Source organism: Rosa rugosa, chromosome 1 (genome assembly GCF_958449725.1).
Source record: "Rosa rugosa chromosome 1, drRosRugo1.1, whole genome shotgun sequence".
NCBI lineage: Eukaryota > Viridiplantae > Streptophyta > Magnoliopsida > Rosales > Rosaceae > Rosa > Rosa rugosa.
The window spans coordinates 29648161-29792339 of NC_084820.1; the positions used below are offsets into that span (position 1 = coordinate 29648161).

General features: G+C 38.8%; 4 protein-coding genes and 2 long non-coding RNA genes across 6 annotated transcripts; 3 read left to right on the forward strand and 3 right to left on the reverse strand.

Annotated features, from left to right (window-relative positions):
* Window positions 1-4849: 4849 nt before the first annotated feature.
* LOC133724569 (protein WUSCHEL-like) lies at window positions 4850-6180 on the forward strand. Its single transcript, XM_062151330.1, has 2 exons — window positions 4850-5840; window positions 5930-6180. Exons 1-2 carry the CDS (start codon window positions 5315-5317, stop codon window positions 6145-6147), a joined length of 744 nt encoding a protein of 247 aa, XP_062007314.1. The 5' UTR covers window positions 4850-5314; the 3' UTR covers window positions 6148-6180.
* Window positions 6181-10799: 4619 nt separating this feature from the next.
* On the forward strand, window positions 10800-35332 carry LOC133724571 (putative disease resistance protein At3g14460). The gene is made up of 20 exons (XM_062151331.1): window positions 10800-11815; window positions 12022-12090; window positions 12466-12576; window positions 12745-13015; window positions 13111-13206; window positions 13428-13559; window positions 14420-14530; window positions 14802-14881; window positions 14960-15055; window positions 22170-22382; window positions 22465-22571; window positions 22966-23119; window positions 23276-23359; window positions 23524-23608; window positions 23697-23820; window positions 23998-24146; window positions 24400-25529; window positions 25663-25786; window positions 25945-26070; window positions 35153-35332. The coding sequence occupies exon 1, from the start codon at window positions 10824-10826 to the stop codon at window positions 11781-11783; it is 960 nt and encodes a 319-aa protein (XP_062007315.1). The 5' UTR covers window positions 10800-10823; the 3' UTR covers window positions 11784-11815; window positions 12022-12090; window positions 12466-12576; window positions 12745-13015; window positions 13111-13206; window positions 13428-13559; window positions 14420-14530; window positions 14802-14881; window positions 14960-15055; window positions 22170-22382; window positions 22465-22571; window positions 22966-23119; window positions 23276-23359; window positions 23524-23608; window positions 23697-23820; window positions 23998-24146; window positions 24400-25529; window positions 25663-25786; window positions 25945-26070; window positions 35153-35332.
* On the forward strand, window positions 15104-17827 carry LOC133734865 (uncharacterized). The gene is made up of 2 exons (XR_009858627.1): window positions 15104-16485; window positions 17147-17827. It is a non-coding gene; the product is annotated as an uncharacterized LOC133734865 (long non-coding RNA).
* Window positions 35333-52068: 16736 nt separating the features above from the next.
* On the reverse strand, window positions 52069-54279 carry LOC133734870 (uncharacterized). Its single transcript, XR_009858630.1, has 2 exons — window positions 53242-54279; window positions 52069-52433 (listed from the first exon to the last, which is right to left on the reverse strand). It is a non-coding gene; the product is annotated as an uncharacterized LOC133734870 (long non-coding RNA).
* Window positions 54280-64831: 10552 nt separating this feature from the next.
* Window positions 64832-67379, reverse strand: LOC133734879 (laccase-15-like). Its single transcript, XM_062162512.1, has 5 exons — window positions 67149-67379; window positions 66884-67035; window positions 66561-66805; window positions 66345-66473; window positions 64832-66101 (listed from the first exon to the last, which is right to left on the reverse strand). The coding sequence occupies exons 1-5, from the start codon at window positions 67254-67256 to the stop codon at window positions 65026-65028; spliced, it is 1710 nt and encodes a 569-aa protein (XP_062018496.1). The 5' UTR covers window positions 67257-67379; the 3' UTR covers window positions 64832-65025.
* A 28008-nt stretch (window positions 67380-95387) lies between these two features.
* LOC133724575 (sm-like protein LSM5) lies at window positions 95388-99140 on the reverse strand. Its single transcript, XM_062151332.1, has 4 exons — window positions 98987-99140; window positions 98790-98913; window positions 95906-95978; window positions 95388-95678 (listed from the first exon to the last, which is right to left on the reverse strand). Exons 1-4 carry the CDS (start codon window positions 99018-99020, stop codon window positions 95646-95648), a joined length of 264 nt encoding a protein of 87 aa, XP_062007316.1. The 5' UTR covers window positions 99021-99140; the 3' UTR covers window positions 95388-95645.
* Window positions 99141-144179: the final 45039 nt, after the last annotated feature.

The window sequence follows — 144179 nt, forward strand, 5'->3', positions numbered from 1 at the left end:
ACACAACAATTCAAATTCACTGCAGTCCATCTCCATACTATGATCCAAAACTTAAGAAAACTAGTTCACCACACAAAGGCCACAAAATTCAATTTCATTCACTTGAACAAAACTATATTCACAAGTCACGGTCAGGTCATCAACCCATGGTGTTCAAGTGAATAAATTTCAAATCCAGTTTTCCTTGTGAATCGTAACGTATCGTTCCAAATGATGCAAGCAACATCAACCACGTATATAAGACACATCTCGCGAACTCAATTCAAATTCCAAATCACCAAAACTACTACTAATTCCAATTCTACCAACAATCCTGATTCTGAAGGAATTATAGTACTCAACGACAACCCAACAATGGTCTCTCATCTCTAACCATCGAGCACAAAATAAAACTCTTGTCTCGCACCTTAAACCCTGCTTAACAACTTACAAGCACAAGGAAGAAGTAACCACAATAATTTCTTCCCTAACCTCAACCCTACTAACAAACTCCACAAGGACATCTCATTACAAAACAAGATATTTAATCATTGATACGTACATCCCATCCAAAAACATCTGTATATCCAACTTAAGAAGGAAAAATCTCTATCAATTTATACTCGTATCCAACCTGGGTACATGCATAGGTCAACATCATGCCTTCAACCAAACACTTCTACGTACAAAAGAAAACTCATTTCCATAAACAATCCTCACTGACTCATCAGAGTTAAATCCGGAGGTTTCCATTCCTCGAAGATCACAACTCGCGGAAACTAAACTTATTCTAATACTAACTTAGAAGGCAACTCTACCGTCCTACGGACATACACGCTGTCTAGACCCCATACTAAGACATACCCAATGATTATACCAATACCGAAGAGTATATGATGGGGATCCGCTGCAGACGGGCCATCACTCGGGAAGTATTGATTATCACCAAATATGTACCTTACGCTCTGATACCAAACTGTCACGCCCCGGATTTTGAATAACAAATTCAAATCCGAAACATGAATTAATACAACTCACATAAATACAACCTGAATTTTTTTCTCAAAACAACCACACCTCACATCGCTCGATATTACATAAACCAAATCTCAAATTTGTTTATTACAGCACACTCTCACCAAATTATAAATGTAGCTCAATGAGCATAACACACCTCACAAAAGAAAGTCAGATTCACACAAATGCAGCTACTCTACGCAGCTCGATCACCTTTCTGATTTTCCTGACCTGTAGGATTACCCGCTACACCGTTTGAATAGTGTACCGGGATTGCAACAATACAAACCCGGTAAGCTTTTTGCAAAGCTCGTATGAGTAAATGAAAGGATTGCACGATTTAAAGTAACCAAATCAACTCAAGCATAAATTCAACTCAAGTATTTTCTTTGCATAATAATTGAAGTGTACAACGTCACTTCAAGCATCAATCAACTCACATCTCACAATGACTACTCAAAAACAAACAACTTCTTACTCAATATATACTCACAGGCTTATGATTTATTTATATAAATCATCCCATGCAGTATATTATACTTACAGGCTTATGATTAATTATATTAATCACCCCATTCAGTATATCATACTTACAGGCTTATGATTAATTATATTAATCACCCCATTCAGTATGTCATACCCAAGGGCATATGATAACTCGTTTATCCCCCAAGCAGTATGATGTACTCAAGGGCATACGATAACTCAAGGTTATCCCCCTAGCAGTATAGTGTACTCAAGGGCATACGATAACTCAAGGTTATCCCCCAAGCAGTACAAAGGCAGACAGACTAAAGCTCTAACTGAATCGTAGAGTGTCACCTTGGCCAAGGTTCACCCTTACGAAAATATTTGCCTCAAATCACTTGACTCCTCATTTAACTCATCTCAACGACTCAACTATAGCACTTTACTCAATTTCTCTTTATCATCACACTCAACTCAACCTATAAGATAAATTATATCTTCTAGAGAGTAATGCTCGAATTGTAAATCAATCGCATCAATTCCACACTTCACCAAATACCACACATCCAATATATATTCCACGTAAATATATATATACGTAGTCACCCACACAAGAATGACCACTAATACCAACTATAGTTCACATGCATTAAAATCAGGAAATTCATTTTTATAGTTTAAATACATTTTACTTACCTATGGACCGTAGTTGAGCAAGTCCATATAATTTAAAACAAATATTTATTTTCATAAAACAATTTCCACAATTTCCCAATTAAATAAAATCACCGAATTTCGGTTCGTGAATGAACCATGTGCGATTTACTCACCTCGATATTCCCGCTGCGTCTTCAATTCAACACAATACACACCAAAACCGCTCACCCAAGGGAGACCGTCAATCACCTAATCACACATGACCTTAACTTAGCCAATAACTCAAAAACATATTCAAACGACAATCCAACGGTCGGATCGAAATTAAATGATGATCCAACGGTCGGATCCTCACGGATCGCCCTTAGGATCACCCTCCAAAAATCATCACGAAGATCCAACGGTCGGATCTTCCTGAATCGTCCTTACTAACATCTTCACAAATTTATACGAAAATCCGACGGACGGATTCTCACGAATCGCCTCCTTAATCACTGTTTTGCATTTATACGAAGATCCAACGGTCGGATCTTCGCCCATGACCGTACAAAGCCACTGGAACAGTCATAAGATCATCATATCAAAACTACAAGTCCATCTGACGGTCCTAACTTCACAGATCACAAATCTAACGATCGAAATCGATCGAAACTTAAAAATTCATAACTTAATCATACGATATCCAAAAATTGCGTATAATATATCGAAATGATCGTATTGAAATATAGAATCTAAAAATGCACAGAAACTATATTTTTGACCCCCGGAGGTGGCCGGAAAAGGGACGCCGGAGTTAGGGCAGAGCCGCCGCCGACCACCGCCAATGGTGTCGGGGCCGGGCTGCTCCTCTTCCTCTCATCATGCTTAACAACTTTCATAACTATCATGTAAGCTGAAAATGACCGGAAGTGGTTGAAATTACCTAAAACAGTCGAGGTGGCCGGAAAATTTCCAGAATCCGGCGAAATTTGCAGAATCCGGCAAGGCTTGATTTCGACGTCAAAACTTCAATTTCAGGCTTCGATCCCTTCTAGAGAGTTGTTAAGAACATCAAGGAGAACTCACTGGTTCAAGAATCAATCAAAACGATGCACTACAGCTCGAGATATACCGATCGAAAGATTTTCGTTTCGGATTGAAAACTTACCGAGCTCCGACGAACGTGAAACCGGTCACTCTAGGTGCAATCCTCCTAGTATGATGATCAGCAGGTTGAGGGGAGTTCATGGAGCCAAGGATCGGAAGTTTTGGTGGCCGGAGCTAGGAGAAAACCGGCGTTGACCAAAATCGAGCTTAAATCGAAACCGGGCCGCCGCCGCCGCCGTGCAAGGCTGCCACAGACAGGTGCGCAAGGACCATACGAAGCCAATGGAAGAAGTTTGGTGAGGATCGGTGGCCGGAGGAGGAAGAAATAGCCGGAAGAAAATCGAAGGCGATTTCCGGTCGGGGGAGGGGCTGCAGCTCCGAGCTTCCATTTTTGGAAATTCTGAAAATATTTTCGGAAATTTCCGAAAATGGAAGCTTTATACTAATTTGGAAACATTTTCAAAAATCATAACTAATTCATACGAACTTCGATTTTTGCGTTCCGCATATGCACGCGATCGTGTCGACGAGCTCTACAACTTTCATGAAGGAAGTTTTCCCAAATTCCGTAAGCATAAAAAGTCAACTTTTCACGAGCCCCTAACTTATGTTCGTTTTCGAATAAAACTTGTTTGAACTAATTCCACCACTCCTCCGAGCTTCGTACTTTCTCCCATGACCACAAAATCATTTCCAAAATGTCATCGGAAATTAACTTGAATTTTCGGGGTATTACAATCTACCCTCCTTAAAGAAATTTCGTCCCGAAATTTAATCGTGAGTCCATTTCTCCCGATTAAAGTTTTCAGAACACTAACCAAGCATCAACTTGATCACCACAATTCTTACTTCAACAACCACGCTTGACTATACTATCTCCAACTTTACCAATACTGTAGAAATCTACAGATACCATACCGTAGAAATATACAAAGCTACGGTTCTACGTATAAAAATACGTCCGTATACTGAGCGTATACAAGATCCAAAAATAAATGTAAGAGGCAAGGGTCGAACTCCCGACCTCGAACACAAAAGTTTTGCTCCCAACCACTGAAGCAAGAGCTGCTTCCAATAATATATGCTCACGTGTTATATTTATTATGTCAAAAGCAACATAAAAATAAATACAATGGGATGCAAGGTTTCGAACCCTTGACCTGCTGCTCACAAAACTTGCCCCTAACCACTGGGGCACAAGCTGTGCTTAATATAATGTGTACAAATTTTATACTTATTATGTCATAAACGAACATAATAAAAATAAACGAGAGACAAGGTTCGAACCTCAGACCTCTTGTACACGAACTTTACACTCAACCACTCCAGCACGGCTGCTCACATTATTATCCATACCAATCCTTTTATTTAAACCAACTGTTTCAACAATTCGGCCCAAAACATCCAAGACTGTTGCAGAAACCCAGCCCAACGTATCCAAAACTGTTACAGAAATCCGACCCAACTCATCCAAAACTGTTTCAGAAACTCGGCCCATCATGTCCAAAACTGTTTCTGAAACTCGGCCCATCAGGCCTCCACCCACAGCTACAGTGATGCCTTGATCCGAGACAGGCCCAAGTACGGCCCACTTGTGTCACGGCTTATCCCTTCCGTGATTTACGGCAGTCAAATCTGCTTTCGGCTACAGCTGTCTGCCACAGCGCCTCGAGATTCCCTCGGTCCCCTTACACGCTCTCCACGCGCCAACAACTTTTCCGGGTTTCAGGGCGACTTTAATCCAACGCGTAGAATGAATCACAGGAATCGTCCATCCAACGGTGGAGATCTGCTCACCTCGCTCTATAAATAGGTGCATTCTGAGGGCGCAACTGTTCACTCCAAAGGAACGAAAATCTCTCCTGAGTTCCAGCCCCTCTCTCCCAACTCTTCAGCTTTCCTCTTCTTTCAAAACTCAAAACATTTCTTCTTCGATTCAATCCTTCTCTTCTGATCTTCTCTCCCATCTAGTTGATTCAATCCCATCTTTCCTCTGAACTTTCAGATCTCCAACCCACCATCATCATCCTTAATCCCTTTAACAACAACTCCTTCAAACACTCGACAACTTTACTCTTCGATCTTCACATCCCCTCAACCCATCACCATGGAACCACGAACTCTGCAACTGATGGAGCTACAAACCCAGCAACAAATCGAGGATGGAGGAAACAACCAAGCAGCCGGGAGTAGTGCCAACACAGATTTCTGGCGAAGCCGTGCCAGGTGGGTTCCTACTCCAGATCAAATAAGGATCCTCAAGGATCTTTACTACGACAAGGGAGTTAAGTGCCCAACTACAGAGCACATTCACGAGATCTGTCTCCAGCTGAACCAGTATGGACATGTTGAGGGCAAGAACATTTATTTTTGGTTCCAGAATGTCAGGGCTCGAGAGAAGCAGATGAAGAGGTGCAATCAGGCTGCTCAAGTGCCCATGGGAACTAGTTCTCCTGGTACTGGTGGATCCATTGATCTCAATTTTGGGTCCACTGGTTCTACTGGTGCTGGTGGATCCATCGACATCAATTTTGGGCCAGCTGGTGGATCCATTGACATCAATTTTGGGTCCACTAGTTCTACTGGTGCTGGTGGATCCATTGATCTCAATTTTGGTTCCACTGCTTCTACTGGTAATGAAGGATTTATTTACTTAAATTTTGTTTCATAATCTTCCTCACCCTTCAATACTAATACCAGTACAACTCTTTTGGCACAACAGGAGGACAATCTTCCATGGAACAACGAGGAGGAGTTCGCCAGGAGTTTGAAACTCTTCTTCTGTTCCCCGTGCACGGCGAGGACGTCTATGGTAACCCGAAGACTACTTCCGAGGAAGGTAGCGCATATGATTACTATTTCGGTGGCTCAGGCGGTTACAACCGTGGATCTCCAGTTTCTCTTGAGCTCAGCCTCAACCCATCCGGAGCTACTGATTAGGCTTAGTATAGCGTAGTGCCAATTTCCTTTTTGTAATATTAAATCAATAAGATGGTGTGCATGTTTTCTTTTCTTTTTGTTTAACCAACAACAACACCAAGGATCGAACCTTGGTCACCCAATACTATTTTCAAAACCATAAACAACTCTACTGCACACATCTTTCATAATGATGCAATAAAAACAATCACTCAAAAAGAATCCAACAATCAATTAAGTAGCATCGAGGTCTAACTAGTATCCTCTGAGTCAAACCAAACACAAACAATTTCATCGATAGGATTAGGGATTTATAAAGCTAAACACATCCTGAGTTAGCTAGGAAAAACCCACGTCTTTAGAGTTACTCTTACAACTCTTATAGAATCTCGATAATTCCATCTATCAATTGCTTCAACAAAAACTCACCACAATTCAATCCCTAACATTTAGCGATTCAGAAATCGAATCAAACTCCATATCACATAGTAATTCACTTGAACCACTATGGATACCTAACAAAGTCACTAAAATCAATATCTGAAATTGCGTTTAACTATATCACCTAAAATCAATCACCAAAGGCACACACTCTCATCCAACATCATTCACAAGAACTGATTCTAACTCTCCCAATTAATTACACCAAAATCAACTCCATTGCAAAACTTTAAGTGTCCCGCCTACTTAAACTTAAAACACACAACAATTCAAATTCACTGCAGTCCATCTCCATACTATGATCCAAAACTTAAGAAAACTAGTTCACCACACAAAGGCCACAAAATTCAATTTCATTCACTTGAACAAAACTATATTCACAAGTCACGGTCAGGTCATCAACCCATGGTGTTCAAGTGAATAAATTTCAAATCCAGTTTTCCTTGTGAATCGTAACGTATCGTTCCAAATGATGCAAGCAACATCAACCACGTATATAAGACACATCTCGCGAACTCAATTCAAATTCCAAATCACCAAAACTACTACTAATTCCAATTCTACCAACAATCCTGATTCTGAAGGAATTATAGTACTCAACGACAACCCAACAATGGTCTCTCATCTCTAACCATCGAGCACAAAATAAAACTCTTGTCTCGCACCTTAAACCCTGCTTAACAACTTACAAGCACAAGGAAGAAGTAACCACAATAATTTCTTCCCTAACCTCAACCCTACTAACAAACTCCACAAGGACATCTCATTACAAAACAAGATATTTAATCATTGATACGTACATCCCATCCAAAAACATCTGTATATCCAACTTAAGAAGGAAAAATCTCTATCAATTTATACTCGTATCCAACCTGGGTACATGCATAGGTCAACATCATGCCTTCAACCAAACACTTCTACGTACAAAAGAAAACTCATTTCCATAAACAATCCTCACTGACTCATCAGAGTTAAATCCGGAGGTTTCCATTCCTCGAAGATCACAACTCGCGGAAACTAAACTTATTCTAATACTAACTTAGAAGGCAACTCTACCGTCCTACGGACATACACGCTGTCTAGACCCCATACTAAGACATACCCAATGATTATACCAATACCGAAGAGTATATGATGGGGATCCGCTGCAGACGGGCCATCACTCGGGAAGTATTGATTATCACCAAATATGTACCTTACGCTCTGATACCAAACTGTCACGCCCCGGATTTTGAATAACAAATTCAAATCCGAAACATGAATTAATACAACTCACATAAATACAACCTGAATTTTTTTCTCAAAACAACCACACCTCACATCGCTCGATATTACATAAACCAAATCTCAAATTTGTTTATTACAGCACACTCTCACCAAATTATAAATGTAGCTCAATGAGCATAACACACCTCACAAAAGAAAGTCAGATTCACACAAATGCAGCTACTCTACGCAGCTCGATCACCTTTCTGATTTTCCTGACCTGTAGGATTACCCGCTACACCGTTTGAATAGTGTACCGGGATTGCAACAATACAAACCCGGTAAGCTTTTTGCAAAGCTCGTATGAGTAAATGAAAGGATTGCACGATTTAAAGTAACCAAATCAACTCAAGCATAAATTCAACTCAAGTATTTTCTTTGCATAATAATTGAAGTGTACAACGTCACTTCAAGCATCAATCAACTCACATCTCACAATGACTACTCAAAAACAAACAACTTCTTACTCAATATATACTCACAGGCTTATGATTTATTTATATAAATCATCCCATGCAGTATATTATACTTACAGGCTTATGATTAATTATATTAATCACCCCATTCAGTATATCATACTTACAGGCTTATGATTAATTATATTAATCACCCCATTCAGTATGTCATACCCAAGGGCATATGATAACTCGTTTATCCCCCAAGCAGTATGATGTACTCAAGGGCATACGATAACTCAAGGTTATCCCCCTAGCAGTATAGTGTACTCAAGGGCATACGATAACTCAAGGTTATCCCCCAAGCAGTACAAAGGCAGACAGACTAAAGCTCTAACTGAATCGTAGAGTGTCACCTTGGCCAAGGTTCACCCTTACGAAAATATTTGCCTCAAATCACTTGACTCCTCATTTAACTCATCTCAACGACTCAACTATAGCACTTTACTCAATTTCTCTTTATCATCACACTCAACTCAACCTATAAGATAAATTATATCTTCTAGAGAGTAATGCTCGAATTGTAAATCAATCGCATCAATTCCACACTTCACCAAATACCACACATCCAATATATATTCCACGTAAATATATATATACGTAGTCACCCACACAAGAATGACCACTAATACCAACTATAGTTCACATGCATTAAAATCAGGAAATTCATTTTTATAGTTTAAATACATTTTACTTACCTATGGACCGTAGTTGAGCAAGTCCATATAATTTAAAACAAATATTTATTTTCATAAAACAATTTCCACAATTTCCCAATTAAATAAAATCACCGAATTTCGGTTCGTGAATGAACCATGTGCGATTTACTCACCTCGATATTCCCGCTGCGTCTTCAATTCAACACAATACACACCAAAACCGCTCACCCAAGGGAGACCGTCAATCACCTAATCACACATGACCTTAACTTAGCCAATAACTCAAAAACATATTCAAACGACAATCCAACGGTCGGATCGAAATTAAATGATGATCCAACGGTCGGATCCTCACGGATCGCCCTTAGGATCACCCTCCAAAAATCATCACGAAGATCCAACGGTCGGATCTTCCTGAATCGTCCTTACTAACATCTTCACAAATTTATACGAAAATCCGACGGACGGATTCTCACGAATCGCCTCCTTAATCACTGTTTTGCATTTATACGAAGATCCAACGGTCGGATCTTCGCCCATGACCGTACAAAGCCACTGGAACAGTCATAAGATCATCATATCAAAACTACAAGTCCATCTGACGGTCCTAACTTCACAGATCACAAATCTAACGATCGAAATCGATCGAAACTTAAAAATTCATAACTTAATCATACGATATCCAAAAATTGCGTATAATATATCGAAATGATCGTATTGAAATATAGAATCTAAAAATGCACAGAAACTATATTTTTGACCCCCGGAGGTGGCCGGAAAAGGGACGCCGGAGTTAGGGCAGAGCCGCCGCCGACCACCGCCAATGGTGTCGGGGCCGGGCTGCTCCTCTTCCTCTCATCATGCTTAACAACTTTCATAACTATCATGTAAGCTGAAAATGACCGGAAGTGGTTGAAATTACCTAAAACAGTCGAGGTGGCCGGAAAATTTCCAGAATCCGGCGAAATTTGCAGAATCCGGCAAGGCTTGATTTCGACGTCAAAACTTCAATTTCAGGCTTCGATCCCTTCTAGAGAGTTGTTAAGAACATCAAGGAGAACTCACTGGTTCAAGAATCAATCAAAACGATGCACTACAGCTCGAGATATACCGATCGAAAGATTTTCGTTTCGGATTGAAAACTTACCGAGCTCCGACGAACGTGAAACCGGTCACTCTAGGTGCAATCCTCCTAGTATGATGATCAGCAGGTTGAGGGGAGTTCATGGAGCCAAGGATCGGAAGTTTTGGTGGCCGGAGCTAGGAGAAAACCGGCGTTGACCAAAATCGAGCTTAAATCGAAACCGGGCCGCCGCCGCCGCCGTGCAAGGCTGCCACAGACAGGTGCGCAAGGACCATACGAAGCCAATGGAAGAAGTTTGGTGAGGATCGGTGGCCGGAGGAGGAAGAAATAGCCGGAAGAAAATCGAAGGCGATTTCCGGTCGGGGGAGGGGCTGCAGCTCCGAGCTTCCATTTTTGGAAATTCTGAAAATATTTTCGGAAATTTCCGAAAATGGAAGCTTTATACTAATTTGGAAACATTTTCAAAAATCATAACTAATTCATACGAACTTCGATTTTTGCGTTCCGCATATGCACGCGATCGTGTCGACGAGCTCTACAACTTTCATGAAGGAAGTTTTCCCAAATTCCGTAAGCATAAAAAGTCAACTTTTCACGAGCCCCTAACTTATGTTCGTTTTCGAATAAAACTTGTTTGAACTAATTCCACCACTCCTCCGAGCTTCGTACTTTCTCCCATGACCACAAAATCATTTCCAAAATGTCATCGGAAATTAACTTGAATTTTCGGGGTATTATACCTTGCGACTTGTCAAGTGCAGCCAACTTGTCAAATTTCCTAATGAAGAGGCAATGAGAAAGCTAACCAAGTTAAAGCATCTTTACGTTGAGGATTCCCTTCGTCTCAAATCAAAAGGGATAGGGAGGTTAACCAGTCTGCAAAAGCTAGATGTGTTTCATCTAAATGGTTATAAAGGTGCCGACAATGAAGGGACATTGAAGTTGCAAGATTTGAAAAACTTGAACCAACTTGAAGGAAGTCTTTCCATTGCACACTTAGAGTCTGTGGAAGATGCGAGTGAGGGTGTAAAGGCATGTTTGAGCGAGAAACATCTCCTTCATCTGGAACTAGATTTCGTATGTCGCAAGGCATGTGATAAGTGGGGGAGAGAAGAAGGGACGGGCCAAAATGATAGAGAAATACTGAATGGGTTGCAACCACATGGAGATTTGGAAACATTGAGCATTCGGCACTGTCAGCTGGCTACTTCCCCGTGTCCCAATTGGATCTTGTCTTTACGTAATCTGACAAATCTTGAGCTTCAGATTTTCCGTAATTGTGAGCTGCTTTCGGGTCCATTTGGGAGATTGCCGTCGCTTGAATCACTTAAATTTCACAGGATGGAGAAAGTGAAAAAGGTGGGAGTGGAGTTTTTGGGAATTGATGAAAGAGAATTACAATCATCCTCCTCCTCCTCGTCTTCTCTTATTTTATTCCCCAAATTGAAAAGCCTCCAGTTCGAGGGTATGCAAATGTGGGAACAGTGGGATGGAGTGGGAGGGGATTTTCAGAATAATATTACCATAATGCCCTCCCTATCTCTCTTACGTTTTTTCTTGTGCGGGGAACTTGGTACGCTGCCCGACTTCCTGCGCAAGACACCACTACAGACAATGATCATCGGCGTGATGTCAACTCTCAGATTTAGAATCAAGGACAAAACAAGTGAGGAGTGGGCCAAGATTTCTCACGTCCCAGACATCAGATTATCTTACGACCGAAGGATTGAATTACCAGATGTGGCGATTTGATGACCACCTCAGTTTCACTTCTATCTCTTCCAGTAAGATTTCTCATAGCCCGTATTCCATCAATGTTTGCATCATGTACATGAAATATTAATTAATTTCTAAGATATTCTTACTGGTGCTTGTACTTTAACTTTCTATTGCTAGCTACTTGCTGGTCATCTGCAATTCTGTGATTCTTTTTTTCATTTTAACTTGCTTTTATGTTTTGCATTGAGATTGAAAGCACACCTCTTTGCAGGGATTGGGAGGGTCGAGCCTCCAAGTTGTAATGGCTGGATTCCCTAATACCGAATGCCCCCATCCTCAGGTAGTCGATCCTTAATGTTAAGTTGTAATGGCTTTCAATTTTTTACGTACTTCAACTGGTGTAATTTTTCATTTACAATTATGTCAAATAGTTGGGCCTCTTTTCCCAAATCTCTTGGAAGTTGGAACAAGCAGAGATTTTGCCACGAGAATTGAATAGCCCTAGTGTACAGCTCATTGTTGTACAACTCTTATTGTAACAAAATGATCTTGATGCAGAGGAGCTCCTTATGTACTTTCCAAATTACAAAATATGGAACTATATTTGTCGAGCTAGTTAGTTACTAAATGTTAGGGACGTACGCATATCTGCTTGGAACTATATTTGTTTGGAACTGACCGTCTTCAATTAAGTGACAATGTATCTATTGTACAGGAAATTGCTTTGGCTCCCACAGCAAGCTAAAAGCATTTACAATGGCATTGGAATTTCAAGCTGATGGTTGATATACCAAGTAGTTTACAATCAGGTCCTCACCAACATTAGGTACTTGCTCTTCACCTATATCAAGTAGTTTCTCATCAGTTGTCCTTTGTAATCTTTTAGAGGGACTTGATTAGTCACTTGCTAGTTTGACCAATCATAACTTTACTGTATGGTTATATGATCCTTGTTGCCATGATATACTAACTTTAATCAATTAATATTTTTGAGGTATGAGAGAGAATTTAAGAGTGTGACCCTGAATTCCATTCCACGGAGAGGATGACCCTAGATGGCTTGTAAACATCAAACTGGTAACATTTGACAAAGGATAACATAGAAGATTAGCAGTTCGTTGAATGCTCCATAATAAGATAAAGCAGCCGAGGCATGTGTTCTAGTGTCGGCACTTGCAGTTATTTCAGGAAGCTTTGGGAGGTTGTGACCGTGAGCTCTCATGCAAGGAAATTCAACACCCGATTTTTTCTTTGGTTGTACCTAGGTTGTGCTTTTGTCTGTTCAACTTCTGTCTTCATTGTTTATAACTTTATATAGCTATATCACTCTTTGTTTTATGACTTTTATCTCTTTTTGTAGGAATGTTATAATCTACTTAAGGCGATCAGTGGGTAGTGAAATTAATAGTAACATCATTCATCATGTGGATATTGCTTCTGGCTTGAACCCTAGACAGTTATGTTATCCCATCTCGCTTGAAAGTAAACACAAATGGTCTCATTTTTGCAATAATGTCAAATCTGTCAGAGTCCATCCTGATAAATCCAGCTAGAACAATACTTCAATTTCTTTTGGCAGTCAAAATGACTTAATATTTAACAGGAAGAGTCTATTGCATAGCTTCTTGGTTGCACCTATTACACTGTCACTAATGTTTTTGTTGTTCTACATTGCAGTGTCAGCACTTGCTACTAAACCAGTTGAATGCGACTGCTGTGTCACAGACATTTGAAAGCAGTTCTTTTTGTGGTTTATTTATCTGTCCTTGCCGGATCCACTTCCGCCCTTCTATCCCTTAAGTTCACTTGGTAAGTCTTGATGAAACTTGTAGAACTTTTGACTTGTTTAATTGGAGATGAGAAATTTGCACGTCTACAAGCTGCCAGGGAATATGTACTTCGAAATTAAACTCATCTACAAGAACTTTGATTTTCCTTTTAATTCTAAACAGTTTTCTTCAATGTTCTTTTGCTCAAAAAACTAATTTTTACGAAGAAAAGAAAGCTCATGAGAAGACTGTTGGAAATGAGTCCCTCATATCCTTTAATTAAAAATGCAGAATAATGCATGATTCTGCTAACTGGGGCAACTGAAACACGCCTGCCAGCCATATTCCATCGTAAAGAAACTTCATTGGGTGCATTACTCTTGAGTCTTGACGACACAAGTTATCTGTTGGCCATTTTTTTTTCGGTCAACAGATAACATTCTGTATTAAACAAAAGTCTGTAGGCTATAAAATTCATTGGGTGCATTCCATATTCCATCGAACAGAAACTTCATTGGGTGCATTACTCTTGACGACACAAATTAAAAAATTCTGAAGGCTATAAAATTCTGTATTAAACAAAAGTCTTTGCTCTTTTTGATTTTTTGTCCCAGAGAAATTGTTGGTAGTTGAATTTATATATCAAGCCAGATGTGCATTAAAAATAAATAAATAAATAAAATAAAATAACAAAACATAGGTCAAACACCCCACTGGAAAGGCCTGTAATGATTAAGTCACTAGAGTGGCTAGTGGCTACAGCAATTACCATAGCACACCCCATTCTGCATTTCTTACTTCATTTAATATAGTTCTTCCTTTCTCTTTTTGCTCTCATTCTGTTTCAAACTTACTTGCATCAAGAACATGGCTGAAGCTCTAGTTGACTTTCTCCAACAGTGTTTGGCTCCCATCACTCTTGACAAGGTTGAAAGATAGCTGAGAGCGGTCGTAGGTGTTGACAAAGAAGCTGCAAACATCAACCACAATGCAGATCAGGAAAAAATAAAGGTCAGTGCAGAGCTAATGCTATAGGCTATAGATGAAAATAGAGCTATAATGTGCCTCTATCAGCTTGTTAGACCTGGCTTTTTTTGTTTTTTTGGGTGGTAAATCAATGAAAATAGTAGACAAAATATCACCCAAAAAAATTAGACTTTAGTAATCAAATATTAACTAGCATTAGTAGGCTTCTGCTATTTTGTGATCATCTTTTCCACTTTAACGTGCTATTTTGAATTTATTATAAAATTTCGCAATGAGATTTTTCACCTCTTTGCAGGGATTAGGGAGGTCAACCCTCGAAGTTTTAATGACCGACTCCTTAAGACCAAATACCTTCAGCCTCAGCTACTCCTTAATGTAGTGCAGAATTTCCAGATACGAAAGTTCTAATAAAACTTTGGCTAGTGCGGAATCAATAATCTTCTTTTTATCCAGGATTCAAATTTACAACATGCTACAGGTACAGCTCAAATTGAAGCCTAAAGCATTTTGAATGGATTGGAATTTTCAAGCTGATGAGAAGCTACTCTGGTAAGCTACATATTCTGTAGTAACTGGTATATTGTTCCTTCCCTGAAAATTTTCTATGTGTTGTAGTATATATGACTCATGTTGTAGTATGTATGAGTCATAGTATAAATGTCTATATCATGTAATAAGTACTTGAGTGTATAGATAGGTACTTGAGTGTATAAACATAGGTACTTGAGTGTATGAAGACTTGTGTGACATGCTTTATACCAAGAGGCAACAAGCATGGCAGATTTCATCATTGAATGCAAGTATGTGGAGCTGCAGCCCTCAATCAACAAGAGAAGATTGTTACCAAATTGAGTTTCTCTTAGAGCTTTCACACTAGCTATGTATTCCTATAAATACACTCCTTTGTGAGAAGAATAATACACATGAATTCTCATTCTCTCTGAATCGAAACTCTCTCTCTCTCTCTGTCAATTTTGATTGTCCTTAAACACGTTATCAGCACGAAGTTGCTCTAGAATTAGAATCGAAAATTGACAAGAGTAGAGTTCATCATCAATCGAAGTCATTTTTCCAAACCTACAAAAAACCTCCAAAACCTAGCTCATATCAAAGCCATTGATCCCAGAAGCCCAGAACCGGCCTCAGAATCGCCGGAACCGGCCGGAAAAGGCCTGAACCGGCCGCCGGAATTTTTGAACAGAACCAGACCGCTGCCAAGTGCTGCCGAGCAGCTGCGCAGCAGCTGCCGAGACCCTGCGCAGCAGCTGCCGAGAAGCTGCGCAGCAGCTGCCGAGACCCTGCGCAGCAGCTGCCGAGAAGCTGCGCAGCAGCTGCCGAGCGACCTGCGCAGCAGCTGCCGAGAAGCTGCGCAGCAGCTGCCGAGTCACCTGCCAAACACTTTTAAGTGATTTTCCTGTGCAGATCAGCCTGTTTGCACGCCCCGAAACATCTTGATAGGGACCTCAGATCAAAATCTTTCCTTCATCAAAGTTGTTCGTCTATGTCTCTTCTATCTGACCTCCAAATTGTAGCCCTGTTGGAGTAGTTTTGAGACCTGTACACCATTCGAAGTGGGAGCTGTTCAGCACGCTCGTTCCTGTGCAGATCAGCCTGTTTGCACACCCTGAAACATCTTGTTCAGCACCTTTAATCAAAATACTTTCTTCATCAAAGTTCTTCATATATGTCTTTTCTATCTGACTTCAAAATTTCAGCCCTGTTGAAGTCGTTTTAAGACATGTACACCATTCAAAGTGGGAGCTATTCAGTATGATCGTTCCTGTGCAGATCAACCTGCTTGCACGCCGATAAACGTCCTTTTCGGGACATCTAATCAAAATCATTTCTTCATCAAAGTTGTTAATCTCTGTCTCTTATATCTTATCTCCAAATTTCAGCCCTGTTGGAGCAGTTTTAAGACCTGTATAACATTTGAAGTGCGATCTGTTCAGAAGCAAATTTGCTCCGAATTTCAACAAGTAAGTTTTAAAGATTAAAGTTCCTGTTTTGAGTTTGTATTCCTTTTTCTCTTCTTTTCAGGGACTTGTAATCAAAAAAGCAGGAATTGTGGGATTCACTCTAAACGAACTAAGAGTGTTCGTAAATCAATGAACTAAGAGTGTTCATAATAATCGGACTAAGAGCGTCCGGAAAACATCAATTTATGGACTAAAAGTGGAATCGTGGGGATTCACTCTAAACGAACTAAGAGTGTTCGTAAATCAATGAACTAAGAGTGTTCATAATAATCGGACTAAGAGCGTCCGCAAAACATCAATTTATGGACTAAAAGTGGAATCGTGGGGATTCACTCTAAACGAACTAAGAGTGTTCGTAAATCAATGAACTAAGAGTGTTCATAATAATCGGACTAAGAGCATCCGCAAACCATCAATTTATGGACTAAAAGTGGAATCGTGGGGATTCACTCTAAACGAACTAAGAGTGTTCGTAAATCAATGAACTAAGAGTGTTCATAATAATCGGACTAAGAGCATCCGCAAACATCATTGTTTTCATCTAAATCCAAATATTCTTGGAAATTGATTTCTTGGTAGCATAGCTCAGAAATCTTATTATTTTAGTTTTCGTGGAAGTTTAAACTCCGAAACTAATATATCTTATCTTCCTATTGTTCAGGATGTCGAATGAACCTAGACTCGACTTTCCAATGCTTGACTCAACAGGCTCGGAATACCATGGCTGGGTAACCAACGTTGAGAACCATCTCACTACGAGAGGGATATTGCCCATAATACAGGCACCTAACCAGGGCCTTGTGTTCCAACGAACACCCACAAAGCATGCTGCTCAAGTAATTATCTTGATGTGATACCATATGGATCAATTGAAGCATTGGTTCAAGCAATGCCATGCAAGTACCCAACTAGCTGCAAGCTACAAGGAGTATAGGCAATTGAGAGAGCAAGAAATCAATCTTGCTGAAGATGAAGATATCAATCTTGCTGAAGATGAAGATGGTGAAGATATCACTCTCACCACTGAGGACTTCAAAGCTGTAAAGAGCACGAGGATGCCGCAGACTTTGATTAGAATAGTCCTTTTCTATTTTCCAATAAAACGGCAAATGTGCCTTAGTCAACAAATGACAATTGTATTGACTCTTTCTCATGTGGCGTACCCAATGAAGTATGATGTCTAGGAAAGTAATTGAGATCGGGGTATTTAAGCGAGCCTCGCTCCACCAACATCTCTCTACTTCCCTGGTCATATTTCATTGGAATTACCAAACGGATTGGCAATTACAATTTGTATAAGTTTGATTTTATTTTGGAATAGATTTTGGAAACTTTGATGTAATCATTGGCTATTAATAAAGTGTCGCATTATTATTCAAATGTCATGGACATGTGTTAATTTCCGAACTTTATTACTTGAAAGATATAAGAGCCAATGATTTTCATGTGAAAACACATTGTAAGAATGGACAAGAGTTCCTTTGCATCGCCTCTAATGACTACGGACATAAACGAGTATTAGAGAAACTTATGTGTCGCTCTAGTGGGTTGCATGCAACCACTATTCGAGTCATTGAATCAAACCATGTCATAAGAGATGACTTATGGGATTCTGACACATATAGGCTTTGGCAAGACCGTTTGGGATATCCAGGTCGTGATATGATGTTCCGTATATTAAAGACTTCACGGACATCCATTCCTCAAAACGAAAAGAAGTATGAACCAAAGATTGGTCCAAAGAGTTACTTCGTTTTGCAAAGCTTGCTCTTTAGCAAAGATAGGATCGAGACCATCCTATGCAAAGGACACTAAAGAAAATATACCATTCTTACAATTAATCCAAGGTGATATTTATGGACCTATTCAACCAACTTGCGGACGTTTGAATATCTCATGATGTTGGTTGACACGCAAACACACTAATCACGTGTTGTGCCATTGTCCATCTATAAAAGCTACGTATGCTATACTCCTAGCACAAATCATATGACAATGGGCTCACCCCCCAGATTCATCCTTCAGTCAAATAGATTTGACTATGCTAGAGAGTTTACATCGAAGACTTTCGATGGTTATTGCAAAGGGACTGATGTTAGACATCACATTCCTATATACACGCCCAAAAGGTCTCGCGGACATAACTACGATGGTAGTTCAGATATTAGTGATACGCACCAATCTTCTTATATCCGCTTGGGGAGATGCAATATCGCATACAACTATGCTAATTTCTCTATGACCTACCGCCACTCAATGTATATCTGCGTTACAGCTAGTGACTGGGTACAAATATTTTGTACTTACACACATTCGAGTGAGCCATTTATGTGCCAATTGCGCTGCCACAGCGCCTATGGTAGGTCCTTACCAATAAGTGAGCAACTTAGTTGGATTTGAGACTCCAACAATCGTTCGCCACTTAATGCCCTTGCAAGGCGATCTCCTTTCCGTTTGATTTACGGATGTCACTTTGATGAGACAGTCTTCCCATCGTTAGGGGGAGTTAAGAAACTCGAATGTTCAGCAGGAACGACAGGAATTGTCGTGGTCTGTCCCCACTATGTCTCATCTCGATCCCTATTAAAAGTGATGAGATCACACACATTTGCTGTTAGGGGGAGATAAGAACTCGAATGTTCAGCAGGAACGACAGGAATTGTCGTGGTCTGTCCCCACTATGTCTCATCTCGATCCCTATTAAAAGTGATGAGATCACACACATTTGCTGCAAAAATGCCTGCAAGGAAGGACGTCCCAATAAGAGGACATAGCACCACCCTACACAGAGGTAGGCAAGGCGCCAACACCATAGAAAGTGGCACTCTGGTGTTACAGGCCATGGCCCCAGCTAAGATGCTTGGGAAGCCTGTGGATTCGAAGGATACTTTGGCACAATCCTTGGATCATCGACACTCAACATCCGTCTTATGAGTATCTTCCGGATTATGGTTATCGTTGGGGGACGCCTCAACGTCAGAACCTATTTCCGAGAATATAGAGCTCTATGAAAATCACACTAGTGTACATAAGACGTGGAATAGAAACTCCATCATAATTGATGATGTATTTGCGCATTTTGATGCACATGAGTTTGTTGAGATCGATGATATCGAACCACGCTCCGTTGAAGCATGAATACCAACGTAGAGAAATTTGGCCTAAATGGAAAGATGCGATCCAGGTTAAGTAAGATTCTCTAACGAAGAGGAAGGTCGTTGAGCCAGTGATGCCAACACCTTCTTACATAAAACCTATTGACTAATGGGTCTTCGTTAGAAAGCGTGTTGAGAAAAAGAGATGGCAATCTCGCCTTATGACGCAAGGCTCCTCACAAAACGCCCTGGAATTGACTACGATGAGACATATTCTCTCGTAATGGTTGTCATTGCACTCCACTACCCTGTCAGTTTGGTAGTTTCCAAATAACTGAACATGCAGCTTATAAATGTGGTCACTACGTATCTCTATGAGGATCTAGATATGGAATATACATGAAAGTTCATAGTGAAACTTTAGTTACCCAAATCAAGTGGCTCTAGACCACGGAGCGCGTTTGCAATAGAGTTGAAACGCTCGCTAAAAGTGACTACTTGATTGGGAAGGGATATGCCCGCGCGTTTCCATAACAAGTTTCGGATTCTATCGCGGTTTTCATGTTGGACATGATCTTCATTAGAAGCCCTTAAAGAGTTAAGGGAAACCGCTGAACACTTGAAATCTGAGTTTGAGATGAAGGATTTTGGGGGAACACGATTATGCCTCAGTTTGGAACTTGAGCACCGTGTTGATAGATGCTTAGGCATTTTGACAAAGGTCAAGCCTTCAAGCACCCCATGATCGTTCGTAGTCTTGATCCTAAAAAGGATCATCTTCGTCTGAAGGATGATCAGACAAAGATGTGCAAGAGGCAGAAGTGTGAATAAGCGCATTATTGTACTTAGCTCAATGCACAAGACTGGACATCTCGTTTTGACATAAACTTGTTAGCTAAAAGGTATAGCTCTGCGCCAACGCGACGCCATTGGATTGGTGTAAAAGATATCTTTCGATACTTGAGATGTATGATCGATATGGGCTTATTCTATCCCTACAAAGAGATGATGGAATCAGACCCATCACACACCAGAAACGCCGCCAAACGCTGGCCTGCGTTTTCTATCCCTACCCCAAAATGACATAAGTGTTTTTGGAAGGTTTTGCTGATATTGGGTATCTGTTGACCCATACAAAGGCCTTCCCAGACTGGTAAAGTGTTCACCATGGGTAAGACCGCGATATCTTGAAGGTTTACAGAATAGACCTTAGTCGCTATATCTTCGAACAATGCAGAGAGTATTGCTCTTCACGAAGTAGTTCGTGAATGTATATGGACTGGATCCATAGTTACGCATGTTCGAACAGTTGTAGTTTGAAGTCTACCACAGATGAGCCTACAAGCATTTAAGATAATGCTGCTTATTTTGAAACAAATGAAGCAAGGCTGCATCAAAAGCGACAACATCAAGCATAAAATCAGCAATAAAAGACTCTCCTCAAAGATCAATCAGAGGGGGGGATGTCTACATATATGGTCTCGAAACGTGAAGAGTGTGTTGTGCTCTTTTTCCCTTTCGACCGAGGTTATTTTTATCCCACAGGGTTTTTATTACTCGGCAAAGGTTTTTAATGAGGCAACGAGAGAAACACCACGTTTGGGAGACACAAAGGAGATGTTGAAATCAGGGGGAGTATCCAGAAGTATACCCACTTGACCATCGTGTACTCTTTTTGTCCTTCGTCCAGGGTTATTTTGTCCCACTGGGTTTTGTTACCTGGCAAGGTTTTAACGAGGCACATCTTTAGCATGGTCGCCCCACTTATACTACATCCTGAAGATGTTTTGATTCAACATATATGCTTTTGCTCATCTTTTCCCTTCGACCACGGTTTTTTCCCACTGGGTTTTCCGGGCAAGGTTTTGTTGCAGCAACTCTAAATGCATCCCTCTCGTAGACATATATACTACCTACTTATGATGCTGATAAGAAGACTCCACTTATCTCTGAAGCTATGATATTGCATACTCCACACTCAACGCGCGTTGTGCTCTTTTTCTCCTTCGACCAAGGTTGTTTTTCCCACAGGGTTTTATTACTTGACAAGGTTTTTAACGAGGCAACTTCGAAGCGCACGGCATAGACAATACTATTGACATGAAATATCCAAGGGGGAGTGTTGTAGTATATATGACTCATGTTGTAGTATGTATGAGTCATAGTATAAATGTCTATATCATGTAATAAGTACTTGAGTGTATAGATAGGTACTTGAGTGTATAAACATAGGTACTTGAGTGTATGAAGACTTGTGTGACATGCTTTATACCAAGAGGCAACAAGCATGGCAGATTTCATCATTGAATGCAAGTATGTGGAGCTGCAGCCCTCAATCAACAAGAGAAGATTGTTACCAAATTGAGTTTCTCTTAGAGCTTTCACACTAGCTATGTATTCCTATAAATACACTCCTTTGTGAGAAGAATAATACACATGAATTCTCATTCTCTCTGAATCGAAACTCTCTCTCTCTCTCTGTCAATTTTGATTGTCCTTAAACACTATGTACATTAAAAGGTATTTTCTTTCAAATTTTACTTCATCGGGATGTGTAATATTTTATTTATAATTATTTCAATCATTCAGGCCTCCTTTTTCAATTCTTTTGGAACAAGGGGAAATATGCCAAGAGGATGGGCCTAGTGGACAGCTCATTGTAGTACAACTCATATTGTAACATGACGAGCTTAATGTATAAGATCTTCTCAAGTACTTTTGAAATTATGTGGAGGGAGAATAGGGAGGTCAGGTCTTTTTAGTTCTGATGATTGGAGTCCACTGATGAGATGATCCCTAACCGTCAGTACTCTTTGTGCTGTACTGAATAAAATTTATAGTACCCCTTGGGTAGTTTGGAACTGACTGTCTTGATTTTATACAGCTTGTAGACTACAGAGGAATTCTTCACACAACCTCGTACTGTATTTAATCTAAAAGGATTTACGAAGGCATTGAGACTTTCAAGCTGGTGGGTGGATATATGCTTTGGTAAGCTGCACAGATCTTATCATAACTTGAGTTTCTTGGTTAGTAATTATGGCATGCATTGGTGTGGAAGTACATTTTGTGAGTTAAATTTGAAATTCCAAGCGACGTATTTTTCTGAAGATGCATTCAAGTCTATTTCTTCATATATATTCCTCTATATAAACAGCTGCTTATTATATTGTATTAAGATTGTTAACTTTCAAATACTCTATGCATTGTTAGACAGTGAGGAAACAACAAATAGATATTTAGAGATACACATTTAAGATTTTGCAATTGCAAACATTGGTAGTTTCAACTGTACATCTTTGATCAATTGCAAATATTATTATATTCTTATCCATGTCAAACTGAAGTCATTTGCAATTTTCTATTGCAATCCAATCAATTTCAGGTGATGTCATCATAAGATCATTCAACTGTAGTCCAGCTAGAGAAGTTGAATCATCTGCAAAACAGCATTTTATTTCAGAGGTTTATCTAACAATGAGAATGCACCATCAAGAAAACTCTGCACCCATTGATGATGAGGTTCTTACTAAACCTAGGTACTTTGTCTTCACGTTTATCAAGTAGATTCTCATTACTTGACCTTTGTAATCTTTTGGAGGGGCTTGATTATTCGATTGCTTGCTAGTTTGCCCAATTATAACTTTGTCAAAGACATTATTATCTTAATGACTTATTCTTTTCGAGGTATAAAGAGCAGTTAAGAGTGGATGTGATCCTGAATTCCATTCCATGGAAACACTGGGGACGACTCTAAATGGCTTGTAAACATTGAACAGGTAACTCTTGACATATGTAAAACTTGAAGATTAGCAGTTAGTTGAAAGCTCCATATATATTGCTTTTTAAATTTCCGGGTCTGTTGAATGTACTACGGTCGTTTCCTAGTAAAGCAGATGAGGCATCTCTTCTAGTTTCTGGACTCCAATCAAATGTATTTCAGGAAGCTATGGGAGTTTGTGATCATGAGCCGTCACGCGAGGAAGTTCGACACCAGATTGTTTCGTTGGTTATATATTTGTACCTAGGTTGTGCTTTTGTCGGTTAAACTTGTTCAACTTGCCTTCATCATGTATACTTGTACAACTATATCACTCTCTTTTGCTCCTTTTGTAGGAAGGAAAATATTTAAGGCGACCAAATAGTGGTGAAATTGATACTTACATCATTCATCATCTGGATTGTGATGATATTGTTTTGTGGCTAGTACCCAAGACTGTTCTGTTATGCCATCTAGAAAGTAAGAACAAATGGTCTCATTTTTGTGATGATGTTAAATCCGTCAGAGTCCATCCTAATAAATTCAGCTAGAACATTGCTTTCATTTCTTTTGACAGTCGAAACTACTTAATAGTTAAAGCTTCTTGGTTCCACCTATTGCTGTGTCGCTGATGTTTTTATTGTTTTACATGGACAGCAAATTTTCCGTGCCAGCACTTTCCACTGAGCTGAGAGAGTGTGCAATGGTCTTCACAGACATTTGAAAGCTGTTCTTTCTGTGGTTCATCTTGCTGTCCCTACCGGATCCTCCTCTGCTCTTCTATCCCCAAAGTTCACCTGGTGATGGTAAGTCCTGACCGAACGTGTAAAAATTTTGCCTTGTTTAATAGGAAATGAGAAATTTGCAAGTCTACAGGCTACTAGAGAAAAAATGCTTTGAATATAAACTTACCTACAATAATTTTTGGTTTTCCTCTTTGAACATTTTGTTCTCAATTTCTTTTGCTCGAGAAACTTTTGAAAGGGAATATGTTAACATTGAACAACTATCCTGCTTTTCTAAGAGACTGAGTTCATTTTTGAAATCTATCCTTTGTAGTGGTGCTGGAAACCTGTACATCAATTGCACAACACATGAGTAGAGGTGCAACTAAATTGGAAAGCAAAGCTACATCTTTGTTTGGGAATTATATTTATACCAATCTCGATCACTCTAGCATGGTGGTAAACCTCAAACTGCAGAAAACCAAAGCTGCTCTGCCAGACTCCTTTATGAGTAAACTGATCTCTTTTCTTGAGGACTATTGTGTTCCTATAGAGGAAATTCTGAACCCAGCTATCACTCAATTAGACATAAAATTAGACAAAGTTGCTGGCTATATCTCATCTCATAGTCTGTAGTTTGCTGTGGAATTAATCAAAGCGGAAGATTTCTGCGTTGGTTCAGCCTGTGAACCATTAATCATTGGCTTAGGTCTTCAAATGCTTTGTAAATAGATGATTTTGTGATGTGGATGAAATGCATCCTGATTGATTTGCTTGACCACCCGCATGTCCAAGCTGATCATTTATGTTGTACATCTTCTGAATAACTTAATCAAGTTTGAGGTAGTTCATGAAAAAATGAAAGGAAGGCTTTTTCTTTACTTATTGAGTGGAAATGTTGCATCATGTATACTGAAACAAACAACAGGGAAAAGCATTTTATGTCAGAGGATTATATAACAATGAGAATGCATCAAGAAAACTCTGCACCCATTGATGGATTGATGAGGTTTTACCAAAGCTATGTACTTTCTCTTCGCTTAAGTAGATTCTCGATCATCAGTTGACCTTTGTAATCTTTGAGAGGCTTGATTATTCGCATGCTAGTTTGCCCACATTATACTTTGGCATGGGAGACTATTTTATATCCTAATGACTTGATCTTTTTGAGGTATGAAAGAGAAGTTAAGAATGGACGTCACTGTGAGTTCCATTCCATGAAAACACTAGAAATGACTCTGAATGGCTTGTAAACAGTGAACTGGTTACTTTTGACTTTTGTTAGACTTAGATTAGCAGTTAGTTGAAAGTTCCATAAGATATTGCTTCTAACTTTCTTGGTTTGTCTAATGTACTAAGGTCGTTGCCTAGTAAAGTAGCTGAGGCATCTCTTCGAGTGTCTCAACTTGATCAAATGTTTTTCAGGAAGCAATGGGAGGTTGTGACCATGAGCTGTCACGTGAGGTAATTCCATTTCCACACCAGATTATCTCTTTGGTTATATCCAGGTTGTGCTTTTGTCGGTTAAACTGGTTCAACTTATGTCTTCATTATATATACAGCTACATCACTCTCTTTGTTTTTCCTCCTTTTGTAGGATGGTTGTGGTGTATTTAAGGTGATTAATTGGTGGGGGAATTGATACTAACATCATTCATCATGTGGATTGCGATAATTCTTGTGGCTTGCATCGAAGACTGTTCTGGTATGCCATCCAGAAAGTAAGAACCAATTGTCTTATTTTTGTAATAATGTTAAATCTTTCAGAGTTAATATTTAACATGAAGATCGAGTCTATTGCATAGTTTATTGGTTGAACCTATTGCTGTGTCGCTGATGTTTTTGTTGTTTTACATGGACAATAAATTTGCCATGTCAGCACTTACCAATTGGATGTGTGCAATGATCCTCACCGACATTTGAAAGCTGTTCTTGCTGTGGTTTATTTTGCTGTCCCTTCCGGATCCTGTTCCCCTCTTCTTTCCCCCTAGTTCACTTGGTGATGGTAAGTCTTGAAGGAACATGTAAAACTTTTTCCTTATTTAATTGGAGATGAGAAATTTTGCATGTGTACATGCTTCCAAGAAAAATGTGGTTTTAAACTAAACTCACCTACAATAAAATGTTGTTCCTTTTTGAACAATGTTCTCAATGTTGAAGGATGTCGACATAATGTGTGCCTCTACAAACTAGGGTTTAGAGTTGTAATAGGAATGTGTTCTAGGTATTCAATTGTAATCGGATTCTATTACTTTTTTGGTACCTTGTAACTCCCTATTTAAAGGGCTCCTATTATCAATAATAAACACAATTTCATTCTCCTACAACACATTATCAGCACGAGCCCTAACCCTAGCCTAAAAGAAAAGAAAAACAAAAAAAAACCCTTAGCTTTTGAAAAAAAAAAAAACGTTTCTCTCTGCCGCACAACACCGGCCTCCCTTGCCTGCGCACCCGCACTGCACAGCAACCCCCGCTGTTTCCTGCCACCCTGCCGCACCTCCCTGCTACACAACTGCCCGAGCCCAAGCACCTGCAGCAGCCTCCCTGCAGCCCTCCTGCCGCTCCCTGCGTCCTGCCCCCAGCAGCCCAAGCCGCGAACAGCCCAAGCCGCCAGCAGCCCAGGCCGCGATCTGCAACAGCACCAGCACCAGCACCTCCTATCAGCCTCCCTCCGCATAGCCCGTGCACCAGCCCCCTCTGCACACCGCAGCACCTCCGATCCCAGCAGCCTCCCTCCCACCGGCGAACTGCAGCAGCCTCCCTCCCACCTGCTCAACAATTGATCGCTGCAGGGAGAAGAACCAGAAGGAAGAAAGAAGTTGCGAAAAAAAAAAGGAGGAAGAAAAAAAAAAAAAAAAAAAGGAAGGGAGAAGGGCAGCCCACCAACTGCCAATTTCCGACCAGATTCCAGCAATCCTAATTTAGCTACACGCCTGCATCAACACGCGCGTGTCTTCAAGCCAAGAACAATCACGTAAGTTTTTATAATTAAGATTGCTGCTTTCTTGTATTTAAATTCCTTTTATTTTCTGCAAATATTGAAATATATGTTGCCAAATGATTTTGATATTTAACAAAGCGGAATTGTGGGGATTCATGCTTAACGAACTAAGAGTGTTCGTATGAACTAAGAGTGTTCCTAATTAAACGAACTAAGAGTGTTCGTGTGAACTAAGAGCGTTCACAATGCTTGGACTAAGAGCGTCCGTAAGCATCAAATTGTGACCATATTAAAACATTATTGTTTGGTCTAATCCAAAAGAGATTCTTGGAAATTGATTTCTTGGTAGCATAGCTCGGAAATCTTATTGTTTTAGTTTTCGTGGAAGTTTAACTCCGAAACTAATATATCTTCTCTTCTTATTTTCAGGATGTCGAATGAACCTAGACTCGACTTTCCCATGCTTGACTCAACAAGCTCGGATTACCACAGTTGGGTAACCGATGTTGAGAACCATCTCACTTCAAAGGGAATATTACCCATAATCCAGGCACTTAACCCGGATCTTGTGTTTGTGCGAACACCTACAAAGCATGCTCAAGCAGTTATCTTGATGCGACGCCATATGGACAAGGCACTCAGATTGGAGTATATGTCGATCAAGAATGCAAGAGAGCTATGGGTAGCGCTAGAAGAGCGCTTTGGCAATGCCCAAGATTCCCTCCTCCCTGACTTGAAGGTTGTCACGCCCCGAATTTTGAATAACCAATTCAAATCCGAAACATGAATAAACAATTAATACAAATAACGTTCTGAATTTTTTTCTCAGAAACAAACACACCACTCGCCACTCAACACAAAACTCGAAAACCTCGAGTTAATTATTACAATTCACTCTTACAAAGTAAAATTGTAAAGCTCTAAATGAGCATAACAAACCTCACAATATAATGCTGTAATTCACATAACACTACTCTAAGCTGCCTGATCACCGTCCTGGTTCTCCTGACCTGCAGGGTTATCCGCTACACCGTTTGAATAGTGTACCGGGATTGCAACAACACAAAACCCGGTAAGCTTTTGACAGCCCGTATGAGTAAAAAGAAAGAACTGTTGATTTATTAAATTTCAGTTCAAGTAAAATTCAACAGTATTTCGTCTGCAAAGAGACATCAAACCACTCATGTAAAACCACAAGGAATACATTTTCACAATCCTCAAATCACAATACACCACACTGGTCCTGCAAAAACCCAACCCACATAACACCACTTTGGTCCATCCCAACAGCACGTTAGAGCTCTAACCACATCGCTACCAGTCACCTTGGCCTAGGTGCAAGTAATGCGACATACTTCGGTTAATAATAAACCGTCGCGCTTTGGACATCCCCGTCCTCAGCACCATATACTTCGGTTAATAATAAACCGTCGCGCTTTGGACATCCCCGTCCTCAGCACACAACTTCGGTTAATAATAAACCGTCGCACCTTGGACATCCCCGTCCTCAGCACACAAACACTCCGGTTATCCTTAACCGTCGAACTTCAGACACCTCATCCTCAGAACCCTACATTCTCTAACTCTATACATCCTCCAATGTAAATCATGAATATTAACAAGAACTCATCAATCATGTTCATCACATATAATTATGGTAAGTCACATGTCAATTCATAATAATTTAATCATCCCAATTCCACACTCTTCAATGTCACACCATTCACATATAATCACGTAAGTATATATATACGTAATTATCCGCTCAGGGATAATCACTAATACCAACTATAGTTCACATGCAATAAAACCGAGAAATTCATTTGTATAGTAAAAATCATTTTACTTACCCATGGACCGTAGTTGATCAAGTCCATATGATTTTAAAACAAATATTTATTCCATAAATATTTTCACGCAATTACGACAAAATAAGGTAATTAAATTTATTCGGTTCGTAATATGAACCACGTGAGGTTTACTCACCTCTAAATTCCCGCTGCGTCTTCTTAACAGCTCAAAAACAACGATCCGAAATCGTTCACCAATCAATCCATCAACCACCTAGTCAAACACGATCTTAACTTAGAAATCATTCATAGACCACACATATACAGAAATCCAACGGTCGGATTCTAATTTAATGATGATCCAACGGTCAGATCAAATTTATATGATGATCCAACGGTCGGATCCTCACGGATCGCCCTTAGGATCATCCTCCAAAATTATCACGAAGATCCAACGGTCAGATCTTCCTGAATCGCCCTTACTAACATCTCCACAAAATTATATGAAAATCCGACGGTCGGATTCTCACGAATCGCCTTCCGAATCACTATTTCTCAAATATACGAAGATCCAACGGTCGGATCTTCGCCCGTGACCTCACAAAGTCACCGGGACAGTCATACGATCAACATATTAAAATTTGAAGTAAAACCGATGGTCTGATCTTCGTAGATCGTAAACCGAAGATAAAACGTAAAAACCGTAAATAGTAACGTAAAAACGTAAATCCACTATTTACCAACTTTTTCTAACATAACCTTGTAATATATCAAAACGCTCGTATGGATGCATAGATCATCGCCCAGATAATATAAACTCAAAATATGGTCCGACGCACCGCCACATGCGGAGGACAGACGGCGGTCAACGCCGGCTAACCACTTCAGATGCTAAAGTTGTCAACTACAAACTTCTTCAAAATACAGAATTGAACCACTTTAATACCTGACTTTTTCTGAGACAAGGTCTAGATCATCCTAGATCAAGCGTTGAAGTTGGATTAATCTCGGTCGCACGATCAGATCCTAGATTGAATCAGAGGCGTCCAAAAAGTCAAACCTTGATCTAGCGGTCTACACTCAAAATCGTGATGAAAGACTTACATAGGGATGATCAGGGGGAGGAGGAGATCACGAAACTGGGGACGATCGGCCCATGCAACGCCGGAAAAGTGGTTTTCCGGCCGGGTCAGAATCATGCGTCTGGGTGGCTTCGATCCATCTTTTGGAGCAGCGGCGGAGCAAGGCGAGGCTGGGGAGCTGCTCAGCGTGCGGCGGCGACCTCGAAAAGCTCCGGGTCCGAGGCCGGAGGAAGTCGGAGGGCCGTCGTTTGGCCGGGTCGGGTCGGTCGGGACCCGAGGGTTCTGAAGAGAGACAGAGAGAAAACGCGGGGACTGTTCCGCAAATTCAACATGTTTTCGTCCTTAATGAAAAAGTCAACATTTTTTTTTATATTTATAGAAAATTCCCAATTTTCAAATATTCATAACTTATTCATACGAACTCCGAATATTGCGTTCCACATATGCACGAGATCGTATCGACAAGCTCTACAACTTCCATGAAGGAAGTTTTCCCAAATTTTGAACGTATAAAAAGACAACTTTCGCGAGCCCCTAAATAACGTTCGTTTTCGAAATAAAATCGTTCGAACTAATTCCACAACTTTTCCAAGCTTCGTACTCGCTCCTATTATCGTGAAATCATTTCTAAAAATCCACGGAATTTAATTTGGATTTTTCGGGGTATTACAAAGGTTCAATGGAACAACCTGCGCTTTGCTGATTTCAAGTCTGTTGCTGAATATAATTCAGAAGCTCTTCGCATACAATCCATGTTGAGGTTTTGTAGACAACTTGTCACAGAGCAAGAGCTAATTGAGAAAACTCTCTCCACCTTCCCCGTTTCAGCCATTGTGGTATCAAAGCAATACCGTACTGAAGTCAATGCTGGACGGATCACGAGGTTTCATCAGCTTATCAATGTTATATCTGTAGCTGAGAAACATGATAACATACTCGTGAGAAATTATAATTCAAGGCCCATTGGAACTAAGAGCGTTCATGAGGCGAATTATAATGCACCCAAAGGAGGCGCAAGGAGCGGTACCCTAAGAATGGGGGACACGAGGGACGTATGAGCCTATATAACCACCCTAACCAGGAAGGAAACCGCAAGTTTGGTGTGGATACACGTGGTGGTAATGCCACACGTGGGAGAGGGGGTCGTGGTATCCCTAGCCGTAATTGTGGCTCAATGGGTCGTGGTGGTGGCACCAACCCTCCTAGGGAACGCCTGCAACGTGCACAACGTGCACCTCAATTAAAGGGAGGCAACCACAATGATGAGTGTCGTCGATGTGGATCAATTGAGCATTGGTTCAAGCAATGCAAGGCAAGCCAGGAACTAGCTGCAAGATACAGGGCATATAGGGACCTGAGGGAGCAAGAAGTGTACCTTGCAGGAAGAAGAAGAAGATGGTGGAGTTGTCAATCTCACCATAGAGGACTTCAAAGCTGAAGATGAAGTGCACAAGGATGCAGCAGACTTTGATTAGATTAGTCCTTTTATTTTCCAAGAACTTTTGTAATGGAAATATGCCTTAGTCAATAAATGACAATTTTATTAACTCTTTCTTATGTGGCGAACCCAATAAAATGTGATGTCTGGGAAAGTCATTGAGATTATTGGTACTTAAGAGAGCCTCGCTCCACCAACGTCTCTCTCTACTTTCCTGGTCATATTTGATTGGAGTTACCAAACGGATAGAGTGACTACAATGTGTCTTACTTTGATTTTATTTTGGATTAGATTTTGGAAACTTTGATGTAATCATTGGCTATTAATAAAGTGTCAATTCTTTTACTTAATGTCTTGGACATACCTTAATTCGAACTTTATTATATAAGAGCCAATGGTTTTCATGTGGAAACACATTATGAGAATGGACAGAGTTCCTTTGCATCACCTCTAATGACTACGGACATAAACGAGTCTTAGAGAAACTTATGTGTCGCTCTAGTGGGTTGTATGCAACCACTATTCGAGTTATTGAATCTAACCATGTCATGAGAGACGACGTATGAGATTCTGACACATATAGGCTTTGACATAATGATCCATGTATTTTAGACTTTACACGGACATCCATTTTCAGAATGAAGAAAAGTAAGAACCAAGAATTGGTTCGAGGAGCTGCACATGCGCCTCATGGCGCCATGATTGTGCAAAGACCGGCCATACATGGCCGGCGCCGCCTACCCCCTGCGGCAAATACATGGCATTGACGCCATAAACTCCTCTCTCTACTTCTCAAGTCTATTGTGACATTATGGCTTAACCAAAAGCCTCATTGGTTGATTATAAAGCCCATGTTTCGTTCTGTAAAGCCTGTTATTTAGGATTGAGACCATCCTATGCAAAGGAGATTGAGGAAATAATTCCATTCTTACAAAGAATCTAAGGGAATTCTATGGATTTGATCAACCAACTTGCGGACTGTATAGATGTTTTATGGTGTTGGTTGATACGCAAACACGTTGGTCATGTGTTGTGCCATTATCCACTCGTAATGCTGCTTATACTACACTCCTAGCACATAACATATGGCTACGGGCTCACTACCCAGATCATCCCATTCAGTCAATTTGACTTGATAATGCTAGAGAGTTTACATCGACAATTTTTGATGACTATTGCATATCATTGGGTATTGATATCAAGTATCGTATTCCCATGTACACACCCAATTGGTCTCGCGGAAAAGCCACCATTAAACGACTACGATGGTAGCCCGGACATTGGTAATGCGCACCAATATTTCCGCTTGGGTTATGCAATATCGCATGCAGCTATGCTAATTCATCTACGACTCATAGCAGCCACTCAACTTTTATTTGCGTTACAGCTAGTGACTGGGTTCGAGTCTAATATCTCGTATTTATGCATATTTGAGTGTGCGGTTCATGTGCCAATTGCGCCGCCACAGCGCATCAACATGAGTCATTGCAACGAATGCATATATATATTTGTTGGACATGAGTCTCCAACTATAAGTCCGCTATGTAGAACCCTTGACAGGCGATCTCTATTTCGCTGGATTTGCGAATTGTCACTTTGATGAGACAGTCTTCCCGTCGTTAGGGGGAGATTAGAACGTCAATGTTCAACAGGAACGACAGTAATTGTCGTGGTCTGTCCCCACTATGTCTCATCTTGATCCCCTAAAAGTGACGAGATCACATATACCTGCTGCAAACATGCCTGCAAGGATTGATGTCCCCACAAGAGGACATGGTGCCACCCAGAGAATATGGGTACTGCACCACTACCATGGATGGTGGTATGGTGACGTCACAAAGGTGGCATAATGGCGTCATAGGCCATGGGTTCCGATAGAGAGTAAGAGACCCATAGGTTAGATGGATTCTCGCCCTAAGAAGAGAGCGAGTTTGGCACAACTTGATCCATTGATCATTGATACTCAAAATCCGTCTCATGAGAATATTTTGGATTGTGGTTATGTCCAAGAGACATCGTTGGGAGACGCCTCAATGTTAGAACTAATTCCTGAGAATATAGAGATCTCTACGAACTACACTAGTGTACATGAGGACGTGGAATTATTGAGACCAATGACATCGAACCTTACTCCGTTGAAGAATGCCAACGTAGAGAAAATTGGCCTAAATGGAAAGATGCGATCCAGGTTGAATTGGATTCACTAACGAAGAGGAAGGATTTCGGGTCTGAGATGCCAACACCTCCTAACATAAAACTTGTTGACATTAATAGGTCTTCGTTAGATAGCGTGACGAGAAAAAGAGATGGTAATCTCACCTTATGGCGCAAGGTTTCTCACAACGCCCTGGAATCGACTACGAGAAGACATATTCTCTCGTAATGGATGTCATTGCACTCCACTACCTTGTCAGTTTGGTAGTTTCCAAATAACTGAACATGCAGCTTACGAATGTGGTCACTCCGTATCTCTATGGGGATCTAGATACGGAATATAATGAAGGTTCTTGTGGACTTTATTTACCCAAGTCAAGTGGCTCTAGACCACGGAGCGTATTTGCAACGAGGTTGAAATGCTCACAAAAATGACTACTTGATTGGGAAGGGATATGATGAACTATGCCCACGCGTTTCCATGACAAGTTTCGGATTTGCAATTGTCGCGGTTTATGTTGATAAACATAATTGGAACCCTTGAGAGTTAAGGGAAACCGCTGAACACCTGAAATCCGAGTTTGAGATGAAGGACCTTGGGAGAACACAGTTTTGTCTAGATTTAGAACTTGTATACCGTGTCAATAAATGCTTTGCATTTTGATAAAGTCAAAGATGCACTCCCATGGTCGTCCGTAGTCTTGACCCTAAAAGGGATCCGTCTCGTCCCAGGGATGATGACGAAGACGTGTTAATAGTGGAAGTGCTTACTTATGTACAATAGGCGCATTATTGTACTTAGCACAATACAAGACCGGACACCTCAATTGTTATGAACTTGTTGGCTAGATATAGCTCCGCGCCAACGCAACGCCATTAGATTGGTATAAAGACAATCTTTCGATATTTGAGAAGTACGATTGATATGGGCTTGTTCTATCCCTACAGAGAAAAGAGATAACGGAAGTGTGGGATCGGACCCCACAAGGCAAAATGCCACCTTCCGTGCTCCTCCTCCCCTCCATCAAAATGACAACAGGCACTTCTAAATATTGAAGTGAACCAAATCCGATCTGAGGATAATGTAGCGGACTTATTTACTAAGTTGTTACCAAAATCCACCTTCGAGAAACATGTGAAAAGCATCGGATTAAGAAAGTTATCCGAACTCCCATGATTGTAGCAATCAGGGGGAGATATTGACATCAGGGGGAGGCATGATGTCTACATGTTCGATCTCGAAGAGTGAAGGACGTGTTGTGCTCTTTTTGTCCTTCGACCAGGATTATTTTTGTCCCGCTGGGTTTTTGTTACCTAGCAAGGTTTTTAACGAGGCAACAATCAAAGCGTCATCGCCAAGTTTGAGCGGCACAAGGGGGAGTGTTGAAGGATGTCGACATGCATAATGTGTGCCTCTACAAACTAGGGTTTACAGTTGTAATAGGAATGTGTTCTAGGTATTCAATTGTAATAGGATTCTATTACCTTTTTGGTACCTTGTAACTCCCTATTTAAAGGGCTCCTATTATCAATAATAAACACAATTTCATTCTCCTACAACACTCAATTTTATTTTTTTCAGAGAAACTTTTGAAAGGGAATACTGTATGTTAACATTGAACTGCAATCCTAATTTTTTATCCAAGACCAAAATCTAATTTGAAATCTGTCATTTGTAGACTGGAAACCCATACATCAATTGCACAATACAAGTAGAAGCAAAAATAAAAAGGAAGCAAAGGTACATATTTGTTTGGAAAATTCTACGTACTTATGACCCTAGTATGCCTTTGGCAATTCATCCGACATAAATGGTGGTCGACCTCAACTGCAGAAAAGCAAAGTTGCTCAGTGCCAGACTCCTTTCTGTGTAAACTGGCGGTCTCTTCTCTCAAGGCTCCTATTCTGTTCCTTGAGAGGAAAGTCTGACTCAGCCATCACTAAATTAGACATAAAATTGGACAGAGTTTCTGGCATGTCTCATGTCATGTAGTTTGCTGTGGAATTAACCAAAGCAGAATTTGGTTCATCCTGTGAACCATTAATTATGTGCTTAGGTCTTCTGATGCTTTGTATATAGATGGTGTTGTGATCTGAATGAAGAGCATACTGATTGATTTGTTTGACCACCCATAGGTCCAGGCTGATTGTTTATGTTGTATGTATCTTCTGAATAACTTAATGAAGACTGAGGCCTTTCATGAAAAAATGAAAAGAAAATGATTTCTCTTGATTTATTGATCCAAATAGTACTGGAAATTATATACTGAAACAAACAACTGGAAAAATTAGTCGTGTCACTCATATAGAGATCTAGAAGATGAGAGCTTCATCTGTCCACCTTTGGTTATGTTGGTTACAATGTCATTGGAATTTTAAGCCGATGGGTTAATATGTACTGTGGTAAGCTACACAGATCTAATCATAACTTTTTCTTGGTTTCTAATTTTGATTATCGCATGGATGGAGGAGTGGATGCGCATTTTGTGAGGTAAAGTTGAAATTGGAAGCAGGTTATTTTTTGAAGCTGTATTGAAGTCTATTTATACTTTTATCCATTATCTTGTACCATTCTAGATGGACTTCTTCATATTCTTGTTTATACAGTGGATTCAGGTTCTGTCCTGAAAAGTGCATCAAGAGAAATTGAATCTTACGCAAAAACAACAGTAAGTCAAAGGATTATCGAGAAATGATAATGCACCATCAAGAAAACTCTAGCAGATATTGACCATCTGCAAAACAGCAATCTATGTCAGAGGATTATCGAGCAATGATAATGTACCCTCTTACCAAAGCTAGTTACTCTTCACCTATCTCAAATAGTTTCTCATCAGTGGTTCTTTGTAATCTTTTAGAGGTACGTGTTTATTCACTTCCTTTGCCCAATTATTATTTTACTAGACATATATGATCCCTGCTAGCATGAAGTCATGAACTACTCTAATTTTAATTACTTAATCTTCGAGATGTGACAGAATTTAAGAGTGGATGTGACCCTGAATTCCATTCCATGGAAACACTCTGGGGATGATTCTAAATGACAACATCGTATAGTTAACTTTGGACATAACGAAAACAATGTAGATTAACAGCTAGTTGAATGCATCATAATATATTGCTTTTAACTTTCTTCATTTGTTGAATGTATTAAGGTGAAGCAACCGTGACATCTCTTTAAGTGTCTGCACTTAAATTTATTTCAGGAAGCTATGTAGCTATCATGTGAGCTAAGTTTGACACCAGACTTTTCTTTGGTTGTAACTAGCTAGGTTGTGCTTTTGTTGGTTCAACTTTTCTCTTTTTTTTTCTTTTTTCTTTTTTTTTTTAAATAAAAAAATCTTAGTTCACCTAACCCTTACATATATCAATGAGAATCGAACCCATGACCTTTACAATGTTGGAATTATAACTTATCAACATGTCACAGCTCACCGACTTTATCTTCATTGTTTATATAGATGTCCCCGGTTTTTTTATTTTATCTCTTTTTATAGGAATGTTACAATGCATGTGAGGTGATTAGTTGGTTATGAAATTGGTACTGCCATCTAGCTAGCGTCTATCTTGTTTATTCTAGCTAGAACATTACTTCCATTATATTGGCAATCAAAATTCCATTATTCTTGTGGAAGTAATATTGGCAATCAAAATTACATGATATATAGTGTTTCTGACACTTAAAAGCTGTTCTTTCTTTGGTCTTCACAGCACTACAACAATTTTTGGTTTTCCTATTTGAACAGATTGTCCTTAATTTTTGTTTGCTCGAAATTTTTTTGAAAGGGAATTTGTTAACAACTTTACATTGAATGACTATCATATTTTTTTTTGAAGAAAAGAGAAACTTTATTAATTAAGTACGAATAAGGTCGTACATGAGGGCATCCAGTAAGAAGTCTGGAGCAGAGGTAAACCAATCTACACGAATGTTTGAATCAAAGCTATGACTAGCTAAGCGATGTGCAACTCTGTTTGCCTGTCTAGGAACAAAATAAACTGCAGCTGCTCCTACAGTAACTAATAAAGCTTTAATCTCTGAGATCAGAGCTCCCAAATCAGACAGGTCGTCAGCTAATGAATTTATAGCTTGTACCGCGATAAGGCAATCACTCTCTACCACTGCCTGAGTGATATTCAAGGCAATCAATAATTCTAATCCATTCTTTATAGCTAGGAGCTCTATATGCAGGGGTGATCTAACAAAGTTAGCCCTGTGAGAGAATGCAGCAACAAATAGGCCCTGCGCATTCCGAATAACCCCACATGTACCCCCATAAGGAATGGGAGAAAAGAAAGCTCCATCAACATTCAGTTTGAGAATATCATCAGCAGGGGCAGCCCACTGTTTCCGGTGGACAAGTTGACACCCATTCGTGGCTTTAGACACGCGATGAGCACGAGAGTACTCCTCAAACCAAGCCATGGCCGTGGCTACCAGTCCAGATCCATTAAGCGAATGATCTCTCCACAACTTATATATCATTCCTGTTCTTCCAAATACTCCATAACATCACCAGTAATTTGTCGAATGACATAGAAGTGACTCTATCCAAAAACCAGTCTTTCCATGGTAGATGAGAAGATGGAATGAAAAAAGGAGAAGCACCGATGATCTCCTTAGATAAATCACACTGACTGAACAGATGTTCCACCGTTTCCACTACCTCAGAACAAATAACACAGCGAAGATCTCCAGTATATCCCTTATGCGATAGAGCCGCACGAGTAGGTAGAAGGTTAAGTACTGCTCTCCACCCAAAGATGGCCACCTTACTGGGGACTTTGGCCTTCCACAAGGCCCTCCAGATTGGGCCATACGGATCCCCAGTGGAAGATGGACTATCATATTTGCTATGTAAGATGCTGAGTTATTTGTATAAATCAATCGCACAATACAAGAGTAGAAGAAAAACTAAGTATTTTTCTTTCCCTTTCAGGGCCCCCCACCACCACCACCACAAAAAAAAAAAAAAAAAAATCTACTCTGCAGCACATGGAATCCTTTTTTTTGGGAGGAGAAGCAAGAAACAGCTAGCTAGTAGCTAGCAAGCTTAAAGACCAGACCAAATCCATTTTTTTTTTTTTCTGAAAGGGAAAAACTCACAAACAGTACCTGAACTTCAAGCCACTAATAACTTTCGTACCTCAAGTTCAAAAAATATCAGATTGGTACCTGAACTTCTGACCCCGACCCAATATCAATATCTGGGAACAGTAAAATCGTTAACGGAGTTAATTTTTGAAGGGTAAATCTGTCATTTCACTGTTCATCATCTCCAAAACTCTCCCCTCTCTCTCTGCAAACCCAGATTTTTCATTATCTTCTTCATACCTCACACACACAAACCCAAATTGACCAAAGGAGAGGTGAGAGGTGAGAGGAGTTGGTGGTGGATGGGACGGTGGCTGTTGAAGAAGTGAAAGGTTGGTTGATAGTGGTGAGGAGGTATGAAGAAGAAGAAAAAGAAATATGGTATTGCAGAGAGAGGGGAGAGTTTTGGATATGATGAACAGTGAAATGACACATTTACCCTTTAAAAATTAACCCCGTTAACGGTTTTACTATTCCCAGGTACTGATATTGGGTCGGGGTCAGAAGTTCAGGTACCAATCTGATATTTTTTGAAATTAAGATACGAAAGTTATTAGTGGCCGATAGGTCAGGTACTGTTTGTGAGATTTTCCCTTTCTGAAATGGCACATGGAAACTTTTTAGCATACAAAGTTCACAGCGCCAAAGTTTTCATATGCAGGAGGGTAGTATTTTCTAAAGGTTAGCCAATTTATATATATATATTGGATATATGGGGGCCAAAGCCCAAAAGGTCCAAAGAACAAAGACAAAGAAAACAATTAGGAAGTAACAACCCTAGTTAGTAAAAAATGGGACGCGTATAATTCGGCAAAGAAACGTACGTGTATTATTCGGTTTACCTAGTCTAACGATACGGTCAAATATTAGGTCAAAAAAACGCGATACGGCAAATTTATAAGTTTGAATTATACGTGTATAATTCGGCAAGTAGTAGAAAAAACGGGTTCAAAAATACGGATATATAAAACACTATTTTTGTAAGAAAATAACTAATAATCTACTCTAAACTCTTGCTTTATTTTATATTATTTATGATATGTGATAAAACATGAAAAAAAGGATATGGCACCTAAGTAAAATATAATCAGGCGCTTGAATTACAATACGCTATATAGAAGTTTTTCTTCAATTATACGCATACTAAAGTTTTATAGCATGGTTCATTGCCAACTCTATCCTGTTTGACTGAAGGATTCTTAGGTGATCTTTGCACCTTGTTTCCATGACCACTAGGGCCAGCACCACCATCTCTGCGCCATACATTGGGAGGGCCTCCACGGCCTATACCACGACTCCCACGTCCCTTGCCACGTGGTGCATTGTTGCCATGTGGGTAGGGATCAGCATGTCCAACCCCCTTTGCATTGGGGTTCTTTCCACCTTTCACTTTGCCATAATTAGCCTCCAGAATTTTCTTTGTCCCAACATGCCTGGCATTGTTGTTCAAAAGAACCTCATTATGCCTCTCAACCACTTGCAGTAGGTTGATCAGCTTATTAAATGTTGTGATTCTTTTGTTGTCATACTCCAGCATATACTGGTTCGCTAGTATATATAAGTGCTGAAGTAGGAAAAGTAGAAAGAGTCTTTTGGATCATATCATCTTCTGTGAGTTCCTTTCCACAAAAATTTAGACGTGCTTTTAGGCGCAACATGTCCTTGTTGAAGTCATTGACCCTTTCTTAGTCAAGTAAGCGGATTTCATTCAACTGAATGGTCAGTTCTGGGAGCAAGGTGTCATGAATATTCCCAAAACATCCTTTAAGGGCATCCCACAGTTCTTTGGGTGTCTTCAACTGAAGGTATTCCCAGCGTAGGCTAGGATCAATATGTCACCTTAGAAACATTAAGGCATTTGCTTTCTCTTTGTCAGACGGTCCATCGTCTTTGGGGTCAGTGAGAGTTTTGATGGTGGCAGTGTAGTCTTTTGCCACAAAGGCAGTTTCTACATCGGAAATCCAACGGTGGTACTCAAGTCCTTCTGAGTCCAAAATGTCAAATTCAAGTCGAGTTGGAACATCCATCTATATAAACAAGAGAGAGATATATAATTACGCAGTCATAAAGACATCCACGTAAATTATTTTCCAAAAATATGAATTAGATTTCAAGGCCAAGATTCGTAATGGTCACATTATTTCGATGCTATGTGAAAATGTTTTATCACGGTAAGTATGTATTTATAATGCACATGAATTTTCATTATCATGGAAAAATGCAATTTATATGTAGCATTCTAAATTAAATAATTATAAGGATTAAATTCAGTTTACCCTCCTGAGGTTTGGGGGTAACTTCATGTTAGTCCTTCTAGTCTCAATTTAATCAGAAACATCCCTGAGCTTTCGAATTTCAGTCAGCCGTGCCCAATTTTTCTAATTCCTTCCGAATCAGACGTTAAGTCTGAAAATGAGGCCCACTTTAAGGGCTAAAAGGGTCATTTCACCCTTAAAAAAAAAAAAAAAAAAAAAAAAAACCACGATCAACTGGTCAACTTTCTCTTTGCTCCCTTCTTCAACCCGTCGCTCTCTGGAACTCTGCCTCAAAACCAAGCCAAAACCCATTTTCAGTTTTCTTCTAATTTCTTAGCAACAAAATGCAGAACAGAATCGAAATTTGAAAACACACCATCTCTTGTGCGCGAGAGAGGTTTGGCATCGGTGAGTTTGCATTGGGTGACGACGATTTTCAGGAGCTCATAGATCTGGCTGTGGAAGAACTCCCTCTGCGACTCGACGAACTTATGGAAGGACTCGACGGAATTCCCAATCTTTAGCTCAGAGAGATCCTCCATTACCGACGACCTAGAAGCTTGAATTTACGAATTGGAATGTAGCGCATGAATTATTCGAAAGCAGGTGATTTAATTACTGGGCTTGGAGATAGAGATGGACGACGAAGGATTTGACGGAGTCCGCTTGGTTCCCTTCTATTCCATCGATGTTTGTCTTCTTCTTTTTTGCCTCAAAAGCTTGATATGATTTTGCATAATATTTTTTCTTCTTCTTTTTATTGAGAAAGAAGCACCTAGCTTCTGTCCTTTGTTGTTTGACTTGAATTCAATACAAACTTGCAGTAATTTGACAATCACACTCAGTTATATATATATATTTTGGTGATCCTTCGAAGCACCTGGACATAGGCTCTTGTTCTTTATCATTTAGTTACCATATAAAGCAAAGCTGGAGCATGCTTTGACATGTTTAACAATCATGATTTTTAATTATAGTGCTGAAGCCTCTGTCCTTTCTATGACAGGCCTTGATTATATCTCCACCGCCAAGCTTTCTCACAACTGAGCACTTGAACTTGCTCCCCCATTGACTTGATTTTGAAGGAGACTTGACCACAACAACAATTTGGTGTTCGTGTTCTCCGAGGTAAGATGAAGAAAATGGCTTCTCTCTCATTCTTCCAGTTGTTTCTTGAGCTTGTAATTCAACGGAACTCAACAACAAGACTACCATTTTTTTTAAGAAGAACCACATTGCTTCAAGCTCTGTAACTTGTGTTGTTTTTGTTTTTTTTTTTTTTTTTTTTTAACACAAAGCTTTCATTTCACAGAGGAATTCGGTTTCTGGGTGTTGTTGGTTTTTGGGCTAATTCATTGTGAGCTTTTTGGATTTCTAAAATTGTGGAGTACAGCGTTTCAGAGAGCGAGGGATAGAAGAAGAAGAAAAGGTGCAGAGAGAGAGAGAGTGTGTGTGTGTGTGTCCCCGATCTTCTTTTTTTGTTTTGCAATGGGCTTCTGTGTTGGTTTAACTCAGTGTTGTATCTTGAAATGGGGTTTCTTTGATTTAATTATGTGGGTGCTGGGAAAATCGAAAATGGGCCTCTGTATCAGATTGGGGAGGGGACGATCGGAGGAAGAAGAAGTTTTTTTTTTTTTTTGGTCGTGAGGTTTTTTGTCTTGAAATGACCCTTTTAACCCTTAAAGTGGGCCTCATTTTCAGACTTAACATCTGATTCGGACGGAATTAGAGAAATTGGGCACAGCTGACTGAAATTCGAAAGCTCAGGGATGTTTCTGATTAAATTGAGACTAGAGGGACTAACATGAAGTTACCCCCAAACCTCAAGGGGGTAAACTGAATTTAATCCTAATTATAATATAAAGGCATGCGTATGAATAATTATATAAGCGTGAATAAATAAATAAAACACAAAACATGCTCAAAATTTCATAAATAATATATATAACAAAATATATAACAAAATACATATGGCATGCTCAAAAATAATATATAAACAATAGCATAATTAAAACATTCTTAAACATAATTATATAAAAATCACAAGGCATGCTTGAAAGTTTACGAAAAAAAAAAAAGTGAACAGTAAATTATATAAATCATGCTTAAAGATAATCATATAAAACATAAATTAAAGTAACAAGGCGTACTTCAAAAAGATCAATGTTATCTAACTAAACATGCTCAAAATTTATAATTCTAAACAATTAAATATACCGGAGTATAAAAGAGAACATACTTAGTTTTGGGAAAAAACAAAACGATTTTAGCGCACGCGCGTGTTGATGCAAGCTTGCGTAGCGATGTTTTTGGAATTGAGAAAAACTGGGCCACTTCCTTTATCTTTTCAGCAATGGGTCTTGTTCTTTTTTTCTTTCTTTTCTTTGTTTTCTGGTTTTTTTTCTTTTCTGGGCCGGGTCTTTTCTTTGGGCCTTTTTTTTCTGGCTGGGCCTCAGGGCCTTTTTTTTATTTTGGGCGGCTCTTTACTTTGGGCCGGGTCACGTTTTTTTTCTTTTTTTTCTCTTTTTCTTCGTTCTCGCGTCTTCTTTCTTCCTTCTGGTTCTCTCTTCTCCTTTTCTGGCAAAGCTGCTGCGTCGAGCCGGTGCAGCAGGCCAGGCTAGCATGAGGCGGAGCGTTGGATGATGAGCCGCCGGGGCTGGGCAGGGATGGGGAGCAGCAGCGATGGGATCGCTGGGATCTGCAGGTCGGTGGTGTGTTGCAGGCCCATGTGTTGCAGGAGGCAAGGCTGGGATGCAGGCTGCTGCAGGGGCTTGCAAGGATCACGGTGGACTAACGCGGAGGCTGGTGCGGGGGCTGGCAGCGTGCTGGGTGCGGGGGCTGGCAGCGTGCTGGGTGCGGGGGCTGGCAGCGTGCTGGGTGAGGGAGGCGCGGGGGTTGGCAGCTTGCTGGAATAGGAGGTGCGAGGGGAAGTGATCCGATCTAGACGGGGAAGAGAATTTTTTTTTTTTTTTTTGTTTATTGTGACAGCAAAGAAAACGTTTTTTTTTCTTTCTTCTAGGGTTTTGGTTTTTTTCTCTTTACTATTTGCTTCGAGCGTGCTAATAACGTATAAAAGTAAAATGAGAATTGGAATTGGTCTACTCATTTCATTTCATAATCTCTTTATATAGGGAGAGAATTACAATAGAAACATCGATTAACATCAATTACAATAATGATAGTAAATGCTGATTGTGATGTGATTGCAATTCCTTGATTCTCTCTTTTGTCAGTTTCTTTGACGAAGGCACATAATGTGTTTTTCCTTTAATATTTTCATTAATTTTCTGCCATTTGTAGAAGGGATGGATGACAAAGGCTTATGAAAATTGATTTACACTTTTAAAAAGTAGTAGTCAATTTCCCCCTAGCTAGCCAGCTAAGGTTTGAAAAAAATTACGATGGAACAAGCTAGTAACTAATCCAATAGTTAGTAAATTTAGTCGCTAATATTCTTTGCAGTCGACGAGTAGTAATCAGGTAGTGGAATGAGGTATACCTAATCAAATATCATCGAGAAAATAGCAAAGCATGTACATTTTCTTTTCAACATGATTAGATTAAATAAAGTGTGTTCCTTTAAGTACTTAAGCAAGCACAGTGAAAGATGATTTCTTGCACTTTTCTATTTTCGATTTGGTGATTTAGACTTGAACCATCAAGATTCACAACCTCAATTAATACTCACTTAAATTAATCAGTGATGAATTCATGTATCACAAATTTTTCTTACTTAAATTTTCTCACGGATTACCATAAACGATGACTTTGGGCTTCCCCACAAATTAGCTAATGATTGCGAGGAATCTCACAGATTAAGAATTTGATAACAAACCTTGATCACGACCTAATTATCCAAAAACATGTGTTCGCTTTTGATCTTTATCCAGCCATTCTGAGAATTTGACTTTAAGTTCACTACTCATCAGTTACAAAACGTCAATTTTTGGTTCTTCAAACAGAACCCCTCTCATCATGTGATAATATACCAATCATTAATCTCCATCCGGTATTTACTACTGTTGGAGTTAGCTGACCAAACAAAACAAAAGCAATTAAGATGGTTTAAATTAGTACAATGACACACTAACAACAAGGTGGAATCTCTAGGTAACTTAAGTCTAGAATTCAATCATGAAGATTGAAGGGAGTTAAAAAGTATTGTAGATCGGAGAGGATTCCATGCACCGTCGGTTTACTTGCACCAGCAGTGTGCAAGTCACGTGCACTAACAGTTGAATAACGACGTTAGTTGTTCTCTTACCTCTCTCACATTGCACATGGGAATCTGAATTGGGAAGCTAGAAGGATCTTCACCGATGAACGCAGGATCTCTAAGGCAGATAAAGAGAGATTTAGTTTTATCTGGTTACTTAATCGGAAGAGAGATTTAGTTTTATCTGGTTACTTAATCCAAAGAGAGATTTAGCCTGGATCTCGTCACCATCACAACCCATTCTCTCTGTTTCTTCAAAACTCTTTTTCAGTTTAAACTCAAGAGTTTAGCCGGGATTTGATCGACTGAATCATTCAGATCTTGAATATACACAGGAAATCGAATTCCAATACTTGGCCTGCAAATCAAATATGGAACAAGCACAATTAGAGAACTGGAGACGAAATTGGGAGCGATTTATATCCTAACCAGGAATTTGGTGGAAAAGATTTTCGAATTAGGAAGAGAACGTGTTGGGTTTGTTGCATGCAGTTGATGAATACCGAAATTTTGCAAAATCTCATTCAGTCTTATTCAAATTCTGCAATACCCAAATTCGTACTTGCCTTTTGACCCAAAATTGAAGGTGAGACTTGTTCTGTTCTTTCCCTATTTAAGACGGAGAAAGATTGGACTCTTTTTTACTTCTCAGCAAGAGGAGCGGCGTGGGAAGAACAGCTACTTGCAGTTTGCGGAGAAGAAGAATTTTGCAGAGGAAGAAGAACTTAAAATTAGGTCAAATGGTTTATAAGATAAAAAGTAGATTACTTACACTAGTCAGCAACTTGGCATAGCGGTGAAGCCAATTGTTAGTTATTAGCTGTCCAACCAAATTTTAAAAATAAAAAAAAATCAGAAAAAGTAGGGCAAAAAAAAATATTGAGAAAAAGGAAGGCAATTCAGGTTCGTGCATAAATTTTATTTATACTAAATACTAAAATATGTAGCAAGTTAATTTCAATGGCGGACTATTTGGATGATTAGTTATTACCAATGAAACATCGACACATATTGATTTTAGTGCGAAGGGAGAATATCAAATTGTTTCCAAAGCCACTGAACCCCAAACCCCCCCCCCCCCCCCCCCCCAAAAAAAAAAAAAAAAAACATTGGTCACATTTTATTCATGAAATGGGTTGGATTGGTATTAGGCAACAAATCATAAACCCCAAACTCAATTTTTTTTTTTTTTTTACACAGTATTTACTAACACACTATAAATATATAGGTTGTCTCAATTTTTTTTTATTTCAAATTTTGATTATATTGATTGCACAAAATCCTTACATCTGTACTAATGTGATCTAACTTATTTATTAGTTATATCGAAATGTATACCTTCTATGAGTAACAATGTGGAAGAAATAGACTTTAGCAAAATCGACCGTTAGATGCTATTATGATAAGAAGAAATTATTATAGTCAAAATTTCAGCTATTTTCGTCGTCGTTTGGGTCTTGATCTATTAGGTCAACCCTAAACCCTAAACACTACATAAAACTAATATGTTCATAACCGCTCATTCGTAACTTCTTTTTTCGATATGTCAGCTCTCACACTCTCGTGGGTATGAGCTATATCAATTAATGTAAAAATTTAGGGAAGTTTATCTTCTCATGGTTCAGCTCCTCTTAGGAAAATATAAGCGTATAAAGGGTAGACTGCTTTATTTGATGTCGAGATGACCGCTGACCAGGTTAATTTTTTTACACATTACCTATTAATACGCTATAAATAGATGGCTAATGTCAAATTTATCTATTTTCAATTTCAATTATTTGGATCGCACAAAATGCATATATGTCTACTAATGTGGTATAACTTGTTTATTAGTTGTATAAAAAAGTATACCTTCCATCTTTATCAAAATCGACCGTTGGATGTTATCATGATAAGAAAATATTGTTACGGTCAAAATTTAAGCTATTTTCGTCATCATTTGGGTCTCCATCTATTAGGTCAACCCTAAATATCATATAAAACTAATATGCTCATAACTGCTAATTCGCAACTTTTTTTTTTTTTTTTTTTTTTTCAATCTGTCAGCTCTCACACTCTCGTGTGTATGAGCTATATCAACTAATGTAAAAATTTCGAGAAGTTTATCTCCTCGTGGTTCAACTCCCGTTAGAGAAGTATAAGTGTATAAACGGTTGACCTTATTTGATGTCAAAATCGAAACTATGATCAAATTGTCTAAATTTTTTACAACATGCATAAAGTATTCAAATATTCTTATCCAGCGGTTAGTCTTCCCATTTTCATGTGTCTTGATGGGGTTGTTATTTGAGGAATTTGATTTAAATATAGGGTTATAAAGGAAACTATGGTTGACCAAGTAGATCAAAATAAAAACGAATACGAAATTGACTTAATTTTTTACACCAACATTAAAAATATTCATAATTTCATATGTTTCGATGGGGTTGCTCTTTGAGAAATCTAATTAATAAATTTAAGACCATGAAGGTAACTTGGGTTGACCAAAGGAATCGAAGTCGAAATATAAACAAAATTGAATGCATTTTGCACTAGAAGCTTAAAATATTGTAATTCGCATAAGTGTGATGCAAAATATATATGCCAAATTTATTATCCGCTTTTTTTATTCAACTTCATCTAAGTAATGCAGTTATTTTTTAATTAAAAAGACAAAATAGGCTGTTAAATAAAAAAATAATTATGGGATTAAATAAATGAAAAACATTGAAAGTGAGGAGGTCGAGCTTTCCCTAAGAATGCAGCTTCTTTTAATAATTCATATTAATTTTATTTTAGTAATGTAGTGGAAGGGCAAAAAAAAGACATGGAAAGAAATAATTAAAATAAGAAAAACAAAAACGATGTTGAGCTAGATCGAACCCACAAAGCTAAGAAATCCTTAAGTCAGCCTCATCCACTGAGCTATCCCTTGTTTTGCGTTGAACTATTCTTCGACTTCGTATAAGAATGGTCGAAAAGAGAGAATAATCAAAATACGAATCTGATGAACTGTAATCCCACAAACCCAGACATAATCAATTTCTTCGACCTCCTCACCAATACAGTAGAGATCTGAGCGGCGAACAATGATGAGGCCATGTTTGATAAATCAAGAAACGCTTGAATAAATCTATGCAATTCCCTCGATTTCTCGGCTCCTCATCGCTCATGTCCGAGCAAAGATTGGAATCCATGAGAGACGAGCAAAGATTCTGTTGTCTTTGAGAAGAAGAACCTATACGTGCTCTATCCTTCTGCCTCAAACCCAGTTGGGAAAGAAGGCCCGACGTTTCGTTTCCCGGCGGCCATGGAAGCAACGGCGCCGGCGGTGGAGATGAGGATGAAGACTGGAAACCCTCAATTCCCTCTCCTTTTCATTTTCGATCCGAGCAGATTTTGCCTATAATCAGATAACCTCCTCTTCGATTGCTGCGTCCTACTTCCAGATAAATTGAATATTTAATCATCTCATATGTCAGACACACGTGATTAGCTTTTTTGGGTTTCAATTCCGTTAACGGCGTTAATATGGTTGTTAGTGTCACGTGGACGGCTAGATCAAATAAATAGCTGAGATTGTATATTAACTGTCGGTTCACTTACACCGTCGGTACGTAGAATAATTTTCGTAGTTAAGGTTGATAGCACAATCCAAAACAAGGTAGCCTGCGCAGTTGCTATCGAATACTTGGAGATCTATATAGTTTAACTGCTCTAATCATTTATATTGATTACTATACCAATCAATCAGCTTGACATCTCTTCCATGTTGGCAGTACGTGCAATATTATGTACATATGCCGTGTCCGTTAACCACCTTCTTTGCATTCTCTCATGCCGACAGGGTTTAGACTTTAGAATATGCCATGTGGGGCTATTTTCTTCTTCTTTATCTAAAGCTTGTGCTTAAAAAATGAAAAATGAAAAATGAGAAAATTCTCGCAAACTCCCGCTAAAACGCAAACAAGTTCCAAGAATTGCCTCCCACCCGGGCCGGAGAGAGGCAGACGCTAACTGTGTTCCGCCCTAGTTCAGAATTTTGAGAAAAAAAAATATAAACATTTAATATATTTATATTATATTAGAGAGGAAACGTGTTCCCCTTTTTTAAGGCTTAATAGTCAATTTGCTATCCTAAATTTCATCTTGGTGTTAATTTGCTACCCTAGGTTTTATTTCAGCCAGTTTGCGGTGCTAAGTATGTATGTATGTATGTGTGTGTGTGTGTGTGTGTGTGTGCGTGTCTATATATATACACACACACACACACACACTGGTCAAGTAATGATTCTCGGCCAATTCTTTTGCGAAGTGTATTGCCACAGTCAAATTGGTGACGACTTTATGAATGATTGCTTGATTTCATATATTGAGAAAGACATTTCTACTAGTATAGATGATGTGACTATCATGAAATAATTTCAAAATATGAAATATCGTCGAGAACAATTACCATTGTAATAATAGTTATTACATTTTGATAGGAGCATTTTAATACGACGTTTTAAGTGTTATTTCCTCATATTTACTTAGTTATTTCCTTAAATAAATCCTTCTTGTTTAGGAAAGTTACTATTTTAAGAAAGTTTATATTTTTAGTAATTTTAATAAAAGTTTCTATTTTTAGGTGCACTGGAGAAATGAAGAGAAATGGCAAAAAATGAGGAGTCCTGATGACAATAGGATACCTGGGTGGACTAGAAGAGCCCAAGAACAAGCTCAAAACGTCATCTACAAAGGTGATATGGATTGGGAGTCATTTTTGGCAAGAAAAGATGTTTAAAAATCAGATTTTGGGTCATTATTAGACACAAACTGATTTTGGCCGAATTTCAAGAATATATATGGATAATGACATCTCAATTAAATCCTAAATGCATGATTATGGCCAAAGGAAGATTTCAACAGATAAGGAAGGAGAATTTCAAGGAAGCAAAACAAGCAGAAAGGTTGAAAACAGGTCCAGATACATTCCTTGATGTCTGCACTCCATCCTTGGCCAAAATTGAGAAGACAAATCAGAAAATAATCATGCAATTAATTCAAAAATAATCTCCCTAAATCAACACTTAGGTACGGGAACAGGGAATCTCGGAGTGCAATGGGCTGTAACAGCTACCTTCCTGTACATACCTCCAACAATATGGAGTATTTGCTACATCACCAAGCATAATTAACACCCACGAGACATGGCAAGGCCCAACCGAGACATGCATCGTGTAGCCCTATGTTCAAGCTACGCTACGGTATCCGGAAGTCGCAAATCCGCCACCGGGAAGCCACCTTCCCGCCCTTGCAAAGCTGCCTCCACAAACTAGGCATTTCTACACTAGAATAGTTTTTACACTAGAATAGTTGTTACTTGTCCCACATCGAAAACAATGTAAAGGAGATGGCTTCCTTCACCTATAAAAGGAACTCTCCTCCCACTTAAACACCAATCATTCCACAACCAACTCCATTACAACATCTCTTGTAATCATGTTAGGCCGCAAGGCTCGACACACTCTAGTATAAGCTTTCAAGTGGACGTAGTCTCCCGCCAAGGCGGGAGGTGAACCACTATACATCCCGTGTCAACTCTCTCTCTCTCTCTCTATCTCTCTCTTTGATGCTAACTAGAGTCCGCCCGGATTCTAACGTTAACACTTCCCAAGATTATGTTTAATCCAATATACCTTAATGTATCACAACACTTTCTTACATTTTCTTTTGTCATAAATATTATTGATATCAAATCTAATTCCAAGTGGTAAATCAAGTGGACGTGCGGCCCAAGTATAATCGTCAAGACACTAAGTCCCTCCTACATCCTTTGGGCAACCTTACTGAAATGGCCAGGTAGGGGAGGACGAACACAAGAGGTAGGATCCATTTTGGCATAGGCTACTCCCTCATTGAGGTTTACGCCCATTTGTAAGCACTTCTGAATCCAGAACCCGTTATGAACGTTGTCCCCTTCCTAGACACCATCTCACATAGGCTATACTTACTTGGATATAAAAGGTCCTAAGTGTGAAGACAGTTCAATGAATTTTAATAAAGGCCGCCCTCAACCTTAAGGGACCTGAACTAGGTACCAATAAGGGGTTTAGGCCAATATTAATAAACACGACTTCACCTATTCCTTCTTTAATTTACAACCCACAATTAAACTCGTATTCAATAATATAAATAACAACCTAAGTAATTAAACTAAGTTTCGAAAATTACAAATAATTTACAAGTAAATTTTTTTTTTTTTTGGTCACCATATAAACAAAACAAAACAAATATTCACAATGTGACAAATGATTTTTCAATCCCCAGCAACGGCGCCAAAAATTGATGCGCTTTTTGCGAGCGCATAATTTAACCCTGAAAATATCGTTAGTAGTATAAGCAAATAGGGATCGTTCTATTCCGGGGATTGAGGGTACACCTGTCATTGTCAAACAATTAAAATCATTTTACACGAAATTAGGGGGGATTTTTGGTTTTTGATTTTCGAAAATAAATAAAGTAAACAAACTAATTAAAATGCAAAAACATAAAAATACAAATGGAATGAGAGAACAAAGATCAAAACCAAAACTATGATTAAAATCGATTCAAACCCTAATATTGTTCATCTAAGTCATGAGAAAGGAGTTGATCATGTGAAACATTCGAAAGCAAATGAATTCCCATTTTTTACTTTTCAATGCTAATTAATCTAAGCGAAAGCACCTAGATTAATCCTATCAAACATGCAATCAAACCCTAGAAAGCTAGTCAATCATGTCATGTTTAATGCATTACACATAAAGAAAGGCTATCAACTCAAGTGTACAACTTAGTATGGAAAAGTCCACCTAATTGCAATCCTCGTTAATTAAATTCGATCTTTGCTCAAAACATTTACTACTTTGATTCAAGTTTACACAAAACGAAAAGTCGATTTCATGTTCTTAAACCTAGCACCAATTATATCGAAACCCTAAGTGTTTGCAACCACATAAGATTAAAATACAAAAGTTATCTATAACGCAAATTTAATTAAACAAACCCACATAAGCAACTCTCGAATTACAATAATAGAATCTGAAAATTCTCATTTAATCATAAAAATTCCAGAAATAATAACTTTGTTCAATCATGAATGTCAACTAAAGCAAACCAACGAAATTCAAACAAAGGTTACAAAGTAGAGGTCGAATTACACCGTGGATGGAAGATGAGGATGGATGATTTTCGTTGTGATCCTTGAAGCTTGAAAGCAAGTCTTCAATGGTGGATGGTGGAGGAATAGTCACGGCTCCTTCTTCTCCCTTCGGCCTTGCTTGAACTCCGTGGCTTGATACGCTCAAAGCAAGCGCATAATTTAACCCTATAAATATCATTAGTAGTATAAGCAAGTAGGGATCGTTCTATTCCGGGGATTGAGGGTACACCTGTCATTGTCAAACAATTAAACAATTAAAATTAAAACAAAGTAATATAATCACAAAGATATTCACAAGTATAAACATATTTACGAAAAAGGGGGAATTTTGGATTTTGGATTCGAAAATAAACTAAGTTAAGAAAACAAATAAAACACATAAACATAATTAAACGAATGGAATGAGAGAACAAAGATCAAAACCGAAACTTATGATTAAAATTGATTCAAACCCTAATATTGTTCATCTAAGTCATGAGAAAGGAGTTGATCATGTGAAACATTCGAAAGCAAATGAATTCCCATTTTTTACTTTTCAATGCTAATTAACCTAAGCGAAAGCACCTAGATTAATCCTATCAAACATGCAATCAAACCCTAGAAAGCTAGTCAATCATGTCATGTTTAACGCATTACACATAGAGAAAGGCTATCAACTCAAGTGTACAACTTAGTATGGAAAAGTCCACCTAATTGCAATTCTCTTTAATTAAATTCGATCTTTGTACAAAACCTTTACTACTTTGATTCAAGTTTACACAAAACGAAAAGTCGATTTCATGTTCTTAAACCTAGCACCAATTATATCGAAACCCTAAGTGTTTGCAACCACATAAGATTAAAATACAAAAGTTATCCATAATGCAAATTTAATTAAACAAACCCACATAAGCAACTCTTGAATCACAATATATGAATCTGAAAATTCTCAATTAATCATAAAATTCCAGAAATTAACAATTGTTCAAACATATATGTCAACTAAGGCAAAACCAACGAAATACAAAGCAAAGGTTACAAAGTAGAGGTCGAATTACACCGTGGATGGAAGATGAAGATGGGTGAATAACGTTGAATCCTTTGAGACTCGAAAGCAAGCTTCAGAGGTGGAGGATGGATGATGATGCTCACGGCTTGGTTCTTCTCTTCCTTGGCCTTGCTTGAACTTCGTGGCTTGCCCTAGAGGATGTTGGAAAGGAAAATGGAAAGGAAATGGAGAGACAAAGAAGATGGAATGGATGAAGGAATGTGGTTAGAGTGAGAGGAGAAGGTGTTTATATAGGGAAGAAAAAGAAGAGTGAAATGATAAATGGAAGAAAAATAATGAAAGTGGTTTGTAAAATATGGAAAAGATGGAGTAATGATGAAATGAAAGCAAGGCATGAAGGTGCAGAAGTATGGAAGTGATGATGATCTATTGGAGCAGAAAAATATATCCAAGGAAAAAGAGAAAAGCATCTAGCTTTCTTCATGTGGGTAGGAAACTTGAACATGTGGTGTTGAGCTGTTTTTAGATCAGTTTCTGCCCCTTTATTCCTTCAATTATTTCTCCAACAGGACTTCAGATTTGGCTCGTGACTTCTTCATATGAAATGATCTACCATGAGTGTAGATCATTTTGGTAAAATTTCAGAATTTATTTCCATGCCTTTGGGCCAGAATCTCTGCTGGACTCCTTACGGGTCCAGTTTTCCAGTTTTGCTTCTGCAGGAAATTGGGCTGACTGTTTGAAGGCCTTCCACTCAAAACTAGCTCTGGCACTCTTCATAAGAAATGATCCTTAGGATGTCTAGAATGGATCTGGAAAGTTTCAGCTCATTTAGAGTTCATTTGGTTAGGCGGCCGCTCCTTCTTCCTTGCTTGGCTTGGTTTCTCCTAGCCGGAGTAGGAAAATGTGTAAAATTGACATTTTAGTACATTTCCATTTTTCTCCACCATTTATAGGTAAGTGTGGACCTAATGCTCATTTCACCATCATTTACTCCAATGTACCTAAGAAAATAGAAATTGAGTTAAAAATCGATTCGTTAAGGAATTAACTAAGCAAAATGTGAGGAATTAACTATTAAAATACCACTTTAAAATGCTCCTATCATGGCTTGCTTTAGAGGATGGAGAGAAAATGAGAGAAGCTCACGGCAACAATATAATTTTTCTGAATTTTTCTAAGGGATGTGGAACCCTTTTCAACGTCAAAGAGGTGGGTATATATAGGAGCACGGCTAGGGTTCACAAAGCAATCAGAAATTTCCACATAGCTTCCACCAATGAGAATTCGCCAAGTAAGCTTTGTGATGTAGTCCAACCAATCAAAATTCTCTAAAATACCTCCCTAATATTTAATTGCCGAATTTCCTTGGAATTATTCTGATTTTCTTCATGAATTTCGGCCAATATTCCTTTAGGGAATTTAGGGATGCACCTAGACACGTTTTCAGCTTTTCTTGGTCTCCACCTTTTTCTCTTTCCTTTTATTTCTCCCTTGAATCTCTCTTGGCGTCATCTCCTTGATTATTTCTTATTTTCACGTTGGCAATCACACCAAATTATTTCTCCAACAATATTTCCTTCCCATAAAAGTCTCCCAAGAAAATCTCTCCTTGAAATCATCAATCAATCATCTTTAATTCCCATGTTGTCACCTTGTTTTTTCTCCTTAAGTATTACACGGCAAATTTAATCCCCAAGGAAAATATATTTTCCTTTTTAAAAACTCTTCCTTGATTTCCTCTTGCTTTGGACGGCAAAACTCTTAAGTCTCCACATTTTTCTCTTGACGTCACAAAACCCTAGTTTACATGGGCTTTATCCACTTTTGCCGAAAGTCCATCTTGCTTGATAATTCTTGGGCCTTCTTGCGTCCTCTTCAAACCTTGATGTCTCCAACGTCATGTCCATCATAATTTCGATCACACATCTCAATGGGCTTCAGAGTTTTGCTTCACACAGTTTCCTTTTTCGAACAGGATTTCCTGGTTGGACCAGGAAAGCTTCATTTCTTCATTTCTGCTCAATTGTGTGGTCCTTTGCATCTCATTTTTGCTCCCCTTGGTGTTCGCAAGCTCCTCTTTCCATTTGTGAGTTCATTTCCACTTTTTAGCTCCGAGGTCCTGAAAATAGAAACTAGTAAGAAAAATAGAAACTTTCCTAAAATGAAAAATGGCAACTTTCCTAAACTGAAAATGGAAACTTTCCAAAAATGAAAAATAGAAACTACAAAATAGAAACTTTCTACAAATAGGAACTTTCCCAATCAAAGAATGGAAACTTTCCTAAACAGAGTTTTAATAAGGAAATAACGCAAGAAATGTAGGGAAAAGCAAGTAAAACGTCGCATTAAAATGCTCCTATCAGTTTCTCATTGGTTGGATGACATAGCAGAGCTGACGTGACATTATCTGATTGGTTAATGCTGTGTGGATCAATCTTGAAGACTTGGAGACTAAGTTGACATCCTCCTATAAATAGGAGCATTCTCTACACCACTTCTCACACAATACAACACAATACACCATCAAACACACCTCATAATTCAGAAATTCTCTCCATAACGTCAAGCTCTCTCTCCATCCTCTAGTGCAATCCACAGTTTTTCAAGTAAGGAAGAAGAAGAAGGAGCCGTGAGCATCATCATCCATCCTCCACCTTGAAGACTTGCTTCCAAGATTCAAGAACCCAACGTCAACACCTCCATCCCCATCTCCATCTCACGGTGTAATTCAACCTCTTTCTTTGTAACCTTGTTTGATTTTCGTGAAATTGTTTGTAGTTGAGAATAATATTTGAACAAAGTTTAAATCCAAATTCTTATGATTGAATGAATTTTCGATTCCTATAATTGTGATTCTAAGTTGCTTTTGTGAGATTGTTCAATTAAATTTGCTTTACATAAAACTTTTATATGTTTATGTTCTTTGGTGGCCAACTTAGGATATATGCATGTAATTGATGCTAGATTTAAGTTTATGATTCACCTAATAGTTTTGTGAACTTGAATCAAAAGTAGTAAAGGCTTTGGACAAAAGTCGAATTTAATTGAAAAGGATTGCAAATAGATGAACTTTTTCATACTAGGTTGTGCACTTAAGTTGATAACATTTCTCTTGTTAATTGCGTTGAACATGTCTTGATTAGCTAGCTTTCTAGACTTTGATTGCATGTTTGATAGGATTGATCTAGGTGCTTTCACTTAGGTTAATTAGTAAAGGAAAGTAAAATATGGGAAATCATTTGCTTCAAATGTTTTACATGATCAAATTCTTTCTCATGACTTGGAAGAACAATTGTAGGGTTGAATCGAATTTGATACTTGGAATGGGTTTTGATCTTTGTTTCTTATGTTTCATTCTTGTATAAGTGTTTGTATATTTTCTTTTGTTTTATTTTTATTTTCGTAAACCAACTCTTAAAACCCCCCTTTTTCGTTACTTGTATATATTTTTGTAAATATTATACTTTGTTTTTTTTTTAATTCTTTATTTGTTTGACAATGACAGGTGTACCTCAATCCCCGGAATAGAACGACCCCTATTTACTATATACTAACGATGACATTTGTAGGGTTAAATTATGCGCTTGCTTTTAGCGTTATCAATTTTTGGCGCCGTTGCCGGGGATTGAAAAATCACTTGTTTTTGTTTATAATTGTTGTATATAAACTGTTTGAAACTTAGTGTAAATTAACTAAGTTGTTTTTTTATATTGTTGAATACGAGTTTTAATTGTAAGTTGTAAATTGAGAGGAATATGTGAAGTCTCTTTTGTTAATATTGGCCTAAACCCCTTATTGGTACCTAGTTCAGGTCCCTTAAGGTTGAGGGCGACCTTTATTAACACTTATTGAACTGTCTTCACACTTATGAACTTTTTCATCTTAGTAAGTATAGCCTATGTGGAATGGTGTCTAGGAAGGGGACAACGTTCATGACGGGTTTTTGAATCCAGAAATGCTTCCAAATGGGCCTAAACCACTATGTGGGAGTAGCTCATGCCAAAATGGATTTTTCCTCTCGTGTTCGCCCTCCCCTACCTGGCCATTTCAGTAAGGTTGCCCAAATGATGTGAAAGGGAGTTCGTGTCTAGGCAACTATACTTGGGCCGCATGTCCTCCTTGATTTAGCTCTTGGAATTAGATTCGATATCAACAATATTTATAACAAAAGGAAATGTTGTGATACACTAAGGTAAAAAAAAAAAAAAAAAAAATTAACTTGTGTCTTTTGTACAATGTACTTGTTAATTAAACTTGTAGTTTGTAATTCATAGTTAAACTTGTTTGTATTTTTTTGTATTTCTTTGTTAATTATAGTCACTAACTTTATTTAATGGAGGTTCTGTCTGGTTGAAAGACGTTAAACTCAAGCGCTGCTTGGGAGGCAACCCAATTCAGAAGTAGCTGTGAAGGAGTCTACAAACACAGATTTGCTTTCTCTTTCCCTATTTCTTTTTATTTTTCAATTTTTCTCCTTTGGTTTTTTTTTTTTAGGATTTGTTTTCATAAATGCCTTCTATCTATGCTTATTTGTCTCATTGCATGCTTATAATTGATTACATTGAGGACAATGCAATATTTAAGTGTGGGGGAAGGGATTTATATTTTTGTCTTTTATTTTGAGTCCTATATATTGAAAAATACAAAAAAATTGAAAAAATGTCAAAAAAAAAAAAAAAATTTGTTTTCATTTTTGTTTTTGTTTTTGAGTCATAGGATGCCTTTCAATTGTCTAGGATGATTCTATATCTCTGAAATTATGGCTAAAAGAGGATCACAATATTGAGATGATTTTAAATGGTATTCTTTGGTTAATTGAGATATATGAAAAATATATGCATGAGTAGTGGATATGGATTTCGTAACCTTGGTACAGAATATGAGCATGTTAAGTTGAGTTTTGATTCATAAAAGCCCATGTGAGATATTTGAGCCCATGTCCCTTTTTCTTGGAGTGATAAATGAAAAATATATTCTTATTTTCATAGCGATGATTTGATGATCTCATTATTCTTTCATTTGATTGATTGCTTGCCATATATTAAGTTTAATGGACTAGAGAATGCTAGAATTCGCTCTTGTGCTTGTTGAGATGTTTTGTCAATACATGGCCCTGATTCTGGAAAGGATAGAGGCACCCTAGGAATCACCACAATTGCCAAATAAGCCTGTATCCCCATTTGTGCCCGTCGTGGGACCCCCTTAGATAAACCCCTTTGAGCCTACATTAAGCCTTTTCTTTCATCACCCTAAAAATCCTTAACCTGAACTTTAGTATAGTTATAATCCTACCATTTGTTCTAAAAACTTAGTGGAGCTATCTTTTGAGACTTACTACATGATGGTGGCAAGGATGAGAAGAGGTGAAAGTTCAAGTGTGGGGTTAGACTTGTCCATGAAAAAAAAAAATATGTGGAAGCCGAAAAACAAAAAGAAAAAAAAATATATGCTTATGGATTTTAGTCCCCCCATACTTTGTGGATTTGAAGTTTGTTTTGAATTGAAGGCCCACTATAGAAAATTTGGTCTTTGTCCAGTTCATGAGAGTTCAAAGGAAGTTTAGGCCCAACATGAAGATATTAGGCTTTTATTTTGCCTCTATGGGTGTGACGTTTCGAATGCCTTGGTGGATTTCTAGAAGTCTCTCTACATCAACATGAGCTCTACTAGGTTTTTAGGATACTTTGTTAAATTCCTTACCCTTTGTTTCTTAAAACCTTGAGCCTTGGCCCCATTACAACTCTTTATAAGACCTTTTTGATCCTTAAGATGAGACAGCCTTTGATATAAGAGTTATAAGAGTTGAACCTATGGCTTGGGTCCATTCGTGCAAGTAGTTGATATCTTTCATGAGATCTTTGAAAAAAAAAATTATATTCACAAAGTGCTTTTCGTTTCTTATATATGTGAGCTATTTTTTTGCCTCAAAATATTTTCTCTCACATATAATTGAGTGATTATAATCTTTTAAGCATTGCCTTGATCTCAAAGAAGAAAGAGTGGATATACCTTGTCAGGATATGAATCATACTTGTCTGAAACATGCTGAGCTCCACCCCATCACCATTGTTACAACCAAGCCTTACTTGTGTATGTGTGGATTATATGTTTCAATTAACTCTCGAATATCTAAATATTGATTCTTGGTTGAGTGCTAATCTTGATGCTATGAAAGTAAGAGATTTCTGAGAAAAATAGTTGAAAGGCTTAGTAGTTTTTGAGTCAAGTGTCCTTGAGTCTTTTACATTTTCTATACTTGGTGTATTTCATGAGTCATTGAGTCTTTGTTTTTAATTTCTTTGTTTTGAATTTGCTAAGGGACTAGCAAAACCTAAGTGTGGGGGAATTTGATAGGAGCATTTTAATGCGACGTTTTAAGTGTTATTTCCTCATATTTACTTAGTTATTTCCTTAAATAAATCCTTCTTGTTTAGGAAAGTTACTATTTTAAGAAAGTTTATATTTTTAGTAATTTTAATAAAAGTTTCTATTTTTAGGTGCACTGGAGAAATGAAGAGAAATGACAAAAAATGAGGAGTCCTGATGATAATAGGATACATGGGTGGACTAGGAGAGCCCAAGAACAAGCTCAAAACGTCATCTACAAAGGTGATATGGATTGGGAGTCATTTTTGGCAAGAAAAGATGTTTAAAAATCAGATTTTGGGTCATTATTAGACACAAACTGATTTTGGCCGAATTTCAAGAATATATATGGATAATGACATCTCAATTAAATCCTAAATGCATGATTATGGCCAAAGGAAGATTTCAACAGATAAGGAAGGAGAATTTCAAGGAAGCAAAACAAGCAGAAAGGTTGAAAACAGGTCCAGATACATTCCTTGATGTCCGCACTCCATCCTTGGCCAAAATTGAGAAGACAAATCAGAAAATAATCATGCAATTAATTCAAAAATAATCTCCCTAAATCAAGGTGTTAAATTGGAGGTTTCTCATTGGTTGGATGACATAGCAGAGCTGACGTGGCATTATCTGATTGGTTAATGCTGTGTGGATCAATCTTGAAGACTTGGAGACTAAGTTGACATCCTCCTATAAATAGGAGCATTCTCTACACCACTTCTCACACAATACAACACAATACACCATCAAACACACCTCATAATTCAGAAATTCTCTCCATAACGTCAAGCTCTCTCTCCATCCTCTAGTGCAATCCACAGTTTTTCAAGTAAGGAAGAAGAAGAAGGAGCCGTGAGCATCATCATCCATCCTCCACCTTGAAGACTTGCTTCCAAGATTCAAGAACCCAACGTCAACACCTCCATCCCCATCTCCATCTCACGGTGTAATTCAACCTCTTTCTTTGTAACCTTGTTTGATTTTCGTGAAATTGTTTGTAGTTGAGAATAATATTTGAACAAAGTTTAAATCCAAATTCTTATGATTGAATGAATTTTCGATTCCTATAATTGTGATTCTAAGTTGCTTTTGTGAGATTGTTCAATTAAATTTGCTTTACATAAAACTTTTATATGTTTATGTTCTTTGGTGGCCAACTTAGGATATATGCATGTAATTGATGCTAGATTTAAGTTTATGATTCACCTAATAGTTTTGTGAACTTGAATCAAAAGTAGTAAAGGCTTTGGACAAAAGTCGAATTTAATTGAAAAGGATTGCAAATAGATGAACTTTTTCATACTAGGTTGTGCACTTAAGTTGATAACATTTCTCTTGTTAATTGCGTTGAACATGTCTTGATTAGCTAGCTTTCTAGACTTTGATTGCATGTTTGATAGGATTGATCTAGGTGCTTTCACTTAGGTTAATTAGTAAAGGAAAGTAAAATATGGGAAATCATTTGCTTCAAATGTTTTACATGATCAAATTCTTTCTCATGACTTGGAAGAACAATTGTAGGGTTGAATCGAATTTGATACTTGGAATGGGTTTTGATCTTTGTTTCTTATGTTTCATTCTTGTATAAGTGTTTGTATATTTTCTTTTGTTTTATTTTTATTTTCGTAAACCAACTCTTAAAACCCCCCTTTTTCGTTACTTGTATATATTTTTGTAAATATTATACTTTGTTTTTTTTTTTAATTCTTTATTTGTTTGACAATGACAGGTGTACCCTCAATCCCCGGAATAGAACGATCCCTATTACTATATACTAACGATGACATTTGTAGGGTTAAATTATGCGCTTCCTTTTAGCGTTATCACATTTAAAGATTTTTTATGTTTTAATATTACTATTATTATTATTTTGTGTGCCTCAATAGACTTAAATTTCTGGCTCCGCCACTGCATCCCATTCTGATTGTAGAGGCGAACTGTGTAAAGTGTGACAAAGCACTGTACAAAGGATGGAATAGAGGGGTTAACTTCTTAGAGAGAGTATCAGTGCATGCACCGACGTAAACTTATACCAACATAAATGGACAGTTAGAGATAACATCAAGTACATTTTTGTATTATTAAAAAAAGTTATAAATATCAACGACTGAGATCTGTTGAATTTGTTGGGTCACTTACACCGACGACCGACGATGCATAGAAGAATTTTCGCTGCTCTTATTCTTTTTCTCTTTTGGCTCAAAACGAGGAGAAATTTTAAATACACACCCCTAACTACTTAAGGGTGTGTATTAAAAACTTCTCCAAAACGAGGGATAGAGCGGCAACAAACATCTTTATACGCAATGTAATAATAGAGAAAAATGAAGAGATACAAAGAGACAAATCAAAACCTTCCTAACGAAACACAACATACGAGGATAAAACAAGCTAACAAAACGAAACTGTGGAAGACCTAAATGGTCACTGTTACAGCACAGAATTCTGCTCTATTCATACTAGAATCTTCTACTCTTCAGCTTTTATTATCTTGGAAGTGAATGGATCTATGATTACCTCCGACTTAGGGCGCTTTTCCTCACATTTACTCAAGGATCAAACCGGACTCTCGGGATCTATTTGAGAGATCAGCTAAAGGACATTGCATCTAACAGGCTGAGAATTATCCTTCTAGCTAGCTCCAGTACTTGGAAATGAGTTCTATCTAGAGCTCATCTAGAAGAAGATGGAGAAGAAAGAGAAGGTAGGGAAGGAAGCCACCCGGAGTTAACATTATGGTTTTTACTCGTTACTTTCGGTTCACTCCTAATTAACCTAGAAAATGTCAACAGAACAATATCAGCATTTTCTATTTTGCTGGTTTCAATTCAGTCTAGAATGAGCATATTAATATATTTGTCAACAACTGAACTGTTAAACTTCCACTACACATCAGAAAAATTGAAGTTTATATCCAAATTACATTATCAGTGCATTTAAAACCACTCAGGGCAACTAGAATTCAGAAGAAACATAACCCATCCATCATACAAGTTCCCTACCACGTCCTACAACCATGTCACCTAGCAACAACAAAAAGCTGGCCGGGTCTCCATGGAAAAACTTCAACTGATAAGATTGTAGACTTCCCTTGCTCTATTACTCTGATTCAGGGGAGCCACCTGGGACCAGCTGCATTGTGCCCATAATATTAGAAGATTGATGAGTTAAAGCTTGCAGATAATAGTTTAAAGCGTAGATGATCAGATGCAAAGTTTAATGGGTGGAGAATTATCTGGGATATTGGAATTTCTCATGCAAATCTTTTGCAAGGGTTTCGAAACAAGGTCACAGAAATTGGATCAACCACATGAAGACGAGCCGAACTGAATTCAACGGAAATCCCAATTCTTACAATGGCAATGTTGTTTCCGTTGAGTAAAATCTGATCAAGCTTGGTTATCCTTCTTCCTTCTGCAGTAATCTCACTGCAATACAAAGAGATAAGCACACATTAAACCTACAATATAAAAGCTTTCCGATATTAGCAGGTACAAAAATAACACAAAATGTCAGGTAAATTATTCAAGTAAGTAGTCTAAAATGCGCACGCACACGCACAAAAACAAAATAAAATAGAGAAACGGAGAGGAAAGGGGCCTGAAAAGCCAATAAGAGACTGTGACTAATCGGATATGTCTACATTCTATTGAGAAGAGTTTCCCAGCACCTCATATTAGCAAAGAAGCCAAATAGCCAAACAATAAGACCAAACATATGAGGCTATTGAGTATGGACAAGGGACTCGTCAGAAATAAAGATAGACAACTGTAAGACTAAATATGAAATGAAAAAATCAAAATTGCAACCTTGCAGGTGCTTGCATCTGTTATTATGTTCGGTTCACTGGAATTATTGACAGTGTTAAAAGCGGCACAAATTTATTATCAGAATCTGCAGCTACTCTTTCTTATCTGCATTTTTCTTCTGCATAAAATCACTTGCAGCCGATCATTCATGGAAATATCAAGTCTTCAGATATATTATCCACAGATCGCTTCGTGGCCGAAGTCACTGGTTTTGAGCTTCTAGGCTAGTCCCTAGCTACTACTGAATCCTAGATAAGCACATTGGTTCAGAGGACATGCACATAAAAGTGATGTCTGTAAGGCTTTGGATCAAGCGGTTTTGTTGGACGGGGGAGATGCCCGTGTGCTTAAAAAGACCTGAAAGTCAAAGAATCATAACTTCACATTTTGTTTAATTTGTCCGTGGAGTGAAGTTTGCCTACTTCAGATTCTTGTGCCACAAGTAGTTGTAATTGAGGGAAACAGAGAACTAAGTGAGAGAAGTTGAGTAGCGCAGAAAGGCCTGGAATGGAATGTTGTATGACACAGAGAGCAGCCTACATAGTTCAAATAAACAGCCCCTACATTACAATGAAAACGTATTTAAATTTGACTCACCCTGTATCTCAGTTACCAATTTTCCCATTTCCCATTTTCTTTTAAATATAATTAGGAGATGCTTTTTATGTAACAGTATTGTGTTAGGTTACTTGTATATTACTTGTATATCACTCAAACGTCTATGTTTTATGTTGTGTTTTTAAGTTTGGTTTGCCTTTACTGAACGTGAGGTTGTCAAATACGCAAAATTTAAAGACAAGTGGGGGAGGGCAAATCAATCTTTTTATAAATGAGGTTAACACTCTTGCCCAAATCAACAATAAAAAAATGTGATCAAGTTGTTGGGCTACTGTTTAGAGACTAAAGTTCCCATTTCGGTTCTCTAATCAGAGCCTTTTCAGAAAAAATGGGAAGATTGCACTGGCATATTGGGATATCCTCATAGAGATAGCAGCAGGGGAATGTCAAAGTGTTCCAACGTATATAAATCAGTCAATAAAAGAGCAATCATAACTTCCAATTTCCTTCTTCCATCGAATTACAAATTGGCCTGTTGCAGAATCTTGCACTACAAGTTATGGAAGAAAACAGAGCTTGCACAAAGATGCCTCAAGTTGAATAGTCAAGAAAGGCTCACAATGGAAGAAGCGGCCGGAGGGTAAAAGATGGAAGAGGCTGTCGGAATCTTACAGTTCATGCTACTTGACAACTATCTTGACATTGAGAGTAGTAGTTGATGGTAAATTAGAAAATAGGGCAGTTGTCCAATTGATTGGGTGAACGATAGGTAGCTAGCTACTTTAATTGTCATTTTCCTTTCTTGTTTTTCTCCTTCCTATACTTTTGCTTCTAATAATGCAAAGGTTATGCAAAGTTGCAAACGTCCTTTCATTTCCTGGACACAGTGTGCTGGGAAACCCGTTGGGACAAAACAATCAATACTACAAGTATCAATAACTTTCCAAACAACATTACAAGTGTAGCTATCAATAACCATCTGCTTATCGGAACATATTAGGCTAAACCAAATAACTAAATCCATATATACAAACAAACATGTATGTTGCATGCCCACATTTATTCAAATGAATCACATATTTGTGGCGAGCCAGCCTTCAGCAAGGTGGCATATCTGGTGGTGGAGGTAAGATTTGAGCTTTAGGTCCCTTTCCATTTTTTACTATAAATGTCGTATCCATGCCCCATGACATATGCCTATCCAGATGGCAATGCATAAACCAAACTCCAGGATTGTCAGCCTTGAATCTGATGGTAGTCCACCCATTTACAGGGACAGCAATGGTGTTTTGAAGAGGAGGATCAACAAGATTGTATTTCAAAGGGTCCTTATCCTTGTCAAAGTTCCCAAGCCCCAATCCAACCACATAGAAACTGTAACCATGAAGATGCATTGGATGGTCATCCCCTGCCACCAAATTAGTCCCCTGAAACACAAGCTCCACTGTCGCGTTGTACTCCAGTACCTGCACCTCTGTCCCTCGTTTTGGGGTCTGAAGGTACAGCGGCAAGTACTGTGCTGTAAAGTTAAACAGCAAAGGCGGGAAATCTGGAAACCGAGTTCCAAATACCCCGTTGACATGGTAATAGTAAGCTTGTAGTATGTCAATGCTAGGGTTCACAAAGCTAATGTTGTTTACACTAGCGGCCAGACGCGTCCCGTTAGGCCCAGCACATGAATTATTGGGGCACTGGAACGTGTTGACGGAGACGGTATAAAACAAGGGAGTTGTAATTTTTCGTGGAACGTCAATGGGATGGTTTTTATCAGCCAAGCTCCTGAGACTACCACTAAAATGAACTGATGCATTAGTGTCATTGTGAGCAGGAAGATTAGGAAAGAAAGGGGTTGAAGAAGGGGTGTAACCCCGATTCTTGTATTGTAGTAGGGCTGTGGTGGTGGTGTTATCATAAGGAACAGCGCCACCTACGTAGGCTGTAGCGGCCATGTAGTAGTGGTTAGGCCTCTGATTAGCATGGAGCAAAAGGTCAATGGTTTGACCAGGTGAGATGGTGACATAATCCGTTGTGAAAGGCTTGGTGTAGCTAGCATCTGTTCCTACGACTGTGACTTTGTGATTGGCGATGGCGAAAAACAGAATCTCTTGCAGACCGGAGTTGATTAGTCTCAGTAGGTAGGTTTTGCCATAATCAACCATCACCTTGAACGTCTCTGCAAATCAGGCACATAATGAGAATTTTAGTACTAAGTAGGTGAAAGAATCTCAGTGCTCCAACAACATCATACATTGGCAAAATAACATACTGATGTTGATATCCTTGGGTTCGGTTTAGAGCTTAAACCGTCTCTGTGCCACAATATTCAATCGGTTTAGCAGTGCATTGAGCGTCAAGGCTCAATTGGCCAAAGACTTTACCCAAGATAAATGATTAATTATATAGTTGGAGTGCTGACCTGATTTAGAGCATGGATACAGATCGCCAGGTTGACCATTGATGAGATAAGCGTCGGAAGTATTAGGTTCCCCTCCGGCTTGAAGAGTTTGAGTATAAAGGTTCCCTATATCTACCTTCCACCACTCTCCTGCAATTTTCAACGCACAACTCAATTCTTTACATTAGTCAAGCGATTAGAATGGATAATTAAAATGATCCATAGCTAATTAAGTACCCAATATGATTGGAATTTCTGCATGAGGCTTGCCAAAAGGGTAATTCTTCTTCTTGTTGGGGTATATGATGATGGGACCGTGGACAGTGGCTCGATCCCACTCACTGTGAGCATGCCACCAAAGGGTGCCTTCCTCCTTTGAGAAAATGATCTTTTGGGTGAACTTGGCTCCCGGTTGAATTGGGCACTGTGTGATATACTCTGGTCCGTCCGACCATGGATTTCTTGGTTGCGCAACACCATGCCTGCTCATGATCAAATAGCTTGTTATATATGGATTGAAAAGCTAAAAACCTGAAACAATCAAGTGATCGAGAACGCACCAGTGGATAGTAATGTTACGATTGCCTTTGTTAAAGACATCGACGATGATAGTGTGTCCTTTATGAACATGCAAAGTCGGTCCCGGAAACTGGCCATTTACAGTCAAGATGTTCTTTGTGCTGCAGAGTCTTTTGTATGGAGTGTTTTCCACCTACATACACATTTAAATCGTTTTATTTAAGTACTCGTTAAAACGATAATTATATGAAACGTACACAACGCCGTATATATATGCATATATAGGCAATACAACGCATAACCTACCACAAAAGTGTAACGAGCTGGCCAAGCTTGGCAATGGAGGAGGAAGCCATTAACAGCCAATAACAACCCCAAAAGTTGCAGATGCAGGCTAATTCTGGAAACCTTCATCTTCAAAACAACATGCACTAATTAATTAGTACAAATGATCGATGTATATATATACATATCGAGCAGTTATATATAGACATGCAGGGGCGGAACTACATAAAGCCTGAGGGGGTTCAGAACACTCCAAGGAATTCAACACGGTAGCTAATTAATGAATACTTTATGTGTAATTGACATACTCCAGCAAATTGAACCCGGCCGGCCCCAGCCTGCCCAGTCTGGAACCCAGTCTAGCTGGGAGGCTCAGCCCCACGCCCGGTTTCATTTATTGAAGTATTACAGGGGGACTTAAAACCTGAACCCCGTGCTACATTAGAAAGATTACAAACATCCTCATAGAGAACATCCCAAATAATAACAGGAGTCTCATCTAATCATACATCAGAAATATAATTAAAACTAGCAATGTGCGCTAACCTATTGGCTACACCGTTTGCTTCACGGAAGATGTGACTAACCTGAATTGAGTGAAAAAATGTCAAATATGACTTACGATCATCGATAATACGCCCAATTTCAGATCTATCTTCCACATCACGCTATAGAGCAGTGACAACAAGGGAACAATCGCTCTCAACATCAATAACGGTCATGTCCTAATGGATCGCCAATAAGAGCCCAACCCTACATGCCCATCAATAACGGTCATCTTCTTCTTATGTAGTCATAATTATATAAATATATATAAAGGAAAATGAGTAGTCATAATAATTATATAGATAATATATAAAGGAAAATGATTTGTGGGCTCAATCAGGTTCAAGATTTGGGATTTGAATTTTTTTATCAAATAAATTATTTATTCATACAGAAGTGTTACAAGTGGTATGGATCGAATGATACAATCAAAGAGCCACTAATGACCGACCTATAACGTCAGACCAACGGGTCTAAACAAGACTTCCTAAAGGAGCTACTAAATCTCTAGTACACCGTGAGGCCGGAACAATGGTCACACAGACCAAGGAGACTCAAAAATCTGACATAGTGCCAACAACATTGGTAAGGACACGTCGGCATACCAACCGGGTAGCAACTCTGAACCCATGAAGGATTTACATGCACTCGAGTCAACCCCACCTCCTGAGTAGTGAATACACGTGATAAAAAGCGGGTGAAAACCATCATCACTCGATTGGCGGTGTCTTTTAATCAGCCAACAACAGAAACAGTCAACCACAAAGGATCAGACATTATTCAAAACAAAGACACAGAAACTAGAAAAGAAAACAACCTAGAAAAAAACAAGGAGATTCAACAACACTCCAGGGCTAAAAGAGAGGCCCAAATTTGAAGATACCTAGACTACCACACTCTGTACCCCACATCAAACCAAGCCTGCCCACCAGCCTAGGACCCAAACCAGCTTCTGTTGCCTATTAATCGCCGTGACCATTGTTCCCTCGCACCTCTGCCGTCCAACCATTGGTTGTAGATCGAGACACCTCACTTGTCTTCACAATCATCGTTGTTGCGGTCACATCCACCAGAATCACGGCCTCACCACCACTCCACCCATTAGCACAACCTCTGGGACACCGCACCGGAACCCGGCTGGAGATCGATCTGACTTTAGATCACTAAGAAACTCCGACCCAAACGATAGAGCACCCAGACCTGCCCAATCTGAACAAACAAACACCGGATCAGGGAGCAAAACCCCTAGCCAAGCACTTTTCCAACACCGAACACCGATCTGGTCCCTCCCTCGCCAGCAAAGATGGATCTGCAACCTTGCCTCACTTCTGCCCTCCTCCTACACCATCACCAACTCACCAAAGCAAACAGACACCGGGATGGAAGCAAAAACGCGTGCACTCCAAAACAACTAAAAACCCCTCCCGGACCGAGACATAGCGGCGTATTTATCGGCTATGCTCGACCTGGAGAGACAAACTCTCGATCTCTGCTTTTCTTTTTTTCTTTGGCGCGTGAGGCGCATTCTAGCTAATAATTAACTGTTTGTTACTTAACTACTACAACCTTTGCCAAAAAAAATCATGACAACCATAGTTTTTTTTTTTTTTTTAAATAAACTACAACCATAGATTTTTTATTAGCTGAAAACTATTCTCATCAAAATAAAATATTTTAAAAAGCTTATCTCTCCTCCTTTTCCTCTCTCTCTCTCTCTCCCCATCTGTTATCTCTAGCCGTTTTGTTGCTTTGGGATTTGGCTTTTCATCGGAGAACCTGGGTTTTGGAGATGATGGGTTAAGAAGAAGGAAATCACGTTCTTCAGTAGTACCCTTTCTTTAACAAGAGAGGTTGGGATTGAAAATTGGGCTTGACATTAAGCAGAAGTAACAATTGAATTTAAGTTGTTACGGCTATAGAGGCTAAGGAAATTGGAGCAGAGGAGGTTCATGGACTTCTGCTTTCAGCCGTAGGAGACGTTGATGCGGGTTGTGGTGGCCATCGACGGCGACGACGGAGGAGGCCACAGAAAGGACTGTTAGAGAGAGAAGAGGGTTTGAGGGAAATAAGGTTGGGTTCGCGCTCGGGTCAGCCGGTCAGGTTAGGGACGGGTTTGTGTGGCAGTCGTGGTCATGGTGGGTGAGAGAGAACTAGTTGCAGAACTTTGTGTTTTATTAAACAATAAGAATTAAAGCTAGTACGGTTCAGATTGGACAGATTCAGTTCGTCCATTGGTTTAAGCGAGTTAAATACCTTAACGGTCATCAATTTGGCTGAAATTTGCAGAGATGATCTATATGTTAATACCTAAAAACTAAACGGTTTAGATGTGGATATGCAACCGAAAAGTGATCCTAAAGTCTAAATGCACACTTTAATTTCAAAGAAAATAATTCTTTTTTTTAACTTTTATGGTTATAATTACGATATTAATGTATATACTTATACCATATTAATTCTGGATCGAGTATATATATATATATATACAACCTTGCTCAGGTGCGGATATCCGCACCTAAGCAAAAAGGTACGGATTTCCATATTTGACCCACTTTTCGATCATATTTTCACATCTTAACTGTTCAGTTTTTAGGTCCTAATGTATAGATCATATCTACAAATTTTCAGCCAAATTGATGATCTTTTAAGCATTCAAAACTGCAATTTACGCGAACGAACCGAATCTGTCGAACCGGAACCGTTCGTGTTTATAATGGTAAATTACAGTTTGAATGCCTTAACGATCATCAATTTGGCTGAAAATTTGTAGAGATGATCTATACATTAGGATCTAAAAACTGAACGGTTAAGATGTGAAAATATGATCGAAAAGTGGGTAAAAACTGGAAATCCGAACTTAAGAAAAACTGCGGACATCCGCAGTGAAGAAGCTCTGTATATATATATATATATATAGGGAAATGATGGAAAATGTCACATTAGAGTGTGAAATGATAAAAAAGTCACATAGTTTCCCACTTAATAAAAATGTCCATAATGAATTGTCAATAATATTAATTTAGTCCTTATGACTAATGAGGTGATGTTAAAAAAGGTCAGTTTTCAATTTTTTTGATTCCCATTCTACCCTTGGTATTAATATACCCGTCAAAACCAGATCACAGCTATATTTCAAAAAAAAAAAAAAAAATCAGATCACAGCTCTCTCTCTCTCTCTGAGATCCACCGAAATCTGCATCACCGTCCGCCATCACTGACGAATCGGCGTTTGAGAACGACGAGCTGCAGCTCTCTTCGTTCTTGTTGATGGTGACGTAAGACGTTAACATCGTATGGAACACCTTCGGCTTGTTTTACGAGTCCGCTGAGAACGTCACCATCGCCGGAGCATGACGGCCTTCCGGAGGTCCAGCATATCTCTGTTCATGTTCTTTTCCCGAATCGAAAAACCGAAATTCCGATCAATCCAATAAGCACCGGCGAGCTTCTCAGCATCAAGCTCTCGAGCTCTAATTCCCTGTCAGTGAATTTGAATTTTCACAACATGCTTTTCTTCATTTCGTTTCGATTTTTGTATGCTGCGTTTTCATTTTTGAATTTTTGTTTTCTCTGCAGTCGAATTGAAGAAGCAAATCTTTAGTATGGAATCAATGCTTAATTATAGACCTATGATTATGTGTGCTGCTATATTTATATGTACTTATTGGTAGCAGCTATGATGATATTATAGATCACCTCCCTACATAATTTGAATCTGAAAGTCAATTTATGGATTTGTGTTCATACCTGAGACTAATGAGTTCTTCCATGGACAAACTTTTCTCTGTTTGTGCTTGTATTTACAAAGGTTTATCTCTATATATGGCTACTTTGCTCTTTCCTTGAAAAGGTTTCACTTGCACAGATTCTAGGTTCAGATTTGCTATTTGAAAATCAATGCTTCTATAGTGATATGATTTGCTGAATGAATTAGGTGGAAGATTAGTTTGATTAGTTCAACTGACTGCTGAGCTAGGGGATGACCTAGATAAGAAAATTTTATAGACCATCTCCTTAGGTGAGGCTGGAGGAAGTTCTTCTTATATTTTATTAACTTTCAAGGATATTTGATAATAACTTGTTAGAATTATTTTTTTAAATGAAGTAATGTTATTATTGTGGTTTTGGTTGTAATGAAGTAATTTTATTAGCTTCGATCGATTTTGGCGAAGACCCCTCATTCTAGAAAGATCACAATGTCCAAGTAGTTAGATATTGAAATTTTGAAATTGCTTTTGTCATTTTGTGCCTTTTTAGATGCGTATTGAATTGATGTTAAGATTGTTAGAAGACTTCTGTTGTTGAAGTTTTCGAGTCTGGTTTGTATGGGATTGATGTTGTTTTTGATAAGTTGAGAGGATTAGTTCTTAGAAAATGATTCATGAAGCTTCTCTGAAATTGATGCACTTATATATTCTTAAATTAGATCAGAATGCATTTTATTTTGTCCTTTCTCTTTGATAGAATTAAAACATTTATCCTCTCAAGTCTTAACCTTCTTTCCTTCAGTGATTGGCTATCTTTCTTATGATACCAGCATAGGTTTTGTAGAAGGTGTATGGATGGTGGGAGTGATTGATGAGGTCCAAATGCGATTGATGAGGTCTTAACCTAAGAATGCATTGGATTTTTGTGAAGAATGTGGCATCCCCTCAGCTTTCATGGTTTGAAGCACTTATATGTCATCAGTTTTGAGAGAATATGGAGATTGGTTTAAAACAACATATCATCGAGTCAAATCTATGTTTTTAAATCTTGTGGACATGTCATAATTTATAGGATATGAGTTGAGTAGTTCTTTAGAATCATATGTAATGTGGCTGGAGCTTTTTTTTTTTTTTCAAATAATAAGGGATTAGGCGATATTAGTTCCTCGGAGGCAGACAATGTAGGGAACAAGTCCCACCCTCAATCCCGAAGGAGAAGGGTCTGCCACACTCTGGGAACCCACCCCCCATCCCCCTATTTTATTAATAGAAGAATAGTTGACAAATACAAAAAAAAATGTTGGGGGGATTAGACCAAAACCCAACCACCAAAAACAAGACAAGGAAGAGACAAACCCCCTTCCTAGACACTAGCAAAACTAAAAGCAAATAAAAACCTATGTCTTTACGCATAGCGATAATGAGTAACATAAGATAGATCCCGACCATAGAATCCAGCAATGAACCTAGGAGGTGAAGTCCACCAAATAGAACCATCATTTTGTGCACCATAATTAGCAAGAGCATCAGCTGAAGAGTTACCTTCTCTATAAATATGAGTAACACGAAAATGTATGGATTGAGTAAAGTGCAGACAGTTCAACCATTCCACTTTGAACCTCCAAGGTATTAGATTGGGCGAATTGAAATAGTGAACTACTAGAGTTGAGTCTGTTTCAAGCCAAATATGTGTCCAACTTCTTTCCCAGGCAACACGAAGAGCCTCAATGACTGCCAGAATCTCAGCATCAATTGCACTATGAACAATGACTCTATGGGCAAAGGCACCCTTAAATAAACCATCCGAATCTCTAAATAATCCTCCAAAACCTGCTACCTCTGGGCTACGAAATGACCCATCAGTGTTTACCTTCAGCCAACCCACAGGAGGAGGGGCCCATCTTACTGGAATAAATTTTGGAGCTTTGAGCCGCAGAGGTGATAAACCCAGTAACTGGAAGGCTGGCAGAGAACCCAGAGACGAAGAACACGGTGCAAAATAAAGAGAAGCAGAGTCCTTGAATGAAAGAAGAAAAAAGTGTTTGAAATTTGCCAAGGAAAAAACCTTATCATCAAACCTCAATTTATTTCGCTCAGTCTAGATGCACCAGATGGCATTACAAACTGCAAAGCACCAGAGTTTTCTAGACGGAGCTGGCAAAGAGTCAAGCACCATTGGTGATAATAATCCAAGATCCTCTGTCTGATTCGAAAAACTCAAGTGAAAAAGCTGAAAAATCCAACTCCAAAAACTGTGTATCACACTGCAGCTGTAAAATAAATGAGAAAAAGATTCAACATTTTCACAGCAGAAATCACACCTGGAGCAAAGTTAATAACCTCTCTTCTGTAGCAATTCATCTGTGAGCATTCTACCATGGAGAACTTTCCAAGTAGCCATGCTTTTGCGTGGTTGAACTGCTTTATGCCAAATGAATTTGCACCAAGGTATAATTGGGTGGGAGGTAGAAATAGAAATATAAGCATCCTTTGCTGTGAACTGACCTGACGGTGAAACAGGCCAAATTGCTTGATCAACCATCCTATTAATGGGTAGCGAAACCTCCAAAATTTGGTTGGCCAAGTCTGGGAAGGAAGAAACGAATAGAGAAGGCAACGACCAATGTCCATTTGTGATGAAATTGCACACTGGCTCCTTAATGAAAGGTTGCAACTCCGGACCCAGATTATGAGTAACTGAAATTGGATTGCCAAGCCAATTATCTAACCAAAAACGAACTTGTTTTCCATCTCCTACCAGCCAATGAATCTTGGAATAAAACATTGGCCAAAGCTTCTTCAGGCCAATCCAAACCGAAGATCTTTGATAATACTGTAGTGCTTGAAAAGAAAGTGTAAAAACTCTATCTCGCAAAAATTGAGCTGAAGGGGAAGATAATTGAATAATGCCCCAGCATCTGGTAAGGAGCAAGGCTCGGTTAAGAGTGAACAAATTTTTTAGGCCCAATCCTCCTTGATCAACTGGAAGACAACATTTAGTCCATGCAATTAATGTAGACCCTTTCTTGAGAGGGTCACCTGACCAGAAGAAATTACGAGTCCAAGCTTGAACTTTCAATAAAAGTGAACGAGGCCACTCATATACTTGGAAACTGTAAATAAGCAAGCTTTGGATTACCGAAGAAATTAATTGAAGACGAGCCGCCTGGGATAACTGCATACCCTTCCAAGAAGAGAGTTTGCAGCGAACCTTATCAGCTATTGCACAAAAATATTCTGGCTTCGGACATCCTTTGAAAATTGGAACCCCCAGGTAAGTGAATGGAAGAGATCCTTCACGAATACCCAAAAGCCGTTGGATAATAACTTTCCTTCGAGCAGCATATTTACCAATAAAAAGAGAGGACTTAGCTTTGTTCACAATTTGCCCAGAATTAGCCCCATATTCATCAAGAAATCTCATTAAAGCCTTAATACCACGAGAGTTGCTTTGCATGAACACCATTATGTCATCAGCAAATAGAACATGAGATGGAGGTGACACTTTTTTCGGAGTAGCAATGGGAGTAATTTTTCCTCTAGAAACCAAGCGAGATAAGCCTCGACCCAAGACTTCTTCCGCAAGGCAAAATAATAATGGGGATAAAGGGTCCCCTTGCCGAACTCCACGTGTACAGGCAAAGAAACCACAAGCTTGCCCATTTATAAGAACTGAGAGTTTGGCAGATTTGAGAATATTATGTATCCAGTTTATAAAGACTGAAGCAAAACCAAATGAGTGAAGAACTCGTAGCAAGAAATCCCAATCTAAAGTATCAAAGGCTTTGCTGACATCCAACTTTATGGCAATATTACCCCAATGACAATTTCGATCTAACATATTGATGCATTCAGATGTCAAAATTATTGGATCAACAATAGAACGACCTTTAACAAAGCCACTTTGATTAGGAGAAATAATCCTTGAAGCCACCGAGCCAAGTCTATCTGCTAGAATTTTCGTGATCACCTTGAACACAAAATTAGCTAATGCAATTGGACGATAATCCGAAATTCTATCTGCTTCTTTCTTTTTCGGAATAAGAGTGATGACACTGGAATTGAAATTTGGGAGGATAAACCCAGCTTCAAAGAAACTTGAGACCGCAGCAATCACTTCTGAAGCAACTATGTCCCAGCAAGCATGAAAAAATGAACCACCAAAACCATCTGGACCTGGAGCACTAAAACCATCCATGCCCATAACTGCCCCGCGTATCTCCTCTATAGAAGGGCATGCCGCAAGCATCAAGTTTTCCTCCTCAGTGACCAATGCTGGAATAACACGCTCAACCAAGCCTGTGTTTGTAATACTCTCATCTTTAGTAAATAATGAACTGAAGTGTTGGACTACATGAGAAGCAATCTGGTCATGAGATTGCAAAACCTGTGAGCCAACTTTAATCGTTGCCATTGACCTATGAACCTTCCGAATCTTCACCATGTTGTGCAAAAATGAAGTATTTCTGTCCCCATCAACAAGCCAACGGACACGCGACTTACTAAGGAGAAAAGAATCTTGCATGGAAAGGGCCAATTGATAATCTGCATGTGCCTTATCTTCTTGCCTATAACGTTCCTCTGATGGGCCTAAAGAAGAGATGTCCAGCTGAATACCATCTAGCTCTGCCTTTGCCAAATTCACACGGTTGTTAATATCTCCAAAATGGGAGGCATTCCATTGCCTCAACACTACTTTAAGAGCTCTAAGCTTGGCAGACAAAATAAACATTGGGCACCCATGATAGGGTGAGTTCTCCCAAAATTCGCTAACTAGATGGAGAAAGTCTTGATGTTGAAGCCACATATTCTGAAATCTGAAGAGAGGTCGCACCAGGTGAGGAATTCTAGAACAAGAGACCATTATAGGGCAATGATCCGATGAAGCTTTTGTGAGCGAACAACATTCAAAATTATTCCAAGCATCAAACCATTCTGCATTACCGAGGGCTCTATCTAGACGAATATTTGTTCTCCGATTAGACCATGTGAAAAATAGCCCTTTTGTGTCTATATTCAAGAGCTCACAAGCAGTGCACATCTGTTGGAACTCTCTACAGGCAGTTGCATTAGGAATGTTTCCCCCTCGCTTCTCATGTGCTCCAAGAACACAATTAAAGTCACCCAATACCAACCAAGGGTTATGAGCCTGAGAGGAATGAATAATGTTAGGGTCATGCCAAAGTTGACGGCGTCCCCTGATGGTTGTTTTTGCATAGACTGCAGTAATACAACATTGTACTCCATCAAGTGAACATGACACAGTAATTTGTTGATCCGTGGAGGACAAAAGAATAGGCTTGAGATCTACATGACAAAGGAACCAAAGATTGGGGTCTTGTTCACCCCAGTTATTAGTAGCAAACATGTGTAAATTTAAAGTACGCCAAAATGAAATTGGAATGGCATCAGGTGATACAAAAGGTTCCGAAAGACATACAACTAAAGGATTATTTTCACGTACCAGCTTCTTTAAGGCCCGCTGTGTGTCTTCGTTAGCAAGACCACGGGCATTCCAGTATAACACATTCATCAAAGATGCTTGTGTTTGGCCCCCTTGTTCAGGACGGGACGTACTGTCGAAGGTTTACGATTAGTGGGCTTGCCTTTCACTTTTGCAGAGAGTTTTTGAAGCTTTTTAGTCTTCTTAGAAACAACTGGAGTGAATTCTCCTTCTTCCTTATCTTCCAGATTTGTAATATCTTCAATAGAAGGAAGTTCCTCGATAGCTTTTGTACCAGTTGAAGAGGAGATGGAATTGCAGTCTACTGCCTCCAACTGAGGCTGCAATTTTTGAAAGCCTGGCGGAACACTCAACAAAGAGGAAGAAGCATCTTGTTCCCCTTGCGCGACCTGAGGAAGTGGCACAGGAACATCCTGGATCGTAGTAACCAGAGCTGTAGCACTTTTAGAAGGTCCAGCATCCAAAATTGGATGCTTACTAGGTGAAGCATGGTTTTCAATCTTGCGCGACCGTCGGCATCGCCTGGAATGAGATAACGATCTGCCCCGGTTCAAGGTGGAAGGCGCTGCGAACTGAGTCTCACTAGACGCATGGGGTTGCACCTTGGCCTTAAAAACTCTGCATTTCAAAGCAGCATGTCCAATATTACCACAAGATGAACATACGTCATGTGCAGTTTCATAATCTACTCCAGTGACAATTGTGTCACCAAGATCACGGATGATACGTAGATGAGTCAAAAGGGGTCTAGAGAAATCCACATCAATTAACACCCTTGCATATAGTCCGACAGAACGGTCCCGAGTTCTTGGGTCCAGTTTAATGGGAGTCCCCACACCGTGTGCAATTTCAAACAGAGTTTGTTGATCCCAATAGGCTTCATTCAGGTCCCAGAACCTTACCCAGACTTGGGCAAAAGAGTTTTGATATGTAGCAGGTGAAAAATTCGGCGTCCGTTTGATGAATCTGAGAATACCGTTGTGGATATTGACAGAACCCAAGGACCAGATGCGTTGCATATCTTCAACCGATTGGAGCTTGAAGATAATAAACTCTCTTTTCGACATATTTCATTTCTTTTTGTCTGGAAATTTCTAATGTTATTCATCAGGTTAATTTTCTTTTTTCTTTTTCATAATGATACTTGTTAAATGATAGTTGGACTTCTAGTTCTTTACTCCTCCACTTCTATTCTCATTTCTTTACACTTGTATATGCACTCCATGATGTATTTGCCTCTTTTGTCAAAGTAGGTTGGGCTTGGATGCTCGCCTTGGTATAAGAAAAGTAGCAACTCCCGACTGTTTCATTATCGATCTATGCTACATGGATACGCATGATGAACCAAAACAAATATTCATTGATGATGTGAAACAACTGGTCATGTCCAATATTGATCACAAGTCAATTAACAGTGACTTAGCCAAGGATTGACAGTGACATGTTCATGACTGTGACATAGCCAAGAATTGACAATAACATGTTCATGACTGTGACATGGCCAACAACATGTCACTACCCAATGACTTGAGGTTAACAGTGACTTGAGATTGACAGTAACTTGTAGGGATGGCAAAAATCTCCAGCGGGGGGGGGGGGGGGGGGGGAGCTCCATTGGATACCCGCCCCTAATGGAGGGAGAATTCGGGGACAAATGGGGAATGGGGATGGGGATCCCCAATCCCCGCTATTTAAGATTTGGGATGGGGCGGGGATGGTATTGTGATCTTCGTCCCCAAACCCGCCCCAATAATATATATATATATATATATATATATATTTATAATATTTTAACTTATATATATTTTAATTTATTTTTATAATATAAATCACAAATATATATATTTACTACTTTACTTTAATGACTACACTTTTACTTTAATAGTGTTTTGACTTTTGCACTCACAGAATTATTATTTATGAATTTAATCATGTTTTAAATTTATTTGTTGTAGATTTTGATTTTAAAAAAGGAAATATGAGAAAAAATTATTTTATTTATTAAATTCTTATTGGGGATTTGGGGCGGGTTGGAGGCTTAGTCCCCAGTGGGGATGGGGACGGGGAATCCCTAATATATTTTTATTGGGGATTGGGGCGGGGATGGGGATGGTATTGTGATCCCCATCCCCAACCCGCCCCATTGCCATCCCTAGTAAGTTGACCAGGACTTGACAGTGACATGATCATGACTGTGACATGGCAGTGACATAGACATGACTAGTAACTTGACCAGTGACATAGTCAGTGACTTTGACCAGTAACAGTGGCTACTGACAGTTACTTGGTTAGTGACATGGTCAGTTACTTAGTTAGTGACATGTGATTAACAGTGACTTGGCTATTAACTTGTGACTTGGCTACTGACAGTTACTTGGTTAGTGACATGGTCAGTTATTTAATTAGTGACATGTGATTAACAGTGACTTGGCTATTAACATGTGACTTGGCTACTGACAGTTACTTGGTTAGTGACATGGTCAGTTACTTAGTTAGTGACGTGATTAACAGTGACTTGGCTATCAACTTGGCTACTGACAGTTACTTGGTTAGTGACATGGTCAGTTACTTAGTTAGTGACATGTGATTAATAGTGACTTGGCTACTGACAGTTACTTGGTTAGTGACATGGTCAGTTACTTAGTTAGTGACATGTGATTAACAGTGACTTGGCTATTAACTTGTGACTTGGCTACTGACAGTTACTTGGTTAGTGACATGGTTAGTTACTTCAAAAACAAGTCCAAGTACTCTGACAGTTCATGTAGATAGACACTTTCTCATAGTCATCTTACACTTGGATAGTTCATGTTCATGACAACCACTTTGCATTTGTTTTAATTACTTCTAACGGGAAAAGTAGCGACCAACCACAGATAAAATAAGATCCTTTACCTCCTTGGTTAACATTTTGCACATTCAAAATGCATACCACTCTGTCAAAACTAACCACAGTAATTCACAACTGACACTAAATATTCTAAACCACACAAACTAACCGTGACTTCATAATTGGCAGATCACTATACCTCACTAACATCATTAATTAATTGAATACATGTTAAACCTATCATCATTATCGCCATCATCAATAACCAGATTAAAATCCATCATATAATAGCTTACACTATTCAAATCACATCATATGAGAAGATAAATACATATAAAAATCTAAGATTAAAAATTATATAAATATTCATGTACCAAAGAGCTAACTTCTAACAATCTGGTTGAGAAACAAAAAGTAAGGGGAAAAAGAGAATCTGGTTGAGAAATTCAAAATGTATTTACACTGTCCAAAGAGCAATCATCCAAAATTTGAAAATAACCTTACTGACGAGTCAATTGTGATGCTATTAAAGATGAACATAAACGCATAACTAAAACCCAATTGTAGAACACAATTGCAGACCCATCATCAAGCAAGAATTTTTGAAAATGGTATTGACCTTGACCAAGACTAAACTTGAAAAGTGACGATCAAGTCCTAGAAGTTCACCCCGTGCCAGGACAAGTCCGGGTCGTCATCGTCGTCAACCCGACGTAGATTATTCTTGTAGAGATCTAGCCCCCAGAGGACGGGGAGGGGTAGCCGGAGAAGCCCTTGATCAGGGTGCGATCGTGTGCGGCGGAGAAGGAGCAGCTGCCGTGGGTATCCAGATCGGAGCCGCAGTGTGAGAGAGAGAGAGAGAGATAAAGGGACAGAGGGATAGAGAGAGATGTGATGGCAGTTTTTGTAATTATTTGTATTTTCAGTGGTAGGTTGTTAAGGAGTGACCTTAATTATCATAGGAACATTTGTGTATCCTAAATTATAATAAGGCACTTCAAATTGACCTCTTTTATCATTGGCCCTATATATATATATATATATATATATATATATATATATATATATATATATATATATATATATATATATATACAGTCCGGCTACGGTGCGGACGGTACGGATTTCATGTTTTCCCCCACTTTCCGATCACATTTTCACATCTTAACCGTTCAGTTTTTCGGTCCTAATGTATAGATCACCTCTGCAAAATTTCAGCCAATTTGGTGATCGTTAAGGCATCCAAAACTGCAAATTACAACAATGTACACGAAAGGTTCCGGTTCGACAGATTCGGTTCCTTCGTGTAAATTGCAGTTTTTGATGCCTTAACGATCACCAAATTGGCTGAAATTTTGCAGAGATGATCTATACATTAGGACCTAAAAACTGAACGGGTTAAGATCAAAATATGTGATCGGAAAGTGGGTGAAAACCGGAAATCCGTACCGAAATTTCGGTACGGACGTCCGCACCTGAGAAAAATCATATATATATATATACTCGATCCAAAATTAATATGGTATAACCGTATAAGTATATACATTAATATCGTAATTATAACCATAAAAGTTATAAAAAAAAAAAAATTGATAAAAATTAAAATTGAATTCACAAAAATGGAAAGAAAATATATTAATATCGTAATTCTAACCCACGAAATCTGGTAAATAGAAGTAATATTAAACTCTTTAATAAATGAGATTAATAGAAGGTTAGTTACCTTACGGTAACAAGTTAATTAGAAATGTCAAAAATTAAATTGGATCCACAAAAACTGAAAAAAAATATATTGAAATCGTAATTTTAACCCACGAAATCTGGTGATTGAAGAGGCAAGAAAACCAAAATAATTTAGAGCCAATAGATTTTGGAAGGATAAGATGGTCTTTTTACTCAAAAATTACATGGCATGATGTGATGTGTGTAGATTTACAACAATTTACAACAATGAATACGAACGATTCTGAATCTGTCGAACCGGAACCGTTCGTATTCATTGTTGTAAATTGCAGTTTTGAATGCCTTAACGATCATCAATTTGGCTGAAATTTTGCAGAGATGATCTATACATTAGGACCTAAAAACTGAACGGGTTAAGATCAAAATATGTGATCGGAAAGTGGGTGAAAACCGGAAATCCGTACCGAAATTTCGGTACGGACGTCCGCAGCCAAGAAACCCTATATATATAAAGTTGCTTGCTTACACAACTTTATCTTTTTGGTAAGACGTCTATATTATTCTCTCACCATTGTAAGTTTATACTATATAGCAATTCAAATCCATACATCCAACAAAAAGGCATCCAAGTCATTGTGAATTACAGAACCTTGGCATTTTGAAGGCCTGCATAAGTCCATCTTGCTTAGGTTCTCATAATCTCTATTTTCCTCTTATGCTTCAATTTCATTGTTATGACCTCTAAGCATGTAGTTCACTTCATTTCTTGTAGTTGTTGTAGGAGGTGTCTCTTCTAGGGTGGCGAGAAGAGCAGCGTGCACAATCTACACAAGCCTTCTTGGTAATGACATCTTAACAAAGTCGTGGAGTTTCAAACCGTCTTTGAACATTTTGTCGGTGGGCCTTCTTCCTGTGAACATTTCCAATACAAGAATCCCATAACTATATACATCTCCCTGTCTTGATGCCTCTACACAATCCTTGGTCCCGCCTCTGTAGACATGGTTTAAACAAAAAATAAAAAATATAATGTTGCTTGCTATGGTTGAAATCTAAAGAAAAAATTACACAACTTTGTCTTTTTGGTAAGAACCCAAGTTACAAGTCCTTGGTCCCGCCCCTGTAGAGCATTGATTGAGCAAAATGTATCGAGAGAGTTAACCATGTATATATTAATATATATACATACTATATATCTTTAGTGTTGACACTATTTTTTTTATTTTTTATTTTTTATATATCACTCATCGTGACCTTCTAGGTTTTTAAGCTTGATCAACTCATCATAAGGGTTGTTGTTTCTACTGAAGAATACGGAACGGGATGTGTGTGTGGATCATGATGGAGAGAGAGAGAGAGAGATAACACCGCATGTATAGTGGTTCACCTTGCTCTTGAGGCAAGGCTACGTCCACTTAGATATTTTACTATGAGAGGCCAAGTGACCTTTGTAATGATACAAGTGTGGGGATCATCGATCCATCCCCTCTAAGAAGGGGAGGACTTCCCTTTATAGCTAAGGGAAGTCCCACTCTATTTACATATCCTCGATGTGGGACAATAATACATATATTGCTTCTCTTGAAGCCTCTTGAAGATCATGGGAGGGTGGCCTCCCTACGAGGTACCGGCCGACCTCCACCATAGCGAGGTAGCTCAGGTGTCGGACTACCGGATGCATGTCGTAGGCGGGACTAACCATGTCGCGGGGCCCACCTATGAGGTCGTTGCTTATGCTTGGCGGTATGTAATATAAGTGATATCAACAAGTCCCCCAAGTCCCCGAGTAAGAGGCGCTTCTTGGTTGGGGAGTTTAAATGTGATGCCGCCAAGTATGAGTGATGACCTCGTTGAACGCCATACCCATACTAGTCCCCCAACTCCGTAAGTAAGAAGGGACTCTACGGGTATGTTGGTGCCCCGGGGCCCTCATCAAGCTAGTACCTGCAAATAAGATGAGTGGACACAAAGCATATTTGATTGCGCTAGGGCAATCGAAGTGACATTTGGGTCAAATGCATCGAGGTGCATGAATGTTTATGTGAGATGCATGTTACACAATGTGTGTATGCACATATTATGTAATGTTTGACATACGACGTATAAGTCGAAAATATATGTGTTATGATAGTATAACGAAGTGCATATGATGCATAGATGTGTGATGAACTCGTTGACACATAATGATATGTAATGTTGTATGCACGTGATGCATATGTGTTAGGATCGGGAGTGTTATTACTCGCCGAGTCCCCCAAGTCACGTAGTAAAACAGGAATTTGGATTTAGGTTACGTTCGACGAAGCCGGTAAGGCTGAGAATGAAGCTCCGGTATGGAAGTAACCATTGACAATACTAGCGAGACTATGGCGTGACCATGATAGTCCCCCAAGTATAGATTAGAGGAAGAAACTCTAACTTACTTAACCCGCACGTATAAGCCATAACCTGATTGTTTGGCTCATGTGTAACGGGAACGTAAGAGATGAGCTCGCTCATGTTGAGCTGGTGTGAGTTTTGTCCTATGGTTTTATTAATGGGATGTAAAAGAAATTTAATTGTTGCGATCAACAATAGGTGAAAAATTTCAATATTTCCATTAATAGACCATAACACGAAAGTATGAGCGTGAAGCTCAATGATAGTCCCGGTCGGGTACTATCTCCACTTGTGATAAGTGGTATGAATAAGTCCCCCAAGTATAGAGAATGCTCGGGAGGGTGAGATGATTCAAAAGCAAAGGATTGGACCTTGGCTTACCCCGCCTCCGGTACCAAGTGGGGTTTTCTGAGGGCTTGAGCCTATGGTACCCGATAGGGTAGAATGAGGATTTGGGTCTCTGATACCCGGAAGGGTAAATGAGGACTTGAGCCTCTGATACCCGGAAGGGTAGATTGAGGACTTGAGCCTCTGATACCCGGAAGGGTAGATTGAGGACTTGAGCCTCTGATACCCGGAAGGGTAGATTGAGGACTTGAGCCTCTGATACCCGGAAGGGTAGAATGAGGACTTGAGCCTCTGATACCCGGAACGATAGAATGAGGACTTGAGCCTCTCATACCCGGAAGGGTAGATTGAGGACTTGAGCCTCTGATACCCGGAAGGGTAGATTGAGGACTTGAGCCTCTGATACCCGGAACGGTAGAATGAGGACTTGAGCCTCTCATACCCGGAAGGGTAGATTGAGGACTTGAGCCTCTGATACCCGGAAGGGTAGATTGAGGACTTGGTGCCTCGTAACCCCGTGGGGGTACCTGGTGGCGTTGGCCTCCGGTACCCGATGAGGGTGTCTGGCATTGGGCCTCCGGTATCCGATGAGGTTTGGGCTAACTCGTATACCTAGTGGAGTAGATAGGCTCGAGGCCTCATGTACCCGATGAGGTGAGGGAGCCCGTGATCCCGGTGGGATTGATGAGGGCTTGAGCCTCCTTAACCCAATGGGGTTGAATGAGGGCCGGTAGGCCTCCTTTACCCGGTGGCGTGGCCCCGGGTAGAATGATGTAACCTCGTTGGGGTAACGGGTGGCCTTGGGCCGACTTGATGCCTCTCGTACCCGATGGGGTAGAGTGAGGGCTTGATGCCTCTCGTACCCGATAGGGTAAAGTGAGGGCTTGATGCCTCGGGTACCCGATAGGGTAGAGTGAGGGCTTGATGCCTCTAGTACCCGATAGGGTAGAGTGAGGGCTTGATGCCTCTCGTACCCGATAGGGTAAAGTGAGGGCTTGATGCCTCGGGTACCCGATAGGGTAGAGTGAGGGCTTGATGCCTCTAGTACCCGATAGGGTAGAGTGAGGGCTTGATGCCTCGGGTACCCGATGGGGTAGCGTGAGGGCTTTGTGCCTCCGGTACCCGATGGGGTAGCGTGAAGGCTTTGTGCCGCCAGTACCCGATGAGGTAGCGTGAGGGCTTGATGCCTCGGGTACCCGATGGGGTAGCGTGAGGGCTTGAGCCTCCTTAACCCAATGGGGTTGAATGAGGACTTGTAGGCCTCCTTTACCCGGTGGCATGGCCCCGGGTAGAATGATGGTTGTAGCCTTGTAACCCCGTTGGGGTACCTCGCCGATTGGAGAGGGTTTATGTAATGATATGACCTTGATTTACCCCTTGGGGGTACCGCGCTCGGGGCGAGGATTTATGAGATGCATGTTGCATTTATTTTAGTGAGTGTCACATGTGTATATGTAGCAATTTAATTGGATTGCAATTAAATTAACATTTGACATTAATACATAGGCATAATAGATATGATATCAAAATTATCACATTTTGTAGGCATGCTTAGATTATAGAAATCGTTATTTGAAGCATGTAAAGTATAACATTTGCTCAAAGTGAAAAGCATAAGTGAGAACTTATCTGGAACCGATCGAAAGTAGTAAGATATTGGAATTGTTTGAAACATGAGATTCCATGTTTTTCTTAAGAAAATAAGATCCTTCTGATGTAATTGACTGATAATGGGCTCGGTGGGAGGGATTCGTCCTCCATGTGTATGCATGATGTTCATGGTACCGGTAGTATGCTAGCATGTGTATACCCGTAACACGCATGATGTTTCAAGTGGTAGAGAAGTTCTACACTGGGTCATGCCACTTTCCAAAGCTGTTTAACTGGATGAAGATTTCTCAGAGACCAGAAGGGATGAAGCACTGAGACCGGGATGCGGCTTCAAGTCATGAAGTCTTCATATGTCCTTCTGTTGTAGAAGTTTGTATGGCTAGACTGAATATGAAGGCATCGTTGCCATTCCAAAGGCATCACAGCTGGTGCTGGAGCCGGAAAATCCCAAACGGGTATCTGTGAGCTTCGAAGCTGTGGGTGTACTGAGTAAATATATATGCGCCCCTTCTTTTTTTTTTTTTTTTTTTTTTTTTTTGGATCCCGGAGGGTCTCTAATGCCCAAGACAGCAAGAGTTGGTGAAGGAGACAGGCGGATGGTACTCATCTCTGGGTTCGGTAGTTGACATGGCAGATGTACCCGGTGGGGGTAGGGGGTATCGGTAGCTCTTGTTACAGAAGCTATTCTTTCCGAGAGGTGCCGCTTGAGAAATCGATTCCGGGACTTGGTGAGGTTGACCGGTGTGCCAAACTTGCTACCGGAATGAGGTGAAGGACCGAGAGCCGGAGAGAGATGTTGGGCTGGGAGGCGTGGGAGAGATGTGTCTCCGGTGATGGAGAAGGTGGTACCCGGTTGTGCATCTGGCTTATGTAGATCAACGAGTGAAGGTGCCGGTATCAAGGATCTTGAGGATACCTGGACAAGCGAGCTTACTCGAGTCCACAAAGAGGATGTCCCACTGGCAGGTCGATCGGGCTGGCGATGATCTCCGGGAAGAGGAGAATCCAGAAGGTTCCGAGGTGATATATGACTTAGCGAGATCGTGTTTAAAATTTATTGGGGCCTCGGGCCTGACAGGTTGCTGACTCAGTGGGTCTGCAGGTGGGATCCTGGAGCTGTCGATGTCGTTCAGAAGTCCAGGTAGCCGGTTACATCTTATGTCAGCGGGTACCGGTACATGTTATGTGAGCGGGTACCGGCTCCAAGTGAGATCCTGTAGCTCCCGGAAGCAGAAATGTTGATGAGCGGGTACCGGGTAGGCTGTTGGTTACCGGGTAGTGAAGGAGATCGAGGTTGTCGGTGATGAGAATCCGGGAGGCATGGGTGCCGGCCAGGTTACGGATACCGGGCTCCCAATCATGACATGTACAGGAGCGGGAGAGAGGTCTGTTACCGGGAGTTGTTGACTCGGTGTTTGACTCGATGACGGAGCTTTGTGGATCCGGGAAGGTGAATGCCACCGAGACCCTTGGTGAGTTGCTGAGGGAGCTAGCAGTGAGGTGATTGAGTTACCGGTGATGATCTCTGGGAAGTGAGGATGCTGTTGGGGAGGCCTGGTTCCCAGAAATTTTGAAGTACCGGGCGGGTTGCGCAATGGTACCCGTACGTGACTCGTTTGAAGGATCCGGGAAGGTGAATGCCACCGAGACCCTTGGTGTGCAAGTGAAGCTTGATTCCCGCTGACTTGTGAAAGTCTCGGAGGCTTAGGAGTGGAGGTACCCGCTGACTCAAGTACCTGCATGTACCCATATACCCGGATGGCTCGTGTACCCGGATGACTCACGTATCCAGATGGCTCATGTACCCGGATGGCTCCCGTACCCGAATGGCTCTTGCTTAAGGTCGGAGGTTCATACCCTAACTCCTAGAAGCCCTCCTCCTAGCGCCAATGTTTCTACTGAAGAATACGGAACGGGATGTGTGTGTGGATCATGATGGAGAGAGAGAGAGAGAGATAACACCGCATGTATAGTGGTTCACCTTGCTCTTGAGGCAAGGCTACGTCCACTTAGATATTTTACTATGAGAGGCCAAGTGACCTTTGTAATGATACAAGTGTGGGGATCATCGATCCATCCCCTCTAAGAAGGGGAGGACTTCCCTTTATAGCTAAGGGAAGTCCCACTCTATTTACATATCCTCGATGTGGGACAATAATACATATATTGCTTCTCTTGAAGCCTCTTGAAGATCATGGGAGGGTGGCCTCCCTACGAGGTACCGGCCGACCTCCACCATAGCGAGGTAGCTCAGGTGTCGGACTACCGGATGCATGTCGTAGGTGGGACTAACCATGTCGCGGGGCCCACCTATGAGGTCGTTGCTTATGCTTGGCGGTATGTAATATAAGTGATATCAATAGTTGTAGAGTAACTTATAAAAAAGATAAAAATTTTAGTTGCTTGCTATGGTCGAAATCTAAAGAAAAAATGACACGACTTTATCTTTTTGGTAAGACGTCTATATTATTCTCGACCTCACCTAAGTTACAAGTCTTTGGTCCCTCCCCTATAGACATGGATTAAATAAGCATTGATCGAGCATAAATGTATTGAAAGAGTTAACCATATATATATACACACACACACACACACACACACACACATTGTATAGGGTAAAGCTATGATATGTTAACATTTCTCATACATCAACTATTTTTACCCCTTTAAGGACTCATGTTACCACTTTAAGGACTAATATTACTATTTTGAGGACTCATATGGTAAACTAAGAAAATTTGCCACTTTAAGGACTCATGTTACCACTTTGAGAACTAATATTACTATTTTGAGGACTCATGTGGTAACTAAGAAAATTTACCACTTTAAGGACTCATTTTACTACTTTAAGGACTAATATTACTATTTTGAGGACTCATTTTACCACTTTTAAGGCAATTATATGCATGTCATACGTTAACACATGCATTGTAAAATTTTCCCATTGTATATCATTATTGTTGACACTAATTTTTTATTTTTTCTATCACTTATCGTGACCTTCTAGTTTTTGAGCTTGATCAGCTCATCATAAAGGGGTGTAGAGTAACTTATAAAAAATAAAAAAATAAAAAAAAGTTGCTTGCTATGGTCGAAATCTAAAGAAAAAATTACACAACTTTATCTTTTTGGTAAGACGGCTATATTATTCTTGATCCCACCTAAATTACAAGTCTTTGGTCCCGCTCCTGTAGACATGGTTTATATAAGCATTGATCGAGCAGGGATGTATCAAGAGAGTTAACCATACACACACAGACTAGAGGATCCGAGGACTAGGTCGAAAGCGCGCATCTTCAACAATAAAAGCTATTTTTTTTAGCTAAATTTTCTAAAAGTTAAATTTAGTTAGTAAATTTCTAGCTTTTGCTCCACCAGCGTTAGCTAAACTGAAAAAAAAATGAAATGTGGAGTGTTTAGCTTTTTGTTATTTTCTCTCTCCTCTCTAGCTAAATTTAGATAGAGATTTTAGCAAAAGCCAAATTTGGCTCCTTAGCAGACTCTCTGTGACCATCTTTAGCAGACTCTCTATTTTGGCTCCTTAACTATTTTGGAGAGCATGTTTAGCTTTTTATATATTTTAGCAGCTGCACCAGACTCCTAAGTGGCTCTCCATTATAACTTTTAGCTATCTCGCTCCAAAATATAGAGAGCAAGATGAGGCTCTCTATAATTTATAACATTTCTTTTTTGTTATTTTATGTAATTTTTAAATACATTTAAACTATGTAACGTTAACATTCCTTTAAAAAATAATATAAATTCAAAACTAGCTATAATAGAGAGCACTGATGCAGACGTATTTATAAAGTGGCTAGCCAAAATGACTTTTTAGCTACTTTGGCTAAAATTTGACTAAAAAATAGCTAGCATTGCTAAAGATGTTCATATAGCTATTCAGCTGTACTGCTAAACTATCTCAAATTAGTCAAATTTTTAACTTTTTGTTAAAATAGCTAGTCTCTTGGAGATGTCGATCTCCAACAATGAAAGTAATCTTCTTTAGCTAAATTCTCTAAAAATTAAACATAAATAGCAATTTTTTTTTGCTCCACCAGTGTAAGTTATTTGTAAGTTAAACTAAAAAAATTTGAACGTGAACAATAACTTTTTTTTTATTTTTTCTCTCATTCTCTAGTTAAATTTAGCTAGAGAGCAGAGAGAGAATAACAAAAAGTTAAATTTGATTTTCATATAAATAGTCGGTTGGAGTGGTAAACTATCTTAAAATTAGTTAAATTTTTAACTTTTTGTTAAAATAGCTAGTTCCTTGGAGATGCCCTAGTAGCTTATTAGAGCATTGCTCTAAACTCTAGCATCTCCAACAGTAGGACTTTTTAGTTAAATTTAGCTAAAGTTGTGAAATATAGTTATTGATTTAACATTGTTGCTCCAACAGTAGTAGTTATTCATAAATAATATACTATATTTTATCGAATCTTAAACTGACATGTGGACAAAAGATAGAGAAATATAATTTTTTTTAGCTATACAGGATTCTCTAGCTAAATATAGCTAGCCATTTTAGCTAAAGCTAAATTTAACTTAGATATAACTAGTCTGTTGGAGTTGAATTTTGCTTTAAAAATAGTTATATATAACTAAAAATGAAATTTTGCTAGTTTGTTGGAGATATCCGCATTGCCTAAAGTACTTTATCTCTCGTGGACAAAGATTGACATGCCCTATATTTGCACGTTGTTAAGTGATAACAAGAACTTTCAAAGGTTCATTGTATAAGCATTTTTTTCATGGTTAACGGTTGATTAATCTCCGTAAGCACATACTCATAGCCAGTCAAGTACTACACATACATGCTTTACTTTTTCTGATTTTCATTATTAGTCGGAGCCCCCTAATATATACCAGAGTCGATTAACCATTCTTACCCACCTTTTGTTCTTTTCCAAGTTATAGTCAACAAAAGTTTGCCACATTTCCTATTTGATGCCACTAACATCCGAGCCCTATAGCTCTAGCAAGACACTATACCCACGACAATAGGTGGCTAGGTGCATGCTCCATTTCCTGGGTGTCAACATCTTGGTAACTTGGTTCAAGGTATCAAGGCTCTATTGACCACTTTTTGATCACATATTTACATCTTAACCGTCCAGGTTTTAGGTATATATGAGTAGATCAATTCTGTAAATTTTCAGCCATATTGATGATCGTTAAGGCATCCAAAACTGCAATTTTCACGAACAGTTCAGGTTGGACAGATTCGGTTCGTTCGTCTAAATTGCAGTTTTTGATGCCTTAACTATCATCAATTTGGCTGAAAATTTGCAGAGATGATCTGTACATTAAGACCTAAAAACTGAACGGTTAAGATGTGAATATGTGATCGAAAAGTGGTCAAAATATAGAAATCTGTACCGTAAGGTAAGTTAAGGACCTCCTTAGCATAGAAGGACTGTATCACAATGTTCCTAGTTTGTTTATTTTGTAAGCTTCCAATGTAATTTTTTTTCCTGAATTTTAAACGCAATTCCTCATATGATATTTGAACATATTCATAAATTATAACTATATGCATAGAGTCAGGTAGAGACTATTGAACAAATGGTTGTTGAGATAACGTACTATACACATCAACAGTTTCTCTTAACAAAAAAAGAAAAAGAAAAAAACGACAAATCAAGGAAGAGTTTGTTAGCCATCTCAACTTCAACTCTAACAAATCAGGCATCACATTTCATAAATATCATTGATCAAATTTAAGACACAACACAATAGAGGGCAGTACTATATACAACCGATGTTTTTTACAATCATCTCTTATTCTAGCCAAGAGCCAAACATAGAGATCGAACAACCCTTTCATAAAATCTAAAACTCATCACTTCTTCAAGAGTTCCTTGGTAGGGCTGGTGGCACATAATTTTGTGGCTTAAACCACTTCAACCAAAGTAACAGGAAAAGTATCTTAGAGGACTAGAGATGACATATATTGAATGTTATAATTAGCATAAACCAAGAACAAAATGGTTCTCTCACTGCTCATTCAATTGTACCACTTTAGTATATATATAATTGGGATATTTTCACAAACAGTACGTGTATGAAGTATGGATGATTCTACACTTTAGTGTATGAACTTTGAAAACTATCAGATTGGTGTATGAACTTTGTGTTCTATAGCTTGACTAGCTAGTACATGCACTTTTAACTTTTTTTGGGGCAGATAGCTATCAGTCGATCTTTTCGTTATGATTAACTTGATTACTTGAAGAGTTTGTAGAGTTCAGCTTTGATGAGTGAGATCTACATATCTTCTAATAATTAAGACGAAGCCTCCTATAACACCCAATTATTGTTTCCCAAAAGTAGGCCAAGTTAATTTTGTATTTGGGTCACTTGAGGGGTCGACGTGTGACTGTCTATGCACCTGCGGTGTCGATGTGTGTCCTTTCCTCCCTTGGAGGGTTTGCTACAATTGGAATATTGGATGGATATTCCCTTGTTAGGGCACCTCCAACCCTTAAGTCAAAAGCCAAAGTCATTTGGAAAATTTGACACCCCTAGTGTCATTACTATTCATTCATATTTTGCATCTCCAACCCCCTTTAGTCAAAAGTCATAGCCATTTTATAATTTTAATTATTTTAGATAATTATTTAACTACAATATGAATTTATATATCATACATAATAATCTTCTATAATATATCGTCGTTTAAATTTTTTTTAGAAATTTTTATTTTATTTTCTCAAGTTTTTCCCGTTTAAAACTACATTACTCTATTATTAGCCATTGAATTTAATTCATCGCATTTTTCTGACTGTTAGATTAGAAATTAAGTAATTATATATTTATTTTTTAATTTTTGGTATCAATTAATCTTGGCCTTCCATTTTGAATCGAATTCAGGAGGAGTGAATCAGAGCCGCTCATTTTGAATAGTGGAAGGTGGGGCCCAACCTTCTTCCCCAAAGCCATTTTGGCTTTCTACCTTCATTCCTTAGTCATTTTGACTCAAGGTATTGCTCAAAAGCATTTTGACACCCTTTTGATTTGGGTTGGAGATGGTGAAAAAAAAGCCCCTTAGTCATTTTGGCTTTTGACTCCATTGTTGGAGATGCCCTTATGTCTATCTTCCTTTGTTTGTTTGTGTTTTCCCCATCCTGTGGGTTTTGTAACTGTTTTTGTGTTTGTAAGGTTATGTTTATCTAATAAAAATAGGACAATTCTTAGATTCACCCTTAAGGTGAACGAGCATATTCATCCCTATTGTCGATTAACATATTTTTACTTAATAAATTTATAATCCAATGGTCCATATATTAAATTAGCATTTAAAGATCATCTCTGTAAAAAATCAATCGAGTCGGAAATCGTTTAATTATCTAATTGAATCAAATAATGGATGGTTCTAACAACACTTACTACTATTATGATGAACCGTCCATGTATTTCATAGAAATAAATAACTAAAACCTTCAATTTGATTGATTTTTTACAGAGCTAATCCTTGTATTACGTTATACAACATGGATGGTTGGATTTGAAAATTACGAAGTTATTATATGTTAATTGCAAGAGAGGGCGAATATGCTCATTCACCTAAGGGGTGAACCTAAGAATTGTTCATAAAAATATCCTTCCACCGTTAAAAAAAAAAATGTGAAAAAAACCACACATTTTTTTTTTTTTACTTTTCAACACTTTTTCTATACCCATGTTTTAATCTGGTTAAATATAATTAGTTTTCATTAATTTTCTGCCATTTCTAGTAGGGATGGATGAGAAAGGCTTATGAAAATTGATTTACACATTTAAAAATTAGTAGTCAATTTCCCGCTAGCTAGCCAGCTAAGGTTTGAAAAAAGTTATGATGGAACAAGCTAGTAACTAATACCATAGTTAGTAAATTTAGCCAGCTAATATTCTTGGCAGTTACGGAGTAGCAATTTAGTGGAATGACGTATTTTACCTAATCCAATATCATTGAGAAAACAGCTAAGCATGTACATTTTCTTTTCAACATAAATCACCGAAAGTGATTAAATAAAGTGTGTTCCCTTAAGTTAAGCAAGCACAGTGAAAGGTGATTTCTTACACTTCTCTATTTTCAATTCAGTGATTAGACTTGAACCACTAGAGATTCAGTACCCTTGCTTAAATTAATCAGCAAGGAATTCATGCATCACAAATTTTTCTCGCTTAAATTTTCTCATGAATTACTATAGACGAGGACTTTCGATTTTCTTACAAATTAAATATTGCGAGGAATCTCACATAATAAGAATCTGATAACGAAGCTTGATCACGACCTAATTATCCAAAAACATGTGTTTGCTTTTGATCCTTATCCAGCCATTCTGAGGATTTGACTTTAAGTTCATTACTCATTAATTAGTTACAAAACGTCAATTTTTCGTTATTCAAACATAACCCTTTAATATGTGATAATATACAATCATTAATCTCCATCTGGTTTAGTAAATTATGACTGTTGGAGTTAGTTGACCCACCAAAACAGAAACAAGATGGCTTAAATTACTCCAATGACACACTAACAACGAGGTGGAATCTCTAGCTAACTCAAGTCTAGAATTCAAACATGAAGGGACTCAAAAAGTATTGTAGATGAAGTAAAAGCAGAGTTAAACTTGTAGTTGTATTTAAGATCGATGAAACCAAAGCAAGGTAGCCTGTTGCCATCGAATATTTGGAGATCTGCATAGTGTAACTGTTGGATCTGATCATTTAAATTGAATTATATACCAATCAATCAGCTTGACATCTCTTCCATGTTGGCAGTGCAATATTATGTAAATCCATGTCCGTTAACCACCTTCTTTGCATTCTCTGATACCGACTGGGCTGGCTGCCCGGATAGCAGCTGGTAATGATGACTGATATCATGGTAAGTAATAGATTATTCTGGCAAACTCCCACTAAAACGCAAACAAGTTTCAAGAATTGCCTCCCACTCTGATTGCATTGGCTAACTGTGTAAAGTGTGACAAAGAACTGTACAAAGGATGGAGTAGGGAGGTTAACTAGCTATTCTTGAGCTTCTGGAACTGGAACAATGCTTATTCTGCTCTTATTCTTTTTTCCTTTTTTCTTTTCTTTTGGCTCAAAACGAGGGATAGAGCTAGAGGCAACAAACATCCTTATACGCAATGTAATATTAGAGAAAAAAGAAGAGATACAGAGAGACAAACCAAAACCTCCCTAATGAAACACAACAGACAAGAATGAAACAAGATAACAAAACGAAACTGTGGATGACCTAAATGGTCACTATTACAGCACAAAATTCAGCTCTATTCATTCTAGAATCTTCTACCCTCCAGCCTTAAATATTTTGAAGTGGATGGCTCTCTGATTACCTTTGAGGCTTTGACTTGGGGCGGTTTTCCCCACATTCACTCAAGGATCAAACCGGACTCTCGGGATCAATTTGAGAGATCAGCTAAAGGAGATTCCATCTTACAAGCAATTATCGTTCTAGCTAGCTCCAGTACTTGGAAATGGGTTGTATCTAGAGCTCATCTTGAAGAAGATACAGAAGAAAGAGAAGGTAGGGAAGGAAGCCACTGGGGCGGCTAGAGTAAAAGCCCGAGAGAGGCTCTTGTGCATATTAACAGGAAATTTCTTCCCCAGAGTTAAACATTATGATCTTTACTCATTACTTTCGGATTACTCCCAATTAACCTAGAAAATTTTGCTGGTTTCAATTCAGTCTACAATGAGCATATATTAGTGCAACTGAACCGTTAAACTTCCATTACACATCAGAAAAATTAAAGTTTATATCCAAATTACATTATCAGTGCATTTAAACCACTCAGAGCAACTAGAATTCAGAAGAAACATAACCCATCCATCATACAAGTTCCCTAACACGTCCTACAACCATGTCACCTAGCAACAACAAAAAGCTGGGTCTCCATGGCAAAACTTCAACTGCTAGATTGTTGACTTTCCTTGCTCTATTACTCTGATTCAGGGGAGCCACCTGGGACCAGCTGCATTGTGCACATAATATTAGAAGATTGATGAGTTAAAGCTTGCAGATAATAATTTAAAGCGTGGATGATCAGATGCAAAGTTTAACGGGTGGACAATTATCCGGGATATTGGAATTTCTCATGCCAATCTTTCGCAAGGGTCTTGAAATGAGGTCACAGAAATTGTATTAACCACATGCAGAAGAACCGAACTGCATTCAACTAATTTCCATCCCAATACTTACAATGGCAATGTTGTTTCCGTTGAGTAAAATCTGATCAAGCTTGGTTATCCTTCTTCCTTCGGCAGTAATCTCGCTGCGATACAAAGATATAAGCACACATTAAACAATATAAAAGCTTTTCAATATTAGTAGGTACAAAAATAACACAAAATGTCAGGTAATCATTCAAGTAAGAGACAAAATAAGAGAAAAAAGGAAAAAGGAAAGGAGAGGGGCCTGAAAAGACAATAAGAGACTGACTAATCAGATATGTCTACATTCTATTGAGAAGAGTTTCCCAGCACCTCATATTAGCAAAGAAGCCAAATAGCCAAACAATAAGACCAAACATATGAGGCTATTGAGTATGGACAAGGGACTCGTCAGAAATATAGATAGACAACTGGAAGACTAAATATGAATTGAAAAAATCAAAATTACTCATGCACCGAAGCAAACAGAAAAGACTTCCTTTACATTCTAAAGAACCTAAAGCTAAGTATAACAACTATGGTAAGTTCTTTCACCAAAGATCAGAGGCCCCTAGCTCCCACAGCCGAAATTGCTTAACTAAGGACCATATAAAGGTTTTGTCGAAAACTAAATTAACCAATCAAGAGAGTTCTGAGATTCCAGGATCTCTCTACACCACCTTTATCTATTTGATTCCCTATAAGCAACTTCCTTTGATTACACTGTTAGACAGAGATATCCAAGGTCAATCTTCCAGCTCTTCTGATCACATAACTCTACAGCATGTCTGAGAAGACTTTGTGAAACTGATAGGGTTCATATAAATTTGTCAAACATTTGTTGCTTAGAAGAAAAAAAGGATTTTGTTGAATTGAAAGAAAATTTACAAAAGACTGGACAAGCAATCCTCTAAGAACTCCTAATACACCAGCAAAAACACAGAGCAAAGAAGAAAGAAATGGCAAGCATAAGAGCACGAGAATTAACTCACTGCTGCATTCCGATCTAAGTGAACAGAAAAGAGGAACTACTAAAAATCAAAGAACTCGATGCTCATATAAAAGAACTCTATCCCACAATTAGTCAAACTCATCGCCCCTCCCCCCAATTACATCCAAATGACCCAAAACACCACCATTCAGCACTTCTCCCCAAAACCAACCCCTTCTTTCTCTCTCTCCAAAGCAAAGTTGTATGCCTATCTCCAAAACAAGTATTTACCTGCTATGCGCAGTAATTCAAACTAACACCTGAACTGGGATTTAGCCTTCCAAAATACAAAATAGGGAATTCATAAACTGCTTAGAGTAAGATTGCCTAGAAAATTCACCATACCCTCCAATATCCACCTTGTCTTGTCTTTGTCTACATCAGATGAGCTCAATATCCTCAATCTGGGAATACAAAGTAGGGAATCCATAAACTGCCGAGAGTAATTGTCTAGAAAATTCACCATACTCTCCAATATCCACCTTGTCTTGTCTTGTCTACATCACACGAGCTCAATATCCTCAATCTGAGAAGGTAAGGACAAAAGCTCTACAGCTTCCAGATCATTCAAATGACGATATGAGTGGAAAACAGCTGTTAGCAACTCCACTTCCCAAACAAATAACAGCAACAAGCCAAAAATGAAAAAGTTCCTAGTAAAATCAGAAACCACTTCCCAAGTTACTGAGTAATTCTTTCTTCCTTCCTTTACACCTTCCCACAATAAACTCTCAAGTTCTCATTAATCTTTCTAACCTGTTAGCTACTCCACTTGGGATCCAAAAAAAAAAGAAATAGTAGGCAGGCCAACTACTCAGTACGGATCAAACCTTTCTACCATCTGGATTGTTCAACGTGGTTTGCCTTGGACTTTTATACTAAATCTCTACTTATCTACTTATCAGATTACACGCCCTTAGGGTTAGCCCAAGTGGTAAGGGAGGGTGGGGAAGTTGGCCGGGGACTCTTCCAATGCTCTTTCATATTGGCTTGGAAAGCAACCTAATTTCAGGTGAATTTCCCAAGGAACTCTGTAGACTACTAGCGTTGGTATCTAAACAAACACCAGGTCAAGTAGACAATATTGATCTTGAATTGGCTAGGGAGGCCAGCTACTCAGTACAGATTGAACCTTTCTACCATCTAGCGTGTTTCAAGGTGGTTTCCTTTGGGCTTATATACTAAATCTCTACTTATCAGTTCACACACCGTTAGGGGTAGCCCAAAAGGTAATGGACGGTGGGGAAGTGGGTTAGGACTTAGGACTAGGATAGGTCAGAGGTCCAATTGTTTCATAACGAAAAGGAGGATAAAGGAATATATATAAGTTTACTCAACACAGAGAGCCTCTATAAAAATCACTTGTGTAAATAGCATTGCATCCCAATTCCATCTGCCATATGCAAAGACCACAAGTTGTAACATATCATATGAAAGAATATCCATGTTTCCTCAATGATAACCTCAACTCCAAACACTTTGGGCATCCATCAAACCAAAATCACCATCATATTATATTCCAGACATACACAATAAAAAATAGATATAAAAAAACAAAAGGCTTCACATAGAAAAATTGACAAAATGTGATTTATTACGAATCCCAACCCCAACTCCCTTGGTATCTATCCGCAACCTCAGAGCTTCCTCATTGTTTTCCCTCACACTCCACTACCCTCTAATACTCCAACAGATTCAGCTAGGTTTAGCCTCACACAACTATGAACTACCAAATGAGAGTTGCAATTGCATAGAAGGCCAAAGCCCTAAGCCTTGTTTCCTCCTCTCTTTTTTTTTTTTTTCTCTTAATTTCACCATTAACCAATATGAAATTCAACGCGTTTACAAACCTAAAGCGAGAAAAGAAACCCCCAAATGTTAGGGTTTTATGGAATTAGGGTACAAGGAGAGGGAAGTGAGGGAGGGAGGGAGGGAAACATACTATTCAGTGACGTCTTCAAGAACCATGTTGACGTAGACATCGAAACCCCTGAGAGTTCCGACGAGCTCCTTGTCGCCCTTCATGATCACCCATATCTTCGACCCTATGCACCGGTCGATCAACTCTGCCGTACCAACCAAACAAAAATTAGAAATTATTCCGTCTGATTTTGTGTGAGAGAGAGAGTAGTGGACAACCTGAGGGGAGTAGCTGCGACGGATTGTTCGCCATTCAAAGCCTTTGGCTGCCGCAGAGAAAGAGAAGACGAGACGGTAAGCGGTCCTCGTTTAGAATTTGAGACTCTTGTGATGACGCAACAATCCCAATTAAGTCAATAAAGTTTTATGGTCATCGTTTTTAATGTTTTATGGTCATTTCTGTCAAAGCGTCTTCTCTTAATAATAGTATAGATATCTTTATCAATTAAGTCAATAAAGTTTAAGGTTAAATTTTCAAAATAACAGCAATTGCCCTTCTTTAATCAAAATCCAAAAATCAACAAATTAATATGTGAAGGACATGATGGTAAATTAAGAACGATTTTTTTTTTTTTTTTTGAGAAATGAATGTTTATTCACATGAGAAACAAATACAAGATATAAGCACAGGATTGTTCTGATGACAATCCAAAACCTAATATGAAAGCCAGGAAACAAAAGCACTCACTACTAACTAGCTGCGTTGCCTGTAACTTTCACGAAAAAACATACTTATAATTATAAATCGGAAGAAGTGGAAAAAGGTCTTCACTTCTCCTCACACCTAACCTAAGGTGACCTCATTAAAACCTTGTTTAGATAAAACCCAATGGGAAAAAAAATTTAAACGGAGGAAAGAGTACCACCTCCTAATTGTAACAAAGAGCTTCTCTGAACAATCAATCCTGAATTTGCAATCCCCTTATTATGAACTGACGAGTCGGGTACCAATAGTAGAATGCAGATGATCAACTGCTGACCAGACGTCCATGTTTTCTATTCTTGAAAAATGATGAGATAAGAATAGAAGGTATTATCCAAGTGAATTATGCCCAATAAAAGATGGAGTAGAATTAGGAGAGATACTTGCAGACTCCAAAACTGCCACGTTTGAAATTGAAAACTGGTATTATCTAAAACTCCAGTATTTCAACCGTCTTAACTGCTGGCAAGACATGTCCATCCTATCCGCTGCGACCAATAACCGTCACCTTATTTGATCATCGCCGGCACTTAACCACCTGAGAAGCCATATCAAACAACCCCACATATCTCAGCGTCTACCTGATGAAAGTATCTTCCAGTGCCAGATGGATCATGTTTTGCAAAGAAGATCCATGAAAAGATGATGTGCCATTGCCATAAGAAAACAAACAGGAGAGACAGTCAAAATTCATAGTAAGGCTTTGTAAACAAAGAGAATACTACCTATACTAATCATTGAATACAATAGTAAAAACCAGTGAAGAGCCAAACTGTAATCAAATAGCGAAATACCAGTCTATTGAAAATAGACAACTCTAACCCACGACTAAAGTGCGGGAGAGAACACCAGCCAACCACCAACATTTGAAAGGATGAGGACATTACCGGAATAAGACAATGGATCGATGTATGATTAGAATCTGCAAATCTAAAAAGTTCTCGCTAAATTGCAGTGAACCAAAGAAACCACTACCATATAGACCACAACAAACAATCACATGAAACAAAACTGTCTAGTTAAAGTAGACACTATCTCCCAGGATCAAACGATCTAACATCACCATGAAGACGTGGAGGGAGGGAGAGAGAGGAACTTTGTCAACAAATAAATGTGGGAGCCCGTTGTTCAAACCCCCCCCACCCCCCCCTCACAAGTCTTAACTATAGACTTACGGTTGCAATTATAATTGATATAGATAAAAAAAAAAAAAAAATCAATTGACACACCCACAAGCACGTGTTGAGAGACTAGTGTTGTGTGTGTTTGTGTCTGTATATGTTATATATTTATAATTTAGGGATAATGACCACTTACCCATAGAATATCAAAATACACCTCATACACTCCACCAACTTATTTTCAACCCCATTCACACAAAAGTCTTCTCTTTTATTTCCAACTTTTCCTTTCACTTAATGTTTACACCATTAGTACCCTTCTCTCTCTCTCTCCAATTCTTGCTTTTACTAATAATTTGTTTCCTATTATTTTCCTTTTGATGAAACGTGGTGGGCTCATCTTGAATTTATTTGTCTAAATTATAATTGCAGCTATAGTTTATCCTCTATTTTCAACGGTAAACAGTTAGACTTTACTATTCATAATTTCGATCGTTGACAGACTTGAATTAAAAGTTATATGTAAAAATACTAGCAGAGAATTGAAGAAAGAAAGAGAAAAATTGAGAAAATTGAAAGACTTTAGAGAAAGTCTTAAAAGAGAAACTCCCAATTACTGGGATATCATTTTTAGAGTACAAACAAGTATCTATAAAATTGAGCAGGATATTGAAAATCTCTTATATATCCTTAAAGAGGAACAAAAACCTCTTGATTACATGAGCATTGGTTAGATCCGCAAATCACTGGTATTAGAGCTTGCAAAGAGCTCAAAGGGGAATCCCCAATGGGGACAATGTCTGATTTAATATTAGAGAAGTTGAATTCTCTACTAAAATCCTCTTATGAGAAACATCAGAACATGCAGAAAGAAATATCTAGATGTCAAGATCATCTAGAAAAACTACCTGCTATAATCCACCAATTAGAAAAATTGGAAAACAAACTGGATTATATCAAAGAACTTCCAAAAACAGAAGAAGAAAAGCTAACAAGTGTTAGTAGAAAAATCAATGAACAGCAAAAAACGCTGGATTCTATGAAAACTATACTGAATGACAAGAAAGTGCCTACAGTAAAACCAAAGAAAGGTAATGGATTCAAACCATTAGAAAAACCAGAAAAGAATCTTGTTCCAAACATGATTTTTCTGGAACCATGCATCTACTAGTCACACTAGTATTCGGAATGAAAACCTGAAAGAAACTAGAGATGTCAACATGATGAGCATCTTCGGGAAAAAGAAAGGAGTACAACTCCTAAATGCTAAAGAGTTCGAATACAATGAAATCGAACATGAGGTAAAAAACTCCTCAATTCCAAAGTTAGATTTTAAACAAATCTACAAAAGGGGAAAGTTTGATCTGATGGACAGCCATCACTTCAAATTATTGGAATTCACAACCCCCTCCACTACAGGAGAAACCGATCTTTTAATTATCACTCCTGAAGAAGTTGCCCGAGCAAGATCAAAAAATTATCAATTTATGCATATTGGAGCAGTCCAAGTAGGCATAAAACTACTTGCCCAAGAAGGCATAAACTGTTCAGTTCTATGTGTCTTACAAGACAATAGACTAATTAACAGATTTCCAAGCTAGTCTGTTGGGAACACTTGAAGCATCTTAATGCAACCAAGTGGCGTATTTCAAATGTTTCCCAAATTTCTCAACAAGCTTGAAAGATGCAGCTCACTGTCTAAGACTGAGAGTCAAGACAGATGACATATCTATGAAAAATGATATGCAAGAACTCGCAATAGTATACAGAATATACTATAAACTGATGAGTACTATGGTAGAACCAAAGACAAGGATATCTAATATCCTAGGTCTTACTACTGGATTCCTCACAAGTCAGAAGAACCATTCACAACAGATTCACAAGGTTACTTGGAATGAAGTAACTTTCCCTATTGAATGGAAATTATCTGGTCCGAAAAAACCAGCAGAACATGCCAAAGCGGCAATTTATGAAAGCAGAAAGACTGGAGATATCAGTCTCAAATTCGATGATCACAGAAAAAGTGACGTATGTCCTGAAAATGTCATGGTAAACAACAATCTTCTTAGCAGAAAGTGTCAGTGGTACAAAATTCTCTGTTGAAGAACCAACAGAGCCTATCACTGAAGAAGATTTAGAAGCTGATCTGAGCAGACCAGTAAATACGCTTAGAGCACAAAAGCTCTATGACCTCTATGATGAAGCAGAATCATGTGACAATCCTGAACGATTAGAAAAACTAATCGAAGAAATGAAAATTTTCAAACCAGGAAAGGAAAGAAAACTCCTTCCTTATCAGGATATTGAAATTGAAGAAGGAGAAAGCTCCAAAACTTTCATCATAAGAGAAAAGGGAAAAATAAAACTCCCTATACAGAAAGCCCCTACGGGCAAAAATGGAGAAAGAAATTCTAAAAGATTTGTCCCAGAGGACAATATACCTAGAGTACCAATTTCTTCTTATGGTATCTAGTTAAAATCTAGACAAAGCTCTAGACAAGAGAAAAACTCTTGATCAATGGGTTGATAGCCTGATGATGGCTTCTGCTCTAACCCTTGGAAAATTTGAAGCACCAGATCTGCAAGTGTACGTACTACGAAACTACTCTCACAGGAGTAGCAAAAAAGTACTACTTCTCTTTCAAAGAAACTGCCAGAGGAAAAGACTGACTAGAAGAAATCAAAACTTCGAAATCTAAGTATGATTTTGCAGTACCGTACGATCAGTTATGTGGAGACCTCTCAAATTTGAGTGATAAGGCTAAAGAAACGGCCAAATCAAATATCTATACTCTCAAAATCTGTGATATGAGATATTTTGAAGAATACTTGAATGAATTACAAGAATATTACTGTACGATCGGTGAACTAGAAAATACTGATCTAGTCAACCTGTTGCACAGAAAACTCCCTGAACCATGGAGAACAGCTGTGAGAGAAAGCATAGCTGAAAAATCAATTGAAAGATTTTGAGTTGGAGGAATTGCTGACAGAATCAGGCAATTACTAAAAGAACAATGCAAAGCCAACCTTAGAGCAAAGATGGCTAAGAAACAACTCAAAGGAGTTGAACATTTCTGTTATGGAATACTGGATATGCCAACCAACTGGGGATGTCATGAATCTAAGTTCCACAGAAAGAAAAAAGAAAAATATTACTCTAAAAAATTCAGAAAGAGTAACAAGAAAAGAGATTGGAAATTCAAGAAGAGTTCCAACTTCAAGACACAACATGATAAAGATTCTAGAAATAAATTCTTCAAGAAAAAGAAGAATTATCAAAATAATCATCAAAATAAACAGCCAAACAAGAAAGCTTGTAGATGCTGGTTATGTAAAGCTGAAGGGCACTATGCCAATGAATGCCCGGAAAAGGGTAAAAGATCTACTAAAGCTCTCTTTGAAGAATATGAGCATATAGTAGAAACAGCAAATATGAAAGGCTACGAAATAGCCTATTCTGATGACGAAGACAACCGGTCAGTCTACTCTGCCGAGTCTGAAGAAGAAGAAGCATCTGACTCTGAAACAGATTCTGAAGTAGAGTACTTAGAATCTAGACAGATGAATGTTCTGAAAATCAAAAACTGGGAAGAAAGTAAGACAGAAGCAATAATGTCTTCTTATCAGGTGAACCCTGGTACATTCATTTGTGACTACTGCCTATGTCATGAAAAGAATGGACTTCCTATGTTCTGTGAAGAGTAAAAAAAAACTTATCACAAAGAATGCTTCATAGCTAAAGCAAGAAGAAAAACCAAGAATGGCCTTGTCAGCCAATTGGTAGAACAAGAATATGAAGAATATTTCTCTGAACAAAAAGAGAAAGAAGTAGAAACTCTGTTCCAAAGAATAGTGGAACCCTCTTCCTCGAAAATAAAGGAAGAAAAAATGATCGATGAAGAAAAAATCGATGATAATATAGAACTGGTTGAAACACCAGAAAATCCTGCAGAAGAATGTAAACCATTCATACCACAGGAACAAGTTCAAGAAAATGAACTTCAACAGTCGAAAATCGTCTCTACTAGTAGATACAGCAACTACATAGAGATTGGATTAAAATTCCCTGATCACAAGAAATATCATCTACATGCATTTGTAGATAATGGATCAGGATTCACTGTTGCAAAGAGATTTGCAATTCCAGAAGAACTCTGGAAAGAAGATAAGAAAAGAACAGCTACTAGTGTCACGTTTGACGGAAGTCACCTTACAATGAACAAAGTAGCAAAAAATGTTCATATCACCATTGGTGGAGGAACATTTATCATCCACAACGTGTGGAAATCTGAAGGCCAAAGATCAGATTTCTTGTTGGGAAATGATTTTATTCTCCAACAGAGATTCATCCTGGATGAAGAATCGATAGGCTTCAGAAAAGGAGAACGGGTGTTCTAGGCAGACCGACTTACACAAGCCAAAAGTGTAGTAGGTCCTAATTTTACTACTCAGTATCAGAGATCGCAACAGAATAGTGGTGATCTTACCCCCTACAAACCCAAATTCGAACCCATACTCCAAATCAAACAACAACAAGAATTACTTGTTGAAGAATCTTCTTCTTCTGAAGAAGAAACTAGTGAAGATGAAGAAGCTAGTTTTCTCCATGAGCATAACCTCAAGCACTTTCAGAATAAGCTTGAGTCTCAGAAAACCCCTACTCTTGATAAAATCAAGAAACTACTCGAACAGAATATCGATGAAGACCCTTAGAAATTTTGGGAAAAATACCCAGTGGTCTGTGAATTAAGATTACATGATATGAATGTTATCTGTCATGTCAAAGCAATTCCTCAGTACAAAGAGGAAGATCAGAAAGAATTCAGAAAATATATTGAAGATCTCCTGAACAAGAGATTAATTCAACCATCCACTAGCCCTCATCATGCTCCAGCATTCTACGTGAGAAATCATGCAGAAAACCTCAGAGGAAAAGCTAGAATGGTGATTGACTACAGAGATGTCAACAAGAAGACTGCCAAAGACGGTTATCAAATTGCTCAAGTAAGAGTACTGATCAACCAGCTCAGAGGAGCTAAGGTCTTTTCAAAATTCGATGCAAAGTCGGGTTTTTGGCAAGTCAAGATGCATCCTGAGAGTATTCCTCTCACTGCATTTGGAACACCACAAGGTCATTACGAGTGGCTGGTAATGCCTTTTGGTCTGAAGCAAGCCCCTTGAATCTTCCAGAGAAAGATGGATAACATCTTTATGCATGTGGCTGAATTCTGCGTCGTCTATATCGATGACATCCTTGTCTTCTCCAAAAACAGAGAAGAACACATGAAACACCTCTACGAGGTTGTAAAGCTGATAGTTCAGCATGGAATTATCCTAGGAGAGAAGAAAATCTTCTTTATCCTCGATGAAGTTGATTTCCTAGGAATAAACATCAAGAATGGAGTAATAAAACTCCAACCACACATCCTTGAGAAAATCTGGAAATTTCCAGATAAAATTCCTGATGCCAAGAGTCTAGAGAGATTCGTAGGAGTTATCAATTATGGGAGAGATTTCATTCCCAAAATCTCAGGACTAACAACAATGTTATCTCCTAAAACAAGTTCCAAGAGAAAATGGAACTTCACAGAAGATGATGAAAACATTATGAAGCAGATAAAAAATCTCTGCAAAAATCTCCCTCCTCTACAACAACCAGAGGAAAATGATGACATTATCCTCCAAACAGATGCGAGTGATAATTACTGGTCCGGTGTTGTCCTGGCAAAAACGCCTGGAACTAACATTGAAAAAATCTGCAAATTTTGTAGCGGCAAGTTCAGCCCTGCAGAACTAAATTATCCCACAGGGGAAAAAGAAATTTTGGCTGTCAAGAAAACAATTTTAAATTCTCCAGCTTTTCTTGGAAAACCCTTTATTGTCGGCACCGATTATGCTAGAGTAAAGAATTTCAAAAATTTTAAACTTGATAAAGCTGCTGATAGAGGAAGATTAGCAAACTGGCAATTATTTCTTAACCAATATGATTATAATGTTGAATTGATTGCAGGTAACAAGAACTATCTTCCAGACGCCTTAACCAGAGAAATGGCAATGCTTAGCCGAAATGATGACGACGAAGGTCGCAATCCCAGAAACAGAAGAACTGGGAAAGAACATGAAACTGCCGAGGATCCCAAAGAAAAAATCCTCAAAAGGTTTCTTCTAAGTCCAAAAGGACTAGCTCCAACTGATCAATCCCAGGGTAAAGGATTGGCTAGCCAGTCTCAAATGGCAGGCGGTAAAGGCTCATCAAGACCGTTGAAGGCTGCTGCTTTGCCAAAAAGCAGACCAACTCCAACTGGAGTAATAAATGTTTTTAATTACGAACTTCAAACGTTTGATAATCCTGTGTTCAGAACTGGCAGGAGGCTAGCTTACCACCAGAAGGCAATCCTAGATAACCTCTTATTTGCCTTTCAAGAAAGAAATAGTGGTCTGATGTTCCCAACTCTCTTTGCTTTAGCTAAAGAACTCTATGAAAACGCTAGACCACAGTTTGAAGAAATTCATACACAACAGAGTGCTGTTCGGAGTGAAAAAATTCACTACCTTGAAGATAGAGAAAGTGCTAGAGTTCCTATCTTAGCACTAAAAGAATCAGATTGGTTGGAATTCCACGATCTGATCGGAAGCCATAATTCTGTGACATGTATTCCTCCAACCTTCTTCATTGTTGTAGGACCTTATGTTGGAAGATACAAAGTCAATGTTCAGAGTGAACATCCTGAAGAACACAAGCTTTGGCTTGTTGAAAATGGTTTTGTCCATAATCTATGGACCAAAACAAATGATGATCTCAAAGGCCTGCCCCTATCATCGTCAATACAGTCAAAAATATCAGAAAAAATGACTGCACTCTTCGACTGAAGTTTAGATCAACTCCGCTGGAATGGATTCAGAAAGCTAACGGTGAGGTCGAATACATCTCTCCTTATCATTATATAAGAATTGTTCAAAGGAGATATCTGCAGCCCGCCTGTGACGGATATAATGGCCAGCCAAATTCAAGCATTCCATGGATGAAGGCCATGTCTCTAGAGTACATCAAGATCATCGAAGAAGATACAGAAAACATATTCCTGGCAGCAGGAGAAAAAACAATTATCACTGCCTATAATCACCCTGACGTAATTAGCAGTGACCTCTTCCTATCTCTCATGAGAAAAGAAATAGATTCGACGCTGGCATGCTTACAGTGGGTTGAGAAGCTTGAAAAGGACAACCACTACAAGATGTATGTTGATACAGATGTCGAGGACGATGCAACAACTGCTCAAATGGCCCGGATGGATAACAACTCTTTTGTCCCAGGCCACACTTCAGAAACAGACAAGAACATGTGAAGCAGCAGGTGTAGAAAGCACCTAAAGCAATTTTGGATTATTCCCAAAAGTTGCTTTTGCTTTTCAGAAAAGAACAAGGTGAAAAACATTTCACCTAAGGGAATCTGCTTTTGCCATCCGACCTCCATTATCAGGAGCACTCACAAAAGCAGAAAAATCACGGAGTTGTGCTGTAGATTTCTTTGTTTTGAATTCCAGTTTGAGTTCCGCTCTCTATTAGGGGTGGGCATAAATAACTGAAAGACCGAAAAACCGGATGGGACCGATCCGGACAGGCCGGTTCAGGCCGGGTTTTAGACTGAAAATATGTGCTTTCAGGCCGGTTCGGTCCCTATACTCAACTTGGCGGTCCGGTCCCGGTTCTTGACTGGCGAGTGACTGCATGGACCAGAAAACCCGAGCTTGTGTACGTGTCGTCCAATTAGAGGTTAGTTTTCGAAGTGTATTGTGTTAGTATGGACATGACCACATGTTAACATTAAGTAGACCTAAAATCTAATTATCCCAAATCGATCTTCCTCAAGCCTCACTTCCTCAGCTCTCTGCGACTCCGCCTCCATCAGTCCATCTGTTCCTCACAAGTCACAATCGATCTTCTAGAAATCGGTCACAATCGGTGTAACGTCCCGAACCCAAATTCACCGGTTTACTAGTCATTTGGACAGTAAACGGTAATTTGTTTTACTTTTACTCTTTTTCAGCAACTTTAGTGGCCCTAAAAGTTGACTTTTTGTTCGGGTCAAAATTTGGGAAAATGTTCTTCATGGAAGTTGTAGAGGACGTTAAACCGAGCGCGTGCATATGTGGTTCGTAAAAATCGGAGCTCGTATGCGATAGTTATAAGCGAAATAGTAAAGTTACTGTTTACGGTTACTGTTCATGGTAAGTTTCTATAAATAGCCAAGTTACTGTGGTAAGTTTCCATTTTTGGAAACTTACCCGGCCTTTTCTCTCTCTTCTCCCCCGACATTTTCTTCCTCTTCGGCCCGATTTCTTCTCCCTCCGGTTTCTTCCTTCTCCGGCCGACCCACGACGGAATCCGGGCACCGGCAGGCTCGCCTCCTCCTCCTTGTCACGCCTGGGGTGGTGTTTGGCGGTGGCTCGACCGGTGGAGCTCGGAATTGAGCTGTGAAGGTTACTGTAGCCGATCGGAACTTTCATCGATTTCCGGCGATTCCGGCCGTTTCCGGCCACGAAATTGGCATCGAAGGTTCGGTTTTCATCACTGATCATTTCCCCTATGGCCTTGTGTCACGATTTGTTGTGTAGAAGTTGAATTGATGAATTGAAATTTTAGGGTTCTTGAGAAATTTCTGGGCTTGTGTTCATCGGCCGAATTGGAGCTCTTTCAGGTAAAATTGGAACTTGTTGTAGTTGAATGAATGGTTGGGTGTGTTGAGTAGATGCTACTGTCCAAATTTGGTGGCCATCGGAGGTGGTGGCCGCCGGCGCGTGGGGCCCACGCGCCGCCACTGTTGGTGGCGCGTGGAGGCGTGTAGGGCAGTGTTTTAATTCCAGTTTTTAGCCCATTAAATTCTATAAATGTTGTAGAGCTTGTATGTGAAGTTTGGTGATTTGTGGAGAAACTTGGAATTAATTATGAATTTTTGAAGTTTAGGGTTTCGATTATCGAATTACGAGAATCCGACCGTCGGATATCTCTCGGTTCTGCTTTGGAACCTTTAGATTAACGAATTGGTATTAGTGGTATAATTTGGGCTGAATCCGAGGAGAATGGGAGATGTAAATTATGAGGAATTGAGTTTAGGAATTATATTAAATTGTTGAATAATTATTCACGGAATATAATCGTGTACAGGATGTCGTACCGAGCCCTGGCTCGATGAAGGAACTCGTATACGTGATCGTCGGAATAGTACTGTGAGTGGACTTTTGTTTTTAAGTAATTGATGCATGCATTATTTCTTAAAGTATGCTCTATTTATTCATCAATTTACATTTCGAGTATGAGATTATAAATTGATTTCGTATTATCTCATATAAATACTTTCATTATTGATTCGTTTCCGAAATTGCTTTTGATTTATAATCTTAATGGTGAATTATCTTATTTCCGAGGTTATTTCCGGAATTATTCTCTAATTATATTTTATTTCGATTTGAGACTTCTAAAGGAGTTTCGAAATGGGATTTCGATGGAATTATTTCTTGTTTATTTATTCGATCTTTGGTTTTGGCATTGGGAATGCCTTAGTAATGATTTCGGTTTGAGAATTGTGATTTTGTTTGATCTCGCTTTTCTGCTATTGATTTGGAGATACTTTTGGCGTGTGGGACACGTCGTTGGAAATTCTTTAACGAGAGATGGGGGAAGCCTTATGTATTTTGGATTTACTGGATTTTCGGTTATGTTTCCCTGTGCCATACTGAGGGGTGATTTTATCATGCTAGCATTGATTTTCCGCCTTTGTGGCGCGGTGATGGGATCACCGTAGCCCTTCCGCCTTTGTGGCGCAGGTTACTGTCTCTGTGACAGTAATTCTGTAGCCCAGTATCCTATCGCTACACTTAGTGGCGTAAGGGTATATTACGGGAGTTCTTTAGCCTGAGAGGCTATCACCCAACCAAGCCTGAGTGGCTTATTCGTATGGCTATCATCTTCCCCTACTTATACTATTTTTGACTAGCGGGGACTAGTCTGAGTTTCCTTAACCAGCGGGGCTGGACTTATATTTTCGAGTATTGAAATTTCAATCTCTTACTCTGTTGTTTTGACTAGCGGGGCTAGTCGGTTTTCTGGAGTTCAACGTTTTTCGGATTATTTTCTTAAGTGTTCTATAAATGTTGCATGCATCCGGATTTTATATATCGAAAAATGTGGGAAAGTATGAAGTTTTATTTTGTTTTATTCATATTAAATTATTTATTTTTGTCCACTCACGCTAACGTTTTTATGTACTTTCCCCTGGGCCCTTCGGTTTCAAATGCCCAGTGTGCAGGAGAAATTAGTTGAGGTCGGGCGTACATGGAGTCGAGGCATAGTCAACAGTATGGCTTCCACAATTGCCTTGAATTAGGTTTTCCTCATTTACCTTTCTATTAGAATTGCTCTGATTACCTGCGGAATTAAGGTTATTAAGTTGAGATTTGTGTGTTGTGAATTTGGTTGATGTTGTTTGGGGGAGCAGGGTGGCTCCAGGAGAATAAGGATGGGTGATTTAGAAGTGTAAATTTTCTTTCTACAGGTTTTGGGTTGTCCACTTTAGGGGAAGTTCTGCCTAATTTTCGGTAGAATTTTCGGTAGAATTTCTTCTAAGGTGGGCCCCGCAGGTCCACTTCGGATTTCAGGGTGAAATTCGGGGCGGGTCCTGTCAATCGGTCTTCCTCACCTCTGGGCTTTGGTCTTCTCCGCGACTCCTCCTCCAGCCTCTCATCTCTCACTCTTGCGTCTGTGTCCCAGGTCTGTTCACTCTCATGCGTCTCTGCACCAATTCATTCTATATTTCTATATGCTTGTCGAGTCTTTTAGCTGATCAGGGATTAAGATTCGAGCTGGAGATCACTTTCTAATTTTCTATCTTCTGAGTTTAAGAGAGAATTGACATGACTGTGGTTGCAGGTCCAAGAAGAGTGGCAAGGGAAAGACGAAAGAGGCCTGGAAAGGGAGGCAAATCAGGCAATCGCTTCTGGTGGATCTGATGTACTCTCTCTCTCTCTCTCTCTGTCTCTCTCTGTTTACTTGTGTTTATGTATTGATTGGTGATATTTGTTTGTAGATTTTCGATGGTAGATATTTGTCGTTTTTCATTACTTCATTCAATCCCTATTTTCATACTGGAAGATTTTGTCGCTATGCTTTTGTTCATTGTTCATTGTTCATTTGCATATGCGATTTGACGATCGAGATTTTGAAAACTTATCTAAGGTATATATGAGATGAATAGAACTATGCAGTCCTCAAGTCTAAAGTTATGAATGATGCGTACAATGAGCTATGTGAATTGACACTTTGCTGAAATGAAAATGTTGCAGTTGATGACAGTGTGGAACTCAAATGTGCATAAACTTTGGAGGCCTTGTATTCCTATTTAAGACAAGACTCAAAATGCCCTTGTTTGAGTTGTTTCACACTTTCACATTAGGATTTATATTGCCTGTAGACTTTGTTCCAAACTGAGAAGAGTCTAATCATGAAATGGACACTAAACATAAGTGTGAGCATTAGAGTCGTAATCTGGTTTGACTGTGTCCAAGGTTTTTTGAAGCAAGTTTATGTCTTTTTCACTCACAAGTATAGAGTTTATATGGTTTCTAATCTTCTGATTGTTGGATTAAAATTAGTTAAAGTTATAGTTTGCTTGATTGCTTTTGGTGGCTGTTTAACTGTTTTCAGGAGATAAGCTTGTGACTTGTGACTTTGTGAGGGACTGAGGGAGTGAGGGCTACTGAACAGCCTGAACTTGTAAAGCATCTATCCCTGGAAATGTTTGCATTTGAAATTTTGAAATTTGAATGAAGTCAATGGCTTAATGCTTATCAGCTTGTGTTTTTATCTCATAACCATTATTTAATCATACAGCTTGTGTTTTCTCGGACATTGTACAGATTTGAATACTTGATGGCAACCTCATCGGATTCAAGTCATACAGTCAGTTCTCATTATGATGGTGATAATGATGAAATGGTTGCTGTTGGGAATGATGCAATTGCTGTGTCTCAGCAAGGTGAGGACAAGGAACCAGCCAGGGAAACAGAAGTTGCATTAGAAATAGAAAATGAAGCACCAACTCAGGCATCCCGAGGTTCGCCGAAAAACTTGAAAAAGAGAAGAAGAGAAAATAAAACAAATAGGGCTGCCCCGAGGTCAAATGTGTGGAATCATTACGAGAAGTATGACAGAACACTCTACATTGAAAAAGATGGGAAGAAAGAAGAATGTGGATTTGAGAAAAGGGCCAAATGCAAGTATTGCTCCGCTGACCTCGTTGCTGATTCTTCATTTAATGGTACAAGTACTTTGCGTAGACATGTTGAAAAGGTGTGCAAAAAGTATCCTGGGAGGGAGAATTTAAAAGACACACAGCAAGTATTGATTAGTGATGGTGGAGTTGATCCTACCTTGAAGGTGAATAAAGGATGGTCACAAGAAGCTAGCTTGTGTCAAAGCTGCGACTGAAATGATAGTTATTGATGAACTGCCTTTTAGCCACATTGAGAATGAAGGGTTTAGGTGGTTTTTCCAAGTAGCAATTCCTCGATTTGAGGTGCCTTCTAGGAGAAAAATAGTGAGGTGTTTCTTGGAGATGTATGAGGAGAAGAAAGAGGAGCTTCGGATGGTTTTAAGGAACCATAGAGTGTGCTTAACAACAGATACTTGGACATCTATACAAAACATCAATTATATGGTGTTAACAGCGCACTTCATAGATTGCGGTTGGAATTTGCATAAGAGAATCTTGAACTTTTGTGTAATTCCCAATCACAAAGGCAACACAATTGGAAAGCTGTTAGAAACATGTTTGCTGCAATGGAAGATAGACAAGGTGTTGACAATGTCTGTTGATAATGCTAGTGCAAATAAGGTGGCAATCGAGTATCTACAAAGGAAAATGGCTAGATGGAAAAACCCCCCAGTGCTTGGTGGCAAGTTCATGCATGTGAGGTGTTTGGCTCACATCTTGAACATTATAGTTAGGGCTGGTTTGAGAATTATGGATAGAAGCTGTGCTGCAATCCGAAATTATAAGTAGTTCTAACAGATTGGACTGCTTCAAGGAGTGTGTTGAAAAGGAGATGCAGGAAGGCCATATAGATTCTCAAAGAATTCCAGCTTTGGATGTTCCAATGCGATGGAATTCCACATTTTTGATGCTTGACATAGCTTTGGAGGTGAAGCCAGCTTTTGATCGGATGGCTGATGAGGAAGACAATAAGTACAAAGACTATTTTGATGAAGATGAAGAGGTCGATGAGGAACAGAAGGGTGAAATACAAGTTAAAAAAAAATCAGTTCAACCAAGAAAGAGAGTTGGGCCACCAGTTGTTGTAGATTGGGATAAAGCTGAAATCTTTGTGAAGTTCTTAAGGGTTTTCTACGATGTGACAATGAGAATTAGTGCAACCAAACACCCCACTGCTCATAAAGCTTTTCATGACATTGTAGCAATCGAGGCTGAGATTAATGCACTCTTTCTGCCTCCGGAGATGAGCCATGGAAATGAAACCGAACAGCTAATGATGGAGATGGCAGTGAAGATGAGAGCAAAGTTTAGGAAGTATTTTGGAATGGTTGATGATATGAATCAACTGCTGTTAGTGGCCCTTGTCTTGGATCCTAGGTTCAAGTTGAAAAACATTAGTCACATATGTCTAACTCACCTCCAGTTTGATGCTACCGAAGCAAAGGCCAAGGCCAATGAAGTGAATGAGCTGTTAGTATGCTTAACTGATCTATATAGATCATCAACCAATGCCACTTCAAAGAGTAAAAGTTCTAGGAGCAGCACTGGTACAAGTTGCATCGTTTCTAGCAGCACAAAAGCAACAGCCACATCTTCCAAGTCCAAGTCCAAGGCCAAGGAGAAGGGCAAGAAAATGTCCGGGAAAATGGCTGAGATGTTAGAAGGTTGGCAAAAAGCCCTAGCTGAATCGGACGAAGTGGTTGTTGAGAGTGAAGTTGACAGGTACCTACTTGATCCAATGGAGAATCCCAAAGATGAAGATTGGCAGTTGCTTGATTGGTGGAAGATAAACGGCTGCAAATATCCAAACCTTGCTCTTGTTGCAAGGGATGTACTTGCAATCCAAGTTAGTACAATTGCATCCGAGTCCTCATTCAGTACAGGTGGGAGAGTCATTGACTGTTTTAGGAGTTCTTTAACTCCTAAAAGTGTGGAAGCATTGATTTGCTTGCAAAACTGGATAAAAAAAAGTGATCAATCTGACATCGAGTATTATCCAAGCCTAGAAGAGCTTGAGTTTTATGAAAAAATGGAAAGAGGTACATATGTTTGCATTTGCAGATTTGTTGTTGTTTCTTGCTTTTGCATATTGGTGTTTGCAATTTACAATTTTAAGTTTTACATCTCATAGTCATTACTTCTTGAGTTGTTACAGATGTAGCGGCAAAGGGAAAAGCAGTTGTTGTTGAAAGTGATGAAGAAGAACCAACTGCCAAAGCTGGAACCTCAAGCTCAAAGTCTCCAAAAGTCTCCAAAAGAGCTGCAGCTGCAACTCCTTCAACAAGTGCCGCTGCTGGGACCTCAAAATCTTCAAAAGCAGCAAAACAAGGGCTGCTGCCACCAAGAAAAGCTAAAGGTATATCAATTTATTGCCTTGCTGCCTTTTTTGGTTATTGTTTCTACGATGTTGCATTGGTGCAAAGTATAAGTGTATAACTATATAATGTGTAAATGTGTAATACTGTGTCTTTTTAAACGGAAATGCTTAGGGAAAAAAAATTGAAGAGGGAGGACTGGAGGAGCAGCTGCATAAGTGCATAACATTGAGCATGACAGCATGGAAGTTTCTCAGTTTCAGAATTCTGAGATGAACTCATGAACAATTTATGTTTTCAGATGTTTGGACTTTGGCCCTTAACTTTCTTTTGGTTTTTAATTTGTTATGTTTTGGCCCTTAAATTCCTAGCAGCCTTTCATTATTTCAATTTCAAACTTCCTGCCTTGGCAGCCTTGCTTGGCTTGTTGCACAGCAGCTCATGATTGATGTAGACTTGTAGTCTTGTAACTCTTGTTGAAATGTTGATTGTTATTTGCAGCAGAATGGTTTGTTTTATTTGCAGCAGAATGGTTTGTTTTACACTTTTACAGCAGATTGCAGAATGGTTTTTGTTTTTGTTTTTTGTTTTTTTCCAAGCATTGCAGCCTTGCAGATTGCATTATATTTATACTCTTTATAGTCTCCAAACAAAAGCAGGTCAAGCAGGTGAAGCAGCCAAGCAGCAGTGCTGCAAAGATTGACTGGAACTGGAAACCAGAAAAAATAGGCCCGTTTTTTCCCGGTCCGGGTTTATCCCGGTCCCTGTTTTCTGCAGCTGCAAGATCGGTCCAGTTCTTAACTATCGGTCCGGGTTTAGCCCGGTCCCAGTTTTCCTCAATTGCAAGACCGGCCCGAATTGACATTACCGGTCCCGGTCCCGGTCCCTGTAAAACCGGTGCCGGTCTGGGACGGTGCCCAGCCCTACTCCCTATATAAGGAGCCTTAGGTTTCAGTTGTAAAGCATTCGAAAATTGAGCAGAATCATATTCTCTCAAGAAGTAAGAAGGCCATAGTAGCAGTGTGCTCATCTTTCCTATCTAGTGTGAAGTATGCTTTCATTTCAAGTAAGTACTGTAATCATTGTCATGGATAGCTAAACAGCTTTTTAGCTGTTTACCTGAGAATGAGGCTCTGAATTCTTAGCTTGTAATTATGTTTAAATAAATATGTTCAGTGTGCTCATCCACTTCATCACGTCTTTTATAGAATTTGCAAGTTATATATTGTTAATTATCGTGTTCAGCCGTTATCCTATAATTACCTGTAAGTTCAGTTTTTTCTGCTTCTTATGGAAATTTGCTTCAACTTAGGATAGAAACAAGCAGCAGTGATTCCGCCTTAAAGTAACCGTTAGGTGAAAAACGTTGGCATGCTGAAGGCTAGTTTTGTTTTTTTTCAGAAGTTTGAGCAGGTTTTTCTAAGAAAAAGTGAATTTTGGACCCAAAAGTCAGCATATGATATATTTGGCACTACCCTAGAAAGGACTACCCTTATGTGTCTTTTCCCCTAGGAATTGTGTAATTAGGCAAAATACCAACTTGGTTGATTGATTGGGCAAAATGCCTCATGATTTTGGGCAAACGAGCTTAACCCCTATAATTTATGTCTTTATGATATAAACTAAATTCTATATATAAATGGGTCTAATCAAATTAACAATGCACTTATAACTCTTATATAAAAGCATTTTGGCTATGTGTTACATTAGCCTTCATCATTTCTCTACCAATCAATGCAATTAAGGTTGGACTCCGTGTGGTTGGGGAGATTTGTTGGCCAAAAGTCCAGAACTGATGAATGAACCGGCCTGCTGGCTTTTTTAATTTGCGACACCGAAACCGGTTAAGATTTATCACAACCGACTTCGTCATGTAATTTGGACTTCAGTTTGGTTTGTCATTAAGTACGAAATTTTAGGTATAGTTCTTACTTCTTAGATCTATTTCTTTCATTTCTATCATTATTCAATTGGAGAAGACCAGTGTGCATGTGAAATCACTGACCAGTGTGCAGCAGCAGATGATGAGAAGAACTATAAGCAAATGATGAGAACAGAAGAAGCAGAGAGCATGAGACAAGAAGCAAAGAGCATGAGGAAAGAAGCAAAGAGTGGTCAAAGTGGTCGAGGCGAACACGTCAACTAAAAGAAGTCCATGCAATATGTTGTGTGCAAGTTAGGGGTCACCAATTGGCCCGCGAGCCTAAAAGTCCATGGGCGCCCACCCAACCGGGCCCGCAGCAAAGCCCATCTTGGCCCTACCCTTTAGGCATGAGGCAGGGCTAGGGCGGAGGGTTCAAAGCCCAGGCCTGGCCCGCGGCCCGGCCCATTATATGTCCATTAAACCCCGCCCAGCCCGGCCTTATAAATCTAGTCCGAAAGGCCATTCAATTCTAGTACTAATATTTTTTTAATATAGTTATATTGAACTAATTAATGCATTAGGCCATATTTTCCTTTAATTTTGCATTTTATTTTGTACAATTATTAACAAATCTGTTCAAGTAAATCCAAAATATTTGTCTGGCCCAAACTCTAGGTTACTTGCTCTAGTTGTAATAAGATTTATGTTAGAGATATTCTCAGAGATATTCGTAGATATCTAATCATTGTACGATTATGTTTCCATGTACAACTCTGTCTCTATACTTGTAATCCTCTATATCAATGAAAGTTCGACTCAATTCTCTCCCAATTTCAGTTTTCCTAAAACATATTATCAGCACAAAACCCTAACCCTGAAATCCTAAAATCGTAGCCTTTAAACACTTGCAACCACCGACCCCCACCTTGAAGTTCTCGATCCCAAGAATTTAGAACCGACGGCGTAACCACGGGAACCAACCGGAAAAGTACCGAGCCAGACCTTCAAGAAGAAAAAAGGGATCCCTTCCTTGTTCACAAGCTTCCAGACCGCCTTTCATCGTCAAACTTGGCCCCCATCGCCGTAGGCTCCAGGAACCGGAACCACCTCTCCAGAAACCGACCACAAAGTGGCTGGACCGGCAGCAAATTTGCCAGAGAAAGGGGAAAAAAAAAGAACGAAAAAAAAAGGACGCGGCCCAAGTCGCAACCCAAGACGTGTCAGCCCAAGACGCGGCCCACGTGCAAATAAAAAAAAAAAAAAAGGGATACGCGGGCCAGAAGAAGAAGTCAAGACCCTGCCAATCTGATCCTCAAAAGGCCTGGGCCGAAAAAAAAAAGGAATCAGGCCTGGGCCACAGCTAAAAGAAAAAAAAGGAAGGCCAGCCCACAACCAAACAATTCCGGCCAACCACTGCCAAGCTCCGGCCACCTCTGGCAACTTTTTTTGGCAATTTTCTACTCATTTCAAGGTATGTTTTAAAGGTTCTATTAATTCCCCTTTTTGAAGTTTTTTATTGTTTTTCTCTTCTTTTTCCTCGGGGACTTGCAACCTCCCTTCTTCTACCCTCCTTTCTTCTTCATAGGGGAGACCAAAAGCCGAACTGTGGGGGTTCGTGCTCACTCCAATCTTGGAGCTTGTAGAGTCCTCCAAACTTAGAGTTTGTTGAGAAGTTATGATCGACTACAAACACATCATTGTTTCGATATAATCCAATACCTCTTGGAATCGAATTTCTTGGAAGCGACTACGCTCAGAAATCCCTAATTTCTTGGGAGCAATTATGCTCAGAAATTGTATATGTTTTCGTGGTAGCCTTTTTTGCTCCGAAACTAACCATTTTTCTTGTTCTCTTTCAGGATGAGTAACCTAAACAAACTAGACTTCACTCCATTGGGAACAACTGACTCTGGATATCACAAATGGGTTTGTGATATCCGCCAGCATCTCAAGGCCGATGGAATCCTGGATACGATTTTCGAGGCTAGCCAGGACGTGCTAACTGTTGAGCAAGCTCAAGCTTTGGAAGCAAATAGAACAACCTTGGAGGCAAATAAGGCGAAAGCCATCATCCTAATGACTTGTCATATGGATGATTCGCTCAAGTATGAGTATATGAACGAAGAATACCCCAGAAGGCTGTGGGTCTCACTCGAAGAAAGATTTGGCAACATCTGTGACTCCTGGCTCCCTGAACCAAAAGTGAGATGACATAGCCTCCGCTTCTATGATTTCAGGTCAGTTATTGACTACAACTCGGAAACACTTCGTATTAAATCCTTAATGAAATTTTGTGGAAAAGATATCACAGATACAATGTTGATTGAGAGGACTCTCTCTACCTTCCCCATCTTTGCATTGATGGTTGCTAAGAACTATCAAATTGATGTTACTGCAGGACAGAATACAAGGTTTCATGAGCTCATTGGAGCTATGAATGTCGCTGAAAAGCATGACAACATCCTTGTGAAGAACTATAATTTGAGACCCGTGGGAACATAGCATATTCCGGAGTCCAATTATAGTCGCACCCCTAAGGGAGTCGCGCTTCCAAGGGAGGGCTCCAAGAGCGAAACACTAAATCTATGGACAATTCTGGAAGTTTGGTCCATATTCTCGCTCTAATGAGGAAGGTAACCGCCAAAATATGCGGACACAGAACCGAAGAGGTCAACATGGAAAGAGAGAGGGAGGCAACGCCCCTGGCCATGTTGGTGGCGCCACCAACACTAAGAGTCATCCAAATGACACTTTCAAAGCGCCTCAATCAGTGGAGTCTGAGCACAGAGATGAATGTTCCCGATATGGAGTATCCGGTCATTAGGCACACATTTGTAGAGCTCGTGAAGAAATTGTTACCGCCTACAAAGCATATTGTGAAGCAAAAGAAGCTCACTATGTGGAACAAAAAGATCAAGAAGATGATCTAGAGTGAAGGGTTGAAGACTTCAAATCTGGCTGGGATAAATAGATCGCCAATTCTGTTTTAAGTCTTTATTTTTCCAAGAGATGTAATAGGCAATGGCCATATACTTTGTAGTAAATGGCATTGGTTTAGTTTTTCTTCACATAGGCTCATCCAAAATGAGTATGATGTCTAGGAAGGTTTGAGATAAGTGGTACTTAAGCGAGCTTTGCTCCACCAATATCTCTTTACTCACCTGGTCATATTTATTTTGGAGTTACCGAAAGAAGTCAAACGACTACCTTTGTTTTGCATTAGCTAGCATTTGGATTAGATTCTCTTAATGGTTAAGAGACAATGATGTACACCTTTGGCTTATGAATAAAATCTCGAGTTCTTTTCATTATGACTCCATTTTAATTCTGAGCATATTCCTTTGTGATTACGATGACTCAACCATCAGGATTAGTTCAAGGACACGGAATAGCCCAAATTCCATTTGCCAAATGACACCTTGATTATTGTCATAGAAACTCTCTACGCTCCTAGGTGGAATCAAACCCTATTGAGCCATTCGAGCCAACGGATTCCATGCGGGAACACATGTAGAGAACGGAAATGAGTTTCTTTGCAATACCTCTAATGATTGCGAACAAATGCGCATCTTAGAGAAGTTTATGTCTCTCTAGTGGACTCTATGTCAATATTCGAGCTATTAAATCCAATAAAGTTATGAGAGAAGATCTCTTGGATTTAGACACATAATGGCTTTGTCACGACAGGATAGATCATTTTAGTCATGATGATCCGTCTGCTAAAGACTTCACACGGACATTCATTCTTTCGAGCGAAACGAAGCATGAATCAAAAGTTGATTCCTGGACTAAGTGTGACCGCCGCTGCTGCCTCTGGCGCCCCCGCCTTCCACCACCAGCCTAGGGCTGGCACAGTCCCTATCCATGACGCCATGGATGCGTCCATCATGATGATGGCACTCCAGGTGATGCTGCAATCACCAACTTTACTTCAAATAGTATTTCAGACACTCAGGCAAAACCAAAATTCTCATTGGTTGCTTCTAAGGCCTCTCGCTCGTTTTACAAAGCCCGTTCCTTAGGGAAATTAGGACTGAGACCATTCTATGCAAAGGATATGAACATACTCATTCTGTTCTTATATAGAATCCGTGGGGATTCTATGGACTGATTCATCTAACTTGCGGACGTTTAAATATCTCATGATGTTAGTTGACACACAAAACGCTGGTCACGTGTTGTGCCATTGTTCACATGTAATGCTGCTTATGCTACACTCCTAGCACATATCATATGACAACGAGTTCACTCATCAGATCATCCTATTCAGTCAATTGGACTTGACAATGCTAGAGAGTTTACATCGAAGACTTTCGATGGTTATTGCATTGGGACTGATGTTGGACATCATATTTCCATGAACACACCCAAATGGTCTCGCGGAAACGACTACGATGGTAGCCCAGATATTGGTAATGCGCACCAATGTTCTTATATCCGCTTGCGGTGATGCAATATCGCATGCAACTATGCTAATTCATCTACGACCCACCGCCACTCAATCTACCTCTACGTTACAGGTAGTGACTGGGTACCAGTATCTCGTACTTATGTGCCAATTGCACCGCCACAACGCTCGATGATGGGTAAGAACGAATGAGCAACTACGTTGGATTGAGACTTCAACAATCGTCCGCCACTTAAAGCCCTTACTAGGCGATCTCCTTACTGCTAGATTTGTGGATTGTCACTTTGATGAGACAGTTTTCCCATCGTTAGAGAGAGATAAGAACACTGATGTTCAGTAGGAACGACAGGAATTGTCATAGTCTGTCCCTACTATGTCTTATCTCGATCCCCGCTAAAGTGACGAGATCACACATATCTGTTGCAAACATGCCTGTAAGGATGGACGTCCATATGAGAAGACGTAGCGCCACCCTACACAGAGGTAGGGTATGGCGCCAACGCCATAGAGAGTGGTACTCTGGCGTTACAGGCCTTGGCCCCAGCTAGGACGCGTGCGAGGCCCGTGGGTTCGAAGGATACTTTGACACAACCCAAACATTTGATCATCGACACTCAAAATCCATCTCATGAGAATCTTCCGGATTATGGTTATCATTGGGGGACGCCTCAACGTCAGAACCTATTCTTGAAAATATAGAGCTCTATGAAAATTACACTAGTGTACATGAGACGCGGGATAGAAACTCCATCAAGATTAATGATGTATTCGCGCATGAGTTTGTAGAGTCTGATGATATCGAACCACGCTCCGTTGATGAATGGATGCCAACGTAGAGAAATTTCTCTTAAATGGAAAGAAGCGATCCAGGTTAAGTTGGATTCTCTAACGAAGATGATGGTTTTCGAGCCAGTGATGTCACCCCCCGATTTTTAAACATAATTAAAAATTAATATATAATCTCATAATTATACATGCGTGATGGTTCAGCCATCAATACAAATTACCCGGAAAACCTTTTCATTTTTAAACCAAGTATATACCGATGCCCTGAACCCACTATGTCAATACTGACCCGCTCTATAGAGTCATATATTACATAAGGAGTCATATATTACATAAGTTTACGAATTAATAAGTTGCCACAACAAAATAAAATGTAAATGCCCCTCGGAGCTTACTACATAGCGGAAGTCTAATCAACGGTAAAGTCAGAAAATTGGCTTCCTAGCGTAAAGCTGCAAACATGCTACCTTAGCTTCAGCCACGATTATCCTGACCTGCAGGATTAACCCTTACACCATCGAATAGTGCACCGGGTTGCCACACAACAAGCTCGGTAAACTTATGAAAGCTTGTATGAGTAACTCAAAACAACAATTAAACAACTCACACCAACCACCCGAAAACCACCCTTTCGATTTAATGAAAACAACCCACGCATAAATTCCTTTCCTCGAAAGAGATGCATATGTCACTTCGTGACAAAAATCATACGATTTGATCACACAACAAAATGAATATGAAACCCCAAAGTCCCCCATGGACAATAAAAGAAAGAATACTCTCGAGACTCTCTTTCAAACCCGTACTTATGAGTCCCAAGTAAATCTCAACTATTACCCCCATAAGATACAATTAAAATTCCTGTAGACAGACTAGAGCTCTAACTGATAGTAACCACTAACCCGGCCAATGCGTGGTTCCCGATAACATGCGTTGGTCACATTTGTGACCCCCGATCACTGTAGGTGATCCCCAATCCTTAACCCTCAGGTATTTGGATCTCCGGTATAAATACCAAAACATTAAGCAAATCGCAATGGACCCAAAATGTTACCCGAATCTACAACAAAAGATTTCTCGTAATTGATCCCTATCAATTACTCCCGGTACAAGACCTAGCATTTAAATAAGTCACTCATGACCTAAAAATGTTCACAATTCTCAACACTTTTCGAAACAATAGAAATCAACCATTTTCACAATATATTGTTTCCCGAAAAGTAAATCCGAAAACAATAAAATGAACCCTTTCATAAATATTGCTTTCAACACAACAAAACCACCAACACATATATATTTCACGTAAATATATATATATATATATGGTCATTCACTCAGGAATGCCACTAATACCGACTATATTTTGCAGTTAAATAAATAACTCCTAAAACGATAAGGTAAACCCGTTCGTAAATAAACATTGTGAGATTACTCACCTCGAAATTCCCACTGCGTCTTCACACCACTAGATTACTTACAGAACGCACTCTGTCAAGCACCTAAGGAAAGTACAGTCTCGATTCAGTACACGAATCACAAATGATTAAAATTCAAATCTCCAAATCGAACTACAACCCGAAAATAACGCCAATTGAGGCGAAACTTCATTTGAGACTACCCAAAGTCTCCGCAACACTTATACGGTCAATATATCAAAACCGCAAGTCGATCGGATGGTCAGATCCTCACAAATCGAACACTGAGATCATCAAAAACGATAAAAATCCTAACATGGCCAAAAATTACGTATTATATATCGAAATGCTCGTATCGACAAGTAGATCGTATATAAAACCAGAAACTGCCCCTGACATGGCCGAAAACACCGCCGGCCAAACTCAAAATCACAATAATCCAACCGGTAAAAATGTTCATCATGAAGAGTTGAGCAACTTTCAAACCTAGAGCTAAGTCAGATTCAGTCTAGATAAGTCTCTACCGTTGACTTTCAAAACCCGATCTCGGCCACCAAACTTTGAATCGTCCTTCAAGGCTGGTATGGATGTGATCTAGAGGAGGAGAGTATTCCAAAAATGTAAGGATCAGACCGAGATATTGCCGGAATCCTAAAATCTGATCGGGTCTATAGGGTTTACCTTTGGGTGTTCTGATCTGCCGTTTCCGGTCGATGGCGAGCACCAGAGGGAGGATTGTCACACCCCGAATTCTGAATTTAAGTAATTCATATTCGAAGCATGAACCTCAAATACCCTGTTTATAATCTCAGAATTTTTTTCTCAAAATCAACTGCACATTACACCTCTCAATAATTACATAAACCAAATCCTCAAGCTACTTATTACAGTACACTCTCACCAAAACAAATTATAAAGCTCAAGAGAGCACAATTCTCCTCACAAAACAAATGCTATAAATCTAATACTAATACTCTAAACCGCACGATCACTGCCTTGATTCTCCTGACCTGTAGGATTACCCGCTACACATTTTGAATAGTGTACCGGGAGTTGCAACAACACAAAACCCGGTAAGCTTTTGACAGCCCGTATGAGTAAACAAGAAAGAACTGTTGATTTATTCAATTAAATTTACTATAACTCAAGTAAACAATCAACACACTCACAAGGTAACTCCAAAAATCACAGAAACATATAAGTATATTCTCGATGCTTTCTTTTAAAACCCCACATTTGACTGATCACAACCAACAAATATTGCAACATTAATATGTGAAATAACATTAAAGCAAAGCATGCTTGATTCTCTTTTCACTAACACCTTCACATATTAGCAATATATCACAGATAGATATTTGATCAGGATAATATAAGCACACTTCTCTTTTTAGTGAATTTTTGGATTAACTGGTAACAAATCACAAATCCACGTACTAGGGTATGTCTACTATACCCAAAATACGGGTAAGCCGCAGCATACTAAGGCTACTTCCAAAGTATGTATACCCAAGGTCGGCTACTTCCTTCCTATGAGTATAATAGTGCACTATCTGTAGGGACTAGGGCCCAGGCTTAACGTCTCATAACACCAAAACATATTAACCAGTAATTCATTTAAGCACGGGGTTGTAGGAATCACCCGGCTTCACAACTGTACTTCTCAGACATAATCAAATTCACAAAATACAATCTTTATGATTTATAGATCGTATATATGTATATGTACACCCACATAAAGAGACATATTATTTCAAGATAAATCTTTATTTCTTAAAATAATTTCCACATAATCACAAGTGGGCATATAAAATAGCTTTCACACCACATGATCAACATTTCATTATTCAACAATTAAAATACGAGATTAATAGCTTGAATAATATCCAATCCATTCTCAATCATTTCATCACACCAATCACACATCAACCAATATATATATTCCACGTAAATATATATATACGTAATCATCCGCTCAGGGATGACCACTAATACCAACTATAGTTCAAGCATAAAAACCGTGAAATTCATTTGTATAATAAAATCATTTTACTTACCTATGGACCGTAGTTGATCAAGTCCATATAATTTAAAACAAATATTTATTCCACAAATATTTTCACACAATTGCGACAAAAATAAAGTAATTAAATTTATTCGGTTCGTAATATGAACCACGTGAGGTTTACTCACCTCTAATCCAGCTGCGTCTTCTTAACAGCTAAAACAACAATTTTCCCGAATTGTCCGCCAAATCAATCCGTCGATAACCTAATCCAATAATAATCTTAACTTAGCCAACAACTCATAAATGTAATTAAACGACGATCCAACGGTCAGATCTGAATATAATGATGATCCAACGGTCGGATTCAAATTAAACGATGAACCAACGGTCGGATCTGAATTTAATGATGATCCAACGGTCGGATCCTCACGGATCGCCTTTAGGACCATCCTCCAAAATTATCATGAAGATCCAACGGTCCGATCTTCCTGAATCGCCCTTACTAATATCTCCATAAATTTATATGAAAATCCGACGGTCAGATTCTCACGAATCGCCTTCCGAATTACTGTTTTACAATTATACGAAGATCCAACGGTCGGATCTTCGCCCGTGACCTCACAAAGTCATCGGGACAGTCATACGATCAACATAATAAAATTTGAAGCAAAACCGATGGTCTGATCTTCGCAGATCGTAAACCGTGGATAAAACGTAAAAACCGTAAATAGTAACGTAAAAACGTAAATCCACTATTTATCAACTTTTTCTAACATGACCATGTTATATATCAAAACGCTCGTATGGATGCATAGATCATCGCCTAGATAATGAAAACTCGAAATATGGTCTGACGCGCCGCCACAAGCGGTGGTCAGTGGGCGGTCAACGCGGCGGTCAACTCCGGGTCAACCACCTCCGATGGCAAAGCGACCAACTACAAACTTGTTCAAAATGAAAGGGTGATCGACTTCCATACCTGGAGCTAAGTCTGGTTTGGCCTAGATCGTCCTAGATCAAGCTTGGAAGTTGGATTAATCTCGTGCGTCTGATCAGATTCCAGATTGAATCAGAGACGTCGAAATCTTCAACTCGTGATCTTTCACTCCACACTCAAAATCGTCGTGCAAGGCTCATATGGGTATGATCAGGGGGAGGAGGAGATCACGAAAATGGGAAGGATCGGCCGAGGGAATGCCGGAAAATTGGTTTTCCGGTCGGGTCACCGATCGGAACTGTGGCTCCTTCGATCCAGCTTTCGGGGCAGCGGCGGAGCAAAGCGACACCAGAGGGAGGCTCGTCGTGGGCCGGCGATCCCAGGGGAGCCCGGGTCCGGGGACGGAGGAGGCCGGAGGAGGAAGAACAGGCCGGGTCGGGTCGAGCTTGACCTGCCGGGTCTGGAGGTCGAGAGAGAGAGATCGGAGGGACTATTCCGCAAAATTGAAAACTCTCGTCCTTAATGAAAAATTCTGAAATTTTTCCTATTTATAGAAAATTCCCAATTTTTAAATATTCATAACTTATTCATACGAACTCCGAATATTGCGTTCCACATATGCACGCGATCGTATCGACGAGCTCTACAACTTTCATGAAGGACATTTTCCCAAATTTTGAATGTATAAACAGTCAACTTTGTTGACCCCCTAAAAAAACGTTCGTTTTCGTAAATAAAATCGTTCGAACTAATTCCACAACTTCTTCAAGCTTCGTACTCGCTCCTACTATCGTGAAATCATTTCTAAAAATCCATGGAATTTAATTTGGATTTTTCGGGGTATTACAAGGATGGCGACTGAAGTTTGAGTGTAACCGCGGTGGTGGCGTCGCCGGTGGATGTAAGACGACGGAGATGGAACCGGATCGGAATACCGGGTTCTGGTCGGGTTTGGGATTTTCAGGGGTTTTTCCGGAGGAGAGAGAACGGAGGGGAAAAATGAAAAAACGGAAATTTTGGGGTTTTTATGAAAAATCACAGAATTTTTCATATTTATAGAAATTTCCTAAATTTTCAATCGCCCATAACTTTCTCATACAAACTCCGATTTTCGTGATCCACATATCCACGAACTCATAATGACGTGCTCTACAACTTTTGTGAAGGAAGTTTTCGGAGAAAATCAATGTATAAAAATTTAAATTTCGTACACCCCCTAAAACTGTGAAGTTCGAATAATTATTCGTCCGAAAATAAATCCACTTCACAATTAACATACGAACAAAGCATAACAGCCATAATTCGTACAACTAATCCATTAACAATTGCGAGAATTAAATAATGAAAATCCAGGTCATCACAAGTGATGACAACACCTCCTAACATAAAACCTATAGACTAATGAGTCTTCGTTAGAAAATGTGATGAGAAAAAGATATGGCAATCTCGCCTTATGGCGCAAGGCTTCTCACAAAACGCCTTGGAATCGACTACGATGAGACATATTCTCTCGTAATGGATGTCATTGCACTCTACTACCCTGTCAGTTTGGTAGTTTCTGAAAAACTAAACATGCAGCTCACAAATGTGGTAATTACGTATCTCTATGGGGATCTAGATACGAAATATACGTGAAGGTTCATGGTGAACTTCATTCACCCAAGTTCTATGGCTCCAGACCACGGAGCGCGTTTGCAATGAGGTTGAAACACTCATTAAAGTGACTACTTGATTGGGAAGGGATATGTAAATGCCCAAGCGTTTCCATAACAAGTTTCAGATTCTATCGTAGTTTATGTTGGACATGATCTTCATTGGAAGCCCTTAAAGAGTTAAGGGAAACCACTGAACACTTGAAATCCGAGTTTGAGATGAAGGATCTCAGGAGAACATGATTATGTCTTGGTTTGGAACTTGAGGATCGTGTTAATAGATGCTTAGGCATTTTGACAAGGTCAAGCCTTCAAGCACCCCCATGATCGTTCGTAGTTTTGATCCTGAAAAATATCCTCTTTGTCCGAAGGATGATAACTGACTTGGATACACATTTACGCAAGCGTACGTATCATTGTCAAGATAGGGAAATATTGAGCCCAAAGTTTATCGTACCACGGGGATTAGTGGCTAACCCACAATCCTTGGGTGGTCGGAACTAAAGTCACTAAGCAAACAAAATAAAAATAAAGTGAATAAAAATGCTAATCTAAGGCACCAAGCCTTAGCAATGCTCGGCTTTGGTTTTCACCCAAGCCTAATCAAAACTAAGAGACTAGTGATGACTATTTACAATGAGGTAGAAATTCAATATTTTGAGAGTTGATTTTAGGTTAACAAAAAGTAATGAAATGTAAAGCAATTAATAAAAATGCAAATAAATTACTAAAAGTGTAACCAAATAAATGGGAATGTCGGGTGCTAGGGAGGTTCCTTCACCCAAATTCTATGTGTCGGAAGCTAATATAATGTAGATGCAAATCTCCTACTTTGGCGGTAGTCGTATCCAAGGCGGTTCAAGGCTCAAGGACCGAAATTCCCTTTCATGGTATTCCTACTTCGGTTCAAGGGCCGTAGGAACTCACTTGGCATGAATTAGAGCCGGTTCAAGGGTCACTAATTCACATCAAGAGGCGTAGAGATCGAGGAATTAGACTACTAAGCGACCCGCCTGCGCAATCACGCAACGGGTGTAAATCACCATGCTTATAACCCCTCGAATACGAAATTGAAGGTTTCTAGCTTAGAAATTAGAGGGGGTCAAGCCTCTAACTCCGTCCTAGACATGCTCAAAATACACACTCTAGAGTTGACTAGGCTCCTAGACATGCATTTTAACCCAACAAAAATAGATATAAGCATCCATCATATGAAAATTGCATCATTACATTAAAATAAGCATCTTTTACACAAAATTTGGGTTAGGGACACAACCCTAACCCCCAAAAAAAAAATTACTCACAACCCATAAGCATAGACATCAAGATTACAAAATTCAAATAGCAAAGAGTAGAGAAGTGTGGGAGAAAACAAGGATAATCACAAATAGCTAAAAAGCTAGCATGACTAGCCTTGAATTACAACTCCCACAAAATACCCAAATATTGAATCTTGTAGAGGTTGAGCTAATCGATAGATCCTTGAAGCTTTGTGTGAGTAGTCCTTCAAATCTCAAAATAAAATAGAAATAAAAAGAGGAAAAATGGAGGAGAGAGAGCAGAGGAGAGGAGAGGAGAGAGAGCAGCCCAAAGGGATGCCTCTGTTTTTTGGTGGTGCGGCGCTGCTTTCTAGGGTAGAAGAGAAAGGAATATATAGGTATGAATAGAAATGGCTGGCTTTTGAGGAGTGAATAAGGGCTGCGTGTCAACGTCTGATTGGTGGCCAAAAGAAAATGATCTGGTGTGCTGCGCGCGTGAGAGAGAAGAGAAGAGAACATCATGTTCTAATTAATGGGCTGATGCTGCACGTGGAACAAAAGAAAATAAAAACTAAAAAAAAAGAAAGTGTTATAAACTAGAGAATTAGAGAGAGATAGAATAGAGAAACAGAATATAGGAGGAGGTAGAAGTGTGTTTTTCATTCTCATTAGACCCCTTTATATAGGAGTAATGTTTACATCATAAGGACATAACTAATGAGTATTTACAGTGGACAGCCACATATATATAATATTTATAACACTCCCCCTTGGATGTCCACCACTAAATGATATGGTGTTGGACGCGCTTAATGTTGCCTCGTCAAAAACCTTGCCAGGCAACAAAAACCCAGTGGGACAAAAACAACCCTGGTCGAAGGAGAAAAAGAGTACAACGCGCATATGTCCTAGGTAGCATGATTTTGAATGCTCCCCCTGATTTTTGCAAGCTTCAATCATGTATGCAATAAAATACATGCACCATATATATTAGATATGGTGTGTCAATCACATAGGTGAGACTATGTGTGCTTTGCATAAAGGGGACTCATCATGAATTGCAATTCCTGCAAAAGTTAGGGTAATACCAATAAAACTATAAATCTTACCTCAAGTAGAACCAATTTCATATGCTCAAATTATAGATAAAGATATTAGCAAAGAATAACAATATAAAGGAACAACAATTGACACATTTACCTTTATACAATATTCCGAGCATTGAAATTTATGTATGACATACTTAGCCATAAATATCAATTAGTGTAATTGATAATTTCATATAGGCTCAATATGAGCTTTAGATAAATTCATAACTTCACGAAAGTTAGAAAATGTTGCAACATTGTGAGCATGATTCGAATTCGATTTCTTAGTCTTGCCATAGTACTCATTGAGGCAATAAGTCACTTTGACCGTAATTGAATGAGTATGTATGAGCTTTAGACTTTTGATTCCATGAGTGAGCTTTAAGCTCATTCATTCATGGACTTGCCTTTTGCAATATGAATCGGTCAAGGATTTGATTAAGCAATATGCTTATAATGACACATAGGGTTTGGGGATTTGCTTTTAGCAATTTGCCTTTAAGATCTTCATAATAGCTTATGACAACCTGCTATAAGCCTCTCGTCAATATAACAGCTATATGTAACACTGTACTTATAGAAAAGTTGTCGCTTGGAGAAGAATGCCCATGTCTCTATAAAGAGACTTGTGTCATAGTGATTTTAATTCACTGGAATGAACACCCTCTTGTATTTTAGGGGTTATAAAGTCCAAATATATCATCACGTTTACAATATTCAAATTCATTGGAATTGCCTCTTTCCAATTTGGCCAATAGTATAATTTGTCGACACAATGAAACGTGGTAGTATATAGCCCTTGATGATATTTAGTTGCAACTATAGATGAGATATCATCAATGATCATCAATTAGAGATCTATCACACATTCAAAATATATGCATGCATTAGCTATAATAAGTTTATTCATATCAGGTACCCATGCCTCTTTTAGGGCATTTGTTGTCTCTCAAGGACAAATTAATTAAAGAATGTGGATCTTTGTATAACCTCATAACGAGTGTTATAGGGCTTGTATAATCTTCCCTTATAGGGAGATTAAAAACATTGGACTTGGTGGATATATCCCACATAATGCACTAGTGTTTCCTCCCCCTAACGGCGGGAAGACCATCTAGTTTGACCATTCGCAAAATATGCGTGCAAAAAATTTGGATTGTAAATCCATTGGTGGGTGGCGAGCCCAAACCAATTTTTAGGTAAAAAACTTATCGTTAATAAGTGTCACTTTCTCAATTTCTCATAATTGATTGAGACTTTTTCTTAAGATAATAATAAGACATGGTGGATAAATATCACACACCAATTCATATCGTTTTTCATAATATTTCTCCCCCTAATGACGGGAGAATTGTCTTATTAAAGTGACAACTCGCAGATATGCGATAAATTATAATATCCTCGTTAGGAAAGTTTGCAATTATTGTTGTATTATACAACAATGTAAAGTATGTAGATAAGTCTACATGACATAGTAGATAAAATACTGACACATTGGTCACGCCAAAATAATTTTATTTGGCTCAATGAAATTTTTAATTCATGATATAGTATACAGTAGTATACTTATAGTTGATTAATACAACTTAATGTAGGTGAAACTTTCATTACCAAATATATGCAATGGTATTCAACATAGGTAACATAATACGAGCTCAGTTGGAGCCGGCCATCAATCAAGATCTGCAGCTCTTGAGATGATTGTTACCTTAGCTTTTGGAAGCATTAATTGTGAAAAATTATCAACAATTGCAATGCATCATGTCCATAGTTGCATTATATGCGTGCAAGACAACTATGTTTGTCATTATATTTATCATGAATATTCATGGTTCAAAATGAATTTATTAATGAACACGTGGTTCATATTATTGTTTGACACTGAAAACAAATGTCAAAATTATATACTCAAATTTGAGTCTGGGACAGTAGTCCATATGAGTATAAGCATATCCTCCAATAAATAATAGATTTAGGGACCATCGCCCTCATACTCAAAACATTTGGTTTGAGTCTTCACAATTAGAAGCATGTTCTAAAAGTGGAGTGAACAGAGGTTCACATGTACTCATAAAGAGAAGGGACAAAGGTCCTAACATAATTGGAGATCAAGAAACAAGAGGTTTCGATCTTTTTGATTGTATAACAATCAGTGGAGGAATTTTAAGTCCTCATGAAATTGAATCAAGAAACATGTAGTTTCGATCTCATTATAAATTGACAATTTTATATCAAATTATTAGATAAGATAATAAGAGGAGATCAAATTAAAGTTGTCAAACTCATGAAAATACATACCTCGATTCTGTTGAAAATATAATTGATATTGTTGATATCAATTGGTGAGTAACAGAATATTCTAAAATAGAGACAGATTCATTTAGAGTCAGTAATTGAAACATGCATTAATATAACGTTATAAAAATAATCAATAAAACTGTTGTAGTCTAGTTGGTTAAAATATTTGGTTCGCATCCAAAAAGACATGAGTTCAATTCCCAACGATGGAAAATAATTTTGTTATTTTTTCACAAACGACATAATCATATGAGGTAGATATAATCATAAGTAATAAATGTTCATTATGATCGCATAAAATAAATAACTATGGTAAGTATCGAATAATGGTAATAGAATGATAATAAAATGAGTTATTAATAACAATAACTACAAGATAATGGCAATTAAAAATATTATCATGATGATTGTAGCTCTTGCAACAAATACTCATGACAAATTCAGTTATGAAAGAATTGTAATAAAGGTAATTTAAACATAATAAATATGGTTAAACAGATAAAGATAATGAAACATAATTATGTTTAATCGGTGCCAAAACATAGGCTTAAAATGACTAAACAAAATAAATAGAGAAAAAAAAAACGCCTAAACATAGGCTTAAAATTTATCGGTATCAAGAAAACCACCGCTGATCATGTAATCAATATGTTTTCCATTGTCCACAAAAAAATCAGGACTTTGAGCTTGTTATCTTCACTGACAGATTCTCCACATAATTTTAGTTGGGAGGTAATCATATGTTTAGCGGAATTGAAAATCAGTGACAGATTTAAAGTTCTGAAGGCGCAAAATGCGTCCATTCATATCGTGCTCTAGATAGAACAATGGTTTTCTGGTGAGCAAATCGATTAGCCAATGCTTGCCAAATCTCAAGTGGATCTTTCACCGTAAGGTAATCATCTTTTAGGATCTTATCAAGATGATAACGCAAGAAAATCATAGGCTTGGTGGGATCTTGCACATATGACTTATTGTCAACTTTGATGGCATTTCCAAGGTTTTTAGCCATAAGGTGAATTTCAGCATCAAATAGTTCTTGCCAGAAATTTTAAGAGGATCATAGTCCAATTTTGTTAGATGCATCATCTTTCTACAAAGAGAAAAGATGAGATATATTAGGATCCATAATTATTAGAACAATATGTTCTATGAAAAATTCATATACGAAACAAAGGTTTCGAAGAGTTCATAAATATGAACAATGGATCCCATAGGGAACACACGAGAAAAACATTCGTGTGATGTCTATAGAACTATAGGTTCTAAGACTACTCGGTCAGAGGACTCGAGTCTTGAGCAATGGAACATGTAGTTCTCATTGTCGTATATGAAATATAAATTTTCAACAATTATATTATATAACAAATACATGTAAATGATCGCATAAAGAAAATTGATATTCATCTAGGAGAGAAAGAAGAAAAACTGATCATTAGCCTTGGTCATAAGCAACTATGTTGCACCATAAGGCTTGCGGATCATCATGGAGTTCAAAGAAGAAGAAGAAGAAAAATAAGAGCAAATTCGTGCTGATAACGTGTTATAAACTAGAGAATTAGAGAGAGATAGAATAGAGAAACAGAATATAGGAGGAGGTAGAAGTGTGTTTTTCATTCTCATTAGACCCCTTTATATAGGAGTAATGTTTACATCATAAGGACATAACTAATGAGTATTTACAGTGGACAGCCACATATATATAATATTTATAACAGAAAGGACAATGGGTATGCATGGCCACGTGATGGCTACCAATTAACCAATGTTTAATTGGTTAATTAAACTCTCGCTTCTTCTTCTTTTTTTTCTTTTTCTTTCATTCATTTTTTTTTTCTTTCTGCTCCTTATAATTTCAAGGACCTGCGCACACAACCATGAATTGCATTCTGATTCTTCCTTAGTTTTGACTACGGTTGACCGCATTGACTATTTCGTCCTTTTGTCGGAAACTTCAGTTTTGCACAATTTTATCTCGTTTCCGCAATTCCGCTTATTTCCTACACAATAAATAAAAATAGATTAATTACATAATAATTAACTTGAGGATTAACTTATTTCTAGTGTTTTAGATATAATTACATGCATCGAAATGCGTGTAATCAATGACGAAGATGTGCTAGAGGCAAAGGTGCCCTACTTGAGTACGATAGGCGTATTATTGTACTTAGCTCAATGCACAAGACCAGACATCTCATTTGCAGTGAACTTGTTAGCTAGGTATAGCTCTGCGCCAACGTAACGCCATTAGATTGGTGTAAAAGATATCTTTCGATACTAGAGATGTACGACTAATATGGGCATGCTTTATTCCTACAGAGAGATGATGGATTCAAACCCATCACACACCTGGAACAATGCCAACACTGGCCTGCGTCCCCTCTCCCCATCCCAAAACTACAATAGTGTTTTGGAAGGTTTTGCTGATATTGGGTATCTCTCTGACCCACACAAAAGGCCTTTCCCAAAACTGGTTAAGTGTTCACCATGGGTAAGACTGCGATATCTTGGAGGTCTACAGAACAGACCATTGTCGCTATATCTTCGAACCATGCAGAGATGATTGCTCTTCACGAATCGATTCGTGAATGTATATGACTTAGATCCATAATTACGCATGTTCGAAGCAATTGTGGTTTGAAGTCTACCACAAATGAGCCTACGAGCATTTTAGGATAATGTTGCTTGTTTTGAACAAATGAAGCACGGCTACATCAAAAGCGACAACACCTTCCATAATCAGCAACAACAGACTCTCCTCAAGATCAAAGTGAACTAGCTAGGTTCGATCTGAGGACAGTATGACAGACTTGCTCACTAAGGCACCTAAATTCCACTTTTGAGAAACGTGTTGGTAGCATCGTTTACGGAAGTTATCCGAACTCCCATGACTGTAGTCATTAGGGGGAGATGCAAACATCAAGGGGAGATGTCTACATGTATGATCTCGAAACGTGAAGGATGTGTTGTGCTCTTTTTCCCATTCGACCGAGGTTATTTTTGTCTCACAGGGTTTTTAATGAGGCAACGAGATGAGCACCACGTTTGGGCGACACAAGGGGGAGTGTTCAAGTAAATCCAGAATATGTGTCTGGCCTAAACTCTAGGTTACTTGCTCTAGTTGTAATAGAGTTTATGTTAAAGATATAACTCTATCTCTATGCTTGTAATCTTCCATATAAAGAGACTCATATTATCAATGAAAGCATGACTCAATTCTCTCCCAATTTTAGTTTTCCTAAAACAATATCATAATTTTTCATAGCTTTTTGTATTTTTTTTTTCACAAAAGAACATGACATATAAATATAATGGGCTCGGCCCTGCTGACCCAAAAAACCCATAAGGCCTTGGGCCTTGATTTTTAAGAGAAGCCCGGCCCGAAAAATAAAAAAAACAATTGTTGTGGCCCTGCCCCGAGCCTATTGTTTTTGGGCAGGGCCAGCCCTGCTCTGCCCATTGACGACCCCTAGTGCAAGTCTAACAAAACCAATTAAAAACCAATTTAAATGTAACATATTTTGACACCTCAATTAAAATTTAATAATTTTATAATTCGGTGCGTTAGATTTTTTAGAATATGAATTAATAGAAGAAGAGGTGGAAGAAAGAAACAAAGAAACTCAAGTCATCTTCATCTTGTTGAGGAAAAATAATTGGCTAAGGGATCAACATTTAGAATCACATGCACTAACCATAAATTGAAAACAAGGAGAAGGGTATCTATAGGAAAATGCTATTGTCATGTATTACAACTTGGACTACTAAACTGTAACCAGCAATGTGGTTTCAGTTATATGAATTTTTGTTTTTGTTTTTTACAGTAACTAAAATCTATTCATACAAGATGCACTGAGGCTATCACATTCACATTTTCACAATCTTATTTGGAATTTTGTTATCCGGTCATTCAAAATGTAAATTTTTTTACTTAAGACTTAGAGAACAAGGTAACAATTAAACCTATGCAATTAATTAGCATCAAAACTAGAGGTTAACAAAAACAACCAGAAAAGAAGCTTTTTTTTTTTTTATAGAAAAAGATAGGGGGGGTATGAACCAAAACCCCAAGAACCCCGCGGTTACAGATACCACTAGGTCAATAAGCCCAAACTCTAACCATAATACGCCCATTTTCAAGGCTAAATTGATCATTGTTAGCCAAATAGCCACCCTCAAGTATAAGGGCCAAGTTATAATATAGGGATTATGAGTATGGGATATCGTACCCAAGGGATTGGAAAACCCACTCTAGCTAGGGAAAACCTAGAGGATTATGTAAATGTACAAATCACAAACAAGGGCTCATAAGTGAACCAAAGTTTATGGTGATTATATGCAAGGTGGAGTAGTGATGTTTGATTTTGGTTTTTTTTTTGGAGATGATTTGATTCGGAAATAACTAAATGAATACTTGAAATGTAAACTAGGATAAGCTAAATAGATGTAATGAAATATATGGGAGTTAGGACTTAAGGTTTTCACCTCTAGCCTCTCTTGCAAACAATGACGCTTCTATAGTGAATGATGCAATTTTAATTAGCCAATTTCTCTCCTTGCATCCCTCTCGGGTATGACGCTTCTATAGTTAGGACACCATTGTTGATATCAAGCAACCCCTCTTGGATGTAGTATTTAATTACTTAAGTCATGCATTTCAATCCGGTTAAGTATCTAAGGCATTTACCTAAGTGCATAAAGCTTGGAGATGAAGAGATTATGCAAGCCAACCATGTTTATCTCTAAGTGATTGTAGTTCACAAGCCTAACATGCACATATGATATGCTATCATGCTTCAAACAACCAAGGTTAATTAAGCCCTAATTGTTTCTCATGTCATGGCAAATATTCATACCCAAATTTATTAAGTTTAAGCATAAACATTCAACTCTTGAACTACCATGTTAAGGTGTTAATGAAAAGTGCATCAAGCATAATATTTACATCAAAGTCATACAAGATTGGCTAGGGCTTTCAACCCTAGCCCTAACAAACTAACTACTCACTCATAATCAAATACATAATCTTCAACATGTTTATGAACATCAAACTAAAAAGTAGGGATAGAGAAGTGACTAGTGATGATCAACTTGAGGATGGTGTAGATGAACTCATGAAAGCATTGACATGATGCTAATTGATACGCTCAAAGCAAGCGCATAATTTAACCCTATAAATATCATTAGTAGTATAAGCAAGTAGGGATCGTTCTATTCCGGGGATTGAGGGTACACCTGTCATTGTCAAACAATTAAACAATTAAAATTAAAACAAAGTAATATAAACACAAAGATATTCACAAGTATAAACATATTTACGAAAAAGGGGGAATTTTGGATTTTGGATTCGAAAATAAACTAAGTTAAGAAAACAAATAAAAATGCAAAAACATAAAAATACGAATGGAATGAAGGAACAAAGATCAAAACCGAAACTTATGATTAAAATTGATTCAAACCCTAATATTGTTCATCTAAGTCATGAGAAAGGAGTTGATCATGTGAAACATTCGAAAGCAAATGAATTCCCATTTTTTACTTTTCAATGCTAATTAACCTAAGCGAAAGCACCTAGATTAATCCTATCAAACATGCAATCAAACCCTAGAAAGCTAGTCAATCATGTCATGTTTAACGCATTACACATAGAGAAAGGCTATCAACTCAAGTGTACAACTTAGTATGGAAAAGTCCACCTAATTGCAATTCTCTTTAATTAAATTCGATCTTTGTACAAAACCTTTACTACTTTGATTCAAGTTTACACAAAACGAAAAGTCGATTTCATGTTCTTAAACCTAGCACCAATTATATCGAAACCCTAAGTGTTTGCAACCACATAAGATTAAAATACAAAAGTTATCCATAATGCAAATTTAATTAAACAAACCCACATAAGCAACTCTTGAATCACAATATATGAATCTGAAAATTCTCAATTAATCATAAAATTCCAGAAATTAACAATTGTTCAAACATATATGTCAACTAAGGCAAAACCAACGAAATACAAAGCAAAGGTTACAAAGTAGAGGTCGAATTACACCGTGGATGGAAGATGAAGATGGGTGAATAACGTTGAATCCTTTGAGACTCGAAAGCAAGCTTCAAAGGTGGAGGATGGATGATGATGCTCACGGCTTGGTTCTTCTCTTCCTTGGCCTTGCTTGAACTTCGTGGCTTGCCCTAGAGGATGTTGGAAAGGAAAATGGAAAGGAAATGGAGAGACAAAGAAGATGGAATGGATGAAGGAATGTCTAAGAACTAGAGAATGGAGAGGAAAATGGAAAGGAAATGGTGAGACAAGAAGATGGAATGGATGAAGGAATGTCTAAGAACTAGAGAATGGAGAGGAAAATGGAAAGGAAATGGTGAGACAAGAAGATGGAATGGATGAAGGAATGTACTTAGAGTGAGAGGAGAAGGTGTTTATATAGGGAAGAAAAAGAAGAGTGAAATGATAAATGGAAGAAAAATAATGAAACTGGTTTGTAAAATATGGAAAAGATGGAGTAATGATGAAATGAAAGCAAGGCATGAAGGTGCAGAAGTATGGAAGTGATGATGATCTATTGGAGCAGAAAAATATATCCAAGGAAAAAGAGAAAAGCATCTAGCTTTCTTCATGTGGGTAGGAAACTTGAACATGTGGTGTTGAGCTGTTTTAGGTCAGTTTCTGCCCTTTTATTCCTTCAATTATTTCTCCAACAGGAATTCAGTTTTGGCTCGTGACTTCTTCATATGAAATGATCTACCATGAGTGTAGATCATTTTGGTAAAATTTCAGAATTTATCTCCATGCCTTTGGGCTGGAAATGCTGCTGGACCTCTTACAGGTCTAGTTTTCCAGTTTTGCTTCTGCAGGAAATTGGGCTGACTGTTTGAAGGCCTTCCACTCAATTATAGCTCTGGCACTCTTCATAAGAAATGATCCTTAGGATGTGTAGAATGGATCTGGAAAGTTTCAGCTCATTTGAAGTTCATTTGGTCCGGCGGCCGCTCCTTCTTCCTTGCTTGGCTTGGTTTCTCCTAGCCGGAGTAGGAAAATGTGTAAAATTGACATTTTAGTACATTTCCATTTTTCTCTACCATTTATAGGTAAGTGTGGACCTAATGCTCATTTCACCATCATTTACTCCAATGTACCTAAGAAAATAGAAATTGAGTTAAAAATCGATTCGTTAAGGAATTAACTAAGCAAAATGTGAGGAATTAACTATTAAAATACCACTTTAAAATGCTCCTATCAAATTCCCCCACACTTAGCTTTTGCTAGTCCCTTAGCAAAATCAAAAACTAACAAACCAAAAAGACTATGACACAAAACAAAGAAACCAACGAAAAAAAAATGACTAAGTATGGAAACAAAAACACAAAGACTCAAAGAAACCAAAAACGTAAAACACAAAGCAAAACACAAAGAAAAAAAAATGTCACACATAAAAGAGTAAATTCAAAGACAAAGACCAAGATGTTGACATCACAAAGACCTCTATTGCCCTTTAACATATTGTCTCAGAAATCTCATACTTTCACAACACCAAGATTAGCACTCAATCAAGAATCAATGTTAAGCATTCGAGAGTTAATTAAAACATATGATCCACACATACACAAGTAGGACTTGGTTGTAACAATGGTGATTGGGGTTTAGCTTAGCATGCTTCAGACAAGTATGATTCATATCCTCACAAGGTATATCCACTCTTTCTTCTCTCAGATCAAGGCAATGCTTAAAAGCTTATAATCACTCATTTATATGTGAGAGAACATATTTTAAGGCAGTCAAATAGCTCACATATATAAGAAACGAAAAGCACTTTGTGAATATAATTTTTTTCAAAAGATCTCATGAAGGATATCAACTACTTGCACGAATGGACCTAAGCCATAGGTTCAACTCTTGTAACTCATCTCCACATCAAAGGCTGTCCCATCTTAAGGATCAAGAAGGTCCTCTCAAAGGTTGTAATGGGGCTCAGGCTCAAGGTTTAAAGAAACGAAAGGTCAGGATTTATCAAAGTGTCCTAAAAACCTAGTAGAGTTCATATGAATGTAGAGATCTCGAAATATTCCACCAAGGCATTGCAAAAACGTCACTTCCCCATACAGGTAATATAAGAGGGCCAAATGTCTTCAAGTTGGGCCCAATCTTCAATATAAACTTTCCTTGAACTCTAGTGAAATGGACAAAGGCCAAATTTTTCTGTAGTGGGCCTTCAATTCAAAGCAAACTCCAAAATCACTAAGTATGGGGGATGAAAGTCCATAAACATATATATTTTTTTTTTTCTTTCTTTTTCTTTTTAGCCGTACACAATTTTTCTCTTTTCTTTTCATTTTTCACGGCTTCAACATATCTTTTTCTTTATGGACAAGTCTACCCCCACACTTGAACTTTCACCTCTTCTCAATCTTCATCCTTAGCACCAAACCCATGTAGTATGTCTCAAAAGATAGCTCCACTAAGTTTTTAGAACAAAGGGTAGGATTATCACTATACTAAGGTTCAGGGGTTAAGGATTTTTAGGGTGATGAAAGAAAAGGCTTAATGTAGGCTCAAAGGGGTTTATCTAAAGGGGTCCCACGACGGGCACAAATAGGGACACATGCTTATTTGGCAATGGTGGTAATTCCTAGAGAACCTCTATCCCTTCCAGAATCAGGGCCATGTATCGATATCACGTCTCAACAAGCACAAGAGCGAATTCTAGCATTCTCTAGTCCATTAAACTTAATCTATGGCAAGCAGTCAATCAAGATGAAAGAATAATGAGATCATCAAAACATCGCCAAGAAATTAAGAATATATTTTTCATTTCACTCCAAGAAAAAGGGACATGGTTCAATTATCTCACATGGGCTTTATGAATCACAACTCATCTTAACATGCTCATATTCTGTACCAAGGTCATGCAATCTATATCCACTACAAGGCACACATTTTTCATATATCTCAATTAACCAAAGAATACCATGTTTAAAATCATCTCAATGTTGTGATCCTCTTTTAGTCATGATTTCAGAGATATAGAATCATCCCAGACAGTTGAAAGGCATCCTAAGACTCAAAACAAAACAAACAAACTAAAGAACAAAGATAAACAAAAACCAAAACATGAATATAAAACCTAAAACAAAGTTAACGGTTTTTTTTTATTATTATTATTTTTATTTATTTTTTATTTTTATTTTTTATTTTATTTTAATTTTTTAATTTTCTGATTTTTTATTTTGTTTTCTTTTTATGACAAAAACTAACTACAAGCATTAATCCTTCCCCCCACACTTAAATCATACATTGTCCTCAATGTTAAACAAGTTAGAGCATGCAATGAACAATTATCATGTGAATGGAATGATTAACTCAAGAAAACCTAAAAACAAAAACTAAAAACGCAAATAACAAAGATACAATCAGAAAATAGTAATAGAGGAGATAGAGTTTAAGAGAGCAAATCTGCGTTGATGGCTCCTCCACAGCTACGGTTGAAATGGGTTGCCTCCCATGCAGCGCTTAATGTTTAAAGTCTTTCAGCCTAGACTTGTACCTCCATTTACTCCTTTGGAGGAGCGGTATGCGGGCGAGTGGCAGCCTTCTTGCTGGTTTCAGCCTTCGGAGGAGGGTTCTGATGGAGTGACATAAATAAAAAAAACGGGGGAGGCAAGGTTCGAAACCTTAACCTGCTGCACGAAACCTTTGTCCCCAACCACTGGAGCACAAGCTGTGCTTAATATAATGTGTACAAATTTTATACTTATTATGTCATAAACGAACATAATAAAAATAAACGAGAGGCGAGGTTCGAACCTCAGACCTCTTGTACACGAACTTTACACTCAACCACTCGAGCACGGCTGCTCACGTTATTATCCATACCAATCCTTTTATTTAAACCAACTGTTTCAACTGTTTCAACAATTCGGCACAAAACATCTAAGACTGTTGCAGAAACCCAGCCCAACGTATCCAAAACTGTTACAGAAATCCGGCCCAACTCATCCAAAACTGTTTCAGAAACTCGGCCCATCATGTCCAAAACTGTTTCTGAAACTCGGCCCATCAGGCCTCCACCCATAGCTACAGTGATGCCTTGATCCGAGACAGGCCCAAGTACGGCCCACTTGTGTCACGGCTTATCCCTTCCGTGATTTACGGCAGTCAAATCTGCTTTCGGCTACAGCTGTCTGCCACAGCGCCTCGAGATTCCCTTGGTCCCCTTACACGCTCTCCACGCGCCAACAACTTTTCCGGGTTTCAGGGCGACTTTAATCCAACGCGTAGAATGAATCACAGGAATCGTCCATCCAACGGTGGAGATCTGCTCACCTCGCTCTATAAATAGGTGCATTCTGAGGGCGCAACTGTTCACTCCAAAGGAACGAAAATCTCTCCTGAGTTCCAGCCCCTCTCTCCCAACTCTTCAGCTTTCCTCTTCTTTCAAAACTCAAAATATTTCTTCTTCGATTCAATCCTTCTCTTCTGATCTTCTCTCCCATCTAGTTGATTCAATCCCATCTTTCCTCTGAACTTTCAGATCTCCAACACACCATCATCATCCTTAATCCCTTTAACAACAACTCCTTCAAACACTCGACAACTTTACTCCTCGATCTTTACATCCCCTCAACCCATCACCATGGAACCACGAACTCTGCAACTGATGGAGCTACAAACCCAGCAACAAATCGAGGATGGAGGAAACAACCAAGCAGCCGGGAGTAGTGCCAACACAGATTTCTGGCGAAGCCGTGCCAGGTGGGTTCCTACTCCAGATCAAATAAGGATCCTCAAGGATCTTTACTACGACAAGGGAGTTAAGTGCCCAACTACAGAGCACATTCACGAGATCTGTCTCCAGCTGAACCAGTATGGACATGTTGAGGGCAAGAACATTTATTTTTGGTTCCAAAATGTCCGGGCTCGAGAGAAGCAGATGAAGAGGTGCAATCAGGCTGCTCAAGTGCCCATGGGAACTAGTTCTCCTGGTACTGGTGGATCCATTGATCTCAATTTTGGGTCCACTGGTTCTACTGGTGCTGGTGGATCCATCGACATCAATTTTGGGCCAGCTGGTGGATCCATTGACATCAATTTTGGGTCCACTAGTTCTACTGATGATGGTAGATCCATTAATCTCAACTTTGGTTCCACCGATTCTACTGGTAATGAAGGATTTCTTGATTTAAATTTTGTTTCATATTCTTCCTCACACTTCAACACTAATACCAGTACAACTCTTTTGGCACAACAGGAGGACAAACATCCCTGCAACAACGAGGA

Excerpts from the sequence above, each read along its gene's own strand:
- LOC133724569 (XM_062151330.1), top strand. The coding sequence starts at position 5,315 with ATGGAACCACGAACTCTGCAACTGATGGAGCTACAAACCCAGCAACAA. Across the intron at positions 5,841-5,929 it reads TGGTTCCACTGCTTCTACTG|GAGGACAATCTTCCATGGAA; the intron begins GTAATGAAGGAT and ends TTGGCACAACAG.
- LOC133724571 (XM_062151331.1), top strand. The coding sequence starts at position 10,824 with ATGAGAAAGCTAACCAAGTTAAAGCATCTTTACGTTGAGGATTCCCTT.
- LOC133734879 (XM_062162512.1), bottom strand. The coding sequence starts at position 67,256 with ATGAAGGTTTCCAGAATTAGCCTGCATCTGCAACTTTTGGGGTTGTTA. Across the intron at positions 67,036-67,148 it reads CAGCTCGTTACACTTTTGTG|GTGGAAAACACTCCATACAA; the intron begins GTAGGTTATGCG and ends ATGTGTATGTAG. Across the intron at positions 66,474-66,560 it reads AGAAATTCCAATCATATTGG|GAGAGTGGTGGAAGGTAGAT; the intron begins GTACTTAATTAG and ends TGAAAATTGCAG.
- LOC133724575 (XM_062151332.1), bottom strand. The coding sequence starts at position 99,020 with ATGGCGAACAATCCGTCGCAGCTACTCCCCTCAG. Across the intron at positions 95,979-98,789 it reads CTTGAAGACGTCACTGAATA|CGAGATTACTGCCGAAGGAA; the intron begins GTATGTTTCCCT and ends TTTGTATCGCAG. Across the intron at positions 95,679-95,905 it reads ACGGAAACAACATTGCCATT|CTGGTCCCAGGTGGCTCCCC; the intron begins GTAAGTATTGGG and ends TGCACAATGCAG.